The following is a 144,179-nucleotide window of genomic DNA, read 5'->3' as shown; positions in this document are numbered from 1 at the left end:
GGACCCGCTGTGAATTGACATGGGCCCAAAAAGGTCAGCCAAAGGACTGCTGTGCTATTGGACGCAACATCTGAAACTTAAAAGTGAAAACGTTTATGAGCCTCACACTCTTCTCCAATGGGGAAAAAATAAAAATGAATTAAGGAAGGAGATGCAGTCCAGGACACACGGTCTGACTGTGTTGCATTAGAGAGCTACTGCATCATGGATGATGTACTGTACTCGGTCATGACTGGTTATTTTCATTATTTTTTATTATCCGGGTCACTCCAGGGTCATCCTCCTTGTTATCGGTCATATCTCGGTGACAGGTCAGCGAGCCATCTTCTTCTCCAGCGTTGGTGAAGAGTGGGGGGGATCAGACGGAGCAATGACAGCAGCATGGGTCAGTGGCAGGTAAGCATCACATCCTCGCCGCCACCATCAACGCTCACATTGTGCTCCTCACAGTCAACGGTCCTCGCTGCATTTTTCTACCTTCCTCTTCCTCCAGTTAAACAGGGTTTGGGGATGGGGGAGTGGGGGGACCACCCAGGCTCTGTGCCCAGCTGGAATGCGACAAGGGAGGATGAAAAAGACCCAAGAAGTGGGGTCCAGCCTGAAGGCAGTGTCAGGGGAGAATGCCCAGGGTGACAGAGATATGAAACCCCCACTGTATGAAGCGCCTTCTTGCCCCCGCCATGAACCCTCCGCTGGACCGTCTCATGTGTCCCAGTATGAAATCAGAGCCTGCAGAGCAGAGAGCGCAAGCCAGTGGTCAGGAACAATCTAACTGTCTGTCAGCAAGCTACGCCGCTGCCAACAGGAGCTACAGAAGTGTGCGACAGAGAAGACTGTGTGTCTCTTTGTATCTGCTTAAGTGTCGCCTGGCATGTGTGCAAGAGCAAGAAGGGCCGACAGCAGGGTCACTTTTCCCTTCTGTGTCTGTGAGGTGAGTGATTCCTGCACAGGAAGACTCTTCAATCCACCCACGTTCTGCTGTCAGCTAGTTTATGGGTCCTCGCAAAGGATAAGTGGTTAAAAAGCTCTTCAAACATTATTATTAGCATTGGACAAAGAAGAAGTGCGCTTAATGTATTTACACAGAACTTGGGGCAGTGCAGACAGTTGCAACAAATTCCGAGGGAGCTGATTGGATGGATACAATTTGATGTCTGTGATTGGCTGAGCCATCCATCCATCCATCCATCCATAACTGCTTTTCCGTAGCTGGGTCGCAGGGGCACAAGTTTCAGAAGGTTGCGCCAAACACCCATCGCCCGGGCAACATCTACCAGCTCAAACTGGGGGATCCCGAGACGTGCTCAGGTCAGTGTAGAGCAGTGCTTCTTAGTCATTTTCTGTTTCCGCTCCCTCCCTTTAGGAAGAAATAAACGTTTCACCCCGCCAGCCAACTCTCCGCCACCTCTGTAAATACTGTAGTATCATTTGTCAAAATTACTATAAGTACAAAATTATTATTATTAAGTACACCTCTGCATCACATTGTATCCTTGTTAACATTAAAGAAAAAATAATATAATATAGATCAACTTACAATAAAGAATGGCTTTATTAACGTGACACTTTATTCTAGTACCTCAAAAAAGAATGTTCCCCGAGGTCACATGCCTGGTCCTGGGTCGACCCCACGGTCCGAGCTGGCCGTGCCAGAAACACCTCCAAAGAAAGGTGTCCAGGGAGCATCCTCATGAGATGCCTGAACCACCTCAACTGACTCCTTTCAATGTGTAGAAGCAGCGGCTTCACTTCGAGTCTCTCCCAAGTGACAGCAACTCATTTCAGCCTCTTGTATCTGGGATCTCATTCTTTCCATCATTGGGTGTGCACCATAAAACTCCAAAATATAATGATTTAATCAAGACGAAGAAATTAACAATAATTTACGCATTTTCATTCTGTGTATCTTGTGCAGTGTGCTTTACAGCCTATAGGGGGCAGTATTTTTCAAAACGCGTTCTGTCACACGCACGCACACAAGAGACGAGTGTATATCCAAAAATTATTCCCCACAGGTAATGCTATACAAGGCACACACAAGGCCCATACAAGAATATGTATGGATCAGAATCAGAATCAACTTTATTGCCATGGTCAGTGGGGATCCCACCAACTAGGAAAGTGTTTTGGATATCTGGATGTCTGACGGCTGAGGGGAAGAAGCTGTACATGTGCACATATACACACAGAGTCATGTATCTCTCTTTTATGGGGACATTTCATTGCCATAATGCTGTCCCCAGCTGCTCACCCTAAACCTAACCATCCAAAACAAATGACTGACCTTAAGCAAGACTCTTAAGAAAACTGCAATTCATTTATAATGACCCAGTTTTTTTTTTTTAAAGTTTTTATCCTCAAAGGTCCCCACAAATGCATACTGTCCCTACAAGTAGATGTTTCTCCAAGTATTTGTCCCCACAAATAAAGCTATACAGGGACCACGCTTAGGTATACACACACACACACACACACTACAGTAGTGATCATACTGGAGCAAAAATCTGTATGAGAAACATCAGGATGAGAGGAGTGACTACGGGATCATGGGGCCACAGCAGGTAGCAATAACCTCATTATATCATGGATGATAGCCAAAGAGATTTTTGTCAACTCTGGCGTTATTTATTGCTTCATCCTTGCCAACAGAAAGAGCCACAAACCCTCTGTCTTTTAACTGCTGTAATTGGCTTCATGCTGCTTCACCGCCAAGATGGATGAACACGCTTCACTGAAGACGGACTCTTGACCATCATAGAGGAAAACTGAAGAGTATGGAAAATAATCTATCACCCTGCACAGCTCGCCAGGCCTCTTCACCACTATGCTGCATCACCATTGTAACAGTCAAGATTCCCTTCAAAGACTGAACATCCTGCCTCAGTCGTCTGGGTCTTATAGTGCTGGGAATATGCTTTAAATGTTTGTTTTATTTAATGTCCATATTAAAGATCAATGAAGTAAATACGAAAGGGAATGATAGTTTGCATTATTCTCTGTTTTTTTTTGTTTTTGTTTTTTTTGATTGTCTGAAACGTCCTTGAAATAATCGCATTACAAGTATGGATTATTAATTCTGAATTGAATCGTTTTCAGAGTTTTCTGCAGGATCAGTTGATGATTTACCATCATTGTTATGTATTGTCTTTAAATTAATATAAATATAATTTTTTTGTATTTGCACATTAACAATTAAATAAAATAAAAATATAAAAATTGAATTTTGTCACTTTCTTTACTTTTATTTATTTGTAAATTGTAATACCAACGATTCTTTCAAACGCATTAAACTGTGCTCTAGTAAACAGTAAATGTAAAAACTGACGCATGCTATTAATTCTGTTTAAGTGAGTGTCGTGACCAGCAGAGGACGTAAATGTGCTGTAACAGAAATCACACGCGTGCTCCGTTCTATTTTATTTACTATTTTATTATTTATTCGGGAGAATCACATAGCACTGATCTTATTCGATAGCACTCTTCATCATCCATTTCCTCTCGAATACTTTATTTATATCTTATGTTGGCGCATCTGACAGAGTGCCATTCATCCACGTGACACTGACTTCACGTGCCACGGTGTCGATCACAAAGCGGTCAAACATAACGTGAGATTGAAGTGGAACAAATAATGGAGGAAACCAGCCAGCCCGCGTGTGTTTATCCAAGGGCGAAATAAATAAGTGTGACTTGAAATGGTAACAGGAGTGACCTGGATCTGATCTGCGGAACATTGTTCGCAGGAAGTCGCTGCACGTGTTGTTGTGTTTATGGAGCCAGCGAGAGAATAACTGGCAGACAGACAGCACCTGTGGAAAAAAGCTGAAGCTGGATGTTGTCTCTGTTGGGTGTGAAGCCTTTTGAAATGGAGGTGAATCCATGTGGGATTCTGATTTACCTCCAACTAGCATGATGATGTGTAACTTTACTATTAAAGTTTTTTTTCAATCTCATTATTAAAGCATGACTTAAAACATAATATATAAATCAGGTGAAAGCGTGAACATCAAAAGGTAGGTCAAGATCAATGCATCGATAGTTCAAGGAGAGCCTGTGACAGCTTGAAGGAAGGGGTTTAACCTGGTGAGTTTAACCAAAATGTCATACAGAGAATCTACTTCCAGAGTGAAATTAAATCTAACCAAAAGGCCTCAGTCACCGAGGAGAAACACCCAGTGCTTCAGCAAAAGAACCAACAAAAGCTCTGAAGCAGCTGGGATGCAGTTCTGATCTCTCAATCTGATGCAAATCAATTTACAAAAGCTTCTGTTAACATGTAAACAAGTTGGTTTCAAACACAATTTTTGTTGCTTTGCTTCAGAGAATGGGCTTCAGTTTGCCAACTGCCACATTTGCATACTGACAGAGAGCTCAACTGTGCTCTCTCTCACTGTCATTGATGACACCATGCACTGTATGTATGTTGTATATTGGTTTGCATGACTCACAAGAGAGTACAACCAGGTCAAAAGGCTTTGGATTACTGTTGAACTGTAGAAGCAAATATTGGATACATTGGAAGATAGCACTCAGGCCTGTTGTGTAGTCTATTTATTTTCTATAGTCCTATGTCACTGAAACACTTTTGGAACACCTTCAGGAGCCGAGCAGTTCTATGTCTGTTCATGTAAATGGAACAACTGACTCAAACAAGCCGAGGTTTGACTGTGTATACTGTGCTGTTAAAAAACAAACAAACAAACCTGCAAACCTGGAGACGGATACACAGTAAAAGATGTTTACAAACATCACCTGAGACTCCATGAAATGCTCAGTGTAATTTGGAGTAAAATTTTATCAAGACAGTAGCCAAGGCAAAGCTTCAGTCTTTAGTCATTAGACTTGGTTGAGACTGTAAATTGCTAAAGTGTTGTCATAGAGGAATATAACTTGGTGAGAACAATGTGGTGCCAAACACTAATGGTCCAACATACAAATCTGACAATTAAAGCTGCTTTTTATATATACTGTATAATGTCTTCTTATTGTACAATGAATAATCACAAGTCCTAGTTGGACAATGTAAGTTATCTTCACTCACAATTCACAGTCACTGGGTCTGGCACCACATTTGTCAAGAATTGTGGCAAACATTTTCTCGGATGAAAGAGTTTTTTTTTTAAATCACTTAAACTGTCTCCTAGAAACGATATGATATTACAACAACAATTTGACAGGAGGTTCTTCTTATCTTATGTCCACATACACTTACACACACACATCACTCACTGAGAGAAATCGGACCAGCTGGAAAATGATGCAACTTTATTACAATTCTCATTCATTATCAGTCCATATAAGATGTTTTCCCTTTTGGTGACAAGAGGTACCATTGTTGGACACCCTTCTCTTCTGGCATCACTTCAGTAAAGTGTATAATTCTGGCAGTGAATGCAGTATAAAAATGAAAATATTCCATTCATGAAATTCTCATATATTATTTTTATTTTTTATGAATAAATAAAATAGAAATGGAAAAACAAAATCAAATAATATATTTGACTGACTTGGTTTCTTTACACCAGGCAGAGACAGACTGGGAAATCTAAAAACTGTTGACTGCGAGTCAAAATGTTCAAACACATAATTCATTTCCTGCACTTAAAAAAATGTGTTCTGCTTGGAATTATTATTATTATTATTATTATTATTATTGTTGTTGTTGTTGTTGTCGTCAGATGTATTGATTTATACCCTATATGTCGCAACTTAAGACCCTAAACATTATTAGGCCAGTGCAGGGCTACAGGGGAAAAGACCCCAAATAAACGTGTGTAGCAACAAGTGTTAGTTAAGCTCGTAATACAGATGAAAGGTCTGGTATTGGTTTGCTGTTAAACTGCAGTCTAACCATGATCACACTGTCTTTGATACAATAATTTTGACTAAAACCAACATTGAATTTCCTCTCCAGTTAAGAGTAGCAGTCTCTCACTCTTCACCGGATGCATGTGTCGACCCATCGAGGCCTCTGCAGATAAGAATAGACCATGTTTGAGCAGAACTTTTCATTCACCTTTCTGGTGGGAATGCAATAAAGCTGACATGGCAAGAGTGGGAAAAAAATACTGACCTCACATAAGCTGCAGTGTTTCCTGAAAGAAGGTTGTGAGAGAGCCCATGATTAATGAGTTTTCAGATTTGGCGTGACACTATCAGGAGTTACTGACTTTTTCTGCGTTTCCTCCAGCAGCAGCAGCAGATGCAGAAGGAGATGGTCACGCCTCCACACGCTAACAAAGCAATGAGAGCAGTCTTATAGACTGGAGGACAGGAAAACAGTTGGGTATTAACAGTTTTGAATGTTTGACTTTCCGTGCAGCTTACATGCACAATGAGGCCTGGGTCCGCTCCAGGTTCCGTTGTCCCCGCAGGTGACGTCCGCTGTTCCCAGAATCATGAACCCAGGGAGGCATCGAAAACGACATGTTGAGTTGATGGTGTTGTTTATCTGGTCATCGGTGAGAGAGCCATCTGGGGGCGTCCGAGGGGGGTACTTGACCGCTGCAGGTCACGAAGAAATGAGACGCTGTTACGCAACATCCATTGTCCTACATATTGTGATGCAAAAACACGCTGAAGTCGGCACTTTGGTGTCATAGTCTCCTTATGACTTTTGGCTGAAGAGGAAGCAGATGTGTAGCGCTTTATGCCAAGAACAGGTTTAGAGCTTATGAGTGATTTGTAAAAGTGTAAAGAGGTAAACAACAGGATGACATAAATATTACTGAGCTGGAGATGCATATCAGGGGCTGAAGAATGAAGTGTGTGCTCAGCCTGCTCAGTGAAGTGTGTAGCTTCTACATAGTTAAATAGATAACAGGTTAAATTGATGAATTGCAAAGGTTTGTTTATGTCTACTTTCACAGTGGATAAATCAGATCTATAGATAATAACATCTACTATCTATAGATCTGATAGATCTATAACAACAATCAACAAAACAAACTCACACCTGTTTGGCATCTTTCCCCCTCAAATCCTTCGTCACACTGGCAGGTGATGCTATCTGGGATCTCCAGGCAGGTTCCCCTCACGCAGGAGCTTGTTTTACACTGGGCTGTCATGGATGAAGCACATCCGTGTTAGCGTCCTCACGACATCCAGAGCAACAGAAACGCCAACCTTGATAGCAGGCGGCATATTTCGCCATCTCACAGTGGTCATCGTTCCACTTCCCTCGGTTGTCTTTATCATTGACGTAAATCTCCGTGCACACTTCCATGCTTTCGTTGTTGTTGGGCTCCTTCACTGCCCACAAGTTTTGATTGAGCCAAGTGCTGTTGCTTCCGACCCAGGTCCAGTTTTGGCTCTTGGTTCTTTTCACCATCCCGATCCAGTAATACGGACTGCTGCTGCGGTTCGGCAGCCGAGAGACAAGGTAATCGTTTTCCTCCGGGCTTCTGATGATGACCAAGTCGGTGTAGTTCGACATGCACCACTGACGGGCCTTGGCCCAGCTCATGGTGTGGCTGGAGTAGTGGCAGGTCCAACACTTGGTATGTTGGATGAAGGAGCAGCCTGCATTAGCAGCAACAGTGGAAGTAAATTATACACAGCGTTCGTGTCCTGACTCTCACTCCTCCCTTATACTCATAATGCAGTATGGCTGCAGTTCTTATTGAATCTTCTATGCTACTTCTGCTTATGCTGCTACAACTGTTATGACTTCTAGTTCAACCGCTGTTTAAATAATTTCAGTATTGTGATACATTATTGCTCCAACTTTTCCAACCACTTTAGCGAGGATCACAGCCTTCACTACTGCTCAGTGCTTCACAAACAACGGCCTGTATTTCTGCTGTCTCAGAAATTGTTACTAATTCCTAAATCTAACACTTTAGATTGGATGACACATATGAACCATAAATAAACTATAAGCTAATTGCATATTTACTGTTATTCATCTTAAGGTGTACTTCAGTGGACTTTTGTTGGCCATTCTGTGGCAAAACAAAACGCTAATCCAGACATGGGCAAAGTGCGGCTCAGGGGCCAGATGTGGCCCTTTGACTGTATTGATGTGGCCCTCCTGGAGTCAGAGTAAAACTATAAAACTGACATTGTTGTTGTCTCTGACATGTTTGTCTTGTGCATTGTTTTTTTCTTCCACTTTCATGCAATTGAAAAATAACCTTCTCATTTGATTGATCATTTGTTTGTCTTTTCCGTTAGCTATTTTAGGAGTATTTCTTATCCTTAAAATACTTCAGAATTGAACATAGATTTTGGAATGTATGAGACACATCGACAATCCTTAAATGGAATGTGGTTTAAATTTAAAAAAAACACAACAAGCCAACATATTTTGTAAATTTTTAAAGAGTAATTTCATCGTCACACATGTCATCACTGGATTTTTATTTTCAATTTTTTTTATCCTCCTTTCTTTGGGTTTAACGGCCTCTCTCAACGGTCACAATATATAAGCTGGACCCTTAGGAAATTTAATTGCCCAGTTTGCACTAATAAGTACTTTATTATTATTGATTACTCTCTAATATGCAGCCAATATTCTTAAGAATAACTTAATTTTTTATGATGATGTAGTGTAGATTTACAACCCTCACCATTACTTCTTCTTCAATCACAATTATAGAGGCTTCCACATACTATTAAGTACTGCAAAATATTATTACTGCTGCAACAATACGATCATCATGACTATTGCTACTATGTGAACTAGTATAAACAGAGGTTCTACTGTTAGTACTAACTGAGCCAGCAACAGTACTGCTACCACCAGTAATGATGCTCACCGTGCTAAAAGATATTGGAACTGGTACGCACCAAGAAGGAGCACAAGTGTCCACTCCATGTTCTCTGGAATCCCTGAAATTCATATAAAATCATAAGCAACATCGCCCGAAGCATTCACTTCATTTGAAGGTATTCCATTGATTTTTAAACTTTTTATTTAACTTCTTGTAGGTCATTACTAAATAAAAATTAAGAAACTTACTCATAGAGTTCTTTTTCTATTTCCAAGCGGCAGCCTGTGAAGAGGCTGCCTTTTGGTGTGTAAAGCTATTTATATTTGTCCCTGACCTTGCGTAATAGTCTAATGCAGAATCCCTGGATGTTTATCCTGCTAACTGAATGCTTGTGTTGACAGATTCAGCATTTGCTAATCTTTGGCGGAGACATGACCCTGGTTTTGTAACCACGATCCTGTTGACAGGTGAGGGCAGGGACACGGAAAATCATGCTTTGACTTCTGGGACCGTAACACCACACAGACACATGAATGAATGAATAAATCAACTGACCATGATGGCACCCTGAAATAAATCATTTTAGGCCACAATAGGTGTTTTTAAATGATCAACAGAGTAAGCTGAACAACAAAACTTCTCCACATACATTGACTGTGTGGTCATATGCCGTCCACAGAAGCCAACAAGTAGGACAACAGGACATTTTGTTTCATGCTTATCTCCTGCCGTGACATGAACGCTGATTCAGCGCTGAACCCTCGCCCCAACCCTGAGTGTGATGGAGTACAAGAACATAGGAACGGTGATGTTTTCTTTTTTTCTTAAAATATAGCAGCCCACAAAACAGATGGGCTTGCAGATCCGGCCATCGAGATAACAATTGTGTATGAGAAGATGTGTATGTTATGATCAACCACGGCTGGAGTGGAAATCACAACCTAAAATGATATTCTTTTTCTGTCCAAAAACATTTGTTATTCCTTTGTTATAATCTGCTAAAAACACAGAAGTAGACATGTTCCTGTTGCCGCTTGGTCCTGCAGCATCAGTCATGGAATGAAATATATGTGAGGTATATGTATGTTGTTCTTAAACACCTCCATTTCAAATAACTGGAGCTCTCTGTCAAGTGTTTCATGTTAAGGCTTTACTTAATGCATGTTACACTCTCAAGAGACTGATGACATCATCCTGCGCTTCAGTATCTTATACCATTATACTAGATTTGTCAACACGTTATGCACAGATTTAGTCCTGATCAAACCTTCAACTGCCGCTGCTTTACTAAAGTGAAAGATGTACAGTTTGTTTCACATAAATGATGAACGCTTCATTGATCAATACTGCTTTGTCGTTACATGCTAAAGGTCAGTTTAATATTCCTTGTCTGTCTTCTATTCATTACAGAGCGCTTTAGGTAAGGCTGACATTTTGCAGGTTTTAAATAGATATAACTTAGTAAGTACAAACATTTAAACATTTATTTTTGATGCAAGGCCACTTTATTAGGATGTCAGAGTCTGAAAAAAGAAAATACTGACCTACTTCCTGCAATGAAATCTACTTCCTGTGGTTTGACGGTTTTTGGTAGAGCCGGACTTGAAATGAAAATTATGCAATGACAGCACTTTTCAAGTCTTCAAATGTAACTAACACAGTCCATTTTTAATTCTGACCTTTTACAGGAAAATAAGGATACAAAGCTTCCTGGTAATAAATCTATAAATCACATCTTCATTTAAAAGCTATACACTATTTATGTATGTACCAAATACAAGTTAAGGAATGTATTGTAATGGTTGTCTTGCACATAAGTTTAAAGCATAATGTACCTTCTGTATTGACCAACTGCGATGACCAACTATGACTCTATACCAGACAGACGGAAAATAGTGTTTTTAAAAAACATTTATGAGACATTTTATTGATGGTGGGAATATGACAATTAATCAAGGGCAGACTTTCAAGATATACAATGAATATAGACGCCAACAGAGAAAATATAGTTTCTCGTAGTTATTAATGTGTAGTTAAGGCCTACAAACACAGAACTGTTCCCTCAAACTCGATCCATGGACATTACATGCTATCTTGTTCATCTCAAAGTTGCATATTAAGTACTTAATGTAATCATTTTTTCACTGTGGTATTCGTTGGGTGACCGTGTGAAGAAATATGGGTCCTTGAAATCAAGTAATAAATATTGCTCGAAAACCTCAGAGAAGCTTGAGCACCTGTGATACAAAAAAAGATTGAGCGAAAACTTATTTAGCTAAACTTTTGTCTTTATTGACGTAGTATTAGTACAGTATAAAATAATATAATAATACTAATAAATATTAACATGACGAGTTACATAAATATTCACAGTTGAAGTGACAATAAGGGGGTGGGGCTAGTTACAAAAACTGGTGAACAACATGTTCAATATCACCTCTCACTGAGAGGACACACAACAAGATCGGACATAATCTTACGAAACATAAACATTATGAGATTGAAGTGGTTGCTTTAAATGAGACTGTCGATGCTGTTCTTGTAGACTTGTGGAGGATCTTCGATGTCAGAGTTACTGCAAGAGAAAAGATCATTGTCTCAATAGCCAGAACACGATAGTGTCATTTTCAGTGATGAAAAGTATTTCACCTGTTAAGTTCAAACTTTGTTGCTCCTTTTCTCAGTCTTTTCAGAAGCCACAGCACCAGAGAAAAAACAGCCAGTGACGCAGCAGCCCCCACTGCCACGCTGGAGGCGACGATGGCTATTTGAGGGCTGGGAGCTGCACATAGAGAACCGTTACTCATTACAATCTTTCCATGTTGTTGCACCTCATCTCCTGTTTTAAGTCATTTACCTTTGCAAACAGGTAGAGCTCCAGTCCAGTTGCCATGGCGATCACATATCATCAGCTCATGTCCCTCTAATAGGTGGTCGTGGTCACATGTGAATGAGCACTGAGTGTTGAAGTCTTGCTCAGCTTTCGAGCAGTTGATGTGACCCTTTTCCGGAGCTTCAAGCCGTGGACACTTCACAGCTGCAGGAAAGCAGACTGGGTCATCACTCATCATGTGCTGAGACACTGAATCACACATTCATTTGAGGGTGAGTAAAATACCTTGGCAGGTGGGTTTGGCTTCCGTCCACAGTCCATCTTCAGAGCAGTGGGTGGTCTCTGCTCCCTGGAGGTCATAACCATCTTCACAAGTGAAGCTGCAGATGGAGTTTGGGCGCAGATTGTCCAGTGGCTGGCTGCACTTTGTGATCAGGTGACTCTCCTCTTCCAGGAGGGAGCAGGTAATTGCTAAAGAGACAAAAACAAATTGAAATGTCCAGATTTTCTCATTTGAGCACTTGGACCGTAAGCTTGATATTTCAGTCCACAGTTTTCTCACCGTCACATGAGGGCATCCTCTCGCTCCACTCTGCCGATGATGAACATCTGACGCTGCTCGGTCCAACCAACTTATAGCCACTTGAACAGCTGAAGTGGCAAGCATTTCCGAAGCTGAACCGCAGGTCTCCATCAACATCGCAGTTGGTGATGCCATTCTCCAACTTTGGGAGAGCTGGACACTGGACAGCTTCAGGCAAAAGCCAAGGTTACTCACTGACCTTCAAGTGAATTCATGAATCTTCCTCGTTCAGTACGTACCAGCACAGATGGGTGCAGACGCGTTCCACTCTCCTGATTCGTCACATTGCAGAGCAGCAGGTTCACCCCCCACAAGTTCATAACCCTCATTACAAGAAAAGAAGCATGTCGACTGGTAGCTGTCAGGTCCAAGAGGATGAGTGCATCTTATGGAGCCGTTCAATGGCCTGGGCAGCCGTGAACACTGGACCACTGTAGAGGATGGCAAGTTAAATACACACATCTCCCTATTGAGACGACTTTTTCACACTCACAGTTGCAGGCTGGCCTTTCCGCTGACCAGGTCTTTGAGGCTGTGCACCTGAGCGGTCCAGGTGCGCTGAGTTCATAGCCCTTCTCGCATGAAAAGTTGCACGTGGAGTCAAAGGTGTAGTTTCCGTGCTTGTGAGCACACTGGACGCCTCCGTTACGAGGAGCCGTCACATCCTCCTGGTTACATTCCATAACTGCCGGAGAAACAAGATGACCTTGAGTTAGCTATGATGGTAGGTGAGGAAGGACCCAATGGATGTGAGGAGCAGCTCACCGTGTTCACACTTGTCCCCATAAAACCCTTCATGGCATTCACATCGATGGCTGTTGATGGTTTCTACACACTCTCCATGCAGGCACGAGTCGTCCTTACAGGCGGCTGAGGAAATCAGATGCAGTGTTTCTCTCTGATCACATGACAATCCTTTGCTTCAAGTTACCTACCTGTATAGCACAGAGCGGTTTTTGCCTTGGTGCACCTCTCATCGTTCCATTTCCCCGCTTGCTCTGCTCTTTTGATGTACATCTCCACACAGTCCTCATTCTCTCCTGATCCCTTTTTATCTTTGGCGTTGTTGGGCTCGCCTTGCGCCCAGTTGGTGGCTTCTGGAGTGAGAGCTTTGTTGGTGCCCACCCAGGTCCAAATGTTGTCGATCTTGCGGATCCCGATCCAGTAATAAGTGTCTTTTTTCGGCAGCCATTTGTTCAGATGAGCAATCTCCTCCTGGTTCTGGATGGCCACCATGTCAGTGTAGCTCTTCTTGCACCAGGAGCGAGCGTCCTGCCAGTTCATGGTCTCGTTTGAGTAGTAGTAGGACCAACAGTCCACACTTGTCCACAGTGACATCACTGAAGAAATGTGCAGGGATTAGATGCAGTGTCTATAAGAATCAATCTAAAGTGAGCCATAAGCTACCTACTTGAGAAGATGATGGTCCAGCACATCCATGAATCTTTGCTTGCTGTAGGATGAAATAAACTGTAGCAGAACTCCTGGAAAAGGACGAAACAAGTGAGGAGGACAGGCATCAGAGCTTTTCTATTCAGACAAATAATTGAATTTAAAATACACACCATTTCGCTGTGATGTATCTCTTGAGGGTTGCTAGTTGGTTGTGTTTTGTTGCGTGCCTTAGCCGATTCTGATCTTCATGTGCAGCACTGCCTGCTTTTATACACCTCCTTCCACTGTTCCGGGAAATGAGCACCAGTTCCTCGTGGGAAATCCCACCTTCGTCTTCCCCTCTACATCATTCCACTAAAACTTCCCTGGCAATCTTTACCCATTTTGAAAACCGCTTAAGACTGACTTTGAAATATTATGAAAAATATTTATAGCTGTCTTCTTCAATCCAGCAGATAAAAATTAATTAATCAAATGGGTAAGAAGATGAATGTTATTCTGAAACACATTTTTTTTATTCCTATTTCCTATAATTCCTATTCTTTTATTCCTAACTGTTCATTCTTACTTACTTGTCGCCTAATATATATCTATCTTTCCTTTCTTGACTCTCTGTTGTCAGGCACAACAAACATCCAATACTTCATTACATTATTAAATTAATTATACATTTAATGCAGATTCAAGTCCTTTTTTTCAAATATATCTGTTATATGAACTATTTGAAACTGTGCATTTCCATAATAAATATAAATCATGGAGAATCACTTTTTTTAAAGTTTTCAATCAAATGAAAGCATGTCCAAATTAATTTGTTCCTGCAGTCAAACTAAATTAAGGACATTGTTGTTATTAATAACTTGTTATTTTGTATGTCTCTTACTTTTATTCTTATTTTTCCAGTTTTGTTTAGCAAATTCCTCGTGATCAGCCGGAGACAAATTCCTTGTATACTGTCAACATATATGCTGAATAAAGCTGCTTCTGATTCTGATTTTATCTTTTAACTCCATTTATTATTATGGAATTATGTCACACAACAGCCACTGTGTATTAGAAACCCTTGTTTGATTGTAATTATATGCAATTAGGATAGTAGTAAGAAACAATTACCAGTGAAGACATTACACCATGGCAGACATTTCTAATGTTTGAACAAGGATAAGTATATTCTTTTATGTTTTCACCCAAGGACATTTTTACATGTTCAAATCCTTTTACTGCAAGATTCAGTATCACTTCATGATTAGACTAATATAGGAAAATTATGTTTATTTATTTATTTTTATTTAATGTAGATATCTAATGTGTGTAGTGAAGGATGAGGATGTCACAGAAAATCAAACAACCTCATGGATCTCACGGTTGTCTTCCAAAGGCTGACAATGAGGCTCTCTTACATTTACAGTAAAAACACTCTTGGTCCATTGAAATCAAAACCAAAAGAGAGAATTTCTTCCTTAACTTGTTTAAAAATCTCAAAATATGGCAACGAAGACTGAAACCAACAATACCAATAGTTGTTGCCAAATAATACATTCCACCCTGCTGAAGCGGAGATGGGGTCATGTGTGTTAGGAAAAAGCATTTTTGGCACATGCTAAATCCTGTTGGCTGATATGGCTCGACCAAGGTGGATTCAGAAAGCCGGTCCTCTGCAGCATAGATGGATACAAAAGGAAAGTGAAATGACTGCATTTATTTGCTGTGAGTTTTACGGTAAATTCCTTTCAAGTCCAATAGGTTAATAAGTAACAATGCAATAAGTTCATCAATGAAGAGAATGAACGACAGTCTGCAGACGGCAGAGGCTGATGAGTGTTCAGGGAAAGGAAACAGGAGCACAGACACCTGCTGCCCCTTCACTTTCAAAGTGAGACCTTCTGCTTCCTTCCTCTCTGGCTGCCGCTCACTGACACCTCCTCTTCTCAAGCAATTCCACGGAAGAGGAATCAAACATCAAGAAACTTCATGCTAGACAGACCTTCTCTTCTGCGTGTTTTTTTTTTTTTACTTTCATTTGTCCCATCTTTGTAACAAAGGCAGGATATAAGTGCATTAACTAGTAATCATATGAAAACATCACTGCAAGTTATGATGAGCCGATTTCGTTAAAATGCATCTAAAACCAATACAGGTTTTATTAAAATCAACCCATCAATTGACGACTATTCACCAGAACTACTACTTCCAGGAAACATGGAAAGTGGTATGTGTATTTGTGTTTCAATTAGGAAAAACGGCCATGATCCGTTTACGCCGTGATGAATTGTATTGCATTTTCCTTTCAATTCATTCTTATTTTCTGTACTACACAGTTAATTTCACCATGATACTGTAGATTTCTGCTAACGTGTGGCACGGAAAAAAACTGGACAGTTTTTTTTTTTTTTTTTTTTTAATATGGCACAGAGACATGGATATTAAAATATATATGTACACACCTAAGAAAGGCACAGCCGATTATTTTGAAAATAAAAAGTTAAATTCTCAAACTCATTGACAGTGGCGGAACCTGTATCCCATGACAAAAAAATTAAAGAAATACTTATTTAACTATTCCAACAAAATAAGCTTTTTGACTGGTACTTGTGTTTAGTGACACTTCACTGTTTGAGCTTGCGAGAAATAATTTTAATATGAAGGATGCAGTTTCATCCTCTGTCCACTTGGCGTTACTGTTGGACGTTTCCCTCGGTTCCAGTGTCACGTGAGTGATGATCAGAGCGCGTCTGTCCCTTTAAGGATTGAAATAGATATGAAAGCGTGAGCGCCATGTTTCAATATCAGCCTACTATTTAAAACACTCTAGTGTAGAATGGCTGACGTTTTCGCTCAAATCCCTGATGTGGAGATTGACCCGGATGGAACGTTCAAGTACATACTGGTCAGAGTGACAAGTAAAGCGGGAGGCGTCCACAAAGACATTGTCCGCGGCACAAAAAGTGCTCAGTACCACAGTAAGTTTTCCTATGAAGAAGTCGATCTACCGCTATAAATAACTTTTAAATATACTGCCAAATACTGCCCGTTGCTGTACGGGGTTGATATTCAGCTGACTTCCTAACTGTAGACAGATCGCAAAGGCCTTTAAAAACACCGGTATTTGACCGTTAGGCTTTGGCAGTTAAATACGATCAAATTCAACTCAAAATAGTGTTGCCGGAAGTGACGTCATTAAAAGCATTTCAACGAAGACCATTTGATTGAGAACTTCATTTGATGTTACGAATTTTGCATGACGATGGTTGTATGTGAACACGGTGTCCGTAATAATGGGAACATCTCTCTACAGACCATATATTTGAGAAAGTGCAGCCAGCGATGGAGGCCTTGGGGATGGAGTGTCAATGTCTTGGAGGAGGCAAGATTGAGCACAACAGCCAGGAGAAAAAGCTCAGGGTGTTTGGGGAGTCTACTGTAGGCACATCCACACAATGTTTGCAATTGCTTGTGCATTTCACTTTAAAGTTTCCTTGTTTTCCAGGGCTTTGGCAAAGCAGATCATTCCGTGTCTGCAGAGAAGCTTAAGGCTGCCTACTGCGACTACGATGTGACCTGCTCTGAAGACAATAAATAACGGCTGATGAAATAATGTCTTGTTTGCAGACAGTTTTAATTGACATCCGCTGAATCATCTGAGGATCGACTGACAGTTGGGAATCTGAGAGTAAAGTCCATACCGGAAAGCTTCAGGCCATGAATGATCCAGGGGAGAGAAGTGACTGAACTTTGTCCCCCGAAAAACACCGTTCTTTAATTGGGTGTTAAATATAGACAGAAAATATCTTGTCAGCGCCAGCCAAAGTCTCCATCCTCTTCCGTGGGTTTTCCCACTAAACGCTTTGGAAAATCTATGACACATCATCTACCGTTTGCCATTTAGGGATTTCCTGTAGAAGAAGAGTGAACTGTCCAACCACAAAACAAAGGTCCATCACCCTTCCCAGTTTCCTCCTCTAATCCGGTGCACTGAGTTGACCTTTTTATTATCTGCGGACATTGAAAGGTCACGTGTCTCTGCCACTGGGAGCAATATGATTGTTTTTCTGAAAGACATTTGGACTTCAAATAGATCTAAGAATGTCGACTCTTTTCCTGAACAGGAATCTGTCTCTTCCAAGGCCAACTGTAATGAGCGCCTCATACTTACGGGAAGCGAAAGTGTGACTTTGTTAGTACAACAAAAACTCTTGGACCTGAGTAAACATTCCAGACTCATGACAGGATATTGATGAATGCTTTCTAAATTAGTGCCGCCACCTTCATTACTTGGCTGGTAAGGTGTGACTAAAGCTTGATTCATTATATCAGAGAACTGTTCTCCTAGTTAAGCACATTACAAACAAAGATTTTCAATTGTTTTTCTGTCTATATCGAGAAATACAAGCACACAATTACTAATTATTCAGTCACCATTTGAGCATTTAATTATTAAAAGACAAATTCAGTCTTGTTTCTTCGACACTGTTACGTTAATTTACTTTTTATTAATGTAAAACGTATAATTGTATATCTTCCTTATTGACAAATTTCTCATGTGCCTGAAATAAAAATACTTCCTCCTTAAATAAGTTGAATTCAATACATTTTTATGACATTTTGTTTTGGCAGGTGAGCATTATTAGGCATGAATCTACTTATTTATTATAATATTCATCATCAACCACTTACGCTGTCACTCATAACACTGCCCTCAAGGTCTCCTGGTTGTCACTGTCCCTGGTCAAGTCAGCTCCGATTGATAATTCTTGAGATGGTCCTGGACGGGACCACAGTATAGTCTGTTATTTGTGGAGAGACTCTCATCTACACCGATTTCCCAGCTCAGTGTCCTCGCTCCGATAGGTTAAGCTACCCACCCATCCTGAAATGCTCACTTCTGCTAATAAATAATGTAGCCATTTTATATAAGGGAGATTTAATTTCCATATAATTTGTTGTGTGAGGCATTTGGAAGCGACTGAAATAAACAAACAACAAACAAACAAAAATGTCAAATTTGCGGCAAATTCCAGAGATACCAGACACCTGTTCAAGCAAAGCCAAACAGACCATCAGTGCGATTAATTCAGTTTCCATGGTTTCATTATTCAACATTTGACAAACAGTTTAGAACGAGTAAAGAAAAGTTAAAATGGGGGTGAAAGTTTCATGTGTGTGATTTTTTTTATTGGTCCAAGCCACCGTCGTGTTGCCTGGTTGTTCTTCTTTCGGTCATACATCTTATTTAAAATGAGATTTATTAAGAGTTGGCTTTTAAAAGAGACGAACTCTTGGTAATTTGGCGTTTCCTCGGTGCGGAATAAACGATCCACCCGATTGGTTAAAAAACTCAGATCTGGCCAATCACTGTGAACGAAGAGAACAAGCTTAGACCTGACGTCACATCCGATTCAAACACGAATGGCGCGCGTTACGTGGATCAACAGCAACGCTGACCATTATTAGGCTTTTTTGTTAGAATTCGACAGTTTACTTTTACAATACTGAGCGAACTTCGACACTATTCGTGGTTGAAGTGGTGGAACTAAGTCTACGAGTCGCTAAACTGTGAGTACCGTGTCTTACGTCTGTCTTAAGGCACAACTACCCTCAGATCGAGAGCCCACTGTGTTTACTGTCGGTAGTTTTAAGAACAGTTGAGTGTCATATCGGGATTCGAGCTCTCACACGAAAGGGAGTTTTCTTTCATGAATCATTTGTCCTGTCTGTTAGTCTTCCTGCTGCGCCGCCTCTGAGTAGCAACATCATGTCCCAGACCAACACGTCTCTCCTGGACGAGGTGGTGCAGTGGAGCCAGGAAACATGTCGCCAGGAGATCAAGTCTGTCCTTCCAAAACTCACCATATCCTCCTCAAAACTTCCAAGTTCTTCCCAGACAATGTTGAAGATGATTCTACCTTCGTAAAATTTAAGTAGAACTTAAACTTAACTTGTAATGCTACTTTTTACTATTATTTAGACAAGCAATTCACACATGATCTTAACTGTTGTCCCTAAAATGTTTATTATCGAAAGATCCCACTAGTTTTTTTCTGGGACTAAATAGCCCTTTGTGGGTAGTCTGTTAAAATGTGTATCTGACTTGAATGTCTGTCTGTTACAAAGTGTTTGAAAGTATAATATATTGTATTTCTATAAAAGGAAAACTGTCATGCTTGTGCAGTTATATTCCCTTGACTGTTTCCACGCCTTAAACAACAAGTCTGTGAAATGGGATGATCATTTACGTAAGTTGTTTGTTTTTATATTTGGAAAATATCCATATTCACATATGTTTTTGTCACTGAGTTGTAATTTTAAAACAAACCGTCTTTAACAGGTGTACTGAAGATCATTACAGACATGTTCTTGCCTCACATTGCTCTAACAGAGCTGGATAACGAATGCTTCTCCCAGATATTGCCAAAGGTATTTCAGTCAAAACAGAACAAAAGTAGAGAATGTTTTGTGCAAATTAACATGCTTATTGTCTCAGTTAATCCTGACTTTTGGCTCTTGACCAATGTGTTTTGTTCTATTGTGCCGTGAAGTCAAGTTTCTTCTTGTGTCCTACATTATCTCCAGGCTGTGACTGTGTTCAACGCCATGGTGAAAGAAATCTCAGCCCAAGTTGAAGGGCTGTCCAGTCAAAACACTGAACTGTGTTCCTACCTGAGAAATGTTTTGCAGGTAAGGGTTCATTCAGGTGATGTTGTAGCTTTCTATGATATGATATACCTATCACTCACACATATTTTGATTCATTGACCAAAAATACGCTTTCTGTTGCAGTTAATGATGCAGATCATCGATGCCATGTCTACATGTGTGCGTCATGTTGTTGCACTTGACGAACCCTTCAGCCTTGTTTCTATTCGCTCTTTGCCCACTTGTATTCTGCAAATTTTAAGAGGAACATTTGAGCATTGCAAGGTTTGTCCCTGTACAAAATATCCAAGGCTAACTGTGTTAAGTTTTGTCTTAAAACGTTTTAGTTGACAATTGACAAACGTGTTGTCTTCAGGAGAGTGAGGCGTTTTACTGTGGTCGCCTTTCATTCGTGGCCGATCTTCTTCAAGGACTCTTTAAGGAGGCGTATTTGCTCCAAAAAAGCCTTTTGGATCTCTTGGAGAGAATGTCCATCGACAGCAGTGCGTCAGAGGATGAGGTCACTGACATTGTAACAGGTCTGCATCTGTATATGTCTCATATTTCTGCACTTTTGTCTCTACTCTCGCAACTTTTAATTGTAATTGTCACAGTGAACGCATTATCTGAAGAGTGAAAACATCTGGCATCTTGTCTATGAAAGTGTCTCCCACAGCGAACGCTGAAGGCATATGACAAATCATCCTGTGATGGAGTGATGGCTTTGCAATTCTCTCTTGTTTTTTGTAATAGGGTTGTATGCTTTTAATGTTTCCAGTGATCCACAGCCTCTATGACATATGCTCCGTCATCTCTAACCTGGACATTGCGCTGCATGCAAACACCTGGAAATTCCTCATCAAGTCAGTGACTCATTTGTAGAACTGTTCTATTATTGGTACAGTTGTTTCATGGCACGTGAATTCTTCTGTTATTCAGACAGTGTCTGAAGTACCGGCCTCTTGTGGAGGAGCACCTTCATCATGGTGACATCTGCAACAGCTTGTGTGAAAACCTGCTGGCCTCCTTCACTCACTGTGTCGAGCTGGCAGAGCAGATGACCCAAACTGGACTGCAGGTGACGTCTACTGTCACTGTCATCTCAGTTCAAAAAGAAAGTGTTGAATGTTGACCGCTATTTTGATCTTCTGACGTCATAGGGAACAACACAAAGCCCAGAACACAAGCTTTTCCAGAAAATGGCAAAGATGTGCAGATTCTTTGCCAACACTTTAGTTCATTACATAAAGGTGAGGGACTTTCATCATCTGTTGCTCAGAATATCTCTGATCTCTCACATTTGTCATTTCATAGGAATTCAGAGTCTTTCTGAATGCACATCGCAGTTCCTTTCATCAGCTCTACCTCCAGATCCTGAGGTGACAGAAACGTTGTTAAATCTCTTCCTTTTATTCTTATTGACTAAATGAATACAATGTTATGTTGTGTTGCAGTAAATTCCCTCCGAGCTTATGCTCGCCTGAGCTGCCTCCTGCTCTGTCGGGCGAGTTAGATGTGGCGGCTCTCATCCCCATGGACACCTTTCTTCTCCAGCTGCTGCCTCTAAGGTCTTTTGCGGAAGTTGTCCTCCATAAAGACCTGCGTAAGTGTTGGTTGTTTTTATATGTTGCTGTTATACTGTTGAATTTTCCTGTGGCATATTGTAGATTTTTTTATTTTTTTTTAACATTTCACTCAGTTTCGAGATGCAGTGTTGAGGTTAAGGTGCATCTATCTATCTGTCTGTCTGTCTATATATCTGTCTGTCTATCTATCTATCTGTCTGTTTGTCTGTCTTTCTCTGTCTATATCTATATATCTCTATCTCTATCTCTATATATATATACAGTATATATGTTTACTCAGTATGTTTTTCTTGTACATGGGTGACGGTAACAAGTTTCACTGGAGTACACAAAGCTTACAAAATAGTAATGAACTGACATTCCAAAACTGCGCGCTGCCGTAAAGTGGAATTGGTTTCGTGGTATCAGTGGCCATTCTATACTCAAGCCCGGTGTCTGACTGATTCAATACCCGATATCGGTATCAGTGCATCCCTAAAACAATTTATTCTCCTCATGAATATGTCAATATGTGTTTGCCACTCAGGCTTAAGTTCAGAACATGAACTTCCCCACTGTCTCCTGCTCATAAATGTTCTGCGCCAGTTGGGCTCCCAGCCACAAGAGGTGCTGCAGCTTTGGTACACTGGAAGCCTGTTTCCAGAGGACACACCCAGGTATATACAAATACATTGAGGTCTCTGTTGGATATAAGCGATTTCCACATTTTGATTTACTTATTTTTATTAATGTAATTTGTTGCTGTACAACTCTTGTATTCTGCTGCACTTCTTTTGCAAAATCCTCAATATTCTTCTTTGGCTTACATTTCATTGGGCTATTGCACACAGGAAATGTGATCTTTGTCAAGAAATTGTTTCTCCATGTCTCCAGACTCTCCCTCTACCAGGCAATGTTTGCAAGTTTTCGACGTTGCTACACTGAACGTAGGGTCCCAGTGTTGTTGCCAAAGGTGATGATGAAGGGTCAAGCCCAGGTCAAGGTCTCACTCCATCATCACCTGTGTGTACATTTGTGTGCGAGTGTCGCTGCACTTCCACCTGAATACTTTAATGCTCTGGTAAGAACAACATTGGTTAAAAGCAACTTTATTTTATTTTATTTTTTTTAAGTTTTGTTGATGATATAAAAAGTGAGAGCCTCAAGGTCCTTTTCTTTTCTTTTCATTTTGAATGTTGTCTCAGGTTTTGTTTTATGCTGATATCCTATCATGTTCCCCCCAGATGTGCTTTTGGTGTGGCACTTCCTTCAATTCAGTTCACTGTTTAACTTTCATTTTCTGGTGTTTGGCACCAGATGCTGGAACTCAGTTTTCCTTTCCTCTAAATGCCAGCTTTTTTTAAATGTCTTTATTCATTTCTGTCTTTACAGGAATGTAGTTTGGTGGAAGCTGTTTTGCAGGCTGACACTCAGACAGCACTGCTGGCCACTGATGTCTGGTGTTTCACAGCCCGGTGAGAATCTGCAGTCGTCAGGTTTTGTTTAGACTTAGACTTAGACTTAGACTTGACTTTATTGATCCCTTTGGGATGACTCCCTCCAGGAAATTTATGTTTCCAGTAACAATAGAGGCAAGAAAGGGCATGCAGTTAGGAAGAGCATCACACAGAGAATAAAAAAGAAATACAAACGAAATAAAAATAATAATACTAATAACCTGGAAGTAAAAATACAATTGAAAATAAAATAAGATTAAAAAAAAAAAAAAATATATATATATATATATATATATATATATATATATATATATATATATATAATAAAAAAAAAAGTTAAAAATTAAACTAGATTAAAAAGGGTTATTGCACCGTAGGGATGGTTATTGCACATTGAGATGGGTATTGCACATTGTAAAAGCAGGTGTCCATTACTATGTGGTAAAGCGTAGTGTACCCTACTACTTCCTCCCCCCAAGTGAGGAGTTGTAGAGTACGATGGCGTGGTGTACAAAGGAGTTCTTAAGTCTGTTGGTCCGACACTTGGGGAGCAGCAGCCTTTTGCTGAACAAGCTCCTCTGGTTGCTGATGACGGTGTGCAGAGGGTGGCTGGTGTTGTCCATAATATCCAGCAGTTGTTGTTTCTCCATCTAGATACTGTGTCATTTAGTGGCACCGTTTGTCACCATCCATCTGTGCCTTGATTGATAATGAGAGTATGCAACTTTAAAGGCTTAAAATGAGCTGCTTCAGCAAAAGAAGTATTAATTTTTAATGAATTATTTGTTTAAGGTTGCACCTGTCCTGTATTTTAGCATCAGGGGAAACAAATCCATCTTCTCTCATTTGGGTTTAGTAGTATGGAACAGTCTTGGAAACACCACATCTGTCATGCTCGTCACATGAAATGTACTGTCGAATGTTGCTTGAGTGTGATTGACATGTGGCAACATCAGACCCCTAATATGCTGTGTCTTAGGTACGGCTCAGCAGAACTTTGCCTTCATCACGTTCTGCTCATTGCACAGCTGGTGAGTAAATAATGATGAAGAAAGTCATTTGTTTGAGACCAAAGTAACAGGTTTGGTTTTGTAACTCTTGCTTTATTTGTGTATGTTTATCTAAGATGTGTTTTCATTTAGCACATTATTGTATTTATGGTTTTATTTTTACTTTTCCCATTCAACTGAAAAAAAAAAACAAAAAAAAAAAAAAATAAATATATATATATATATATATATTCAGCAAATTTAGTTTTCTAGCTTCTCTATATTTGTATAATATGCTACACATAACTGCTTGAATAATCTATTCTGATTTTCTTTCTACTGGAACGTAATCTTCATTTCAATTCTATTGATAATTCAACTTCATTTGAGGTAGTTTTCTCATGAAAAACAATAACTTCGGGATGCAAGTTTTGACCCCCGTGCAGTCTCCCCGGGTTACATGACCGGGTCACAGATCTGCCCCCAGGATTCTGACCGCTCGAGCTGTGTGGTCTCCAAAATAACTCAAAATCCCATAATCCCTTTGTGGGGACTCATCTTAGTTCTCCCAGGCTCCCGACGGAGGTGAGAATTGATGCTTTGGGAGCGTTGGGTCATATAACTTCCTCTCGTGACCCATCAGATTGGGTGGAAGCCGAAACATTGATTTCATCACGCTTCTCTCTCCCCCAGGTGAAAAGTTGCCCGTCCGAGTGTCACCAATTGACTCACCTCAGTCAGCTGCTCAGGCGGCTGCTTTTCTTCATGACACCCAAACACCAGGTTTGATTCATCCCTCCAGTACTTTACAAGTGAGAGAGAGCTGATATGATGGTCCCTTTTGAGCTCGGTATTTGATACATGTGTTCTTCTGTTGATAAACAAGGACCTTCAATGCTTGTGTCACCACGAGTGGCGTCCACTTTCATCTTTCATCATCGTTTTCAGATGGAACTGGTGGTGCGTTTTCCTCCGTCTTGTTTGGAAAACCTTCGCCTCTGGCGTCACGTTCTCTTAAGAGCTCTCTCCCAAGATGTCCGTCATCGTGTCGTCTGTGGCATCACTGCTCTCAACGAGAAGACTCTCAGCGACTGGCAAGATGGAGGATTCAAGTTAGGACAAGTGGCCACACTGGTAGGCATGTGCTCCGATGATTGATGTTTGTTTGTATTTTGATGCGAGTTCCTGTGGACAGTTCTGACAGAATCCTCCAGCTGTAGTTGAATATTTCTGAGAAGGTATATCCTTCCCCTGGATTGGTTCTAAAGTGAAGCCTTGGGTTCATGGTAAATCTAAAGCTTGTGAGCAGCGGCTTTCACACGCTACGTTCACATTCTTGCCAAGTGTGACACCTTTTCACAGAAGCAACTTCTCCGTCATTGCTTTGCCACATGCATCTCCTTCAGTTGGTGTCAGTTCTGAGTCAACTGTACAATGTGAGGAAGTGGATGATAACAATCAGCCAGTGGTTCGCAAAGTGTGCCTTCTCTCCAGAACGTGGCTCTGCGCTCCCTCCTAGTGGTGGCTAAAGAGACTGCAGCTTTAGAAGAGCAGCATGTACTCTCAGCTGCCAGGATCGTCTCACAGCTCTGGCTAAGGACAACACCCAATCAGGTGAGAGCGAACTGTCAGGAGGAGAGACAGTTGTCGAGCAAACATATGACACATTGGGCTTTTTCCCCAGGTTCTGATCCATCCTCTGCTCCAGCTCAACCTGCGGCCGCTCCTGTTGCTGACAGCCATGTTGGTGAAGAACATTGAGCCTCAAGTTATTGGGCAGGTACTGGAAGTTCGTCTCCTGTTCATCTGCAGCCCTTCAACCAGGTTGTTGTGTCGCAGGCTGTGATGTGTGTGGACGCATTGGTGACCAACACATGTTCTGAGGAGCTGATCCTTGCTGCCCTGGAGTTTCTTTCCTCCCTCGGAAAGATCTTCATCCGTCCTCATAGCCAGGTAGGATGATCCACTTTACACAAAGTTAAGTTACACAAAGAAGAGTCGAGCTTCTCATCCTTTTTTGTGTAAGTAGGAAACATGCACTCAAGCCAAGTAAGGCATCAGGGCTTCATCCCTGCTGGTTCTCTTTCGTGAACTAGGTTCAAGCTGGTTTTGATCCATTCTGACAAGAAACAATGTCTTTTTTTATAAGTCAATGCCATATTCCCTTTCTTACACATCCGGAAGTTTTCATTTTAACATTCCTGTCTCCGAGGCGGCAACACCTGACGTGACATATTCACATTGGTCTTTTAATGTTGTGATTGAGGTCGTCATAAATCATGTCCAGAGGTCGTGACACACCTTGCTTGAGACGAGGTTTGGAGTCTTACAAACACTCCTCTCTATCTTGCCAGATAGAAGAGGAGAACATTGTGTGTCCACCACAGCCCACCTTAACGTGTCAGTCAGGCTATAAAAAAGACACATCTTCTTCCTGGACAATGATCGATGAGAGCAGTTGTGAGCGACAGGCTTCTCTAGGAACCTGGCAGCCATGCTCCAGTCATAAACGGATTTGGGAAAAGCTTGTGTTGGACAGAGTGGAAGAACAAACCACCCATTTATTTGGTTTTATAGTGATCCCCGTAAAAGAAAATGTCACTTGTGGATCCTGGATCTTCTTTTGGTATTTAAAACCTCTTAAACTGAATGTAACCCCCCCAGTTGGGTTCTCTACTGTGAGCAAGGGCGGTTCTAGTTGTTGGTGCCCCAGGTACCATCCTGGCTATAGTCAGAGCACCAGCATCATTGCGGACTGTTGTGATCCTCAGGGTGAAACCCTGCCAAGGTTGAGCCGTCTGTTTGCGACTGTGTTAGCACTGAAGCCCTGGCTGCTGCACCAGCATGCTCTGGAAGCTTTTGCCACTTTTTCAGAGGTAAGGCTGAACATGCAACTCCACAGAAATGACACTGCCACTCACCACACTTCTGAACTGGATTACAGATTACAAACCATGAGGAGGTCATATCCCACAGTTTGAGTGGTGAGGAAACCAAAAACAAGGTGGTGAGTTTTCTCAGTAAGGTGAGTGACGGTCACGTGTGACGTGGAGTCAGCTCACACAAGACTGATCCCACGTTCTGTTTCAGACTGTAACGGCACAAGAAGACGGCGAGTCGAGGCTCAAGAGGCTGAGGGTTGAAACACAAGTCGTCGAGCAGCATCTCCTGTCGCTAAAAACTCCAGTTTCTTGCACAAGTATGGATGACGAGGCTACTGAGTCTGAGGTTTGTGCCTCTGTGGAAGTGATTTATCCTTGAAAGGTAACACTCACCTATGCTAATTTCTTTGCTCTCGTGTTTGTCCTTCCTTGAAACAGCCGTCGCTGAAAAGAGCTCGGCTCAAACCCACAACAGAGGGGGACTACAGTCGTTACGTGCAGACGGCTGAAAGTTCACTCCGAGCACTTCTTACACTACAAGAGGGGAAAGGAAGTGGGAGCCCAGCAGCGCCGCCCTTGTGGCTGGAGAGTAAACTTCAAGAGCTGCAGAGAATTATCTCCCAGATCAGAGTTGAACGACGTACAATATAGTTCAGTGCATCTTTATGCTGTTTTATATGGTTCAGACTACATGTGCATATTTTATTAAACATATTGGAATACTAGCACATCAGCAGCTTTTTAAATGATTGGTTCCCTGCTTGTACCATAAAATCTTTATTTCTTCTAATAAATTACCTCTTTCACTTTACACATTCATTTCAAGTGCAAACCTCATGTACATAAAATGAAGAATAAATATGGACCTTCACACCAGCAGTGATTTTGGCACCAAAAGAACCTGAACTCTTCTGTGATAGACCAGTTGGTTAGCAAAAAAACAAAACAAAAAAAGGCTTCATATTAAAATATGAACAATAACTAGCTCTTTTCCTTCTCCAGATAAAATGCAGCAAGAGAAAGAACGAAAGTCATTCGGCTCTAGTGGCTCCGTCACCAGACGCTCTCATCCTCCCAGTTCAGGTCTTCACCTCCCCAGCCATCTCCCTCAGCCTGAAACAACAGCATAACATGAGCAGTTTGTTTTACCACACATCAAATTCAGCACTCAATGTTTCACAAGCATGAGGGTTCAAATGGACTCACTTCTGTTATACTGGTGGCGGCGAACTTGGCAGTGAGTGCTACAGCATTCATTGTTGTCTCTGAGGTTGTTGGTTGTCCTTCCCCTCTTGTGCTGCCTTCTACGAGCTGGAGAAGAGGTGGAGATGACAACTTGATGTCCGGCACCATGTCGGCAAAGAGATCCAGCTCGGGGTCCTGCACGGCTTTTCTCTTTATTTTGATGGTGAACTCTTCACCCAGACCTTCATGTTTATGAGTCACAGCAGGCTTTGACTTCTCAGAGTCCTCTCGTGCCCATGAAGATGGGGTGGATATGCTCTGTGATTGGAGCGGCCCTGAGCTCTGTTTTAGTGGCTTAGAAGATTCCAGTCTCAAGGGTGCGGTGGCTTGTTTCACAGTGGCGCCCCCTGTGGGTGCAAGAGTAGCTGGGTCGGAGTATGGTGCGGTGGGAGACAGGTCAGAGGTCGGTTCCTCAAAATCGTCCCACGGCTCCTCCTCAATGTTCTGCCCCGGGGCCGACAGTCTGCTGCAGAGTGGGTCAACGGAATCAGAGGAATTTTCAATATGGATCTGGACTGGCTGGCTGGCTCTGGTTTCTGCCTCTTCCTGGTCACTCCAGTCTGGCCAGTCCTCCACAGGAACATTTGACCGCTCCCTCTCAGGGTCAGCATTGTAATGGTTCACAGAAAATGACGCATGTTCTTTGAGAGCTGAAACACAGATCACGACTTCGGATCATGGAGAAGCAACTCGAACTTGTGGCGTCGTACCTGATGTGGGCGGCAGTGGCTCGTCCCTCGTGATCTTCCTTCCCTCCACTAAACTGTTCATGTTGGCAAGAACCAAGTCTCCTCCCACTGCGCTCCTGGGCGTTACATTTAGAACCTTTGGAGGCTGCACCATCTGAGGACAGGAGCTCCTCACCACATGGACTGGCGATGCTGGAGACAGAGGTGAAAACACAGTTTGATCTGATCGCAGCCCTCAACATGCACCATGAACTTTACTGCTGTCTCTTACTTTCAGGTGAGGCCTCAGTAGATTTACTGAAGTTTGGTGTGGTGCGTTTGAAGACCTTGGTTCTCTCTCCTCCAACAACAACTTGAGCTCCCAGTACCGGCACCAACACAGCTAAACTTTGCAGGGTCATGGCCACAAGTGAATCACTAGTGTCTCGCATCCCGAGCAAAATCTGCAAAGAGCAAAAATCACATTATCTTAACTAAAAAAAAATAAAAAATCCCAGCACGACTGTGCTTGGTAAACTGACCTGCGGTAGGATTTGAGCTTTCAGTTCCTCGTGAGAGAAGAACTCGGCGAAGACATGGATGTGAGCCAGTAGCACCATTCGCACATGTTCCTCATTGACTTTGAAGAGCTTGAGGAGTTGCGGGACCACGTGTTTGCGATAAAGAGAGACAGACAGCAGACATTCCTCGCTGCCACGGCAATCTGCCCGGAAGAGAAAGAAGGGTGTGAGTCCCTGTGTTTCAACACTCAAGCGGACGACTTAAAGACGAATCCCTATGAGCAAGACTGTTTAACACAAGTTGAACTCCACGGAAAACACAATACCAGTTAATCTGACATACAAGATCTGCTTTGAATTGGAATATTAATGTTTAAAACGTAAATAATGTTAAGAAAAGAGTATTAATGTATGTAGAACACAAGATGACAGTCTGCGCAAAGCTGTTCTTACTTTCACTACACTTTCTGAACTGTTCCTTTCATTAGCTTGTTTCCAATCCAGTCCTTCATAGTCACCTGAGCATCTTCAACTCTGACACTTCTAACACTACTTCTTATCTGCCTGTGAGAGCTACTGCATCTAAGCCACGCATCATGGCAGACCTGACTACAGACCGATAGAGCTTCCCTTTCCTGTTAGCTGATAAACAACATGCCACGCCACTGAGTGAGAGACCTTCCTCACCCTTCTTTGGTTGGAGAAGATGAGGCAGAAAGCTTTTCACTGCCATGGGCTCAGCAAACACCAGAGTGTTGAGGAGTTTAGGAACTAGACGTGCAGCGATGAGCTCTTCAGGCAGATTCTGGACTCTGTCTAGAAGGAACCTGGCGAGACATGAAGGGAAAGTTAGCCAACATGTGGAAGACTGCTGTGTGGCATCTTTTGTTTACTCTAGGAACTGGAGAACTGAGCAGCATGTTAGCAAAACTGATGCCAAGGAGCTGAATGAAGAAGAGACATCTCACTTGAAGAACTCGTTTTTCTCCTCCTCCGTCTTCAAGGTGAGGCTCTTGAGAAAGTTAATCACTTCCAGAAAGTCGTTCCTGTTAATATCAACAGGCATGTTGTTATAAACAATCATTTTAATTTGTAGAATGGGAGAAAACTAACCAACCTGAAAAAGTCATGAGTCAGCAGCAAACTGAGCGGAGGGCGAGACAAGGGGTCAGAGTTCAGCAGGCCAGACTGGAGGGTCTTTGTCAGACTGTCAGACAGCTCCTCCGAGACTGAGGGGACGACACACAGCATCAGACGATAAAATGATGCCGGATCCTGCTTTTCTCAGTCAAAACTCACCGTAGCCATTTAGCAGAGGAACCAGTGTCTCGATCACTACCCCGAAGGAGTAACTGTCTCGAGCGTGCGCATGTTTGTCTGGAAGCATTTTAAAGCCTTCGACCTGTGAAGAGAACTGACGGTTGAAGCAAGGCACATAGACGATCTGCTCTTTGTGGCTGAAGCCGAAGAAAATTCTAAATGCTTGGCCGAACAAACAAATAATACCAAATATAGAATACCCAATGTCATTTTTACGATTAAAAATTTTTTTTTGCATAAACAGTCAAGAACATATTTACATACACGTTTGTCAAAGAAAGCTAATGTTTAGATCATTTAATATTTGACTTTTTTCATGTTTCAGACTTTGAGTTTCAAATAATAATAATAATTTTGAAAACACAACTCAATTTCCCATTATATAATAAACAGAAGGCTTGCACACTCATTGTAAACTGCAATTCTATTCTCGCTCTCCAACACTTTAAAAGAACCAAAAACACTGTATGCAGATTTTGGATCACACTTTGCACTGAGGCGTCACCATCATAGTCAGAGCCGGCCGTGCTTAATACTTTGACATGGTCAACAAAGAAATGATTGAATTAAGAGGAGACGTGTGAGACATGGGTCGGAGAGTCAAAATCATTGCGACCTGTGTTGAACCGCACCTGGTCAGTCACCAGCCGACCGGACAGCGAGCCGTGGAGGCAGTGCTGTCATAGATAAAAGCGGTAGATTTTTCTCGGCGCTTCAAAAATGGTGGAGTGCCAGAATTTCATCAGCGATCCAGCAGAGTTTGTTTCACCTCCGCGACGTATTTTTTGTATTTTTAAAAACACAAATCTATTCCATCCTACAGAGAGTGATGATGTGCAGAGACATGCAGGTGTTGGATAAGCAGGAACCGTATTTACCTGCTCTTCAGGAGGAACACAGCTGGCCTCTCTGACGTTCTGGATGCTTTTAAGAAACTGATCAAAAACACAAATCAACATCAAAGCAAACTGGACGAAAGGTTGTCTGACTTTACCTCAGGAGTAGCTTCAGAAAATTTACACACAGTCTCCATGCCTCCCAGTTTCCAGTGTCCATCTTCACTGACAAACACAGAGGTAATGCAGATATTGTTGTGGCTTGACTTGCCCTGAAAAGAACATTTGAGTTCATACAAAGGTGAACGGTTGTTTTTCAGTTTTTCTCACGCTCCCTGACCAACCATTTAGATAATTTACACACTGCACACTGTCACAGATACATATACAAACAGGCACACAATGTATTGGAAACACCCATCTGGTTGATGTCTATTATGTATTTAGGAAAGAAAGCATTAAAACTAATGAAAGGTGGCGTAAAATCTGGCATAGTTCCTACCGGGCACCAAAAAATAATGTAGGACAGAACCAGTATCTTGAAGCTTTCAGAGATGGTCATTTGAGAATCTTTTCTTGGGTTCAAATTCCAAAATATACTTGAATGGAGCTGCAGAAACACATGATGTTGATGTACAAAACTGCATGTTTTTGTCAACAGAGGATTACAAAAGTAGTGTGGCGATGGAAGTGCTGAATGCACATGCAGAAATCAAGCTGACGGAACTGACAGAAGGTTTAACATGTTTGTCAAGTTCCGATAATGAGAAGGAACAAGGAGTGGTTTGTTTAAACTACGCTAAGGAAGTGTGTTGAAGGCAAACATTGAGTAACAACTGCCAACCTAACAGCAACACTGGAGTGTTCAGGCCTCCATTTCACACACACCGTTCTGGTTTTTGCTCACCCTCTCGTGTAGAAAGACAAGGGCCTGCAAAAGGTCGTAGATCCCTGCACAGATTTCCTCAGGGGACAGACTGTCCAACAGCAGCTCCAGAGGCTGCACTCGCTCCGTCACCAGGTGGATGCCTCCGTCCTGCACCGAGCAGGAGAGGAAACGCAGCAGGCAAGGATGCCTCAAGGTTTTCAGGTGCTGCACAGGGAATTAAAGGGACACCGTTTATATAGTGCTGAAGCACCCATCAGGACTAGAGTGAGCGTCATTATTTAGAATTATTATTATTAGTAGTAGCAGCAGTATTAGTAGTAGCTAATGATCAGCAGATGATGATAATGTGGTCATCACCCAGCGGAGCAACTTTTAGCATGATTTAGCTTTGTTACTCACAGACAATAATTGGAAACTACATCACCACTACATTGCTCGAAAATAGTTCCACAATTCAGTGATGCCGAAAATATTTTTTGGCGTTCTGAGACACCACTTTAATTAGGGCAGTTTTGTTTATAAAAAAAAGGAACAAAAATGCTTCATAAATTCACTCTTTCTTCGTTTGCGAGACACCGTAACATAGTGTGGCTCTGTTACTTTCATTAGCCACCTGAAGCCCTCGTTTTCAACGACGGAAGACGGGCGCATATCTTTGCAAATGAAGCCCGCGATCGCTTCAGTTATTTTGACAGAGCGGGCAGAATTACCCGGTAGTGGTAAAGTTCGCTCGAGTTTCATTTGTTGTGGCCCGGTGGATGTCGCGTCACGTGATTCGTGAGGTCGTCAAAGGGGTTGGACTTCACCCGGAGAATATGTGTTAAAACCTAAATTAATTAATCCGATCTTTGGTCCTAAGAATCGATTTTATGGAATTGATGTACGAATCGATTCAGAATCGGACAATCGATTTTTTAAACACAGCACTACAAATACATAGACTGTTTGATTCCTGAAAAAAAATGATAGATGGTTATCGAAGAACTCTTTTGCTTAAGTTCCTACCATTTTGATTTCATTGAGGGCCACGATGCAAGTCCCCAAATGTAACTAATAGGTGAAAACTGGGGGTTAAAAAGAAGAAGTACTATGGTGGTGAAAGCCAAACCCTTCGTGCAGTCTCAGGAGAGTCAGGGTTTAGTGCATAGTCTGAAATGTGTTAGTAAAATGAGGTTAATAAGTCGAGCATACCTTGGCAGCTTTGTTGACTTTGTCTTCGTTGCCTCGTTGGTGCACAAATACAGAGGCAGCCCTTCCGTCCTGGAGCACCGCGGGGTGCATGGTGAGACCGAAGGGCAGAGTCAGCAGCGGCTCCTCCAGCGTGCAGCTCCGCACTGCGCTGCTCTCCGCTCCCATGACCGCAGCTGCTGGACGTTAAAGCAAACTGTGACGCGGCTCAAATGCAAATGTCGCCATGTCTAACGCAAGGATGTCAGTTATTTACCTGCTGTTGTGGCCGAGCAGAGAAGTTAGCCGTCACAGTGCTACGTTAGCCTGCTTGTCATTGCTACACTTCTACGTCTTCTGCCCCCCGCAAAACCATCACATTTGAGAAAGGGATGTCGGGAACGACACCGTAAAGACACACAAAAGTCACCAAATGGCACGATAACTCCTCGGTATTGAGTCCACACTCCTCGCATGGAAAGACACTAAAGCTAACGTGGAATAGCAGTACCAGTAAACACAGTGATTTCCTGGAGGAGAACCGGAGCAACCACAAAGTAGGGGGTTGGTGGAAGCACCCAGTCAATGAAGTGGTATTAATTTTCTCCTATTGTTATTACTATATGAGTTTTATTTTTTTATGAAGAACAATATGAAATTATAGTTCACATTTTCCATCGACAAACATTTCCGAGGCGAAATTTGAGCTTCATACCCCCCGCAGTTTTAGCCAGTGGTTGCGACCACATGGTGTGAGCTCTGCGTAACTGTCATTTGCCAATGTTTTACATCATTGAAGTTTGCTTAAATACATCGTCAGTATTACCTCATAAATACATTGTCAGTATTACCTCATGCCATGTTCATAAATTCTGATGATATTTATTTATTCTGATTATATTTACGATATTTATAATTCAGCTAGAAAATTAGCCATTTTGAACAGTTACAATGTCAGTAATTGAGATTATTATTGAATAGATGTACAGGCTGTTTGCATATACTGTCACCTGAATTTTAAATGTTTTCAAAGTAACGAATGAAAAAAATTAAAACATAAAAACTTTAATAGTGTTTCCATCAACTCTATTAAAGAACATAGTAAAGACTGAAATCATTTGAAGCATGTGAATTATCACACAATTATTTCGATTTTATCAAGCAAAAATAAATAAATAACAAAAGATAATACAAAAATAATGTGTGCACGGTATTAAGTGCAGATGACATGAGATTAATGACAAAAAGTCAGCTGCTGTTTTCCGTGGACTGAATCACGAATTGGTCAAGAAACGATTGCACGTTTGACTGAAACTAAGTGAATAATCTAATCTATGTCCACATTCTGAAATGACACATTTGTCTTAGATGTGAGAACAAGAGGGTAAATCTTCTCACATTTAAAAAAAAAACACACCTGATATCAAAAATGAAATGTCATTGGTGGAATCAGTGAAAACAATCTTGTGTCACAGGAAGTAACACTTGCGAACTGAAAATGTGGTTGTTACCTCAGAAGAAGCAGCAGGCGAACACGCTAGCTTCTGTCTCGTGAAGTGGCATGGATGAGCTGGGTAAGAAGAGCCGCATTCTTATTTAAAATACAAATATATATATAGTCCTATTTTTGTTTAGAGACCATTTTGGAGGCCAATGTGTTGTTTGGATCTTACATTGTTGTATTTGGATGTTTTAATTCGACCAAATAGCGTACAGCAGTCACAGAATGATCTACTAGTTTCGGAAGTCATGTTTCATTAGAAGTTTGTTTGTAGTTTATGATGACTGATGTCTTAAGAACGATCTTAAATGTTAATTACCTTTTTTTGTTTCATCGACTTATGTGGCAAAGTTAAAGCGTCACCTATTTCAACAGATCATTACAAAATTTCTCAATGTTTCACTTCTGCAACATCATTTCATGACTTCCTCAGGAAACAGTGGAAGGGTAAACCACAACAAGCATTCTCATTTTCAATTCTGTATCAGACAACAACCGAACAACATGCATCAACTGAAGGTCAAATCAGCATGGCTCCTCTAAATACTCTCTTACCTTCATTGTAGATTTGTTGTTGGAAGAGCTGGCCCTCGGTACGACTGGTTCAGACAACTACACTGGCAACACAAGCTGTAATGCTCCGCCTGGAGAGGTGAAGTACGACACAAAACATGATTACAATCTGACACACCAACACAGAGTTACAGTACTTTCTGTGGTGAACGTACGTCCGGGAGTCATTAGAGATTGGAGATTATATTTAGATTTAGATTATATTTTGAATATTTTCAAAGGGATGCATTTGTACATGGGAGAGATGAGCAGAGCAGTTAAAAAATATGTTGTTGTCGACTCTTTGGCGCACTTGACATTAGTTTTGAATTTGATTTCAATTATTTGTATTTATAGCTCTTGAAATCACTTCACATCTCAGACAGAGAGCTGAACTGCTAGTGTACACAGGGTGCGACTAATTATATCTATTCCGCAGCAATATGTTCTCACTCCAGGTATTGAGCTGAGAAGGACACGAGTTTGTGAAATATCACTTCACCTTCACTACGAGGTGTAACTTCCTGTCAAATGGTTTTGGCCTGATGTTTTCTGTATACACAAGAGACTCGCAACTCGTATGTGTTTCAGATCATTCGGCTCGCGTCTCTGCGAACTGGCACAGACATCATGATGTACCGGATACATCTGTCGCTAAAATTGTGGTGAATTGACCACGTACAAGAGGTTCAGGGGTGGAGTCAAAATATATGAAGAATGTTTGTAACGGTATGAGCCATGTCTTGATCTGTTTGTGGCTTTGTTTGAGGTGTCAAAGATGAGATGGTGAGCAGAGATCACAAGCTCTGTCACCTCTAATTGACAAACCTTGTTTTCTCTGTATAGAAAAGAGCCAGTCAAGGGTTTTTTTTGTCATCTATGGCAGCATCTGTGCCGTGAAAGAATAGCTTAGTCCCACTCCTATCCCTGCTGGGGTCTGGTACAGTCAACCATTTTATCTATTTGGTAATGTCATAGTTGAGACCACTTAGCCCAAGATCGAGTTGAGTCACAGACCTGATACAGAGTCCAAGACCAAGTGCCTGAGACAGAGTCGAGACCAAGGCCAAAACAGTGACCAAAACTGAACAGAGGACAAACTACTAGTTAGTTTAAGTTCTTGATGGATGGATGGATGATGGACAGACAGGTGGAATATATGCAGAAATAAAACAAAACAAAAGTGTATTGTATATAGTATATACTGTAGTGCAGTATGCAGTAAGGTCAGCTTTCACTTTGCTTTTTGAACTCATATGCTATTCATCTGCAAATAGGATTCATATGAATAATTCATTTTATGACAAACTTCTTTTGACATGCACTACCGGACGGATGATGGGTAAGAACTTAAAACACGCTGCATTTATTGAAAGCAGAACTATTATTTCATTGTTATGAAAGTTAGATGGTTGTTTTGGAATATTCTGGCTGCAGCAAGACTCAACACAGGGTGTTCGAGGATGGACCAGGCTGAAACACAAATCCCGAGCTCTGTATTAGACACCTACTGATGAAGTCACTCAAGGAGGTCCAGGTGTTGCAGTGTGAACAAAGGGCAGGAGAAAACCACAAAAGTTAGTGGACAAATAGAGAAAACAGAAGAGTGAGTGGGATTAAAACAGCTTGATTGATTTATTTCATATTAAAACGGAAAAGGCTGTGTTTTTTCATTTGAGACAAACCATTTTATAAACATGAACATACAGTATGCTCTCTATAAATTCGGCCTCATTACATGCTGAGAATATTGTAAATTTAACTTCAATTTTGGGTTCTACAGCATTATAAAACCAGGAAAAGGTGCAATTGTGCCATGATGCTATATGCTTATAAATACAAATAACTTTTTACAAGGTATTTTTTCCACTCTAAACTGTTTATTTTGAGGCACAAGAGATGTTGCGAAAATATTTAATTTCACATTTCAGTTTAACGTTCACTGACAGATAAAATGGGAACCTTAAAAAATAATTAATCATTTATTTTTTAATTCAAATAGCAGTGAAAAAAAAATCTATTTCATTTACAGTTTTGGTCTGACCTCATGAAGGCTGCAAAAACGCTGGAATGCATCACTCTTTGCCCATCACTTCTTTAAATTTAATATAAATATAGCAATATTTACTTACTTAATTAACTAATCGTCAATTATTTTGGGAAAAAAAGCTAAACCCTGTTCATGAGAGATATTTTCATGAATATGTCTCATGGACTTGTTCACAGGTACGAAACTATTGTTTGGCTGGACCCAGCCAGACTCAACATGCCGCTGCTCCTGCACATATTGACAGGTAAATAAAATAAATCAAGTGACATAACTTTGCAAACGACATTTCACATTTGCCTAGAAACTCAACGATTGTGTTTTTTATCACGTGTGACCTGAAATACTTTTGCCCTGCAGTGCTGCTGAGTCATCACCACCTGACTCACTCACCCAAGAGCTGGACTTGATTTTGCACGACATGCTGACCCTTGGACATGAGGTCAGGTGACCACTGCTTTGATCAGTTTCTGTGTCAGATAATGTAGCTCAACAGTTGATGTCAACGTTGCAGTTCAATACATTTGTCGCTAGATGGAAGCATTGTCGCGACGTCCGATCATTGCGTTCATAAATTCAGAATATTTGTTGATTTATAACTGAAGACAAGCGATTCATTATTTTGTTTAGGATTCTGCTCCACCGACAACTCCACCGCTTCTCACCAAAAAACACATAACTGCAGAAGGTGACAAACCAGAAGGGGGCAGAAGCACCGCGGATGTGCTGACCTCGACCTCCAGCACAGCAAGTGACACCATAGATGACCTGCTGGGTGGACTGAGCTCTGACCTGGAGAAGATCGGAGTCCGAACCATTACCAAGGGCCACTGTGCCTCCTGCAATAAGCCCATTGTCGGAAAGGTGCTAATGATCTCCAGTTATAAGTCCCTGTGTTGCCTGTATTAAGCGAAATGTTCTGCTGCAGATGATCACAGCGCTGGGTGAAGTGTGGCACCCCGAACACTTTGTGTGTGAAGTGTGTAAGACAGAGCTGGGCAGCAGGGGCTTCTTTGAGCGTGACGGTCGTCCTTATTGCGACAAAGACTACCATCAGCTCTTCGCTCCTCGCTGCGCCTACTGCAAAGGTTCCATCCTCAACGTAAGAGATGTAAAATATGATGTCAAAATGTTGAATGGGTGTCTCAAATGTTCAGCATTTCTGTTAACTTTTTCACTTTAAGAATCCCTAAATGTGAATGTATGCATGAAATTAATTTAGTTTGGGTTCTTCTGTTGGGATGTTTTTCATCTCTTTGCCAACAGAGATTTGTCACCATGCTTCATGCTTTTCATGCCTTCGCACCGCACAAGGATTAAATCACTCTTAATCCGTGTTGTCACTTTATTGAATCCGTCCAATTACACAGCAGCGTTTGAGGCATCGCACAATGACATGCGCAGGAACACACTTCATTTGTCTTGTTATATCCACAACGTCACCATAAATGAACACAACGCAAACCTATGTTTGGTTTTGTCAGATTACACCGCAGACCAAAGTCATCCATCACAATGGTAGTTTGAGTCCTGCAAGTCCTCACTGGTGGTTTCCCGCCATAATTCAGTGACATCTCATCGCGTGTGATGTGACACTTTATTATTTCAGCGAAAAAAAAAAAAATAATTCACTTCAATTTTCAGAATATCCTGACAGCTATGGACCAGACTTGGCACCCGGAGCACTTCTTCTGCTCTCAGTGTGGATGTCTCTTTGGAGGAGAGGGTGAGCAACCACTGAAGTTTCTCTCCATGGAAGTGGCTAATGGAGGTCTTACCGTAGGTTTTCTGGTGAAGGAAGGGAAACCTTATTGCACCAAAGACTTCTATCAACTCTTCGCTCCCAAGTGCTCCGGCTGTGGTGAGTCAGTGAGGGAGAACTACCTGAGTGCAGCCAATGGCACCTGGCATCCAGAGTGCTTTGTCTGCTCGGTGAGTTTTTGACTTCAGACCACACAGACACACACACTTTGAGACGAGAGCGAGAGAGAGAGATGGATTTAACCAGCTTGATGGAAACAGTATGGTTGAGGAATACACTGAGTTGAAATGATGCAAATAAATCAAGGAAACTATTATTCCTCACAGTGGGTATCTTTCACATTCTTGCAGCAGCTTCTTCTGCATCAAGCTGTCTCACTGTGTAGTTGTAAGGCTGCCGTGGTCCACTTAAAGTGGCTGTGTAAGTAGGAAAGAACTCCTGCTGCACTGTATGCAAGCAATGTAAAAGTTCTTCATTTGTGTGTCTGAACTCATGCATGTGAAGTCAGATGCATCAGTCATCATGTTTATAAATCTGAACCCAGAAACCAAAAGCGAAGTTGCTCAAGATCAGATTCAGATCTTGTGTTCAAAACAGTTTGTTTTCCAGCTTGTTAGGGACCAGGTTGTAGAAAGAGAATGAACAGGAGATGCATGTGAATGAACAGGAATACATGGACCAAGTCAGGGTGCAGATTGTGGAGTACCAAGACTTGGGTTGGACCAGTATTAAAGACCATTTGATGCCTCCATCCTGAAGATTGATCAGTGTAGCGCTGCAGCAATATTCTCTGCTCAGCCACTCAACCCAGACATCTGTTGCAGCCGGACCAAAGACCAACCACACGCTCTTCAGGAAAACATTTAACATGTGTTTAGTCTGAGCTAAATTTAACTACAATAAGTGCGCAAACTGAATGGACTGATTAACAGTTTTTCGACCGCCATGATTCATGGCTACCACCCAGTCTGCTGCTGCGCGCCAGCACACCGTCCCTCTTCCTGGCACATGGAACTGGAACATGTTTGAAGTTACACCTGCCATTTTACTGCTCGAACCGGTCGAAATGTTCCCCTGCATGAGTGTTTCTTGCTGTTTCAGAATAAGACGTAATGTCGCCAGTGAATGTCTGTGCCAAAACCATATTTCCTTTGATGGATACGCTTTGATTCTGTTAGGTGTATGGAGACCAATATTAGCACATTTTCTCTGTTTCAAAAGGAAACAAATTGGTTCAGAAAAATTCCACAGAACTAAGGGCAACATTCTATTTTTGCACATTTTTTTGTAACCCATCCTACTTTTAATTACACACTCCATCAACTCTTTTTGCCCCTCTTTTTTCTCCTCTTCTATGCAGGACTGTCTGCAACCCTTCTCTGGTGGCAATTTCATGGAACTGGATGGTCGACCTCTCTGCTCCCTGCACTTCCACTCCCGGCAAGGCAACCTGTGCGGCAGCTGTGGCGCGCCGATCATGGGTCGCTGCATCTCCGCGCTCGATCGCAAGTTTCATCCGGAGCATTTCACTTGCACCTTTTGTCTGCGGCAGCTCAGCCAAGGAATTTTCAAACAGCAGAAAGGGAAGCCGTACTGCGCTGCCTGCCACAACAAACTCTTTGTTTGAGACACATGCAAGCGATTTTTAACTATTGTAAATTTGTTTTCTTGACGCTACACATACATACATATTAAAAACATAAAAGTGCATTTGACATTCATAATTGTCTTTTATTGAAAATAAAATATAAAAACTGAAAATAAAAAATATTTTTGTATAATTGGACATTGTGTTTCTCTGAAAAATACTCCCTTTCCTCGTAACTTGTGATGATTTTTTAATCAAATCATATTGCTTCTTTTCCCCCCACATCTACCTGGCTTCTTATTTATATTGCATTACAGTATGTATTAATATATAAAAATAAATTCGATTTTGAATGAAATTTCATGTTTCCCTGCGGCCACATGTAAACACTAATCTATAAAAACACTTGGAATAAATGTTACATATGCTAATTTTAAAAGTATATCACTGACACCAAAGTGAATGTAACTAGATTAAACAAAATATGACAACTGTGATTTTATAAACGGAAAAGAAAAACCCGGCGCTACATATGGATGTGTGTTTTCCATTAAGACTTCTTAGTTTGCTGCAATTCTTGGCAGACTCAAGTTGTAGATGTCTGAGTCCCCTGATAGCTTTTATTGGCAAAGACTGGCATGGAATCTTCCTGCCAACCCCAGTTTCTTCTTACTGACCAATTTGGATAAATACGATTCAGACGACCTCAGTCTTAACACTGAGCCCTTTATTTTGTTCAAATCAAGATGAATAGGGGTGTTGATTTTAACAAAGCTGGGTTTAAAAGCAGCTTTTCGCATCACTGCATCTCTTAAGAAACCTAGTCTGTCTGTTGACAGTGAACCAGCCACAGGCACTCAGATGTTTTTTGCTTGTCTGGATCCGCTTTTGTGATGTTGTCTGCGTCAATTCTATTATTATTTCTTTTGATAGCATACTGCACAGCAACAAGGGATTTCAGGTATATGTCAGGTATACCTGAAACACACACACACACCAACCTTTTGTACACAATAAAGAGCTAATGTATTGCATGAAAAATTGAGATAAAAAGATTGTATTTTTCTTGGGTGACAGATCATAAATAGGGTAGCGTACCTGAGCAAAGCACTATTTAAGTAAGAGCCATTTACCAGTTCATATGTGACCAAGTGGGGCATTTAGGTGCTGATTTTGAAAGGTATCCTTAGACTATAACCCCTTGCTCATGCTAAAAAATGTTTAGCAAGAGAGCATGCAAGGTTTGTGTCTTACAAAAGTGATTTTTAAAATATTGTGTGCGTGTCCCCTCTATGGTGCATGTTTCACCATAGTTCTCAATGTTGTAGTGTGGATGGATAATGTCAAATGACGTCGTATCAAAAATTGTCGGTCCAAATTCTGCTCTTTTTCTTTCAAAAGTGTGGAGGGAAAAAAGTCAAATACCGAAAGGAGTGATGACTTCACTTCCTGTTGTATTACAAATTCACTTGACGTTTTACACTTGACCTTGAAAATCCCTCTTTCAAAGGCACTTTATGAGGTCCTAAAAGTAGTGAAGAATGTTCTTCAGACGGTGCACACTGCAGAAAGTGTTGCTGAGCAATGAGTAATTAATTTGTTCATGTGGCTGGAGGTTAAAGATGCTTGGCCATTTCTGGCCCTGAAAAACGACTGTCTGCACCTTTAAGCTGAGAGCAACCACGTTTTTTGGGGTTGGAGAAAGCTTTCTTCACCTTTCTTCAGGCCACTCCGACGTGCTATGTAAAAACTGGAGCGAGCAAGTGAACCAAGAAGGGCATTAATCATGCTGTCATCACTGTCAGACCGCTCCTCTTATATTCTCCACCGTGCATAAACCTTGATCATGGATGAAGATTGAAGGGATCGTGTTTGGTAAGGAGGCTGTAAATGTTTCAGCTGCGTGATCGTGTGCCCAGATTCAAAATCAAATGGAGGTTTTGTGCTCCAGAAATGTGGAGTTTGTTTAACAGTCCGGACGACTCACATCTTCGATGGGACCAGCAGCTACCAGTTTAGCTGAAATAAACCACCAGAGAGATTCATTTTAGGCTGCTTAAAGAATTTAACTTCAAAAACTGTAGATTGAAATTTACTGCCACGTTCACTAAAATTCTTCAAGAGAAAACAGCTGTGAATTATGGGTGTTTTCATACTGCTGCATGAACGCAGGAAAAGTATCTTCTGACACGCAATAAAAATGAGAAAACATGAAATGTGTTCAAGGGCCTTTTTAAATTGGTGGCAAATAAAGGACCATGTGTGGGGAGCTGAGCGAATGTAATTCAGGTGACTTTTACAACACAGTATGAACGATTTGGGAATGTACTGGGCCGTGGGATGGCAGTGGGAGCTCCAATTGGGGGAGGGAAAAGTATATAGGGAAGGAATGTATACTGGTGTTGAGGGACGCAGGGTGAGAGTGGACTAGCGGAGTCACAGTAGTTACCCCAACCTGACTCTGAAATTTAACATCACCTCCTCGGCTATAAAACGAGTCCACAAAGATGACGTGGAAGGTGACGGGTTCAGATCAACTCAGTTACACAATTGGTCGGACTTGTAAATATGAAATCTCCTTCGGTGCCGAACTTGTAAATGTCAGGTATGATACTATTACTAGTGACATACTTGAAAAATGTGAATCCGCTTTATTCTGTAAAATGACGTGAAGGAAACGATAATAAATTCATGATGTTTTCCAGAAAGGTCTTTTACACTGAGTCCCTTTAACAGAAGGAAAGACAGACCATTGGTATCTTTCTCTTTCTGGGACTCATTTAAAGGTTCCGATTAGCGAGCGCTACAGACTTTTGTGTATTTATAAAGAGTATTATTCACTTACAAAGCAGGTTTGTGCAATAGCAAGATGCCACAACAGGTTCTGGAGCTGGATTAAATACCTGGTATAGTTTTACAGCCCAGAATGACCATCCATCGCAGAGGCTATCGGCAAGTGGCCAAAGTGGTAACTTTAGTCCACGGTTAGAACACTGGTTCTGACAAACAATCATGTCATAACCTGACATATTTAGCGCTGAAAACTTGTAGAAGGAAGGCACTCTTACACGTCTCCAGTGAGTTCTCATACAGGGATGATAAATTAGCAAATTTATCTGCATACATTTAATGTTATTTTTTGTCAGCATGAGAATGAAGGTGAAAATGTGATGTATGTTTTGTTGTTTTACTGCAAATGTGTCAGATGAAATCTCCAATGTGATGGATATTCACATCAAATTCCCATCACTTTTTAAAATATACAGTACATCTGCTTACTATGGTAACATGAATAACAGAAGTGTAGCCCCTAAAAACGACATGCTCACTGGTGATGCCTGTAAGTAACATCAGATATCAAACCTGTCAAATGTCTCAGATTTTTGTGTTTGCAAAGAGCTCTTGCTATGACTATGAGCAACAGCCTGAAAGTAGAAAATATGCTACGAGTCCTTTTCCATAGTGTGTTGGGTGACTGGCGTATGAGATGAAGGAGCACTCGGTGTGCAGCCAAGCACAACAAGAGACCTCTTACAGGACAGAAGATCCAGTCATGGTTCAGGTGTGATACCTGCTCAGTAGATGGCCAAAGCAAACACACAGAGTGGAGCTGCTCTCCTGCCCCGCTCCTCTCTCTGCGTGGAAGTACTTACTGAGGTGTTGAAGTTGTCATTCCCTTTCCTATGCCTTCAGAAAAGCTGTTTGAATTCACAGACACTCCTCAATTCTGACAGCTGTGTCCTGGAGCAGAACCAGCTCAGCTTTGTGTGGCATCAAAATAGCTTTTCGAATTTCACGGAAACACAAGAGAGTGCAGACCTCCTCCATGCTGCTCATTTTCAGCCACATTGTGAATTTTTAACCCAATATTATTGGCCTATATGATAATTCTATCTATATTATTCCACAGCTTTTGAAGAATCTATCAGCAGATGGCAGTAGTATTACGGAACACAACACAATGACACTAGACGAAAATCTTGATATTATTGATATGAAATAACACCATACTTTTCATGATGCTTTTCATTGAAATCTGTTCATCTTGAATTCAACTGACAGAGATTAGCACAAAGAACGACACACCATCTTGGGCGGGTGTGATAACGTGAGGATGAATGTCTCTTCAAATGACTGTCTCACATCATTCAAGTACAGATGGAAAACATTTCTGTCTGAAGTATCTGCTCCTCCATTGAAACAATAATTATTGTGATTACCCTGAGAAGGATTTCTGACAAATAACGGTGCTCACGTGTTGTGCTTCCAGACGACAAAACACGACGTGTGTGTGCCCTTTACTCTTCAGCGTGTTTTGTGGCTCCCTTTTGTCTCCTGCTGAGTCCTTGGTTGGACCTCCAAGCTTCTCTTTGAACAGACAATAAAGTGCTTTATCTAGATCGTGAAATTAGCATGAAGTGAAATGTTGCTTGGTTATTACAAGACTGAGACTCTTTCTGTGTGTCCACCATCGGTGTCGAGAAGATAGATGGTTTCATTATGCTGCTTCATTGTGTCCAAGTGTGAGTGTGCTGTGTAGAGAGGCGCATGTTCCTGGAAGCCCCAGTTCAGACAAGTCGGCCTGCGTGGAAAAGCCAACCTGACTTTTAATCCTTTGGACATGTAGTGAAGAGATGGGAAGCCAGTGTTGAGTTGGCCCAGGGTCGGGCGAAGTCATTTACAATTGGATCTCAGGGCGTTCTATATCCTGGCGATGCTTGTTCTGTAGACAGCGAGGGAAGCAATTCTTGGTTCTGACGTTAATCAGAACCGTTTTGGGACACTGATGAAACCGAATGGGGATGTGGCTGTCATCCACATCTACCACGTTTGTGGCAGCCAGAGCCTGGAGCGTTGGAAGATTTGTTTAAAAGCGTGATGGTTAACCACAATATTGTCATAATGCCTGAGAGCTGATTGGCCTCTTGGGTTTAGAGGGTTTTTTCAGGCTGGTTTTACCGGCAGAACACCCCTCGCTCGATGCTGCTTGATAAATGAGTCAGTGAAACCCCAAACTGTACACTTAGGGAGCTGGCACACACACACACCGTCATTAACATGGGAGCATCTTCTCAGCACGTCCATTTAAGTAGAAGTAGCAGATTCATGCTCAACTATTGAGATAAAACCTGAAGGTCCTCTGCTGGATTGTGAGACAGCCTGTTCCCTCTACAGCCATTAAGATGCAATCACACACCCTTGTCTGAACTATTCCCTGTGACATGAAGATGGAGCTGCAGTCACTCCGTTGCATGGAATGATTTAGTGTACTGTAATTCAAAACCACCGCTTTCATCATCAAGATGGCTTCTTCATTTTTGTAATTGTGGTACTCTGAGGAGGAATAATCTATTCAACTCTTGATGCAGTCGAGGCACGATAAAAAGTTTTCTCACTCCAGGAAGTTTTCTCTTTGAAACTAATATTCTTGTAGAATTTGTTCTGAAAAACAGTCCTATTAAAACACAAGTTACAATGCTTAGCATTAAAATGTACAAATGTGTTGGTAACTTGAAAACACACTGCTAAATAGCAAATAAAGACAATATTACAATAATATATAGCTGCTGACTGAGGCAGTTCAAGAACCTATTTGGTGGAGTCAGACTTCCATGTTTTCAGTTAGCAATAGCACGTATTTTAACCACCACACTGCCATGTCTCATAGGAACTACTTGATGACTTTATTTTCATTTATCTGTGCAGACATTCATGTGTCCTTACATGGTTGGTCATTTGCTTGAATGCCGCCGATATAGTCGGTCACAGTGACTAGTTGGAGTTTTTCGCACTGCATCGATGAAGTATTTCATAAATAAATGTGAATTTTATCAGCCACACCTGTGTATGAAGGGTCCTGTGTAAAGTTACTGTACAATTTCATTCATTCATTTCAATCCAACTGTCACAGTAAAATCACACCCACATCACCAGGGTGATTTTCAACTGAACAATCTTGATAGTTTAATCTATGTATTATTTACAGTTAGTCCCACAGAAGAATTACATATTCCTCTCCCTCCTTTATCTGCTCCCTCCTTCTCCCGCACATAAGTCACCAACCAAGACACGCAGGAACTTCCGGATTATTCCGTCTTTCTTATCAACATCTCCTCCACTTTTCTTCCCCAAATAATGTCTAGCTCGGAAAATATTTCCAGTAAAAAGATGAGTCTCCATCAGGGCTTGCAGCAGGATTAGAGCTTGAATTACGGACTCTGTGGCTCATTTACTCCTTGAATCCGCTTTGTTCAAAACAAAAGTTGCATGTGGACATGTCCAGAGATATGATAATAGCATGAAATGAGAAACACATTTCAAGAGAAAGGGGTCTTGTGCAGCGCGGCGGCGGAGGGCTTTTATGTGCCACGTTTGAAGTTCCAACACGTAAAGGATGTGGAAGACAAGGAGAGGAAACAACAGTTAAGATGGATTGTAAATTTGTCTGAATGATGAGTAAGAGCATGAAATCGGTATATCATGCACAGACACAGACGTCTGTCAACACCAAAATTGCGATGACAGCAGCTTATAGGTTGTTTTCATATGATGTCACATCACTCCAGACGGCAGCATCTGTCACCATCCCAAATAGCTTTCCAAGCTTCTCTTCAAACAAACCAGAGGAAAGTAAAATGATCTAAGCAAAAAAAGCCTCATATGAACAACTGGTCATTCAAGGTTTAGCTAAATATTTGATTGTGCTGCTGCCAGACTGTGGCTGATTTCACTTCAGGACTGTAAAATTATAGTTGAGTGTGAGGAGTTTGTGAGAGGCAGCTGATTAACTTGTATTGTCTTTGGCCATTAACACCTGTAAAGCTGCTCCATCAGGCAAGGCGTTCCTGAGTTCAAATCACACTCTTAAGCACGGATTTTCGTCTAATGTTTAGTTTGGACTTTGTCATCAGGACCAGTTTAGTTGGGAGGCGCCAGTTTTTCCTGATAAACTGTCAACACAACATGTTAGTTAAAATTCCCTGAATCACCTTTGTGGCTCAGACTCATTTTATCATGTTCCTTTGAGGTGCAGATACAGACTTGAGCAAGGGTTCTGTATTCTGGTTTGTAGTTAGCTGTTAAGCAAAATGCCTAACATTCTTTTTTCTTTCTCTCAGATTGAAACAACTATAGAAACTGTACTCATTCATTCATGTATTTATTCAAATGTGTCACTTTTCCACATAACCTTTTAAACCTTGTAAAGGCAAAATTACACCTGAAAACCGAATGATGAGAAAGAGACTTACGCAGGGCAGATTCCAAACGCCAATATACAGAACAGTAGACTCTGTATCCTCTGCTCTCAAGTGACTTTCAAAATGCTTTTCTGTCAACCTAATTTGAGATTTTGGAATATTTAAAGAGAGCACAGTCATCTGAGGGTGGGTGCAGCGTGATGACTGAGGAGTTGGTACGTTGGTTGGGATGTGACTTTCAGTGCTCTGCCTTGAGACGAGGCTCAGCTCAAGCTCATAAATCAACAAACTGTCTGGCAGTGTTGGCTGAAGACTTCTGACGTTCCAGAGAGAAGTTAAAACTGACTGCAGTCAGATGTTCTCATTTGGCTTGTGTTGTGGTCGGATGAGTCACTTGTGTAGTCTCTTTGTCATCCATCACACAATTAACTTGTGTTCATCTCTGCAGAGACACAGCGGAGGAGAACAGAGAGGATTTAATGGAGAGGAAAAAGAAGGTAAGCACAGGTCATATCATGTGAGATGATGAATTGAATTCCTCTCGGGAAGTCTTTTCAGACGAGAACCAGCAGGACCAGATGCAGACGCTATTGATTATATGTGACTTCTCAATGATGCAAACTTCACTCACTTCAACATCACAGATAGAGTAATGAAAAACGATGATAGATGTTATTTGTCTTCTAAATTAGTATTGTCATGGAAAGGATCATCTTGCTCCTGGAGCTTCTGGCTGTTTGCTGCCCTAAAATGATGCCGTGCGTCCCCCTTTCACATCCATACCTCAGAGACTCTTCAAATCTGTTGATGCAAACTCACCAACTGAGACTGAAAAAAAACAACTCCAACACCCCTTACTCTCATGTACATCACTCTGTTGCTCAATTGGCTCGGGGTTTGAAACCTCATGATGGTTTTTGAAATCTTACAAGCAGATTTGGATAAAAGTGTTGGTTGGATGATCTGTGTTTGTTCTTGTTATAGTTGACAATACAGAGAATTATACCTATTGTTGAGTGCTTTATAATATTCAACTTGTATGAGGGTATAAATATTTTATGTTAGAGAGTATATTATGCTTAAAACATACTGCCAAATAATTGAAATGTACACCGTAATAATATACACAATATTGAAATGAATTTACAGCCAAGTTCCCCAAATAACTACAGCCATTAAGAAGCTCAGATCATGAAAACAAAGCTGGCATATTTTGTCTTGCCGAATGAAATGCTCACAAGAAAATCAGATCATTTATTAATGTTAAATTCATTGACAATTGCTAAGCATATTTGCTTGGGAAATCTAGATGACTTTAAAAATACCTACGTTGTTTTGAACTCAACCTCAGTAGGTTACACGACGCACGAGCTCAGTATTTACAACTACAGGAGTCTATCTGTGCTCACACAAGACGACAACAGTTGGCTTTCAAGCTTGTGTGGCTCGAAGTGTGTTAATGAATTCCCCAGCGGTGCGTAACTGCTCCGAGCATGGCCTTTACATGGACCCCTGCATCAAGACCCCCACTCATGAGTGCTGTAACTCATCTTCTATGAGAGCTGTGGAGACTGGATCCTGTCATCAACACGTTATTGATGTGCCGCGTTGAACTCCATTCACAGATGTGAGTCTGTTTGTGAAGCACGACGGATGGGCCGCAGAAGAGACACGTTGGATGAACTGTTCTTTTTCATTTATATATGCTTCATTTGGTGCTAACTACTCGATCAGTTCATCATCCATCATAAACACAGAGGGAGCGGCCCCCCATCCCCACCCTCCCACCCCCAGATCTTGTGGCAGCCCAAGGCAAATAAATCCAAAAACGTAAGGTGGGTTGTGTTGTGTATTTTCTTTTCTCAGTCTCATACAGTTGATTACATTGTAAACTTTGACACATGTTCAGGATCAGCTCTAGAATCAGACATTTACCTTTTTTTCCGATGAGGATTTTTTTGCTGTGTATTTTTCTTTATATGTTCGTGTTTGTGTGTTCAGTCTCTCTCAACTGCTACGTGTGTGTGTTTGTGTTTTGTAATAGAAGCTAGACTGTCTGACGTGTCTGAAATGCCTGTGCATGCGCGAGTCCATGTTCATGTGTGTAGTGGTGTGTATAGCATGGCAGAGCAAACTGTTTCTTGACAGAGTCCGGGCCTGTTGACAGCGTTTCTGCTCCCCGTCAAGCACAAGAACAGTTTACGCGTCAGTGAAGGGAAGAGAGGGACGTCTGGAGATTTCGGTCTAAGTGTATATTCCCTTTCATCGCTGTCTCTGAGTGTGTTTATCAAGCGACGGACGCGTACTAGTCCTTTTGAGTAACATCTCCCATCGATCACTTTTATTGAATAATTACAGATAAGAGAGAAAACTCTTGGTCGTGACAAATGGTGTCTGTGCGGCATCACGGCCAGTCAATCCGTCCTAATCTATTCCTCATCTCGTCACCCTTAGGTCGGCACATTTTCTCTTTGGCTTCATTAAAACTGAGCGTTCAGACAAAAGCTCCGCTCTGCATGGGAACATCTGGTCATAAACATTCTTTCTCCTCTGGGATTCTGAGGCGCAATCCGGCCCTGGATTAGTAGCCAAATGCATTTTACAAGTTTTTATGGCAAAGGCATTTCAATGATGTGAATTTCTCCTTTTCAAATAATGAAATAACTTCCTTCTGCCGCTTTCTCCGGGATTTGACTGAGCAGATGCTTAGATGCTCATGATTGGACTTCCAAACGCTTAAAATGATACAGTTCCAGTGCGTTTGGATTCCGGGTGTCACCTCCTTGTACATTGACCAAGACCTTATCTCTGCTCATCTTTTACAGTTATCACATCGTTCTCCTCCTTCATTTATCTACACTTTTCACACATATTTAGTGACACAACCGGCACCATCTCGTACTAGCAGAACAACAATACACCTGCTTCACTCAAAGGAAGATGGTGAGAACGTCAGCAAAAGACTTCCACAGCAAGTACCGAACAAAAATTGATCTAACCTAATACAGTCCCCCAGATTTTCGACGAACAACAAAAGATTTGAGTCTCATAAGGCATCAAAATTTGACACATTTGAACAAGTAGTAATAAAGATAAAAATATTAGAAATCATAGTAATAAGTATTATTATCGCTTATTTATAAATGTATTATTATGCAGATTTTCTACCTTGACAACATTTTGTCACTATACCACCCTGGTCCTTCCCACATTGGCAGGAAGAAATAAAAACATACCCAATTTATACAGTGAAACATTAGCAAGCCAGAAGTAGACATGTTCCCGATCAGACCTTTGGAAGGTGAGAGGCAGAGCACCATGCAGTCAAGATCATCGACATCAAGACTGTTTAAACCAGGGGTCTCAAACTGATTCGCAAAAGGGCTGCTGTGAGTGCAGGCTTGTGTTACACCCTGTAAGGAGGGCAGGTGTTGCTTGTTTCACTTGACACCTGATTGGTTAACTTAAGTCTGCTAGTTTGGGTCGAACAGTCACTCACTGCAGTACTCGTAAGAAATATAGTTTTACTTCAAATAAACCAAACTCTTTGAACACCCATGAGCCACATAAGATGACATGACAGGCTGGATTTGACCTCCAGGCAAGTTCAAATCTATAGGTTCAAATTTATACTGGCAATTCAATAATCTTGTAGTTTTGTTTTTGGCTTCAGAAACCTCAAGATAGCACTTTTACAATGACTTTCTATGCACTCTTTTTTTTTCTCTTCTTTTTTGGCAGCAGTGTTCAAGTTCCCTATTTGGAAATCCCAATGGTGATGCGAAGAGTACAAACAGAACACAGGGCAAGCATTTGACGGATGTGTGGTCTTATCATTTAAAGTGGGTGCTCTGCATTTTTCTGTGAGTACTCAAGCCTTCAGCGCCCACAGAATCAGCTCCAGTGACTTCACTTAAACGTCCAGTCTCAACACTCGAACACACTTGCTGGGTTTCTGGTACAAATGTCACATCTGCTCAGATTGGATTGCACTCCAACGTTTGTTTTCTGGGTTTAGTTTGAGGGCCAAATGAGAGAACGAAAAGAATCAAGCCTCTTGCTTGTAAACACTTCATTCAGCCAGAAAAAAAGGTTTTGTATACAATAGCTGGTTTGATTACATCACCGCCAAACCGAGAAAATGCCCTGTGGTGACCCAGCTATGTGTTAGACAATTACCACCAAAATGTTGTATAAATGCAGGATAAACAGGGTTACAGTTTCCTTGCCACCAACGTGAACTCTGCACATGGATTTTGAGGCCACAAGGGCAAAAACACACAAGGCTCTCCGCTTGGGCAGTTTTATAAACCGACATTACAGATGAACATAATGTAGAAAAATATTGTAGCGGATCAAGTATTAATAACCCATATCTGTTCACCATATATGTTGTTATAAAGGCCCTTTGGACAATAACATAATCTTCAAAGAACCTCATTAGAACAGACGACGGTCTTCAAAGGAAGGTCAAGTCCAAATCCTGTTTTTTTTTGTGCCGACTTAAAGAAGAGCTCATCTGATCCTCCATGGCTGGAATTCATGTGTGGTTCCTGCACACCAGAGGCTTTCATTTAAACATATTGTAACACATGGGGTTTACACTGAACTTCTCAAAGAATATAAAAGCCTTTCTTGGGCACCAGTGGCCTCTGATGAACCCCTGCTGGGATAAACACAGCCTTGACAATGAGCACAGAGATGCGCCTTTTATATAAATATTCTATTTCCATATGATTATATCAATGACATCTTTTGTCCTCTGCAGCCTAATACTTCTCCCTGATATCTTTCATGATACATTATTCTAATAGCAAAAAGGTGGGGGTGCTTATCAGCAGGAGGAACTCTTTCTTCCTCCCCTCTTTCCACCTCATGGATGAAGAGCCGGGTCAGTGGGGGTTCCACATATGGCTTTGACACAAAGCCAGCGATCAGTGGGAGATGTGCCTCACACTGTCTTAGCCAGCCCAGACTTTGATGTACAGTAAGAAAGTGCTCATAATAGATGCATGCATTGCAAGTTAAAGAAATAGCCATCTTACAATTAAGATGAGAATACATTGTAAAATATTTATGTTTTGGTTCTGTCCCAACTTCACTCGACACACAACTTGGCGGCAACCTTGTGATACGTGGTGGAGCGATCGTGCTGAGTCAAGACCGAAGAGGATCCATGTGATTAAACACCCACATGTGGCTTCAAGACAGTCTGGTTAATGCATTCCACAAAAACAACTTGACGTAGACTGCTAAAACCGTCCATTTTGTTGCTTGCTTATGGCTATAGTCACGATAAATTCAAGAATGTGTGAGATGTTATTTTTTTCCTATTTAATTGCTGTTAAGAGTGTCTATCCCGCACTCTGAAAAATGTTGGGTTGTTTTGTCAATCTCATTCGCTGGGTAGCTGTGGAGTTCAAACTGCTAGAGTTACTTGTTTTGACCCATCTTATTGGGTCACTTTCCACAGGCTTTAGAGATGCCGCATGGACACAGCAACACCATCAATTCAGCTTCTTCAGCTTCAGAAGGACGCATGAGTCATTGGTAGTTGTCACAAGCAGGATTTGAACCTTCAATCCTTCTTGTTGTGGGGCAACAACACCAACAAGTAGCTTGCACCCAAGTGCCCAAGTGCTGGTATATAACTCGTATATGATATTGAAAAAAAGAATTAAATGGTGTCTAAAGAAAACCTAAATAAATGCTCGAGATACTCATACTGCAAATGCAGGTGCTTATAAAAAATAACCTTCAAGACTAAATTGCGCTTTCATATGACATGGCGGTAGCTGTCCCCAGGCTCCCTGTGAAGGCGAAATAGTGGGAGTCATCTGCATTTAGGATTTGTTAACCCTATCACTTTAAACAGGAATGAAAGTCACTGTTTTGAGGCCATTTGAGTTTTAAAGATACTTGAAAACAGCATATCCTTTTTTCCATTTTACAAATAAACAGCAGCAGAAAACACTTGGTTTAGTAAGTACTTTATTCTTTAAGTATATGCTGTTGAATGATGATGTTTAAAAGAAAAAAAAGTAAATGCTTGTCCCCCTGAACATATATGATCAAAGTTTTTGTGCGTAGAGTTAAATAAGAATCCTTAAAAAGTGTCTTTCTAAATACAATATAACAAGAATAGTTCAGAAGAACCTCTCCATACAAATATGTTTGTGTGAAAAATGACTGAGCAAAAACACGTGAGAGACGTCTCTTCCAGAAAAACAACTCTGACTGTAACCCCATGTCACTTTATCTCTTCCTCCCATCTTTCCCCTCCTGCCTTTTACATTTTTCAACTTGGGCTGATGAAGATCGACAGACACCCACCCACCGCATGTATTGACATGCCGATGGGATCTTTCATCCGCTGACCACTAAGAAAGCCAACAAATACAGAGCTGTCGTCACCAGCCAGCACCAAAATTATAGTTTCATTTCTCTTCTTACCCTGACTGGGATACTCAAGGGCACACAGAACAAGGAGAAGCTGTGGTCGACTCTCCTTACACTATCACTAATCTCTCTTAAACAACACTTCGGCAGTTTCAGGATCTGCATCGCTATGTTGAATATATCCTCCTGACATTGTCCCGTCCCACCCAACCATGCTAACATGCTAATTTATCCCAGAATGTCTGGAAGGCGACACAACAATAACATTGAACAGGAGGCTCTGTCAATATTATTTCTTGACATCTTCAAAGGAAGACAGAGGATATTAGAGCCCAAGCAAAAGTCATGCGGGGATGTGTACATACTTACATGAGTGTATGTTTCCCAGCTGAGAACAAAGACAACAGACATTGAACATCAGCCTCAAGTATGGCACCCTGAAGCTATTGAGCCACTCCTCCATATCTATCATCCACATATTTTCTTTGAAGCACCATTTCTGTGGCCTTGGGGTCAGCTGCTTGCGCCTTCATTGCTACCTTTGTCCGCACTGTAAATGGCCTTAATTCATCTTCATACCACCAGGGGTCTCTGCACAATACACAATAAACAGTTGCTTCTGTTTACAAACTGTCAATTGAAGGGACTGTTTGGGTGTTCCTCTTCGTGTTGTGTAGTAGCAGAAGCATAGTTGCCACAAAGGAAGCATGTCAATAAACAACTGTGATGTTGAAACAGTTGGCTGATGTTGGAGCGTTTATTTTGGCTGGATTTCTGCACAACATCAGGATGACAGGCCAGGGAGCCACGAGGACAAATAGACACAAGACCTTTCGAACTAGGAGCCACACAACTTCACTCAATTACTTCCCCTTCATGCTATTTCCCACCTCCCTTGTCCATACAACACACATTTCGTGAAAGATATTTGAGAGTATCTCAGTGCATAAACAATACATAGCAAAGCAAAAAAATGGTCTGTCCTGTGAGCTATTGCGTCAGTTTGTCCCTGTTCGTTTATTTTCATGGTGAAATGGGAACTCAATACCGTACACACTGCAGGTTTCCTTACAGAGGTTATATTGGTGTTTGGTGGTTTAAAAAATCACACCCCTCCTGGTCGACCGAATGCCCCTCTATTAAACTTGTTCTGGAGCTGCCACTGCATACAGGGAACCAACAGTGTGAAAGGTGAGCTACATTTTTTTTTAATAAACCTTGGACAGTGTTGGTAATTAATATTTTTTTACTTGACCAAAATTTGACTCAACCACAATACACAGATAATGTCAACGGTTTGATTTTCCATTCCTTACCATATATAGATTTTTTTTTTTGCCAAGCAGAGATCAGATTTAGCTCTTAAATACTCACAATCATAAGAAGACTCCACGCAAAAGAAAAGCTGTACTGTCTAATATGATTTGTTTACATTTTACTAATTTTAATTCAATTAATGTTTGCAAACTTCCCTGTCTCATCATTTGCTTCATCATTTTCCAAAAAAGGTACTCTATAAAAGTGGAACCATTTCGGGCGTCAACATGAACACTGAAAACCTTCATGTTGCACTGCAAACAAAGAAGATGGCATGGTGCAGAAGCTGGTAAGATGAATGTGTCTTATGAAACAGACAAACAAGAAATGGTCACCCACTACCATATCTTATAATTGAATGAAGTTCATGTTCAACTGACATTAATGTAAACTTTTTGGACTCTAGATCCTCATCATGTCTGTCATGACTGTCATCTTTGCAGCCATCATTTGCCAACTATGAGAAAATGTGTTGCTGTAGTCTGGGGTTGAAAGATGACTGTGATGTCATCATTTTCAAATAGTTTCTGTACAGGCGAGTGACTTGTGCCGACGAATGGCCAGTGCGTCGCTGAACCAGTGTCACTGTGTGGACAGGGCATAAATGTTACCTCAAAGCTAACTCAACAATTATGACCCTCAGAAAAGCCTGTGAATTATCAGCCTATCAAACAGATCATTACATCATGCAAAGTAGCTAATTCCCCAGTTCACTCAGCTGAAATTTTGAATAGAAAAAGCATGTGGTGCATTCAATCAGTCGCTGGGACCAAACTCAATTACAAGCAGACACGTTTTAAACAATATTTAAAATCACATCTAATAGCTCCCGGGACATATGTTCCACCAGTGAGTGCTTTCGCAGCCTGCAAGCGGAACATTAAATTTAGTCTTCTACCATCCACGGATATATGCTGTAAGTTCTGGCCCTCGTCCAGGAATCTCCAGCCGCCAGCCGCTCATAAGCCCTCTTCTATCGGGCCAAGAATGTGAACTACATCTTCAAAGCAAAGCTTTTCTGCAAGGTGTGGCTCCAGGAGGTACCTGTGTGCGCAGGTGCCCATGTGAGAGAGGATGAAATCCCACACCTGCCGCACCACCAAAGTGGCATAAAAGGAGTAGACAGAATGTTTCTAGTCATTCTAAAATAGTCTTGATTTCATACATGAGCGAGAGGAGGCACTGATCTAAACACTTGACTTGCTTGCGCAATAAAAGTCACAGGGGTCAGAGGTCAGAGGGCGCAGTTTTACAACATGCAACTGTGTTAAGAGACTGATCAAAGCCTCTCAACACAAATGTCCGCTCTGCCCCATCTGAATAGACGTTACAATGGGTGTACAGGCAAAGTAACACAAGTCAGCATGAGGTGGTGAGAAGAGGAGCAGAGAGGAGGGGAGAACACGGCACTGGACAAAGAATTACTTGTCCACAGTCTGTCTCCCACCAGCCTGAGGGGAGGGGCCTGGTGCCACTTGTTTCAGGGGTCTTCATGATAAATTTCCCCCTACTTGACTCTGTCACACGCATGCTACTTTGACAATAACTGAGGTCATGGCAGAGTAGCGCAGCGTTAACATGGTCAAGGGACACTTTCTCTCAATGCAGCTATTTACTCGACATCCTCCTACTTCACATTGTCAACGATAAATCTCCAGAAGGGCATTAAAAATACACCTTTCACGGTTGTCCCTGACTGGGGTCTTATTTGGGCCCATTAGTCTTGCCATGTAGTGCTGCAGGATTATCCGAAGCAGACAGGGATGAATGCTATACAGCAGAAGAGGAAGGAGATGACAGTTGTGAAAAATGGTTCATTTACATCTTCGGAATGACTTTGTTGAAAGCTGAGCAAAATCCACAGTCGACGCAGTCGGCTGCTTTTTTGGCCATGAAATGACTGGGGATAGTTTTCCAAGAAAGTTGTGACAGTGAAATATTTTCACGCTGAAAGCATCCCACCAGAACAAGACCACGACTAAATTTAAACACGCAATATGATTATGTGTTTCACTGTAATCTGTCACAAGCCTGGTGGTGCAGCATGGACACTGACGCACCTGAATTTATCTCTGCCTTCGCTGGCTTTCTTCACTTTTCTGTGTTTTCGCCATGCACTCCAGTTTCTTCCCACGATCCAAAAGCATACATTTAAGTTGACTGACAGTTGGGGAGGTGACCTCTCTGGCCCAGAGGCAGTGTTGTTTGGTTCAGACAAAGCCCAACCCAAGAGAACTGGGATGAATATAATCTGTGCACTCACAAGAGACAAACTGAGTGAACTCAAACATTTTATCAGAGATAAGAGCTGTGGTCCAGCCAGTGGTTTCCAAGAATTACTGTTGAATACTTAACAAGAGAAAAAGACTCTTTCTAACTCCATAAAAGGGATTAAAAGAATGTTAAGTGAAACTAATATTTTACAATTTGAATTTTAAAATATATATATATATATTACAAGTATACCAATATAGCTGGTGAAAAAACTCAAAGATCATGACAAAATATCATGAACGTTGTGAAGAATTTATATGTTATAATTAATGATAATAATAATATAATTCAACATTGTGAAAATTCACAGAATTCACATCTTGGGAATAAACTTTCAAATATTTTTGTTTGGATCAAGTGTAAACGTTTGGCAATATTTGTATGTATACACCAAACTTATTACAGGTATATACTATATTATTTTCCTTTCAAAAATCAATTATATCAGTGTTTGCGTTTCTTTTGCATAATAAGCATCTTAAATGCTGTATTCATTGATTTCTCTGTTAGTTTTTTTTTTTTTACATTATGCTATAAAAGCCCGTTAAATAAGACAAATGAATTCAAGTGAATTGCTAGCACAGTATAAGCAGACGCCAGTGTTGACCTGTGGACGTACAGTGAACATGAAGGCTAATCGGCCATCCGTTCCTTGAACCTGCGTCGCGCACGCGTGCGTGTGTGCGCACTGTGATGGAGCGGGTAAGGGGGGCTACTAAAGTCGTCCCACCTCCAACTCCCGACGCTCCGAAGTTTCGCAGCACACCACGGAAACTCTCCAAAGAGTTCTGACCCCAACTCTTAGTCAGGTCTGTCCGCGTGGAAGGAAGCGAGCGGGACCCGGATCAAGGTGAGACGCCAGGACTGAGCCCGGCTGGCAGATGGCGGGCTGGAGGAATGGTGCTTCAGACGAGCGGCACATGTGAGCCGGTCACCGGTCCGAGTTTGTAGACGAGCAGACAGAAGAGCGAGGAGAGGAGAGTCACCCAGCAGGTCCAGAAGTTGTCGGTCCGCCGGACACCATGGTCTGTCTGCAGGGAATCAGCTGGGTGCTGCTCAGCGCCCTGCTGCACCCGGTGCTATCCTGGGGAGCTCCCAGAGACAGACCCAGGCAGTGTGATCCACCGAAGTCGGTGAGTCAAATCCTAAACTTTCAAATAAAAATAATAGTTTCACACACGTTTGACAGAATCATAACCGCCACAGAGGCAAAGGTTTATCCTGCCTCATCAGACTTTACTTTCAGAGTTCATAATCAAGTTGATATTTTTGTTGACCTGCTATGTCAAACAATTTGTGCTGCATAAAAACTACTCTCAAGTAAGACATAAATATGTTAAGGAAAAAAAGACAGCAAAGAAAATGTAACTTACATTTTTTTTTTAAATGTTATTGTAATGTTTGAGAAAATGTTCGCGCTTGTCAAATGTTTATTAGGAATTGCTGCCACACTTCTAAAGAGAGAATAGTACGGTGACCGCATTCCTAACATTGCAATAAATTTAAACCAGGTGTTGGAGTAATTATTATTCAACAAACTAAGAATTTAAATTGTTTTAAATTCAAGTGAACTCTGAACTTTAAATTGTGACATCTTGCCTCATGGTTTTGTAAAACAAACAAACAAAGTAAGTATTTGTATTCTGAATAGGGAAATAATTTTAACAACAAAACGTCGGGTGGACTCTGACCAAACTCTGGCTCAAACTGTAAGAGTATTGGTAATAGTAAAAAATGTCTTTCCATTTCAGATGTGTGTAAATACAGAACAGCAGAACACAATACTACATGTACTTTAAAAACGCTGTTGACTTGACTTGAAATGGTGCAGTGAACAATATAATGAATAACAACAGCAAGGAGTTGATAAATAGCAGAGGTGGGCAGAGTGCGGCCCGAGAAAAAGCCCCAAGAAAAAGTGCCTTTATATTCTATTTCTTTCTGTGAACAAAATTCATGTAAAAGTCACATGACATATATTAACCATAATGTCATGTCATGATTACAGTTTCCTATTTTATAATACTGAAGTGGCAAAATTCAAGTTTCATTTAATATCTTTTTTTTCCACTTCTGTCTTTTGGCTTGACAGTGCTCACACTAGTCTCAGTATATCAAGTGCCCCCTTAAAGAATAACAGAATTTCCCACCCATGATAGAGAGGATGAATGGATTAATTGATCCCAATCAATTTGTCCAAACACTATGAAACTGTGTTATGCCGTCTTTTCCCTGCCAAGTCTTGTCTTAACACTCTTGCCAAGACAAATTGTTGCCGCCCGCCAAAGTTACTGCTGTTTATGTGACCAAAACAAAAGTGGGGAACACCCATGGGTGACCTCTTTTTTCGAACGTGGCCTTACAGCAGTGATCATGTTTCAGTGCAACAAGGACTATTAAAACACACATTGTGCACCTTGCCACAGTAAAAAAGGACAGCGGGTGTGTGAGAATAGAGTCTCAGTTTAATTTTTATTGAAGTTGTAATGGTGATAATTCCTGTTTTTTTTTTAACAAAGGAACATGTTAGAGTAGCCTGTTTATTAGAATGACACTTGGTGGTTGAGCCCGCAAGCCACAGGATGTTATTGAGGCTCTCGTTTCTTTGGTGAATTATGTCCTTGATGAGAAAAATGTAGTCGTTGTCAGAGATGACTGAGGGTTTGCTGCTCCTGTGCTCCAAGTGATTTGTAATGCGTTAGTACAGGGCTTTCTGTTTTCTGTTAACAGTAATTACTCCCATAAAAAGAGCACAGTGCGTCAAGGCTCCCCAGAAAAGTCGAACTGAAGGAGGATCTCTCCTTTCCTCAGGAGAAGCACCACCTTACTTTCCATGTGTAAAAGTCTTCATATATGTCTAGACCTACAAGCTGGCATTAGGACATTCACCAAAGACAAAATGCTGCATGTGGAAAAAAAAAAAAGTTGGAGAGTCCGAAAGATGGAGATTTGACAAATGCAACCTATGCTGTCCAAACGTTTCCCGTATTAGTTCCCGAAGTTGGCGAGACAAAAATTGAATTACAGACGTCGACAGTAACTCTTGAACTGGTGCGCTGCATTTATTTTGTCTTTCAGGAGATTGTGCCTGAAATTACCGTCTGCTCATTTCAGTTAATTATGATGATAAAACAATATCCCACAAGATGACTCCAGCAACTTTTTTGGTAGGACAAAAGCCGGGTTGGCATTGGAGTTTTTATGGAACACAGCTGAAGAAAATCTTGATTGAATTGAAATAAACATTTGCTAAGAATAACTTTATGTTGCAGTGATGGTTTTCATCCCTCAAATCCCTGATTACACCGTCAAAGACGCCAGGAGTTTGATATTGTTTATATAAGTTAATTCTTTTTTCATTTCTGAATAATGCCAACATCAAAGCCAGAGCACATGCGCCGCACATTCGCCGAGCACTTAACTAGAAACATATTCGAATGCACTGTGGTCTTTTCAAATGACCTTATTATTTCATTTTCATTGTGACATCGCAAGAATAGCTGTAAGCACCGTGGACAAACACATCCCATAATATAACCCGCAGAAGACGACACTCAAAGCTGTCAGCGGTAGATCTCCGAAACCAGAGTAAAAAAAAAAATTACAAACAAAAGTATCACTATGGGGTCAGATCAGAGAGCAGGTTTCTTTCAGCTTTTGTATTTTATGAGCCTAGAGAACTATATTTACTCTGCAGCCTTCAAAATGCTTCCCAGGCTGGAAGAGGCTTTGGCAAGCAAGGTATGCACCCCAACAATACGCTGGGGTCTGTTTACAGCCCGCAAGGCCCCTCTATAAACTCCCTTCACCGTAGCAGCATAGAGACTTTAAAACTCCTTAATTTTCATCACAAAATACATCTTTACACTCCTCACTTGTTGACCCGATCACACAGGCCAGTGAACCACAATCGAAGGATTTTTCCTGCATTTACTAAAAAATCTTGCTTACTTCACATGAATTTCTTATGATCCAATTTTAAAATAAGAAGCACTCCGGTCTCTCCATTATACTGATGATGAGAGGAACACACAAGTCTAAGCTCAAAGCTTTCCATCTTTTAATAAGCCAGAACATGACCATCACAGTCTTGTAAGGTCCATTGCTTGCTTCCTTCTGAAAGACAAGGCAACCTAGCTCTTCGACTGAGCCTCCAGAGAGGAGTGGCTGCTCCTCTCTTTAAAAAGGAGCCAGTTGGCTTATGTGTCTTTAAGGATGTTACCCGGTCACCTTCCTCTGAGGAGCTTCCAGACACATTCAGCTGGGAGAAGAACATAAACCAAGACCACACCGAAACACAGATGGCAAGATGGCTGCTCCACTGTGGCTTGGCTGTGCCTCGGAATCGCTCAATCGAGTTGGCAGAAGCGGCCAGACAAAGAGAGTCCCATCATTTATCTTAAGGGACAAACACATATCATCATACATGTTGGGTGTTTGGCGGTTAAACGCTGAGGGGATTATGATTGAGCGATATAGTTTTCCAATGCCGTCTCTGAAGAGACTGTACTTAGTCTCTTAAAACTGCTGGACCATCAGATTTTCTGTCATGTTTTGCCAATAGCAACATTGTTTTCTGTCTGAAACAGAGCACTGATATCAAACAGGAGCTTGTTTTTGATGTTATATTCTAACAAATAGTTCTGTCAAATTAAGCCACTTATAATGAGTCGCTGAATACCTACGATAGTATCGGTTTTAAAGTGATAATTGTGCTTTTAATATGCTGTATATTTTTAATTTTATAACATCCTGTCCACATTCCTTCCACAGCAAAGTGACATGAACTCCTTCTTGTGGCGAGTCAAGCGTGCACCTCCACATCCGCACTCCTACCTTTTTGGCACGATCCACGTGCCCTACACGCGAGTGTGGGATTTTATCCCAAACAGCTCAAAACAGGCTTTCCACGACAGCCACAATGTTTTCTTTGAGTTAGACCTGACGGACCCTCTCACCATTTCAAAACTGACCAGCTGTCAGCTGCTGCCCCATGGGGAGAATCTGCAGAACCTACTACCTCGAGACTTATACCGCCGCCTCAAACGTCACTTGGATTACGTTAAACACATGATGCCACTGTGGATGACTGCGGACCAGCGCGGCCGCGGCTTGTATGCCGATTACTTATTCAATGCCATAGCGGGGAACTGGGAGAGGAAGAGGCCTGTGTGGGTCATGCTGATGGTCAACTCGTTGACAGAGTGGGACGTCAGGTCCAGGGGGACGCCAGTGCTGGACCTGTTTTTGGCTCAGGAAGCGGAGAGAATGGGAAAAACAACTGGCGCAGTGGAGCGTGTGGAGGAGCAGTGTCACCCCCTCAATGGACTGAATTTTTCTCAGGTAGGATGGCACCATAATTACTTGTCTCCTTTATGTAGTTGAACTTTAAATGCAACATACCGGAAAATTGGTTGGCTAAGACTATACTATTTTGGAGCATGAATCTTCATATACCTCCAAGGTCGTCTTGATGTCAAGACCAGAGCATACAGAGAACTGAAAACCAAGCGCTATCCTTAAGTATGATCTTTAATTAATGTGATCTTTTGAACTGAACAAAAATACAAACTTGTTTTTTTTCTGTGTAAGATTGCAAGCCTCATGGAAAAGCTAGAATTTGCGTCCATTAGCTGCTATGATTTGGACTTGACTTCTTTCCCAGATTTTTATCACTGTCAGGACTTTGAAAACCACAGCTTCAAGTAACGGAATAACATATTAGGACCCATTCTTCCTCATTATTTTGTTTTCATATCTAAAAGGACCTCTTGCTTTTCCAAGAAAGCGTGCTATACTGAGTGTGATTTTATAAAACATCATGGTTCTGGCATGACCGTCTCTGTATTATTAGGCCATGCAATGCTTCTGTCTCTACACTGTGGTTTTCCAAAAAAAGACAATCAATTTTGTGGTGTGTGTCATCAATAACATCAGAAAAAAGTATCAGGAGTTTAAGTGTGTACACATTTTTCATTCATGAACTCCTCGGTGTGACAGGCTGTGGGACTCAAAGATCTAATTTGAGAGGCATTAGGCCTCCAGGCTCTCCTCTTTCATCGGCAGCTCCTAACCGTGCTGTCAAAGTCGCCATGCATGCCCCTGACATGCCAGTCAGCTTTGCCGCTCCTGAAAAAGCCATCAGCTAAACCATGCTGTGCTTATCACTAATGACCCGGACAAGTGTTGGTGGCATCTTAAGGGCTTTTAAATCGAAGCAGTGTCTGATGTTATGAAAGAAACATTTTCAAATTCCCCTTCGTCAGTTCATGCCACTCGCTACAAAACATCCTCTTTTGTCCTGTTGACGCTTTACTCAACTTATATTTAACTGTTGTACATGAGAGCTCGTGACCATTTGTGGTTCTGGATTCATAAGATGTTGCAACACATTTTCAAAACAGGCAAGTGTGATTAGAATTTCCCAGAAATTTTCTCAGAGTCCTGCCCTCTCGGTTTCTTTCCAGATACGTATGTATGTTAAACCATTTGTAGCTGGACTGACATGGAAACTATTGTCGCCAATTATTACAGTTGCAGTGTGATTTCATCAGAGGAGGACAGCTTATCTTTGCTTAACTGTAACTTCCGTGAGGTCAGAAGGATGGATAGCCATGAAGTGGAAAGTGGAGATGTGTGGGTGGGAATCAGAAGAAAAGAGCAGGGATATCGACCCACTGGGAGAATTGCTAAAACATGAAGGCAGAGGTAAGGTGAAAGGAGACGGCAGAGACTGATCTATCATCCTGCTGTGATCGCTAATCGAAAACATAAGCCAAGCGTATTAGAGCCGGTCTGGAAACCTTCCAAACCTCAGTGGCCTGCGTCTTGTTTGTTGCCTAAAAGTGAAGATTTATATACTATAAATCAAGCCTTCAACTATTATGCACGCATTCATCATTTGTGGCACTGCAGGTTGTTGTCTGGCTCCAACAGAGCTACTGAGACTGTTGGTGAAGCTTTTCATTGCAGCTCTATGCACAACCATGCAATGTATAGAAAAGAAAATTGAATCATTTATTTAATGTTTGTATAAATGAAGCTATGTTTACAAAGAATGAGGAGAACATCAAGGTCCTTTGCAAAGTTTTCCTGACCCAGGTCCTTTTATCTTTATTCATCTTTTTCAAAGCCTACTCATGTACGGTACAACCTCACGTCACTCACAAAGACACCTGTGATGGACATCCAAAATGATGTGCTTTACTGTGCAATTTCTTTATCGATATGTCTTAATTCACAACTACTTTAAACATAATCATTAGCAAGTGCGCAAGGTGGGAGGGAGTGTCTAGGAAATAAGGGGGCCGTCAGATAAAGCCAGCTCTCGGTGACGGGAGGCTGGAGTGTTTCAGTCAGGATGTCTGTTTGAAGTGGTGATCGTGGTGATAGCGTCGAAGGGATGTAGAGACGCTAAGTGTGCTGGAGCCCTCTTTAGGTCATTATGTTCTAATGACAGCTCTGTCTGTCTGGGAACTCTTCACGGTCTCTTTAGATCACAGAGAGGTGTGACCGTCCTTGTGAGAGCCGCTATGGAGTCTGTGGAAACAAGAGCAGGTCATGGCTCTTCTCAAGCCTGAGGGATGACAATTGAGCTTGACAGTTCTGGGTCTTCTGACAGTATCAAGCATAGAGTAGAGTAGAAAGAAATGCTGTGAAATCACGTAAATCATAAAACTTTTTAACATAAAAGCACATTCTCTCTGTGGTATTCGTAGAACTGGAGACCACTGCATGTTCTTCAATTACCTTGTGAACTTTGCTTTCTGCTCTTTGTGTAGTGCTCTGCCACCACTTTGACTGTCTCAAAGCACATGGTTTATTTGAAACTAGATATCAGAAATATGCTACCGTATCCTACCTTCCACAGTTGGTTTAGAAATCAGAGTCTCATTTCAGCCATGACCACTAAGCCATGTCGGACCAAAATGACACCATGTATGGTGGCGCCTGCTTCCCGGGCAGAGGTCAGGGGTCATGATGTGAGGTGGTATCGGAGTCATGGAGCAGCAGAGAGGGAAGGAGACCGTTAGTCTGCTGGGGTCAGTCTGGGCACTCACCAACCTTTGACTAATCTGAGATGCCTCTGCCTTCTTTGAGGTTGCACAGCGACATTCACTCATGCACACGTGCAACTCACACAATTTACGAGTGAATATGAATATGGACAGTGTTTGATGTAGTTCCGCCAGCCTGAAAGTATTTTGACTTTTGCCCATTGCGCTTCATATATTGCTTTGGCTTCTGTTGCTTACATCTCTGGCTGCTTTTGCGTTTAAAGGCTAGAACGCTGAGCAATCATCTGAACAATCTCTCGCGTCTAACTCTCCCCACCTCCTCAGTTCATTAATGTTGCACTCACTGGCAGACGTGCTGCTCACGCTCATAAACTTCCAGACTTTAAGCTGGAATAAAATTACTTCATTTCTATTTAATGAGCTATTCAATATGAAAGCGTGACGTTCTTTCATATGCGTATATTTGAACATTATTTATTATACTTCATTATACTTCAGTGCTCTGCAGCAGCAAGTTGAAACAGAGGAGCTGTAAACGTTTTGTATTTGCTGCTGTTTTCATTATTTTTTTTAACTCAGATTAGACCCCAAAACACATCTGAGATTTTTAAATGCTCTTAGTCACATCATTATCAGAGGGAGGATTCATGTCACCTGTGAAGGCAATGCTTTCACAAGACTTACTGTCTCCACTTTCTGGGAACGAGTTGTGAAGTGTAACAGCATAAGTGGAGTCAAAATAATCACGCTTGTATAAGATAATGGAGACCACTTTGTTCTGTGTTCCTTGGACCCAGATCTACTTGAGTGGACACCATTTTGGTCAGGAATGTTACAGTGTTTAACCTTTGGATGTGCAAATATTTACAATCTGGGATGCACTTTCTCTTTGAAAGGATTTACTGGCACGAGATGTTAAATGATTAAGAAAGCATTGCGTCTTTTTGGTTGAGTCTGTGTTCACATTTATCAGAATAGATGTGATTCTCCCTCAAAATGGGGCCGTTTTTGAGTGATCAAAATGAGCTTCCTTTGGGAGTCGACCCTTATCTTCACTTGGAATTTGGTGAATCACTGGAGTCTTTTGCGAGCAGTTTGAATTTGAGCGGCTGCATGAGGGAGTTGGGATCATTCTGGCTTCTTATTCAGGTGCTTTAAAAGGTTTTTAATGGCTTTCCAACTGTTTAAAGGGCACTGGACTGACATGACTCTTCCAGTGTGGCTTCTTGTCCTACTGTATCTTTCCTACCATATATTGCCTGGAGGGTGTAATTGAACTTGTGGCACCTTTTGACTCACTTTTCTTGGAGATAGTATCGTGCAGGAGTGTCTAAAAATTGTGGTCACCAAGGAGGTTAAACACTGTTGTAACGCTTTTGTTTTAGAAATACATAAATGTAGTCACTGGTTATGAAGGCAATGGTAAAAATTATTTCATTTTTTTAAGTCTTTCAAGTCCCATTAATAAATCTGCCACAAGTATGTTTGCAATCATTGTATCAAAAAGGTATCACACATTGCTTGAGAAATTTGTGACATGGATTAAAAACATAAAATAAGAAACACACTTAGGTGACACATTTCATAAAATGTGTCCTATTAAAATGGTGGGCAAAAGTTAGAGAAATATGGACATGAAGACCATATTTTGATTTTGGAAAATCAAGACCGAAACGAGTCACAGTGTAAAAGTAAGGAGGACACTGCCTTTTAAGTGTTCAGGCTAACATTGTATTCTTGTTTTAAGCGAGACATCTGAGGGTGTTTCACGTCCAGGCTGTAATTACCTGCGCAAATATGTGGAAAACTGTGAGGCAACACGTATCAGGCGGATCATCTGGTCCTGTCGGCGGGCGGACGGCGGTCCCACTGTTCCACTAATGACTTAATAGGCCCCTTAATGACCAAATAGCCCACTGCCATCCAGAAGCACTTAGACAATTATGTGCTGGCCAGAACACTCTGGGCGGACTGTGGGATGGAAGAAGGCAGAGTCTGGATATGGAACCTGAGAAAACACTGCATTTGAGATAAATCAAAAATGTGTTTGGCATTCTGTTTTCATGAATGTGATCAAAGAAAAAAAAACAATAATGGAGTTTGATTGCAGGAAGCAGACAAGTGGGAAATCAATGTGGCTACAAGAAAAGTTCTGTTAGAAGTTAAGTGCTTAACTGGAAAAACTACAGTCAGTTCTTTCCTCTCCCCTCCCACTCTCTTATCCACAGATGTAACAAAAATAAATCACACGGGGAAAGTGGGAGGGATGAGAAGCACCAGTGTTGCAAGTCACAATCTGCTTTCTTTCTTCTGTTGTTACTCTAGTAACTTTATTAAACATCTGTACGGCCGGTGGTTCTATGCGACAAAATCATTTCTAAACTCCTGGTCTCTGGTGAGAGACAAAGTTCTCGTCACACTCTGAGTTCCTGAGAGATCGTCGCTAATGACTCCACCACATTGTCGCCAGGAGCCGCTGAGGTAGCGAAGCAGGTTTAAAGCTCCTCCATATTTTGGGTTTCAGCTTGTGCCAAGTAACTTTGCATTTTTCTTTCGCCCACATTCTCTCTTCGATGAACTAAATGAGCGCTTTGTTCCACCGTTCCACGTTTTAGGCTCACCTTCTCGCGCATCTGCTGTTGCTCCCTCTAAAAGTAGCAACCAATATAAAAATATTCCATATGCAAAACTTACTTTTATTTTATAGAGCAAAATTTTGTTGTAATAAACTTGTTATCAAGGCCGTAAAATGATGGCACGTATTAAACGTCCAATTAAGCAACAGTCTATGGTGTCTTCTCAGTGTTCCATGGAAGAGTTCCATCCATGCTGGTATACCATCATGTTTCTCTGTTGAAACGTTTGCCCCAAGTGCAAGATTGCTTTTGACAACAGTGCATTCTTACCCACGCAAATGTCAGACATCACCTTGAGGTCTCACCACAGTCAAACACCACAGCTCCGTGACCTCTCCAGTTAGGTCCTGCGTCACTGTTCCACTGCACTCTCTGATGTTTCTCCTGGTGCCGGTTAACTGTAATGCACACAGTGGACTCATCTCACTGCACCTCCCCCCCACACCGCCACACCGGCCTTTCTAAAAAGGACAGCACTAACCATGTGCATTCTTCAGAAACCCATTGTCTTTCAGTTACTCATAAGGTTTAAAGTGAATAGAGATTCATTGTCATATAACCATCTGAATATGGGGTTCAACAAAGCACCTTCATTTTAAGTTTGATTTGGCATGTTTACTCACCACGCCTCGGTGATTACAGGATGAGCGGCTGTTTTGACAGGTATATTTGAGAAAGACAGGGTCAGTCTCAGGTTGTCTGGGTCAGATGCTGATTGATCACAGGCAGGAATGTGACTGACTGATTTCCTGAGAGACACACTTGGCCTCAGTGGAATGTTGTTGTCTTTAGGGACATAACTTCATAACTTTTGCTTAACCAGATTACTTCAGGAGAAACAAAGTGTTTTCCTCAGTATATCATCTGACCCTGTGCAAAGTTGGCCCCCGGTTACCACCCATTGTCAAAGCCTTGAATTTGCATTGTGCTTTTGGATTACGCTTGGTGTCAAAAATAACTGATGCACGCACCCTTTTGGCATGCACCTTAATCATTTTGTGCATTTCAAACTCGACATGTTCTGACTAATTAACATGTTTGAAAACTGACAATTACAGCTTTTATGTGCTGCATTATTCAGCCACGAAACAACTGTGGTCACTCGCACACAGACATTCTCCACCTTCACTGCTCTGACCCTGCTCAAACGCAGGTCCATCATCTTGTGACCAACACAAAGGCAGCTAGCTGTCACCCAAATAGCCACGGCTAAAAACCCGGAAACAACTCAAGGTACAGTATAAAAACATTCAATGTCCTATATATTTTTCAGTTAAAGTGGCTTAAAAGTATTCTTTAAATTAGTTTTGCATCAGGAGTGAGCCCCAACTTTGTCCCTGTAAAAGTCTGCATCACCTAAGCAGGCAATGTAAAGACTTGGACGTAACTGAAAGATAAAGATGCTTTTGTTGTGGCTTTAATGAAACTATTGTGTTCCCACATTAATTAAATTTCACATGAACAGACATTGTCTCACTTTTACTTTCAGAACATTTTTGCTTGAAATGAAATACATATGGAAAATGAAAAAGACATGACATTGTTTATGTGTAAAGAAAACAGTCATATAATAAACAGTAACATCCATTATGTTCATTGTTTTGATAATGAAGCATAAACCTTAACCTGGATATAGCTTCATGTATCTGAAATAGCCATTAGCCTTAAGTGTTTCACTCTATTATTTTAGACTTTTTTATTATCAAGAGGAAATAGAAACCAGAACAAAAACACCTGTACGGCGGGTGGTTCCAGATAACTACCTCAAGCTCATAACATCAGTAGATGTTTATTGGTCAATATTGCATCAATTTCTGTTGTACACTCAAAAACATTTTTTCTGGTTCAAGCTGGGCAGAGCAGTGCCAGGCTGTGAAAGAAGCAGGCAACACTGTGGACAGTGAGAGTGATGTTCTCTTTCTGTGTATGTTTGCTCCTCTCTCCAATGTGCTATCCTTTGGTGTAGTAAGAAAGTATAGGAAAGCAAAAGTAACTCCAACATTATACGAATTGTTTCAGTGACGCGTTTTATTTTGAGCAAGATCAGTGATTCTGTTTTTCTTTTTTTTACAAACTTGTCAACACATCGAGCAGAAGTTGTGGGTGGTCAAAAAGCACTAGACTAGAAGAATGCAAAGTTGCATTATACAATTGGTCTTTTTAGTTTCCATCTATGGCAAAGTCACAGCAAAAATAGAGCAAAAATTAACATATTCACATCTCAGAATTCTTCCATTTTTACTTCAGTTTATTTCCAACTTAGGCCAAAAATCCAAGCTGTCAACAGCAGTTTGTCATTCTGGTTCATCTAGTGTTTCCTTCACATCTTGCTGTTGTATCCACCAGATCATGTAAGAAGAGTCCTTTATTCGTGAATTGACTTGTCACTGCAGCAAACACCAAACGCTGGATATATACATAAAGTAACAATACATAAATCAGCTGTAGATTGCACAATTGTGAAACAACATTAACACTGTGAAACGAAGGCATTATTAAAATGAGTTGTATTTTCATATTATTTTTTTATTTAATTGTGAATTTAAAAATTATGTTTGCACTTCAGTACAGCTCAAAACAAGTGGCCATTAAGTGACTTTGTTCTCTCCAACAATATAGTGGCTTCCCCAATAGTTTGCTATTTATATATTAAAAAAAAAAACAAAAAAAAAACACTAAGACTTTGTCCTCAAATTCTCTGTCTGTTGGACCTCGTGGAGCTTCGTTGTGCACATTGAATGCCAATCTCTCTCAGACTGATTTAGATAATATAAGATATAATATAAGATCCTTTTTTATCTGTAACCTCTGCTTCCATTGTAATCTAATATACATTGTATCTACTAGTTCTTTCCTGCCTACTCCAGCATGTATGATACTGGCATGTATATGATTATGGGCGAAATGCTTGTATTTTTGATGTGAGGGTTTCGCTTCTGCCGCCGCTAGCAAAGATTTATAGAACGAGAGACAGACTTCCATAACCAAGTAATGTGTCTCATCTGCCCCATGGTAAGAAAACTGATTTATCTTTGTAGCCGTTCACTTTTGTTCCGACTCAATCCTGTCTTTTGGTTAAGAACCATAGTTAGAACCTGTAACGCTACTGTTAGAACACGTCTTATGTAAAGCTATGATGCTTAAGTGTTACACTAAAGTCACTCGTAGGTGGAAAATTTCTTTTATTTTGTCACCTCATTTATTTAGTTCAGTTGGTATTTAGTTAGTTGTTAGAAGAAAAGTCATTTCACTGCAGACGTGAGATGCTGCTGCTGGTGTCCCCGAAGCTCTCTCCAATGTAGAAACTGTCTGTGTGAAAGAGGCCCCTGATCGTAAAGTTTATTGGAACACATGTAGGTTCTGTCATACTTCTCTGCCGTGTTAAAGGACACGGAGCACCTACTTTTCCAGAGGAATTGTGTAAAACTAGTTTCAAGGAAAAAGTCATTGCAGTCTTGGTCTATGGCTTTCACAGTTGTTTTTTGTTGCCCCTCTGCTTTCTTTTGTCCAAGCTGAGCTAATACAGATGACTCCAAAGGGATGATGTTAGATGTGTGTGTGTTCAGTTACCCAATAGATCATTATGGAGATAAGTGCGGTCCAAGACCTAGCCATACTGTCCATAAAACCAACACATACCAAGACAACAATACAGCTGTAAAATCTGATAACTGAAAATAATCATTATTCCCTGTCAGGCTTTTAGCTAGGATTTTTCAGGGTGTCCCAATTTGGTATTTGGTGACTATATGAGGCGTGACCCCTCAAGCAGTATTAGGGGGTGAAACAAGTTATCATGCCACTTCAATTAGGACAGATATTTATGGCGTCCTGCTGATAAAAACAGGGTGACCAGTTTCTCAAGTTATTCAGTTTCTAGCTATCTGAGACATGCTGGCTGGTTTGTAATTTATGCAAAGAAAGATCCACTCCACCAGATGACCACCATCAATACTGTTACCATTTGAATTAGGTTTGCCATTCTTTGCCCTCGACAGCCTCAAGCATTTGTGCTGTTTTACCATCCAAAGTAAAGACCCCAGGACTTTCCGTCCTGTGGGTTGAGGGGAGGTTTCTCTCTCACCTGCCCTCTAATCGACCCCTCAGCTTTGGCTAAGCCCCCAGTAGCCCTTTCCCTGACCCCGGAGTAGCAGGGTGGAACGTGACGAATAGCAACTTGAGAAAATTAGTTTATGGAAACATTTTTAATAGGATAACAAGTAGAGAAAATATATGCTTGGATTAAGTAGGTCTGGAGCACAAACTGATTTAATCACGGCTAACTCAGTGTCAAGAAAAGGTATCACTTGTAAACTGTGTTAAATACACATTTAATGGAGATTTTCCATTCTGTTGGCTGACCTGCTGTTGACGTGTGACCTGGTCAATCCCTTCCACGAGTGAAGTAAGAAAATAAGGCGGATTATGGGAAACAGCAGCGGAAGGCCATTGACAAGTTAAAAGAATTGCAGCTAAACCCACATCAGTCGGGAGAATTAAATTGTCCTGGTTGGTCTGGAGACAAAAACAACACAGGAAGCCTTCCTCTACCTGACAGAACCAGTGAGCTAAAATAAAAAGACAACACCAGAGAAGGACGTTGCCGCGAAGTTTCTTGAGCACCCCGACCTCATGGCCAATTTCACTTGTCAGTCATCAGTGCAGCTTTTTCCAACTCAGTTCTTCCACCTATCCCAAGGCGCCTGCTAGCTCTGTCTCTGCTGGTGTCCACTGGAACAGTTTAAGCATAATATAAAACATGTGGCAAAGTGTATGGAGCACAAATGAGATGAGAAATCAGATTTACTTGGTTTGCAGTCTCCGGGGAGTTCATTTGTTTAGGTAGAGTCTAAGTGATGGGCAGCAGCAAGTCCACCCTCATAGACAGAGGGAGAGCCAGGGATGGATGGGAAGGGATGAGTAAGACTCATGAGAAGACTCAGTGAGCGCTTGGTGTACTTAGTGGGTGGCTCATTCCTCATTTCTTTCTCCTGCTGTCTCTTGGACGTGTGTGTGTGTGTGTCATGTGATGACGTGCAATTGGCCAATGGTAGCAGTGGAGTGGAGAAAACAGAGAAGTGTGTCAGTTTGCTGGTCTATGGAGGTCAATGTGATTCCTGGTGTGAGTCATAGATGTGGTGACGGCTTTGATGGAGTACAATTTTAAGCGATGTTGAACTGGTGAAACAAAATTGTAGGCAGACAAATAGGATAAAAGTTGTTGCCAATACGAACTGGCCTTTGGCTAAACCTTTTACTTGCAGCTCAATGATACTACTGAAGTTTAAAAACTGTACATTTGATATTGGTGGGTCCATTCAAATGAATATATCATGACACGGGCCAGGCTCAGTAATTTGTTTAAACTGCTGATTAAATCCATGGTTGTGGTGTCCAGTACAAATACTGGATGCCTCACTAACACTCTCGCAGAGAAATGTGGTGAAGACACGAGGCATGTGTACCACGGCTCTCTGCAAAGACATAGTGTGGAAGACGGATTTGCGGAAGGTTTGAATCTTGTTCAAGCCATTGTAAGTGCTTTCGTCTACTTATTTTTTGGAAGGCAGGCTTCATACTTTAAACCTGACAACGTAAAGATTTGCAAGACAGTGTTGTTTTTGGCGTAAATAGTCATCTGTAATCATCTGTTAGGACCCCTAGAGGTCAAACACTACACTTTGAGTGTCGTACCTAATCACTGAATCTTTTCAGCTTTTTTTTTTTTGATAGTTCTTCTTGCCTCAGTCTGGGAGTTCCAATTGTTGACAGTTTAAAAAAAAATCTTTTGCCAACACAGAATTATCCATGTTAATTTTTGGACTATCCAAATGCAGAGATATCTTCCCTGGATGTCTTAGATTCTGGCATGATTTTCACGCTCAAAGATGACCGTATGGGGTTGTTATGGGAGGAAAATGTAAACAGGAGTAAGCGGTATGAATAAACACATTTTTATTAGTTTCCATGCACGTGTGGATCTGGCCTGCTTTGCACTGAACCCTGGTGAAAGTATAAGCTTCATGGTTTATGGTCTTAGAACCGTACGGAAAGGGAGGAGACCATATTAAGGATGTGATACGGACGTGGTCTTTGCAGGAATGTTCCACTTGTACCAATCTAAATCTGGAAAGATGTGAATGAATTTACAAACTCTGATGACAACACATTTAGAAACTCTGAAATACACCTGAAACCTGAAAAACATGCTAAAGAAGCTTGTTTGAAATGATGTAGATGTGTTTATCTATTTGCAAATGTGATCCAAAAGTGTGTACATTTGTTTCAAAAGTTTGTAAATTTGTTTTGCACTTCTCAGCCACCAGAGTCAAAATTCTGCAATGCAATGTGGCAAGGCTGATTTGGCCTGTAATGATGGAGAAACATCGACCTTAGATGCTAGTGGAAATGGTTTGTTAATGTTTTTGCACTTCTCAGCCACTGTATTTGATCGACAACGAAAATACGATTCTTGAGATGTGCAAGAACATAGCTGTTCAAAGAAGTTACCGTGGCAAACAAAGGTGGCAAAGCAGAGCAGCATAAGGTGTTAAAAGCTTGTTTGTTCTACACAACCACAAGAGCTTTCTTGCATAGTACTAATATGGAGTTATTTCTTTTCTAGCAGAAGTTGTATTTAAGAAGAGGTAGATCATATAAACAATTTTTTACGTTGCTTAACGTCAAAAGCATACCAGCAATAAAACCTTCCTCTGGGATAAAACCCAGGGATCTGTGCAACCAATGTTATGCTGGTGTTAGACAAATGCTTCACAAGTTGAAATTCCTCCCAACAAGCAGAGGGACTGAGATAAATAAATCTCTGGAGAGAAGTGTACTATCAAACTCCATGTGAGTTGAGCTTGAACAGAACTTTTTATTTTGCCATTTCTTCACTAGAAATGATAAGACGGTATATATTAAAGCAAAACTGCATCAAATAAATGTTTTTTTTTCTGTCCAGTCCGTGGCTAATGAACTTTTGATCCCAGACTGGAACAAAATAAGCATTGCATCTGCAAAGTGCTCGCCAGTTCCATGTCATAGATTCACATTGATTACATTACTGGTAACATCTCTGGGTTCTTTTCTTTGTTTGAGAAAAGAAGGATTCATACTTCAGTCACTGTTCATTTATTTCCATGGATGAGTCTTCAAATGTGTGTGGTCTCTTCTGTTTTGTTTGTGATTCTAAAAATCTGAACAATATGAATTCTGCAATTATCAGAAACTTGGAACCAAAAATGTTTTTTTTCCACTGCTGATTTTACTGTTAAAGCTCATACACTTTGATTTGTGACAAACAGTTCTCACAGAAGGGATGCACACATTATTTCAGTAAAGAAAAAAAAGGTAATAGATAGCGTGTGGAAGATGAATGAACCAAAGGGGGTGCGGAGAAGTCAATGTAGTCAGCTCTTGTGACGGCAGCTGAGCACTTAGGAGCAGTGAGTATGGCGTTTTAATGCCCGATAACAGCTGGGGCAGTGAGCAGGCTTGGGACTGAAGAGATATGGGGGGAAAGATAGATGAGACTGCTGTCAACATTACAAAGTGAAACCCAGCTGACTAATAATCCCAACGGTACTGCTGCTGTTATTACATTTGATGGATTTAAGTTCAATTATTTTTGTCTATGGTGAATATTTTGGAGGAAAAACAAGTTGTTTTTTTTTCTTATTCATCTTTGGTATTTTCCAGGTCCTTTCATGCTTTTCCTCCCAGACAAGTGGAATTGCTCTGTCAGTTATGTGTAACTAATGAGAGTAATTGAGAGTATCTATATGAACTCCATCTGGATTTTCATAATACTCTCACTCAAACAGGATTCATGTGCTGTTAAGAAACGCAGTCCAATACAAGTATAATGCAATCGTACCATCAATAACAGCTCTGACAAATTTGCACCACATTGTGGCAAAACCCAGAAGGAAGACATTAGTTTGTTATGCTGAGTTTGGGCCTGACTCCTCTAGTGTTGGCCTTAAGAAGGTTGATCGTGACTGCAGAGCTGATTTTACTTTCCTACATCTGCCTGAGGACATAATGTGTGAGGCAAATTCGTGCTTGCAGCTTTCCCCCCCCAACAACTTAAGTCAGAGAAACACAACAGCAGAGAGAATTGTCTTCATCTGTCATGGTCAAAGACAAGTGAGAACATTTGGGCTTCTGGGAATGATTGACAGGTTTTGTGATTTATGATTTTATAACAGTCACTGATCATTCTTCAAGTAATGGCCTTTGCCTTGATAGCTTTGTATAACACAACACAAGTGTGAACACATGCTATCAATTGCTTCCAACTTTACTCTCAGCAACCTGTTTTTTCTATTCTAGGAAAATAACTGCGCTGCTGAAAATAATCTAACTGATTTTACATGTCCATGTTTGGAATTTCGGCAAATCAGATTCTGGGAGTTTAATATGAAACTTTGTTTCATGAGTCAGTTTAATCATTTCGCATCAAAGGATTTTTGTGAGCATTGCCTGCTTCCACAAACTAAAAAAAAAATCAGTAAACATGCATTCTATTAAACAGAAAATCTAATATCTTGTGTTTATTAGCTCTCCAAATGTGGTGTCCCATGCTCTTATGAAATAAACATTTAAAAAAAAAAACACAGTTACAAACACACAAACACAAATCTGATTCAATACTTGCAAACTACTAACTAATGGAAAATGGAGAATACGTAGCACTTTGTATAGAATGACGAAATGATTGGATAACCATGACTTGCTGCACAAGACGTACAATATGTTTGAAAGACGATGGTAAAATACTACAATGGTGCAGAAATAATTCAGTATACTTCTTTAAATTAGCAGTATAAATAACATGTACCAAAAGAAGCACCATATATCTCATGAGCAAAGCAAGTCTTTCTGAAAAAGCAGGGTCGACTCATTGTGTTTGAACCCTCAACCAGTTGCAGAGTCTGTATGTGTCTATCCGTCGTGTAGTTCCTGATCTGTTGAATCCTTGATCTTGTTCAATTATCAAGATCTGAGGATGTTCCTTGGTGCTTTATTTTCACAAAAGAAAAATTAATGTGGTCAAACCCCTGAATCATTTGACACAGTGAGATAATCACAAAATGATATTTCTGAACAGCCAAATATTCTAAGATACTAAAAAACGTTTTCATGTATTCATCTTCTTCTCTTAATCTGTTTGGTCTGTGGCAAAATTCCCAGGTTATTTTCAGATTCTCGGGGACCAAGCTGCTCACCCATGAGGATGTGCTGATCTGGCTCTAATAAAAAGTAACCTAATTCTGCTTTTTCTCTTGAATAAGCACATAAATTCCCTCTAATCAAACAATGGTTCTTTGGGAGCTCATTTGGAAAGAATGTAATTGAAACTTTAGGTAATATTATTCATGAGGTAAAAGTGCGTCTGCAAGCCAGATTCATTTCTGACACAGCTGGACTTCGCTATCCCCATGGGTGAGGAGAGGTTTAGACGAACAAGACGCTATTTAATTTTGCATGGAGGTTTGCTTTGAAAGCATTTAAGAGTTGTAAAAGTCACGAAGCATGGTCGATGCTTCAACAAATGATTAAATACAACTTTCCAACATAATCAGAGGTTGCTGGCTCTCATTTCCTGTCTGTCTTCTTTCCTTTTTTTCCTCCTGCACTGGCTTCTGTCGTTCTCTGGAAGTTGCTTAGGGGAAAAGGTCCCGAGTTCAGCGCCTCTGAAAGAGGATCCAAACCGCATGCTAACCAGAATGCCAAGCTTAACAGGGGCTGACAGCCCATCCCACTAAGAAGTGCTGTGCTGTGTGTGTCCACGTATGTGTATTTTAAAAGGGAAGGGGATGGGTGTCGCAGTGAGCCATACCTGTCAGTGAGAGGCCAGTGTTCGGGAGAACCCATCCCCAGTTTTGCTTGCCTGTACTTTGAAATAACATTTCGATATGTTTTTTTCATTGACATTATTAACAGTAAAACTCAACATTTTGTCTCATCTGTTCTACGATGAGGAGGAGATGGAGTTCAGAGCTAATCTAAAATAAAGCATGCATTTGACAACCTGATACGGTTCTCATACTGTAGAGCAGAAGAGAGGGAACTAGAAGAAAAAGCGCAGTGGAACCAATTTGATGATGAGCCTGTGTGTGTTCACTGTTACAAACACTGATAGTGCGGACGATTATCTGCCCCCGGTGAGGCCATTGCAGAGGCACTGAAGTGGGACATATTGGTTGAGTGCCAAGTGACAGTAACCGTGTCACCGACAGATGATCTGTCACCTCTTGTCTCTTTCTCTAAAATGCTGTTATTGTATCAAGGACTGAACGATTTTGGAAAAAAACAAAACAAAACAGATTTGTGAATTTTCTGGGAGATATTTTGCAATTACAATTTAATTCACAATTCTCCTCAAATAAAGTATCAGTTCCATATTCACTTTTTATGCTGATATTTATAAATATTACAATATGTTGCATCATACATGAAAATACTTAATATAATTATACTTTGTCTTTGACTATGAAAAGTCAAGTTAAGAATGATTTTAAGAATCATGACAAACATGAGAAATGAATTGCACAGTGGATTTACAGGACATGATCGTGTTGTCTGAAAATGTGATTTCGACAATGCAATTTGTATCCCAGGCCGCACTTTGCTTTAAAGCTTTAAACGTTTTAAGTCATGACATTTCACGCTATTATTGATGTCAGTAAATACACTTCAAAAATGATTATTTTTTCTTCAAAACTCTTTCTGAGTACTTTCAAACATCCACCCCTTTTAGACAAGTATTTATGAAGGGTGGACACGCTGGCATTTACCAATGCAGAAAAACACTTCTGTTCTACAAACATTTGCAACACTGTCAACATCTAAAGTTAATATGTGTCAGTGTGCAGTCGCTTGGATCTTCAAGCCTTGCAGCATTTTGAAAAAGACACCTGTTCTCTAAATAACTGAAAACATATGTAACATAATAGGGTCAGACCGTCTCGAGAAGCGAAACATTTCCAGAACTTCACTTTGGGAAATCACATCACGGTAGAGAAGAATCATTTCCTTGAGACATGTTTTAGGATTCAACCTACTTTAACATATGTTGACACTGATTGGAGGACAGCAAGACATTGCAAAGAGAAGACAAATGGTTGTGATGTAAGTAAGGAAAGCCATGTGAAATCTAAATCAGCCATGAGTAGGATTCCAATACACGCTGTTAACTGCATTTCCTGGGTTGACTGAAAGCCTGCTGTCGCTGACCTAAGGTCTTCAACAGCAGCAATATCAGTGTTTTTAAGGCAACCACTTCTCTCTCGGCATTTGCCATCAGAGGTTGTCCCAACTTGTCAGACCCCTCTTCCCGTCTTCCCAACGTCTTCCCAACTATCTTCTTTACTGTACTTTATGGCTTCAAAGTGTTCAGTGTTGTATTTTAAATCCTTCTTAGCAACCCATTCTCACTCCCAAGGTGTCATTTAGCAAGCGTCAGCCTTCTGCGTTGCATGTTGGCACATAGGTGTTTCAAAATCTTGCATCATGGACTGGCTATCAATTCATAATGAAATTGTACTTATGTTGAGACCCTTTGGGTACATGATGTGGAAAACAGTGAACCATAAAATCTCTTTAATTTAGACGCAGTGTGCCAGCGACAGGAGCCAAGATAGGGATGGCACAACAACTGTCCTCACCGTGTCATTTAAGCAGCCCTTTGCTGCAGGATCCAACTGGACTACAGCTATTGCAAAGAGTTATTGGTAATTGGCAATATTGCCAACTCTCACCCAGTCGCCACGTTGAGGCTTGTTTCTTGCACTCATGCATTTAGAGTGAGTTAATTTATAAACACCCCGATGTGCGGCCCACACAATTGTGCCATATTAAGTGACAGAAGCATGTCCACCTATTTCAGTGTGTGTTAAAAAAGAGAAAGCCCATGGATGCTATACATATACGTTCTAAATTGTCCAAAATATGTTAAAAGCTAAATCTTTCACTGCCGTCTTTATCTACTTAACTATGTTGTGAAGGCTGTCAGCCTACATCCCCTTTGCTTGATGGAATCCATTTTCAAGAGCATGAACGTGTGTGTAAATCTGCTGTAACCACGGTTATTCACCCAAAACCACAGTTAAGTGTCCAGGTCAGCAGAATGCTCTCATGCTTGAAAGACTTTTTGCCATTTTGCATTGCCTCTCTGAAACTCTGCCGCCATACATTGTATTCTAAAGACACTTGGGAACAGTTTGTGTAGCCTCTGTTGTTTGACAGTGTGTTGCTCGCTGACACTGCCAACAGTAGGGTGTCTCGCTCCCTTCCGTTCGGTCCATGGGACCTAAGATCCAAAAAAAAAGAATGAAATATGAACCGAAGTCTATGGGGCGATCAAAGTTATATTCTGGTTCATGCCCTGGATCACACATATGCTGTTCCTCAACATATATAATAAATAGTTTTTTATGATTTATTTGCTTGTGAAAATGCAGAATTATTTAGACTACAAATCAAACGTCACTGCAGAGTCCAACTGCTCGGGTGCTAAGGCAGATGCTAAAGGGCCTAAACTGTCAAAGGTAGAAGATTGTGAGGATTAGCTGCTGGCTCTCACTTGACTGACTGTCGAGTGGTATTTGCTACTACACATGACACATACAAAAAAAGTCACTTTTGCTGCCGATTGGAAAGCAGTGCTCTCATTGGACTAGAATGTGTCTTCACAGACATCATCAGACATCTATGGCATATTTAAAGCTAGATCAGAAAATAACTTTCACCTCCCAATGACTGCTGTTCATATCTTTTTGTTCACTTATAGGTCCCACGAGACACGGAAGTAGGTAGCTGCGACTTAGGCTCCCTGTATCCTCTGTGAAGTATAAAGATCATTCGGCTCATCCACCATTTGGTGCTGAATTACTCCAATAGGCCCAGTTTGAACTCTCAGGCGTGTTGTCGATGGAAGCGCAGACATTTGTCACTGCCCACACACCCAGACCTACATTCATGGAGATCACAGGTTCCAACCACTTGCTGATCCTCTCCCTCAGAAGCCAGCCTGAGCTGTGGTTAGAAACAATGTTTTTCTTCAGTAGTGGGGATGAGTGCTAAAACTATTAGATAGAACCATATGAGTATTAATCGTGTTGGATTTCAGTTCTGGGCAATTAAATATACAGAGAACTATGTGTGCTCTAGTATATGCCACACTTGGGCAACATTCTGTTTTCTGTCTTGTTGCGTGTTTTTTTACTCGCCCCATCTGCACTTATTCCCAAAACTGTTCGACCAAATGTCCTGTCCTGAATATAATGTCGTCTATACATTAGGCTTTCTATATACTGTAAAGCGAATGTAGTGGTAGCCAAAAACCTTTGGTGGGTTGAATACCTTTGTTCCATTTTGTCTTTTATATCATGTATAAGTTATTATACATGATAGTTAGACTCTATAGACCATTGATCTACAACTAGTGTTTAGGTTTTGGTGGCATGTTAACTGATCACACGGTTGTTTGTGACTGAACCTGGATTTTGACAAGTTATTGTGTCATGAGAGGGTCCCTCTAGGCTAGGGTTTATGCTGTATATGTGCTTGTTTCAATGGGTTAGGGTACATAACAGGTGATCACATACTGCCATGGTTGACATGCAAACTACAAACATAAACATCCCAAAATCTTCTTCATCTTTGGCTTTCTTGGAACAATGAAAAATTCTAGATGGAGGAAGCGTGTGCAGCTCTTTTATAATGCAGACAAACAAACAGAAAAGAAAAAAATCACCACTGGTGCTATTTCTCAACTCACACACTCCATGGTTTAAATTGATTCAGAGATGGCAAAAACAATTTTCCAAGTGTTAGCATTGATTACATCAGCCTTGTGCCTGAACTGCAAATGTATCATGAGAGTCTCCTGTGGGCAGTTCATCACTTCAACTGAAAAGTAACAGCCAACATCTGAGCTAGAGTCCAGCACTGGCAGGAATAAAATCAACTTTGACTCAGCCTTCCAGCTCTGAACCACCAGCGCTGCCTTGTTTTTAAAAGCCATTAAAGTGTAACCTTCTTTGATAAGAACATGAATTACATACCCACATTCAACAGTCTGGGAGCTCGGGGCGTGAATTTGTGCCACCAACATCTCCATCTGTACGATGTTCAGTAAAGTATCTTCTTCGCAGTAAGTCTAGCCCAGTGTTTGTTGACATGACAAGTCGTCATTTAAAAGCAGACGTTTTGGTAAATGTGGGATTTAAACATCAATAAAGTCACTTATGGAGGCAGCAAGTAGTTCCCAGAATGTAGACACATCAGCACAATCCTAGTACATATGTGTAAAGCTTCCACTGATAATCGTGTTTGAGCTCAGAAAAGAATTTAACTTTTGATACCAGTGCTCGGGTAAGGTACAATGAAGTCAGTAGTTTATGCAGAGGATGTGATGGGAGGAGATCGGTCCATAGTACTCCATATGCACACGTTGCTGATCTCAGCTGTAAGTATATATAAAAAAGAATGTACCAAGTAGATTGTGTTTACTTTTCAAATCACTAAAACTCAGAGCTGACATCCAACCATATAGAAAGAGGGCAAAAGATGAAGGACCAATAGTGTATTTTTAAATTTGGGAGTGCGAGGCCTTCTTGTGAGCCGTCCTGCTGTAAAGTTGTAAATTTCAGACGTGGTTTCTTCTTTTCCAAAATAAATATAGAGATCAATGAGTTCAATGTTTGCCAGTAATCTTTAGACCAGCGGCGCCTTGTTGGTGTTTTCCATGTCACCACTGTGTCTTTCTCACTGCCTCCCACACAGCTGATGCTGAAGCAGTTCCACAAATCAAGACAGCATTCTTATCCCATGACTGTAAATATGAGCCTCACACTGTGGTTCTTTTAATTTCTCTTCTGCTTCTTAAGGTTCAAGCTGTAACTGTTATTGACTATCGACAACTCACTTTGATGCTCAAACAACAGCCAAGAAATATGAAACATAAAAATAAAAATGACTGAAAATGACTTAAATCTAGAGAGCAGAGTAGACTTCAGTCCAGTTTCCGTTTTAAAATGGGCTTTTGAATTTAAGGAAAGGAAAAGGAAGGAAAAACTTTGGAACTGATGCTGGGGTGTTTGCTGGTCCAATTAAAATATAATAAATCACCATTTTTTTTTTATCACAAGCTTTTCCCTTTGTTAAGCTTTCCCCCATTTGTAATGTTTGTTTTTTTCTGGTATCACCAGAAACTGATGTGTCTCACTTATTATGCCTCATTTCTGTTGAGGAAGTATTTCTCCCTCATCTGTGTCCCAGTCCTCTCTCCTCACTTCTCTCTCAAATATGAGCTGAGCTTTCAAAACCCTTTGTAGTCTTATTGGTTGTCATCAGCTTCCACAGTAACTAAGTGCTGAAGTCTATGTTGTTGAGAATGAGAATGAGAAATGAGAATGGAATGTTTTTACACACATATTATGACGTGGGGGTCAAAAACAATCTCAAAGTCACTGGAGTTTAGATGAAGTCCTGTTACAGTGGAGCAATAAAAGCATCGTTTCATGAGGTTTTATTGAGATATGTTTTTAATTTATTTTTATGATTTGCGATGATGTAATGAGTTATACTCAGATATATTGAACTGGATAAACTGATACATGTAAGTAAGCAAATCACTAAGTACTGTACACTCCAGTGTTGCAGTGGTGAATTTAAAATTGTAAAGGTGAGGAGGTTTGTTGGTGGAGTGTGACTCATATTTGATAGTGGAATCATTTTGAATAAGAAACAAAACAATGATAAAAACTTCCTATTGCAAACTAAACTACCCAGAGATTGAGTCTTTGATTGTTATTGGTCCTTGCATTTGTTCCGCTTCACAAATTGGAAAACAGACTTTGTCCTGTATGTGGAGGGGACCCAGTCACGCTCTTTTTTAAATAGTCGATTTCCATTTTTAGTAGTACTTTATACTGTCGCTTTTGCTTCACACCAAATACAAAGCTGCGCTAAAACATTTATCTTTGACTGGCACTGTCTTAGACTGTTTTAATTTATATGTAAAAACAGATCCCTATTTCTGTCTGCGGAGACTGGACTGGACACTGATCTTCCCTCAGTGCTGACCCACTCAATTGACATGATCACACCCTTGGTCAGAAATGTGTCAAGACAAATGTGTGGAAATTCATATCAACCTCAGTTTCTCTCTGATTTTAAATGTTTGACTCAGATAAATAAATAATCAGTGTGCGTGTGATAGGGATGGGATATTAACTAATGAATTTCTATTGATTCAAAACTAACAAAATAAATTATTTGATGCTAACATTGCAGGTTAATCGCATATAAACTTTCTTTTGTGAGTGATATTTATTTTCAGAGCACCAATTTTAGATGCCCCACATCAATGTCAGAACCAAAAGCTCAAATGATGACAGACATGAAATGGGATTGTGCAGATGGAGAATTTAAATTTAACAAGACAAAAGCACAAAGAAATGTTGTTCTGTGCACATCATGTAGCGAAGCGTTGTCACTGGAACACTTCCACACAGATTTTTAGGCTTACTGTATGTGTACTTACACAATCTGCTAATTCTGCTTCCAAAACATACACAAATAAAACAAAATAAAATAATCGTTTCCCAGCAAAACCTAGCAAAACGCTAGTATATAATTGCATCTGTAAAACAATGTGCTTTTATAAAACCGTCCAGGGAGCCTTTCTTTTCAGATTTTCACACTGAGCATTTATACTGTAGCTCAGCAACAACAACAAATGGAAAAGTTGTTGAAAACTACATGGACATGGATATATTTACAGGCTGCACATAGTTACTTGCACAAATGTCAAATATAAAGAGCAACATTTTTTAGGACCAGGCAAATATTTTGTGCCTATTCCACTTCATGTCTTTAAGGTGGACATTATTGTCTACTTTGTGATACTACATTAAATAACAACTCCTTTAATCTGCCCACTCAAACAAGCGTACTGTCATCGTTTTCTCTGACTCTGCATTTGCATGAAATTGAAGCCATCTCTGCTAAATGTGCCGTGAAATGGTGCACTTGTGAGAGCTTATTCAGCGTTAGCTTCGGCATCAAGTCTAATAGAGCTGTGACAACAAGAAGAAGAAAGAACAAGGACGGAAGGAAATCTACCCTGAAGTCTTACTTAAAGTCAGACTGCTGTGAAATTTGGAAAATTGTTACTAGAAGACAGATACATATGGAAAGACAAACACATTTATGCACATATGTTCAGGCTCGTACAAAGAGTGAGCCGGAGGAAGAGGATGGAGACTAAATAAACAGAGCTCAGGGACAGTGTTGAAAGAAAATCTTCCATGAAATGAAAGAGGAAAAAAGAGCAGAAGGGATGGGTGGGAAGCAGATGAAGGACTTTTCCTGAACAGTATAATTCAGAGATTTGTCTTTGAGAGAAAATAATCTGTGTGTGGTGAGGAATGAAAGACTCTTAATGAAGGTTTTGATCATTGATGCAACATCCAGGTTAGTAGATGAGGGTGTTGGAGGATGTGAAGGATTTTGGGGGAGGATGATGAAGGGAAGAGTGGGGGACAAAATGACTCTGCTCTGCTCCAGAACAAGTCCATAATAGCCTGGTCATTTCTTTCTTTAATTTGTGTTTTGATTCTCAAGATTTCCCAGAGATGTTTATTTTGTGGGCCGTGTTTGTGTGCGGCTGTACTTCTGGCCTGCTCAGGCAACCTAATCTGAGGTGAATTTTAAATTATACTGGTAGGAAGATTCATAGAGAATGACAGAAATTCAGCTCCTCGATTATCACATCCATGAGCCTCATTGGTTGACTTCCTTTTTTCTGTTTTACATGGTGCCTTCATGTGCCTGTTAGGCATCTCGTCTTCTCCGGGGTTACTTCAGTATAGTCACCTCCGTGCTTCCTAGTACATTAGTGCTTATTTGTTTTTTTGCTGGTACAAACATCTGAGACATGCACAGCCTTCATACTTGCCCAAACTAACACTTCCATGTGGAGATATTGTGATTTATTGAGGTGAAAAATCCCTTTGACTCTGCTTGGCTCTGCGTCTTGAAACTGTCACGGCAATGATGTGTGATGATGGACGATTTCTCAACTTGCACGCACACATAAAACATGTCCTTCTTTGAATGGATTCAGCCACCTGGCCAGGATCCGGTACCATTCGGATGCTTGCTGTTTCTCAATTTAGATTTTTTTTTTTTTTTTAAACATCACACTTTTCATGTCCGTGCAGGAGATTATCCGCCATTCTCAGGTTTCGGTCCGACCTCTGATGTGGACTTTGCAAAGGGCAAATCATTCTTTGGGAATTATCCTGTCTAAAGCCATTAGTCCACCCAAAGCATACAGAGGAGATAAGAAAGCTAGGCCGGGCCCTGTTCTGGGGTCGGGGAGTCATGTTTTAAACATCTATGAATATTTCTGACGGCTTCTTTCTAATGCCGTGGAGAAGACCTGGCTCATCTGGTTTGAATAGCATCACACATCATAATGGAAGCTGGATAAGTCCAATGGAATTCAATGAGTTTTTTTTCCCAACAGGAAAAAAAAGTCTGGGGAACGTGTAAGGATTAGTGACGGCTCTGATGTTAGTGATGGACTATGAGTGGTTTGGTGAGATAAGTTCAGCTCAACTCTACACACAGAGAGCGTGAGCACAGATGTCAACTCAGACCAACGTACTTTTTAAAGGTGAATGATTTTCATTATTGTCCACTCGGTCTGCCAAAGAAAGAATGACAATCAAACACCACACTTTTACAGAGACACCAAGAGTTTTTTTTTTACGTTGGCAGTTGTCTAATGATTATAATGAGGTGATTTCCTTTTTTTGATGGCCGAACGAAATCACAAGAAACAGCGCATCACAAGGTTGTGCGTAAATCTGCCGTGCCACCGATTGGGAATGATTCTTTGAATTACGGATAATGAGAGCTGGAAGCTCAAGAAACTCCTTGCTTGTCTTTCCTTTTCAAATCAGAAAACGTAGATATTGAAAGTGACAACGCTAGACAAACGCAGTGACAAACACTAGTGTTCTGGGGGTTTTCTAAACACTGTTTTTGCTGCGGTTTGCTTCATCCCCTTGAAAAGTCTAGCAGGTCAGGTCATTAAATTGTCAACATTTTTGCTTTATTCAGTCATTTGCAAATTACTCAGCAGTGGTTGAATGCTTTAGTTGAAGTGCTGTTTTACAGACCTTACTTGTGGCTCAATTAAGGCCACTATTCAACACCTTCCCTTTCAACACCTCATAAACCTGCATAATGTGTTTGGTCTTGTCTTGGTTCCAGCTCTTAAAGGCAGTACTGGGTATTATAGCACAAAGACTACGGTGGTATAGTCGTGAGCTCCACAATGAGTAATCATCCTCTGAAAAAATTAAAATACTATATGTTGGTCACTTGTTCTGATGCTTTGTTTGGCACTTAAGCAATTTCGATGGATGGATACAAAAAGGGACTGACAGTGACTATGGTCACTTGGGATGGGCAGTGATAATGGTCACATGAGCGCCTTAGATCATGACTTTTAAAATGCATATAAAAAGGTAAGTTTGTCTGTGGGAGAGAAATTCAAGTTTCTTGTAGTCAGACTTCAATACTGGGATAATGCAGTTCATAACTCAACTAAAACTATATGTACTAGTAGCATCCGACCTTCGACCGGGATCGGATCCGACCAACCGGTCGTAAGTCAGATTGGGCTTAAGTCGAATGCCATTCAGAATAGCCGCCATGAGGGTTATAGGTACTGCTGTAGTGGTAGATCGCATCGCTGTGTGAGAGTGAGATGCTGTGGGATACTGTGCTGCCGTAACTGTCATACGCGTTGCCGTGCTGCTATGTGCTGCTACGTGCTGCGGTGTCAGAGACTGAATAGAAAATAAGCATCTGCTGGCCGTGGTCGTAAGTACGGGTGGATGTAAGTCAAGCAGGTCGTAAGTCGGATGTTACTTGAGCTTTAACTGGAGCTTCGGCTTCTTGTGGCCATCTTTTATGTTGTCTTAAAAATATATATACAAGTAAAAATACATTCAGTGTCCCTTCCACAATTCTCCTTTGTTTGCTCTTTTTGGCTTGGATTCCTTCCTGTAGCATTTTGCCCTTTTCAGTTGGACTCTTCTTGTCGGATGTTGTCAGGTTTTTAAACCCATCTTTAATTTCGTATACATTGATTCGTCGAGACTTTGTCACCACAAAATCTCATCTACGGCTCTTTTTCAACCTCTTCCAACTCCTGAGAGAGGGACTTTTGCTCTTTTACCACTTTGCTTTAAATCTTTGAAGTCAGCTGTTTGGCAGTGCAGGTAGCACAGAGTCAGTAAAACAAAGGGATTGTCTGGAGGGCTAAAAACGGCTGCCAGCTTTACTCTGCAAGGATTGAAGTGGTCAGAGAAAACCAGAACATAAAACCGACATAGGCATCGCACAGCCTCTACAAAGAGTTGTGTGGATCTATGAGGACTGACTTTTATCGAAAATGTACTTCGAAAGAATGAGACACGAGTTGCATCTATTTGTCTCCAGAAGAAGCAGAATGAAATGAAGTCTCTTCAGCTTTGGACTTGCTGGTAGACTGCATTCACCTGGGGGGCCAGCTGTGATTTTAAGTCTCCGGATCAACTGATACTTCACCATTGCTTTGTTTGCTGGGCGAAGCAGGAAAGCTGGGATGGCCGTCACAGCAGCAGTCCGGCTAAGTCAAACAATGAGGTTCAGTATGTTAAGACGTGTGATTGAATGAATGAAAGGCTCATTCTGACCCTAGATTACGTTTATTATTTGATATCTTTTACTCATGATCAGAGCCTCTCCCCCCCTGTCGTGGCTAACAGTAACACAGGATGCACGGTGGAGGAAAGGGAGAGGAAGGAAGCTAAGCTCTCTGAGTAGAGAGCAGCAGGCCTCTGCCACTGGGATTGTCCCATTGGTAATCTGTGGATTTCCTATCTTGAGACAGGAGGCAGACCAGGCGAGGCGGGAGGCTTGGTGAGAAACCAGAGAACACAATGATGAGAGACTACACCAAAACCTGGTTTCACATGTGGTCAGTCCTGTGTAAGACTTTTACTTGATGGACTCTCAAGTCATTTGTCTCTTCTAAGTGCGTAACTTAGGTTTTGCTGCGATTGTTTTTAACAGACTACATGAGTCCCATGAGAGAATAGACAGCTTGTTGATGAAATAGTAGGGAACAAGGGTGAAGGTCTTAGTTTGCGTTATGATTTTCTTCCCCGTGGCACTCCTCAGTCTTAGCAATTTTTTAAAGATGGGAAAATAGTTCAGGAAGTTCAAACACAGGTGTGTTTAAATGGATCTCACCCTGTGAAAATAACACACAGATATGTGTGTCCGCCTTTTTTGGGGGCCTGCTCTGTGGGGAACTGGGATGAGATATCACACTTCTCCTATTCTTGGTTCGGCCTGGATGTTATTTCAACTCTCTACCTCCTTCTTTTCAGCCACTTCAGGGTGCTGTGAACCCAATCCCCTCTTGTCATCTGCAGCCACAGCCTTCAGGGAACCTGGCTCTATGTGGAGGAACCCAACCGTGTCTGTCATGGGTCAGGAGTCCAGCTCTTCTCTTTTTAAAGCACTGAAACTTAAGAGATTCTAAAACACCTGGTAACATCTTAAAAACTATGAAGCAGCTGTTATTATCGGCTGATAAATAAACTGCAGGCATCAGTTTCTAGCCCAAATATTTGGCTTGATCGAGTGACCAGGTTTTTGGAAGGATCGTGCGTGATGGCCTGCTGTCACCTATATATGAGCCTGTGCTCTCAGCTTCCTCTTGATGTTTACTGGTTTCTTTTTATTATTATTACTACTTCAACTTGTTGCGTATTATACTATATGTGCGATTGCTAATGCCAAATAGTCATGCTTTCTCCTTTGAAAAATATATATTCTGCGGCATCAGAGGGTTATAAATAAAAAAAGACCATATGTGAAAATTGCTTATCTTTTATTTTCAATTTGGAAAAACAAATCCATACACAATGGTGCATTGCAATTCTCTGCAATGAAAAGCATTTGCACACTATAACTTTAACTTTAACTCATTCTTTGCTTCCAAAATATCAGAATATGCAATAATTTGATATATTAAACATGCATGGACAGAGCTACAAGAATAGTAAGACAAAATATTTTCATACGCCAGTGCCAGGTTTTCAGCTGTGCCCATGCCAAGTCTCCCTAATACCACATTGATACTCAATAATCCAAACTTCACAGTGTGCGCAGAATCACGTCCATCTGTCCAACACATGTTTCCCTTGAAAAAGACAAGTCTTTGTCTTTGCATCTTTCTCTGACTTCTCCTGCATTACCCCCTACCTCTCCAGTGCTGTTTATTTCAGTTAGATCTTATCCCCTGAGTGCAGTTAGAAGGAACCTCGGAGGTGCCTCCCGCTTGTGTATTTGATTCGAAACATTCACGGCTTTGAAGTGTTAAAACACTATTGATTAACGGGTTTCCTTTGTTTTGTGACTTGTGTCTAAAGGCTCCGGGAATTTCAGTCTGCATGTAGATTTTGCCTGTTCAAAGAAGAGCATAAAAGCAAAATTGTAATTTTATAAATAGGAATATCAATTATTTGAATTGAAGGAAGCGAAGTTGGCACTGTCTGGTCATTAAGTCACATTTGAAGTTGTGGTTTCCAGTGCAATGGCGGCCGGTTATTCTGAAAGGTTGTCATCACTGGCCAATAAACTCACCAAGCAAGCTAGTTTTATGACTTAAACCAGATTATTTCTTTTGTTGTAAAGTGCACAAACAGTGCAATCGTTTTTGGGGTTCTTTTTTTGTTGATCCCTCTCGCTCGACTGTTTCTTCTTGCTTTCTGTCCAAAGCGCCCTAATGAATTTTTGGAGGGCTCCACTCCGATCCACAGTTCCAAGACCATCCATGTGCTTCCAGCTTTGTTCTTAAAAAGCTGTTATTTAATTACAATGAGAGCTTCTCACGCATGTATTGGATGAGAGTGGGCAGCAGAGAGACGAGGGTGAAGACTGTTGAACAGAGCTTGTGGTGAGGAGCTTTGATATGTGACTGTAAAACCCCCAGTTAGTGAGTGAGTAGACCTTCTCAGCAAAACACACTCACCAAGAGTTTCTTTTTGTTGGCACAAACACACGCAATCACTTTATATGTACACACATTCTCAAAAAAAAGGAATGTTTGCATTTTCCACTCTTTCCCTTTTCCCACCGTGTCGTGACTGACATGCTCTTTCATTAAACCCTTCACAAACTCTGACACCATGGTTACAGATAGCTGGGCAGATGCTTGGTCCCAGGAAACAATATTGAAATAGCAAGACACATAGCAACTTCCACTGGATGACTTCTTGCCATTTAAGCTGAGACAGGAATGTTTAAGGATAAACGAGTCACGCAGGAATTTATATTAAATCAGGGGTAGGGTGGGTTTAGACCAACAAGCCGCTATGCTTAATTCACGAACAACAATGGTAGGTTTAGACTGACCTTACGGACCCTTTCATCCTAACTGTGTTTTCATGTTGTCATCAAGTTGGATGACATTGAATGAATGAACATAACTTGACATGTAGCTGTTATATATTTAGCTTTTTGATTCATACACTGAATACAATTCTGTCAATATTTCTTCTTCATGATACAGAGATTGAGAAAGAGCAGAGTGAAGAGCAGTTCTTATGATGTCTGGCCCTTGTTGAGTTATTATTATTTATGTGTGTGTGTGTTGAGGGGGGCTTTTTAATCCTACTTTGTGGGCACCAATTCTTGACAAAACACTTTGGCTGTACCCCACAAGGTGGGAGGATGAAGACTTCACAATAACTGGCTCATTGTAATTGGGTGCAAGTTTGGTTCACAGTCCTGGTTAATGTTAAGGTTACGTTCAGGGTGAGGTACTGAGGAAAGCACTACAAGGGTGCAAATTCAAGAATGTGTGTGTGGATGTGGACAGAAACACAAAGACATGTCAATATTGTGAGCTCAACTGAAATCTTTAAATGCGGAATATAACCAATATATAATCTTAATAATAATAATCTTTTTGCCATTGACCGAATATACAGTAATACTAAAAAAGTTGACTAAACATAAACAAACAGAGAAACTATAGGGATGCATCAATCCATTCATCCTTTTCTTTCTCTTAACCAAGGTTGGGTGGTGAGCAGTGACCAGTCTGAGCTGAGAGGCCTGGACTTCTGTCTTTGCAACTGTCTCAGCAACTTTTAAGTGTCTAAAAAAAGAACAAAAAATACTTTACTGAATGAAAATGTGTGACCTTTACTTGTGGATTATTGGCGACTCATACAGAACAACCACTTAAGCTCAGTTGAAATGTAAAAGATTGCTGGGAGGGATATTAATTGACTGCGTATTTGAAATGGTGCTGGCTCAGTTTAGGGTGATGGGAATGACTACGTAGGAAGTGACCGTCAGACAGAAATGTATCAGCCGTATCTTCATTTCACCCACAGGAGTCAGAGGAACTTTTAGAGGAACAGTGTGATGTCACACGGCTGAGCTTGGAAGTTGTTTGTGATTATCCCTGCAGAAGGTTACCAAGAGTTGAAACGTTCTGCAGGAACAATGTGGGTATTTATGATTGCGAAAACATAATTGTGTGAGTTATGACCCAGACATTTGACTTCAGGTTCAATCAGTTGCGCAGCTGTAAGGGCCCTAAGCTGCTCCACAAATCATCTACTCCTGGTTCGGGACATTCCACACGGCGCTATTCTCCAAAGCTCGTCCACTTCCACAGCACACGCATAGGATCATATTGATGGGTTTGTACTGTCAATGGGCAGAGTCTTTTCAAATGTACGAGTAAGACAAACATATCAACTTGTTCAGCGCAAACTCTCACAAATCATGAAATGTCGGTGAAATAGAATCTTTTGTTTGCATTAGTAGTTCATTTAAGAGAGATTAAGAGTGATTGACAGCTCGGTCCAGGTGACACTGCATAAAATGGGGGGCGTGGGATTTAGCAGGCCCAGGCTGGAGGTTTGACCCACTGTGTTGAGGACAGCTGCACATTTCAGCGGGCTGGCTGGTGAACGTGTGCAATAAATTCTCTAAAAAGTGGGTTTGCGTTTGATTTTAATGGCTGTTGTAAATTTATAGCACCGTGGTCCTGGTGAAAATCAAGTTGTTTCTCAAGGTTCACCCTTCTCCCCCTCTGTTTTCTCTTCCGCTTTGTCAAGTATTGAATGGAGGATTTATTTTAATATTTTTGGACTTGTTAAACTGAAACAATTTTTTTCTTATTTGTCCACTGCTAGTTGTGATTTTGATGTAGCAACATTCGTCTTCTAAAAAGGCCAAAAAATACTGGAAGACGCAGCAACTTGAAATCCCTTTTTCATCAATTAATTTCCTCACAGGTGCTGTTCGCCTTGAACCAGACTCTCCTGCAGCATGAAGGTGTCCGAGCAGGAAGTCTACAGGGCTCCTACACCACGGAGGACCTCATCACCCACTATAACTGTGGGGACCTGAGCTCCATCATCTTCAACCATGACACCTCACAAGTAGGTCCCTGAGCAGGGGCTACACATCAGGGGTTTCTGTCTATTCTATCTACATATAGAGAATGACCCTAAAATATACATAATATATTTCAGTATCACTTCCATGGTGGTTGGAAGTTCACCAACTTATCACAGAAGTTGTTTGTTTTTGGTGGTGGTCGCCCTAATTGGCCTAATTTTAAATTCAATTTCAATTCAACGCCCCTAATCCTTTTCTTTTTCTCAGCAAAAGCTTGACTTTATAAAGCAACAGCTTAGATGTTGAGCCACCATTGCTTTAAGAGACCAAGTTGAGATGCTGAACTCTATAAGAAGTTACATCTTTGGTTTAAGTTTACAATATTTAACTCACAAATCCAACAAAATATCACATAGCTGGTGATAATGTGCTTTTGAAAGCAAAAACTAGATTTAAAAAAATGTTTTAAAAATCAGAAAGCAGTTAAGTTGAGATCGAGGTTATGGATTTGCGTCTTACACAGAGAAATCCAGAGGAAAATCTAACAACTAATCTCAAGATATATAAATGTCAGACTGAGGTCATGTTCCCAAAAGTATTTATCTTTTTAGGTAGCAGAAAATAGTGAAGAAAATAAACAGCTTTGGCTTTTAAAACCAAATCTACCAGTCACTTGATGTGAGTGCCCACTTACAGCCGCTTCATTTATGTTTTCACTCCTACTTTGCAGGAATTCTCATCTTAATCCTTCTTAACCTCTGTTACTTGAGTTGGCTCACTGTGGTGTTGCTCCAGACTCGGCTGTAAATACACAATCTGACCTGCTGTGACTTTAAGTTTCCTAACATAGCCTCTGCTCTCCACCATCTCCTCGCCAAATGTTTTGGCTGTCAAACTGCTATTAATTATGATGCAGTCCTGCATTGAGTTTATGTTTAGAGACGAACTGTGTTCTGGACAAGTCGCAGCACAGGCTGGGGAATTGCTTTCTCATCTTCCACATTCTTTTTGGACTCTCATTTGGTCACAAGAACTCGAGATTTTAACAGGCATATTTCCTCCTCTTTTGGTCTCTTCCATGGCGCACATGTACTGTATTATTGTCCCTGGGGCTTGTTAGTCATTTTCACCCAGCAGTGCCGACTTTCATTTTCAGCATGCGCTTTTTAAATCAGAGCACTCTATCTCAGCCTCTCATGCCATTATATCATGTATTAAGAATATCCTCCACATGGAAGAGTCATCAGGCGTGCTGCTTGGGGAATCTGGTGATACAACGATGCATGCAACATCGGTGAACAGAAATAACATGTCACAAACTGTTTTTGAGTGTGCATTTCAACATAATTGGTTGAGTGGCTATTCATAGTTATGAGTGACAATTAGGTGAGAATATAGTTCTCCACACGACTATCGTTGTCTTCCAGCTACACTGGACATGCTGTCCTGTGTGACAACAAGTGCAATGACCTGTAAAAACCAGAGCTGACACCTGTTTTGCTGCCAAATTTCAAGTGTATATGAAGACCTTCAGACGATCTGGTGTTGTTCTGTTTGTCTGCCACAGTGGCTACATTTATGAAAAATAGGAGCCCCTGCAGCCTGGACTCCTCACTTACAAGGAACGTTATTCAAATGGCATCAAATGTTTCCTACAAAACAAATAGCACTATTATAGTCATCAAACTATAAGTCCAGATGAGAGTTAAACGTAATCTCCATTTGGCAGAGCAGTCGTCCGCTGATCCCTGGAGGGGACATGTGGCTGCTGCTTTTATTATTATTAATAATATGGGATTACAATGAATTGTGTCTACACAGTCTTCTTCATCAAAACCACATTGTAAAGTCTTCAAGTTTTCTTGAAGAGAAAAATCAGAGCTGGTAGACGGCGCAGATGGCGACCGAGAAAAAATATCTGTCTGTCACTTCACATTTCCTGCGCAGGCCTGGATGGAAAGCAGCTAATAGCCGTTCCTGTGATAACCTATCTGCATGTTCTGCTGCGTTTACACACTGACCTCTTGCCGACTGAACACTTTGTTCCCTCGTTGTAACTCTGCCTGAATGATTCTAAGCATAGTTAAAGGAATTTGTGCTGAATTACTCAGGTAAACATGAAAACTCATGGTTCTCATGGTCCTCGCTGTTTCGCAGACTTAAAAAAAGGTTTTGTTTTGATGTTTTATTCTTCATGCTTGTTGACAACTGGCAGCGGCAAAGTGTTTTTTCATTGTGTACCGGAAATCTGATTATAATAACCATTTATTGATGTAAATTTAAACAAATAATTTGTGTGTACATGCTTCACATTATTTGGTAACTGCAATTCAACATATGTTTACAAGTAAAAACAATAAATACATTAATAAAAAATATTTTGGGAATTGTTACACACTTGAACTGTACTTATGACATTAAAGAAATAAGATTCACATTGGGCCTCCCTCTGTTCAGTCACAGAGGCACACACAAAAAACCAAAGCCATCTTTTTTTTAATCCCTCACTCCGTCAGACTTCCATCTGTCTAGGGCAGCAATGACTGACCCAAAGTTTCTAACGTATGGGAGCATTCTGCACATCAAACACTAAAGTGAGATTCAAAATTCTCCAAAGTTTTTGAACCACATTTTCAGCAATTACAATTCAGCATTTAGCACCATACATTTATTTTTCTTTTTCCACTACTTTTTACAGTGCTGGTATGTTCATCAACCTGAACATCAGTCACACGACGACTAGTCGACTAGTTATTTAGACAGTCGGTGACTACATCTATTGTGCAATGCCCCCAGCTCAACACTGTCAACACGTCAGAAACATGACCAGAACTCCTTCACAAATAAGACAAACTTCATTTTGAAGGTCACATTGTGTTAGCACTGTTGAAGACTCAGTGGGCAGCATCCATGTTTTAAATGAAACCTCATGAAAGTTTACATCCACGTGTTTGCGGGTGTTAGGAAATGTCGCTAATTGTTGTACTTGTCAAGCTTAAAGTAGAACAGTGCCAAGGTAAACACCCTGAAAACAAGTATTCAGTTGAATATGACGTCTTGCTCACATGTGGTAGGCACACACTCAGAACATGCAGCTGCTCCACTGTGTGAATTTGTAGCTGACTTTTGACAGCTCTTGTTAAAAGCATCTTGTCAAATTTAGCACCATATTAAGCACATCTGTGCTGACGTTGACTCACTCACTTTCAGGTAACACTCAGCCTTTCCAATGCCTTTTCTTCTCAACTGTGCCATGAAAGTAGCAGAGCTGTGTGAGTCCTACGAGGGCGGAATCTTTTTTGAGCAAGCATCTGATTTAATGTAAAGTTCGACTGCGCTACCAGCAGACTTGTTGGTGCATTTATGGTTCAGGTGGAAGGGCAGTTTTTAACCACTTTTTTCCAAATTGTATGCAGAGACTAGCAGAGACAATGCTAATTTTTAAATTGGGTGCAGTGGTAACTACAAAGGAGAAAAAAAAGGTCTGGTGTGTTTCTGATTTGGACAGCTAAAATCCCAAAATGCCAAATCCCTGAAACTTAACCACTGACCCCACTCACCCTCACAGATTAACAGCCTGTTGATCCAAGTTCGAATTGTGCCCACAGAGGTCAGTCTTTGTCGGTCTGGCTCTTTATTAATCACTTTTTTACCACTTATTTGTGGATCGTTGTGGCCTTTTTATTGGAGTGACTGGATCATGCCAGTAAATCTCTCTAAAGGCTAACACACAATCTGTTTGACAACTTTTGGATATTTTACATTCTCTGGTTGATGGTGGTCCTGAACCACAATAATGCATTTTATAGCAGAAGGTACTTGGCCTCAATAGTGTTATTGTTCACCATGCAGTAGCACCAAACTCATATAAGGGAAACTGCGGTTTAAAAATGTGACGTTCAATGTACGCTCCTGCACTTGACTTTGTTAATGTAGGGTTTCACTTTCCTGTCCTGTCAGCTGCCGCACTTCATCAACCGTTCTCTGCCCGCTCATGAGCGGTTGACGGCTCAGCAGATCGACAGCTACTTTCGCCAGGAGCTGATCTACAAACGTAACGAACGCATGGCTCGGCGTGTGTCGGCGCTGCTGCAGAGGAACCCAAACCAAACCTTCTTTTTTGCCTTCGGTGCAGGTATGTCGCTTTCATTTACTTTGCATGGAGGAGGGGGAGTGGTTCATGGTTGCATGAACAGTTGGTTCATAAATGCAACTTTGTTTTCAAAATAACTACAATGGAGCAGGAATGACTCTGGTGTGTGTGAAGTAAATTGTCCCACAAGCACCCAGTTGCTATACTCAAAGATAAGTGGCTCAATTCTCCTGTTCTCTGAATGTTTACTTCTGCGCTGTGGCGGGAGTCGTGCTGTATACCACCATATGTTCTCAACAATGTTGTGTGCCTGCGCGTGTCACACATGATCATCAGTGGCCTCTGTTGACTGATATGTTGCCTAGTCTCTTCAGCTGTTTAAGTTTGAGTAAAATATCAGTCTGAAGTTTGCTACGATCCTCTTTGTTACAGCCCTATCTGTCGTTGGTGTCTTGTATTCATTTTGTCTGTACAGACTAAGGTCTTGTTATTGCAAATATGTGGGATGAAGAACAAGAATATCAATGACATTATTTGCGGAAACCATGTTTGATGACGCATCCACACATTGCGCTCCAGATTTTGGACAGCCACCCAAGCAAGTCAGACTCCGTAGGCTTTTAAGTGGAGAGCTATTGGATGGGAGAGAAGCTCGCAAGGAAAAATAAACATCCGTGTTTTCAATTAGAAATCCTTTGCCAAATTCAAGTTCTCCATACACAGGGATGCCGTCGCGTCTGCAAGTAATTAGCTGTTCTGAGGCTGAAGGGTTCATGCACGTTCAAATGTATTTGATTAAGCTTCGCATTGTGTTTGTGTGTCACAGCCACATGGAGTTTTGGATGTTTTATTGCGCGTGGCAGGGGTTTAAAGGAAACTGACAATTTATTTCTGGAGTCATAAAAGTTTTCTGTTTTGTTATTCTCATTTGCGTCTCATTCATGATGCCTGGGACATAAAACCACACACGAAACTCGCTGTTATTCAACATATTACATCAGATAAAGTGACACTGACTCTTTTATTTGCGTGTATTTGTCAAGATTTATTGATCATCTGTGAGTAAGAATGACTTTTTTTTTAATTGCCAATACACCTTTAATGGAAAGATTCAGATGTTCTCATGTGTTTTATTTGAGAGAAGCAGACAAATGTTATAAGGAAGTTTTTTTTTAATTATATTCCTTTATTCCTCTATCGTCTTTTAACTTGGACTTCGCAATAAATATAAACGCTAAAGTACATAGCATACTTTTGACCCAAGACCAATATGTTTACACCAACTATAAAATGCTCAGATTTGCTTCTTTCCAAATCGTGTTTCCAAAAGTTGCCCTCGAGCCAGCCAGCTGCTCGCTGAGCATGAACATGTGTGTTAGGTCGCCTCATGTGTGGTGTGTGCCGGAGAAGTGACGGCTGGTGTGAAGTGAAAAGAAATGAAATCCAGCTTGTGGAGGGCAAAATGTACTTTGAAACATATTTACCCTATTTTCAAATCACACACAAACAGCAAAGCCTTCTTACAGTAGCAGCCAAATCTCAGGAATGGCCTGAATGAATGAGCGACAGAATAGGGCCATAACTCTGATCTTCAATATTACCATCCACAATTGTATCGCTGGTTTGTTTGGATTTGCTAATGTTTCCCCATGCGTTCCATTACTTCGGATGCGACGTCAGTCATGTCACCTACTGTAATGACGAGCACTAGCTGATGGAGGTTTGTTTGTTAGTTCCTCATTACGTTATACTGTGTTGACATTACTGTGTGCAGTTCCACATTTTGCTTTCTCGCTATCACATTAAACAACTATATAAATGTGTGGGGTTTGTTGATATTAATCTCTCTAATGGAGTAAGATTTGCAAAAAGTTAAACTGAAGTTTAATTTATATTCTATTTTATAATGAATGGTGGAAAAATAATCACAGAAGGAAACCACACTTTGTGACGACAACAAAACCATTCTCACTCCCACTGCATCAAACTCGCATCAAGTGTCTTTTGTGTGCTATTGTGACGCCGTAGTCAGCCTTAAATGTTGCCGCGGTGGTGTTTCAATGGAGTGAAAAAGTTTTGCTTCCCCATTTTACGGTCCAAGTGGGACTTAAAGTACCAACACATTTATATTTTTCTTCAAAGACAAACGTTCAAACCGTACATTTTGGGTTTCTGCCATGTGCATTCGACTCCAATCACTCACTTTGTACGTAACATTTAACATTTTAAAGTGCAATACATAAATAATTTACTAGGTTACAGGACAACAAAATTCTATTCATTCACAGGTCAAAGGCTTTTAACTAGGTTCATCTGTGAAATGTTAATTGCATGGACTGCAAGGTATCGAGACTAAGATGTTAATAGTCCTGTAAGTGTCCATTGTGAAACCAAATGATGCCATGTATTCATCATTGTCTTTGACATGTAGTCATTCGGGAGTTTTGAAGAGGGTTATGTATTTGCATGCCGCCAGCCTATATTCGGGGGAAACTTTTTAATGCTTGAACTCTGGATGGCTCACTTGGGCCATGTCAAAGAAAACAGAACTGCTAGAAATTAAAAAGTCAGGTCAAGACACCCCAGAGTTACCACTGTCGTCATCTTTTTCATATTTCAATTTTATTGAAAGATAATTTCACGTTACATTGGCAGTTAAGTGGCGCAGTAGGAAGTCCATCTTTGCTTGGCTGAGCTCTACACTTCCCAGCAGTTCCATTTTCCATCCTTCACCTCAATATTTAAACTATGCCAAACCACGTATTCTGTTTGAATTTACGTGTCTCTTATACTTTTATGTTCTTCATAACCACTTCAACTCCCACAAAATAGACTTCCACACAAACAAAGAGCTGAATTTGTCACCTTTCAAGAGTCCAGTCAGCAATCGCTCTGTGTTTAATAGTAGGTCCATATAATATTAATACAGCTCTGTGGTTTTATTGGCTGTGCATCCAGTAACTATAGAGTGGCAGCAGTCATCATTTCTGAGAGTGCCATACAGAATTTTCTTCTCAACCATGAAGTCAGTGGTCAACTTGTGGTTTGGTTCCCCAGAGCACCCGTAGCTTGGAAATTGAATTAAGTTTGTACTTTTGGATGAAGCGAATACTGCCGTAATGGTTATTATTGCGTGGTGATTCCCTTGAAGGAACAAATTATCCATGTAAAATCTGAAGTGTTAGGATGATATAAGGAGAATTTGGGTCAAGATTTTAAAGTATTCTCCATTGAATCAAACTCAACCTCAGTGAGGTGTTACTGTATGGCCCATAACACACTGCTCAGCATGGATTCCTGTTTCCTTATTTTCTTCTCCAAACATTGAGATGTGCTATCTTGTTAATTTGTGCCTATGGTTCAACAGGTGCTCTTTTACAGGCGATGCACTTTCAATACAAGTCAGCACAGTGGAGAGGTTGAACGGTGCTGCACTCTTGCTGGCAGATTATTGTCTTTTATTGGTGTTTTACGACGGCTGATACTATTGCATTGTGCACTTACACTTATTAATATAAACAATTGTGAAATTCTTGGAACACATCTACTGCCAAACTTGTTTGTCCCCAATACTCACATGGCTTGTTGATTTTAGGCAAACGTTCACTGGTTTCGCACACCGTGGTTCAGTTGAGGTTTCTTTTTTTAATGTGCATCAGGATTTCATTTTCCACTTCCCTACTTGCAGTTGGCAGTGTTATTAAAAACATCCCATGGTATTTCCTGATGTTGCCCCAGGCTAATTCACACACCCATGCGTCTGTGTGTGTGTTTAGGCTCGGATTTTTATCACCGAATCAAGATGGACATATGTTTGTTTTGAAATATGAGACTTGTTTGTCGCTTTTGTCAGACGGAGAGAATTGGTGCTTATGTGTTGTGTGGTTCTGAGGACTTCTGTAATGACGTTTTCGTGCACTGAATATTAGATTCACTCTGAATTTCCTCTGAATGCAAGCATTTTTTTTTTTATTAGAAGTGATGGTGGCTGATCAGTCAAGCAGTGGGGCTGCGCGACCCTCCTCTTAAACTACTTAAACTACAAATTAAAATTACTCTCCCATAGTTGCACTGAACTGTTTACAAGCATTTTAAAAGCTGGATCTTAGCCAGACGATGAGGCAAAAATTTTGTTTTTTATGAGCAGTTATGTAACTGTGCTCTGTGTTGCCAGGTAGAAAATTCAACCGTATTGTAGCAGGGACTCAAAATGTTTGTATTTTGAGGGAAATGATCAAACTAAGAGGGTTTGTGTGGGAATAAATAGGTGAAATGGTGTCCACAACAAGAATGAGGACTAACATATGAAGTGGAGAGAACATCTCGACAGTGCTCTTCAGATCAGCGTCTCGGTCGGGAGTGTGACGTCACATGGTTCACCATTTTGCCAGCTAAATGCAGTAACTCGACAACACGAGAGTCCCTTTTGTTTTTATTAACAAACCGGCTTGTTTTAGATACAAAGTGCTAAATGAGGATTGATATTTGTGAGGTTTGAAAACGGGGGCAGTCATGGGCATGCTGTGTCACCCGTTTTTGTAGTTCATTGTTGGTCACTGACTGTAAAGGCAGCGTTCAAGTGAAGCTGATATTTTGAAAATTTGATATAACTTTAAAATGACAGACATTTTATTTTGTTGCAAAGCACTCGGTTATCATGTGAGATTTGATTACTGCTCGGATCACAATATAAAAAGCACAATATTCCCCCATTAAGCAACACAGAGTTGTTCTCTATATCATGAGACGTAGGCATAGTGTTAGTGATTTGCTTTCACAGAGAAAAGAGCTGTGTCAGCAGGGACCAGTTCCATTTTCAAATTTTGGATTCCTAAAATGGTTATACTTCAGAATATTATTTGGCTTAAGCTTCTAAGGCTCCCACAAGACGCCTCTATTTGGAGGATCTCTATCTGAGTGCAGTGCAGAGCCCAAGAATAGACCTGTGTTTACGACGGCTGTGAACTTGTTAAAGGATATGTGTCCCAGCATTATTGTCCAAGGAACCTGAGGAACAAATCTAAATGTTTGTGTTAATAGTTTCTATTCAGGCGTATACTATACAGAATGTGATTCTGTTTCTAGTTCTTTTCATTGAACAAACATCATGAGACCAAAGCTATAGAACCACAGGGTCCCTACTATGCTTGTTCAGAAAGATTTTCTTCGTAGTTGAAAGACAACTTTGTGAGTCTTTGTGAGCCGCGCTGAGCTAAACCAGTTGGAGTCAAACTCTGATTAAATCTGTGCAGCTTATTAGCTTGTTGGGGGATTTCATGCTTCATTAGTCGCTGAAAGAAGATCACTTCAACCTTTTTTGGAGCCTGCAAGTGTAACGCTGCATTTGTTTAACACACTGGTTTCACTTTGCCTTTCCCTGACTGTTTAAACGGATTTTCATGCCAACAGCAGGACGATCTGCGGAAACAATAACTCACTTTGCTGTTAATGGCCTTCACCTGTCGTCCCAGGTGAGAAAGCTCATGACTGACTCCTACAAATAAAAAGCAGCCAGTCTCCGGGAAAAAAAAAAAGTCTCAAGTTGTCAAAGTAACTCAAAATCATAGACAATAAACACACTTACAGAAATAGAGAACAGACTTAAATACAGACTGTAAAACGCTTTACATTATGTCCAGCACAAAATAGTTAGCAAATATTTTCAGTAATAAAGTGTTCGTGCCTTTTAAGTGGCTCTGACCAAAGGGTGGAGGGGAATGCATGAAGAGTCGAAGACTGAGACGACAGCGATAAAAATCTTCCTGAATTCCTCATTTGTGAGTGTGTATTTGTGTGCGGACGCATGAGAAAAGAGTCTTTCTCCATTAGTCCAGCAGCTGTTCCTCATAGTCCTCTTGTGCTGCCCAGCAGGGGAAAGATGGTTCCAGTCCACAGCTGAGGAGAACAAAAACAAACACCGAAAGGGATTTTTCAAATCCTTGTCCATGGGTCAGTCAGTAGTCGCCTCATGCGGATTTTGAGGGCAACTGGGCTTGCTTGCATTTTTTAATGTTAAGAATGTCTCCATGCGTAAATAATATTAAATAATTATACTGGAAAATTCCGATTTTAAAATGTTCACAAAGTAGCAACACAGTAATGTGATGAAGAGTTTAACAGGAAATAAAATAAGGAAATGCAACTTACTTTACTCTTTTCCAAATGAAGATCTATGTAACATTTTGTACATTCTGTAAATCCATTTTAGCATTTGGGTGGTGGGAGTCAGTCATAGGAGCCCTCCAGCTTCATAATGCCCATGTATCATGTTCAGGCTAAACTACTGTCTTGGCACCTACAAGCCTGACGGACCCTTAAATTTAGGAGTAATGGCCACACAACTGAGACTCTTAAGCTCTCAGCAAAAAGCCAGAAATGCAAGCCTTTATTCAGCCATTTAATTTTACTTGAGGGAAAGTATCTCCGGCCAATTCTGACCTGGTTACCATTATGTTTGGAAATGTGCAATATTGTGCAATAAAGAAATGTTAATGGAGACACCTGAATTTTGAAAGTCATCTCAAATATCACAAAACAATGTTGTACGCTAGCCGCACGGTGGCCTAGTGGTTAGCACTCTCGCCTTGCAGCAAGAAGGTTGTGGGCTGCCTTTGTCTTCTGCATGGAGTTTGCATGATCTCCCGTTTGCACGTGGGTTTTCTCCGGGTTCTCCAGTTTCTTCCCACAGCCCAAGGACATGCTCACTAGGTTAATTGGACACTAAAACTGTCCCTTGGTATATATATGTGTGTGTGTGTGTGTGTGTGTGTGTGTGTGTGTGTGTCCTGCAATGGACTGGCAACCTGTCCAGGGTGTATACCCGCCTCTCACCCAATGACTGCTGGGATAGGCTCCAGCACTCCCCGCAACCCTGAACAGGACTAAGCGGTGGCTAGTTGTGACAATGTATATATGTTGTATGCTTCCATGAGGAGGTTGTTTTTTTAACATGTTTTCATATTGATTCCCAGATATCCTTGACACTTGTGCTTATGGTAAGTAATGTCATCTTCGTCTTTTGTCAAAAACCGATCATGCTTGAAACAGGTTTTGAGCGTTCATCTTCTAGCAGTGGCGTAGAGGTTTCAGAAAAAATATGAGGATCCTTCCCACAACAGACTTGAAATTTTAGAATATTAACTGCAGTGAGAACCCATCTTATGCCTACTGTTAGTTAACCTTGGAGAGACACTTTATTGTGTGGGTTTATTGCCAAGACCTCCTCGAGACCCACGCTGTCAGCTGCAGTCACAGTCTCAGTTTTGGCACTATCGCTTTTGTGAGAAATTGAATCTCTGGTTTGGGATTTTCCTAATTTGTTGAAGAGACGTCTGAGAGTCCTTGCTGAGTGCAACACCCAGAAACATGTATGTCTTTTAAGATCAGTTATAAGTGTTCGGGGAGTGGATTGACTTTCCATTCTATTTTGACCTTCTCCCATTTGTTTGCTTTATTTTTCCTGACCAACTGAGCTTTACAGTCTAAATTTCTGAGACAGTATAAATATTTAAACACAAGGAATCACCTTAAACACCTCTCTGAGCCGCGGAGCAATCCAGCCCGACTTGCACTCTAATTCCTCATCAACCACAACTTGCGGCCTCCATTAACGGCTGTCACTCTCCTTCTGGAGTCAGGAGACCCTGTGCCTAAACAGACACCCAAGGAGAAAATGAAGCCGTTTTGTTGAAGGAGAATTAGTGATGAAGGTTAATAAGTGCGAGGGAAACGCTTTGGCCACCACTTTCTTCACTTTCCACTCAACTTGTGTTGATTTAGGAGGTGGAATTTACCATCCTCCCTTTTTTAGATTTACACATACAAGTGAGAGAGGGGTTTTATTTTTCAACACACTGCTTCAACTATTTCTGAAGTGCGTGGGTTTTTCCAGCTCCACTTGCAGAACCCAGAGACTGCTGTGTGATTTATAGAAGGACCCCGGTTGTGTGGAACAGAAAGTGGAAATGCACAGCAAGACGTGCTAATGCTGCTCTTATTAAAATCTTTGCTACATTACTCATGTTGTTGAAGGAAGTTGGGCACAGTAAGATGCAATTTCACTTCAGAGGTGGAAGCAGGCAGAGGAAGTTTGGCACAATGATGATGGCAGATAATCCAGGGAAAAAAGAAGTTCTTATGTTAAATTGCAGTGGCGGAAATGAGATATTATTCCCCACAACAAATCCTTCAGGTACAACTTCTCAACTTTAAAGATTAGTCCTGGGAGCATTTGACTTAATGGGAAAAGTGTACCTGATGCTAGCTACCAATTTTTTAACGGTTTGATGTCACTGTGAGGTCATCGGCGTAGTCCTCTTACCAGATATTGGATTCCTTCATCCTCAGCTGGATTTCAAATATTCATAGTTTTACTCAACTGGTTCACATTTGTTTGTTAGACTTGGAGATGGCGTTCCTTGTGATACTATGTAGGATGCTCTGCATGATCCCTGGTCTTGGTACATTTTTTTGAGACTGCAGGAATGGAGAGACGTGCGATTTCATCTACTTTCTTCTTGCATTTTGTTAAGTGGTTGTCGGGAGAATGTGTTTTTCAGGTTTGAAGTGAGTTTCTGACAGAGGACTGGATTACTGAATGATATGGCAAATCTTGTGACTGAGTCACTCGATGCTTCCTGCCCGTATCTTTGGTCATGATCAAGAAGGTTCTAGGTACAAGTCCCAAAATGTCTTTTCATTTTGTTATTTCAGAATAGATATTGAATTGAGTGAAACCAGATGAGGTGTCTCAGGCGTCTGATCTATATGACTCTTGCACACCTGGTGAGGTATTACGGACATGTCCAGTCAGTGGAAGGACTGGGGCAGCCCCAATAGTGTTGCAGTCAAGACCACCTAACCCAAGATGGAGACGACACAGAGACCAGAGTATCCAGAGACAAAGGCCAGGACATTGTGGGCCCGAGACAGAGTTAAGACCCAGAGTGGGCGAGACCAAACTGAACACAGGACAAACTACTAGTTCAGTTCACAACATTTCAGTTCCTCTTATGCTTCTGTATTCAGAATCAGAATCAGAAAACCTTTATTAATCCCAAGGGAAATTATGTTTGTAAAATGTTCTGTACTCAACATATCACAATAAATTAAAAAGAAAGATTATAAAGTGCAAAAACAAAGCTATACTAAAGAGCTTAGAAACCATGTGAACAATGTGCAAAACGCAGTTCAAGAAGAATCCTTCATCGTGATTCTTTCACAGATGAATTGTACGTTTTTATTTCCACAGGGAGTAAGGACCTCCTGTGGCGCTCAGTCTTTGAGTCTTTGACTCTGTTGTCCTCAGGTCAGTTTTGACTTGGTCTCAGGTTGGGTGGTCATGATAAGACCCAATACATGATGGCACAGTTATGCCTCTTGTTAGTCCAGCCAACGTTACTACTGAGATACATATGTAGGGCTCTTTGATTCGACAATCGCCCCTGCAACCTGAGGAGAGCGTATCAATGTATGTAATGCACATTTCTCTCGTCAAACTGCATGGATAAATTCTTTTGCAGCTCGCATGTTTTTCATTAAAATGTGCTGAGAGGCACCGTGAATCACTCAGTGTGATTATAATGTAAAGAACTGCTGTGGTGAAAGATACTTTCCAAACATATTAGCTCCCTTTTAAGCTAACTCACATGAATCCATCATCATTTCAAGGGTTCCCCTTGAGATCGTTGTTTCACCTCAAATATCCCGGTCGCCCCAGAAAGTCTCTACCTCCCTTCGTCTAACCGTCACTCATGCGCCTGAGGACATACAGTGTTCCCTCGTCACACCTCTCCTCTTCTTAAATTCCCGTCAACTTGTTGTTTTTGTTGATGTGACAAAAACTCACTATCTACAATAATATGTATGTAATGTCACAATTCGCTCTCACACACTGATCCCAATTAAGTTTTGTTTTTAAATTGTTTCATCTTGGGTATGTTTTTGTATCCAGGTGGCACATGTGTGGTACAGTAGAAGGATGGAGTGTGGGCCCTATGACCCTCCATTCACCTCATGTGTAGCCTTTCCAGAATTTTATTTTAACGATTGTGCTCTTGTACCCAAAATAATATGATGCAGACCGCTACAAAGACTTATAGGATTTTTTTTAAAACCACATGTTCTTGTTGTGCACGCAACATAAGTAAGAGCAGATTTCTTTATTAGAACACACAAGGAACAATGACTCTGCGCAAATGTGACCTCATCTTTTTGGGGGCGGTGGGATTCTTCCTTTCCGGGGTCATGGAGGCAGAAGCTTCATACGTGTGCGCCAAACGTCCTTCTCCTAGGCAAGTTTCGTCAGCACTGACTGGGGGATCCAGAGACACTCCCAGGTCAGTTAAGAGATATAGTCTCTCCATCTGATCTGGGGCGACCCCTCCTCCTCATCTGACTCCTTTCAATGCGGAGAAGCAGCTCTACTCCGAGTCTCCCCCGAGTGACAGAACTCCTCACCCTTTGGCTAAGGGAGTCATTTCAGCTGCTTGTATCCAGATGTAATACCGACCCTACTACAGTCTCCAACTCCTTTAGCCCCTCACACAGCAACACACATAATATTTATATTGTATTTATAGGTGAATAAAGGTTTAAACACAAGATTAAACACTCAATATCGACTGATATATCTACCTCAGACTGTTACCTTTGGCGAAAAGGTCCTGGTAAAATGACTACAGGTGATACTAATCCTGGGCCAATATACCTGCATGCAGTGTTAAATAGATTTAATATGTCTCATGATGGGGTTGAGAATCATCGGACCACATTCCCTCCCCACGTCCTCAGGTGAAACTAATCCAATCCACATTTCTAGATTCACTTCACATTGTCATTACTTTACATTTGAATGCTCCCTATACTGTCAATTTTTTGGCTTGGATTGGCGTTATGTAAAAGTGAATTTCATCGAGGTAGTTTAGTTTTTAATTCTGTACTGTTATGAACACCAACGTATCCTCAAGTAACTTCTGCCATTTCCTGTTTTGTCTCTGTGGTCATTGAGACAGTGGTCATTATCTTATCTACTCAGAGCGTCGTGGTTTCTGTAAAAAGGAAGTCCTTGTCTTGTATATATTTTGATCCACACAAGAACCTTTCCAAAAGTTTGCATGTTTAGCGCAAGTTAAGGTTTTAGCTGTCTAACCACACCGCTTCTTTGGCACCAATTAAAGAGGCATTGTGGTTCTGCTTTCATATGACCATGGTAATTAAAAACCGTCTGCCTTGTGCAGCAAGTCATTTGTGACAATTCTAATATTTCTGCGAGACCACAGTATTCCCCCTGCCTTACACTGATCCACTGAGTGAATCTACATATAAAAAACATTAATGAGGGAAACAGAAGGAAGGATGAAAGCAGCAGAAACTCTCTGTGACTAATGCTGGTGGATGATATTTGGCTGGCTATTGATTGGGGAAGAAGAAAATACAGCTTCGTTTTTACTGCCTTGGTTTGGTCCCAAAAAAGAAAAGAATGAAAGCTGTTCCAAGCAAAGGTGCTTTCAGACGTCTGCATCATCCTATGGTATTCTGTTTGTCTCCTCTAGCTAGTTTTATCTTGCTTGAGACAGTTTTGTGCGATGATCCTGAGGCGTACTTGCCCTGCCCGACCTCAACCTTGTGAGTCGGTATTTCAGTGCACTCAACCTCTTGGATGCTTTTCTTAGTAAAGTCAAGCGGGCTAAACGTTTTGATGAATTAAAATATCTTACCCATGTTGTTTCTTAATTTATGTCGATTATTCTGTTGGGCTACTGAAATTACCCGTTATTTATTTATTTTCTGTATTTTATTATGGTTTATGCTAATTATTCGATAAAAAATGACATGTTAAAAAGATACTGTCACAAAAGACGGCAGCGTCTTCCACATGGCTGAGTTTGGACACGATGTGTTGACAATAAATGTTTGTGAAATTAAAGTTTTATTGTTTAAATATCTATTTGCCACTGTGCTTGAACCTGCTGACCTCTGCAGCAAAATTTGTCAAGAACCACTTGCTTCAGTTAAAATGACTTGAAATCTTTCTTTGGTTTTGCCTTGGCACAGAATAGATATATTTGTGAGTGCAAGTTGTGTAGCGTAAGTGTAGCAGTGTTCTGGGATTCTGTCGACGGTACCTGTCCTCTTTATTTCTAGCATTGCACAGGGACCAACCAGCTCATCTTCAGCTGAATGAATGTTGGGCATATTTTACTTCCTCTGCCATTTTTTTAAATGAGTTTGTGCTAATCTTTTTTCACTGCAGCTGCTGTTGCTGTCTTTTCTCTTAAATGGAGCAACACTGTGGGTAACCCCAAGGACAACCTTGTTCTGTTGTCAATTAGCACAAATAAAGTGAAACCTCATCTTGATTGTCGCCATGGGAAGCAAAGTAGAGTACGGTCCCCCAGGTGTAGTTTGCTCCTGTGAAATCCATTCAACACACAGTATTTTCCTTTTAATGTTGAGAGAAACCGCGTGCTGTGCTGTGCATCCATTTGTACTGAGCTGACCTCTTATGATTAGATCCTACGCTAATGGAGCTGTTTGTTGGACCTGCTCCATGCCGCACTACACTGTTTACTGTCTAAATACTCCCCAAGCACAACACATTAGCCCACACAGACACGCATAAACACACAGCCATTTGGAATGAAGGAGCTATTTTCTGTCTTCTCACGCTCCCTCATGCAGAGATCTACAAAAACACACATGTTGCAGATGAAATAAACACAAATATTTCATGCATGTTTGTTGAATTCTTTTGAAGTTGTCCTAATATCATGTCTGCCAGAGAGTAAGATGTTTAATGGGCTCTCTATTTGTTGTTTGATATGAAGAGGGAAGATGCAGAAGGAATGGCTCCCTGACAGCCATTTGTTTAATGTGTACTTCTGTTGTCGTCCTCTTGTTTCATGTGCTGGTTAGGTGTACTTCTTCGTCTTCTATCCTTCTGAATTCCCCACCTTCTTCAAGTACTTTCTACTGGAGGTGGGAGACAACCTGGATAGGTCCTGGGTACAGTGGCAGTTTTAGGACGGGCAGCGTTAGTGGAGGGTGTAAAAAAATAAAATAAAATAAAATAAAATCACACCACGGGGATGGGTGCCACGTTACACAGCTGCAACACACGGCTGTGACACTCTGACAGTACCGACATTAGGTCTGGAAAATTAACTACAACTGACTCTTTTGCATCACTTGTGTCGTTCCTCGATGGCTGTCATCACATCTTCCGGGACGCGACGATGAAGGTCAAAGCTGGGTCATTATTAGTATGGTTTGTTTTTCTGAGCTTAACTGAGCTTTTAATTAACAAAAAATTAAAAGGAAGCAGCTGTGAATTTTGAATTAATTTTTCATCCAAGACACTGCAGGTGCTGGATCCAGTGTTGCCCCGGCGGCAGAGGGCGGAGGCCCAGTATCCAGGCTGTTCACGTTGGTAACTGAACTGGAATGGAGAGAAATTCATACGTTTTATTGGGATCTTTTGGGATTGTTGATTCATTGTTAAAAACACAGTCCTTCAAACAGGATCACGGTTAAAAATTTGTTAATTTTAAAAATAAATCAGCCAGACACAAACCTTGTGAATCACCGGGTCACATGACTTGATGCTCAACTGAGCATTACAGCCTTCGTTGCTGCACTGCAGCTTTGAAATGGCACGACACTGAAGCTGTCCCTCAAAAAAGCCAAGTTTAATCTATTCAATTGGGTGGAAGGCCACTGCCCGGGAACATTATGCGCGTATCGACTCATAAACATTTTAGGGTACAGTACTAACTCTGTATGTCTGCAGGCTGTGAGAGGAAATCAGAGCATTAGGAGGAAACTCACCCAAGCTTTTGGATAACATGAAAGTCTGAGTTGCGATCTGTTTCGGGTTAAAATCGATTTTTTTAATGTCACGTGAAAGTGTACTTCATTTAGTGGGGACACAAGGCAGGTGTGGAGAAAAGGGACCCGTTACTTCACGACCTCAGATGAACCCAGCCGGACAGCTTGTGGAGGCAGAACATGACAGCACCATCAGTGACGTGTACAGTATTCGTAATGTTGCCAGACAACAAGACAAGTGTATATAATAGAAAAATATTCGACAAGCTGCTGTAGATGATTTGATTTTGAGCATCTTAAAATGTAAGTGGAAATACTGACCTCATGAAAAATGACTGTTTGTAATGTGAAACTAATCTGAAAGATAGATATCAGTAACTCTACAAGCTCAAACAAGATTATCAAACCTCACACCATAGGTGGAGAAAAATAACAACACATGGATTTGCACACATCCCCGGGACAGAAACTCACACTTTGTGTAATCCCATCTGATCTCGCCAACACTGCGCCGCTGATCCCGGCACTCCCTTTGAACTTTGCTGCCAAGAAAGAGCAACACTGTGTGCCTCCCTCCTCGACCGCAGGAAAGATCAGAAACTTGGGAATGATAAAGTGGTGGGGAGGGATGGGCCAGGTAGCAGAGAGAGAGTAGCCGCTCTTGACGAAAAGTACTGAGCGCTGACGTTGTCAACATGTTGCTAATAAGCAGCAGGCGAGAGCTCATGCCGGTCCGTGGATGAATTCTTGAGCGGAGACATTTTTCTATGAGCAGGCTTGTATGCCTGTGTGTGTGTGCGTGTGAGTGGGAATTCTTCAGTGAGAGTGTCTGTCTGAGCATGTGTACAGTGAAGTCGGGCAACACTGCAGCTTATTGCCATCGCGAGCGACGCTCGGGTTATGGGCTGAAGTGATCGTCACAGAGAGCTTCACTTGACTGAGTGAAAAGTGAAGAGAAGCAGAAGACTAGTTGATGTCAGAGGTCAAGTGTCTCTGCATTATGAGTTCAAGCTTCCTGCGGTGTTCTGTTTTAATGTGCTTGGAGAACGCTCTAGCGCATAGTAACAATGCTTTAAAAACAGCTGATATCTAAACTAAAATCTAGTATATATATATTTCCCAAGTCTGTTTTTATCTCTCATCTCTCGAATGCTGACTCACTTTGACCCTAAGCGAGTATGTAATGAGAACAGCCTATGATGACATGTCTCCTGACACACCTGTCATGATTTGTGCACAGGTCATTTCCTGGGGAACCGCAGCGTGCTGGACATCCTGAGACAGGACGGCTACGAGATAGAGCACTTGCCCGCTGGTCACCCAGAGTCAACTACTGAGTGAGTGATCTTAAATGAGAACTGTTTCATCCATCTAAAACAAAAAAAAATTCAAACGTTTTTCAGTCTAGCGTTTACCAACTGGTTGATAGGAACTTGGACACACCTTCTTTATTACTGCACTTTTTACAATGTCTGTTTTTCTATCCATCCAAAAAATGTAAAAAAAAAAAAAATAGGATGGGCTCATTCAAGCCTCATTTCTCTCTGCTTACTGATGTGGACCAGACGCTTACACAGCAATAACACATGTGCTGAAGTGCTTTGTTTGTTCTCAGTTTGTTCTGATGTGAACATTTCACAACTTCATGATGTCCACAGGTGTTTTCTCAGATGTTTCCCATTGTGTTCAGCATTTCAGCTGATGAGAATGAATGAAAGGGAATGTTGAATGATGAGGTAGAGGACAACAACGGTTCAGTCAGGCTGTTGAAAGTTTCGGGGTGTCTCACTCAGATACGGTGTTTTTTAGCTTAACATCATCAAATGATGAGAGAAATGAAGTGATTTAAAAAATCTAATGCATGTGCATAACTGCGTGCATTTCTATTAATTAATGGACCAAGTTAGTTTACATACCAAATAAACAAGCGTTTTATAATAGCTGTATTCCGGATAGCTTCATTCCTTCAGGTTTTCCTTCCAGGTTCCTTCCTCTCCTCCCTTTCATTCCCTTCTTCCTGCCAAATCTGAGCTGCCAGCTGACACTCAGCCTGCAGTCGGCAGCCGCTGATGCCGGGATCAAAACAAACACACACGTGTATATGCAGGGTGAAACAGCTCCTGCATCCAGCCAAGTGGGCGCGAGGAGAGATGTAGTACACAAAGCTGCTGACGTGAGTGCGTGCCTCCAGGTTTTTGGTTCCGGTCCAGAGGACCATTAAATGGAAATAAAAGCAACTTGAATCATGATGAAATGGAAAAACAAAGTACAACAAGGAGAATTTCTTTTATACCGTATCCTCTTGTTTTGGACTTCCTCTTGTGGTTCAGATTCAAGTTGCAAGTTACATTTCTCTTAATGGATGATGAATGTTGGACTTTGACACATGAATTAAAATGTATTTTTAGTCACTTGGTAAATGTTAATGAAAGTATCAAAGTGTAAACAAAAGCTGGTTTTACTTTGTGGCTGGCTTGGTGCTGTAAGCTCACGTCCAAGCTTCCAAACACAACAAATTGAAATACAAAGGAGTTTCCAGATGATTAAAATAAAGGTGGAAAACTTCAAATTACTGTGTGATGTTATGGTTGCTATGATGATCTTTTTTTCAAATGAATCCCAATGTTTGATTACACCCTTGATTGTTTTTTTAAACTGACATTTCATATTTAATGAGCCATATTTGGTTGTGCTTGAATAATATCAGATGTGTGAAAGTCATTATCTGTTGGTGGGACATTATTTTTCACTGTAATAGATTGAACTCCATCATGCATTTCTTGCAAACACAATATTAAATAATTCAATTTTTGAACCAAATAGGTAGAATTAGTCCTTTGTCATCTTAGCAATAGTAAGTTGTGGTAAGTTTCATTGTACTGTTGTACAGTACCAGCTGCACCCACATTGCATACCTTGTCTCTGGACCAGATCAGATTTTTCCAATGCAGACGTGCCCAAAATGTGGATCCTCTGGTGACTCATATCATAGGGAACGCTGTTTGAAAGCAGCAGTGGTTGATAGAACCCTTAAAAGAACCACAATGAAATGGACGGTTCCTCATGAAAATAATATTTAAAAAAATATTTGCAGGTTAAACAGGTGTTGCTTCTTCTTCTTCACTCACAAAATCAATATGTTAGCATTGGATGGAGTTTTAGATGTATAGTATGTAATAGGAACTGTTATTAACTGTTGTTAACTGTTATTATCTAAGCTATTGTGTCCCTGGTTTTATTCTGTTATGTTTTAATTCATTGAACAAGTGGAGAGAAATCTTTTTTTTTATTTATTTTTTTATTGAAGCCTTGTGACTTACGCTTCCTTGTGTGAAAATACAACATGGTTACCAGCTTGAAAACTGCCGGTATAGCGCAGGGGTCACCAACATAGTGCCCGACCAAGGGAGTAGCACACGGACCATAAAAAAAAAATAATAATAATGACTGATGATGATAATAATAATAATACTGACATCTTATTATTTTTGATTTTATGATGCCTTATTCGTTACACCATTGGTATTTATTGTGATAACTCAGTAATGAGACAAACATTTGACAGGAATATCATTTATCATCCATTATGTACTGTGTACTGAACTGATGGTAGCCCTTCGGTGTAAAACAGTGCCCTTGGAGTTGCCCGCGGTTGCGAAAAGGTTGGTGACACCTGCGCTGCAGAACTTTCTTAGTTCTTTGGAGACCCATAAGATGGAGCTACTGTCAGAAAATATTTTTGGCAGCAGTAATATAAACCTGAGCACACACAAGATGAGGAGGAATGCTTGTTTGTTGTCGTGAAGTGATGACTGATTCCTACGTCGTGAGCCTTGTTTGTTTCAAAGCTGGAAGCGGCTGGATAGAGACGAGTGTTGGGCACGTTCAAGTAAAGAAATGAACAAGTAACAGGCGAAGATTTTCAAGGACGTTTCAGTAAGTGTGGGTGGTCGGTTTAAGCAGATGTCAGATTTGATGCGATGGTGTTGCCCACTCAGCAGTTCTGCCACTCAATATAGCATTTAAAGAGCCAGACAACCTTCACGCTGCTCATGTCCTCTACTGAAATTTGGTGCTGGGTTTGGAAACTAATACATTGGCCAGAAACCACAAACAATAACAAAAAAAAATCCCCCAAAAAGTACAGTTTACAGTGGAGTGTTTCTTACATAAAAAAAACTGAACCACATCTTCTCTTCTAGAAACACTCCTGGCATGCATCCAGCTCAGCGGCCCAACGTGGACGCAACAGAAATGATCACTGGATCTCCCACCAGCTGGCCCACCACCACAGCAGAGTCTGAGCTGGAAGAACCAGAAGACCTTCCCGGACTCGGAGACGAGGAGCTGCCCCATATGCTGTTGCCCGACAGCCTCAGCCAGCTGGAGGAGTTTGGTCGACATAAACGGCCTCGCAAAGCTCACAGAGGCCACGGAAGGACCCGCCTCTTCAGTGACCTGTGGGTCCGAATCGAGGACGGGTGAGGCATCTCATCTTCATGGTGCAGCCATGTTCTGTGATGGTGTCAGCAGCAAAATAGACTACAAATTACCCCATGAGATTATATACTTAAAATAGGTTGTTTCGACTGCTTTGATCTGTCTGTCTGTTTGTGTTCAAAGTAATTTGAAAAGTTACAGACGGATTTGACGTGATATTCTTCTCACCTCCAGCACCATCGAGCCTCCAAACGTGAGGATAATAAACGGCTACGTCACGGTGCAGCCCCCTCTGACTCACCAGGAGCAGCACAGACGGACAGAAGTCCACGCCACAGAGCCCTTATCCACTCCAGCCTCCTTCAGTACTACCAGTTCCAACTCAGCCGTTCCAGTCTCCTGCCACACTCTGGTGCTTATTTCTGCCTGGCTGCTGTCACACCTGCTGTTAACGTCCTGACCAGAGCAGTGGCGTCATGGCTGAGGCGGCCGCTCCAGCTATGCAGTGACAGCAGGACCGTCTGCACGTGCAACAATCAGAGTTCAGCCCAGGTTTGAAATCCTGTGGCCGAGGAAGCACATTCATCAAGAGTAGTACTTGCCTCCCGCTCGAATTCCAAGACTCCTAGTCACATCATCAGCAGTGTGAAAAGCTCTCAGACTGGAGCCGCGGGATGAGCCGGTCTGGAAACCTCATCAGTGTATTAAACTGCCTTTATGTGGTTCTACGTGATAAAAATGTAGTAACATGATTAATAAAGAGAGTAGAGGATACTAATAATAGAAGCAACAGCTGCAATGGCGGCACGTTCACTTGCCCTGATCCTGTAAATTGTGCATTTTGTTCATAAGGTATTGTATATTTATTATTGCCAAAAAGAAAGAGTATATTTTCTTGGTTTATAAGATGAATGAGAATGAAACATTGATTAAATAAACTAATTCAGAATGAATGTTTTTTTTTTTTTTTTGTCAGTCGTCAATGATTGTGCTTGTAATAAATATAACTGATGTTCAATGGGTTGTAATTGAGAAATATTCCGTCTTGCATTTCCTACTACTTCATCCCCTCAAACTTCAGTTCAACCGTGCGCTCTCGCACCGAACCAAACGCGGACCATCTGGTATTCACAGACCGCCGCCTGCTGGTAGTAAATAGACTTATAAATAAACGTATCTGCCTGAACTCATGTCGTCCGTTCTCACAACTGTTTCTACAGAACACAACACGCACGTCTCCAAATATCACTAAATATCGTAATGTAAAGTAGCATATATATATTTTTTGGTCTTTTATAGTCGAGACATTTCCACTTCCTTGTTCACAGTCAAAGCTTGGAAACTCTGCTTTGCAGTTACTATTATTATTGTTATTATTGCTAAAAACTTCAGATTTTTTTGTATTAAAGCTCAGTAAATAAACAGTGTGAAAGTTACAATTGTTGTTGTAACTGTATAATAATAATAAAAATAAATAATAATAATAATAATAATGCCAGTCTAAAATCAATAATAACAGAATTGGTGATCTCTGACTGACTGTTAATTTATTGTAACACGTCTGAATATAAGACTTGGTTTGCAGTGGTACAAGCAACAACCTAATGCATGAAAGGAAAGGAATAAAGGAACACGTATTTTATTTCTATGTCCCATTTCTCCTTATACGATTAAAACGCACTCGGCATGAAATCGCAGCTAAACATGAATATACAATACTTGTTTCTAACACCAGGGGGTGCTAACGTCACACAAGAAATATCAACACGAAGCCGTCGCCACTGGAGAAGAGGACGCTCACACAGGTAAGCGGTTGTATTACTGTTTTCAGTGTTAAACTATTTTGAGCAATTCGTATATTAATGACCATTTAGTCGGCACAATTCAAATAACTATACAGTGTGAGATTTAGATCCACAAGTCCGTGAAATGTCGAATTATTTTTCCTGATTTTGTGATGCTCAAACTGCTACGTTAACTTATGTATGATCTACTTCACATATTCGGAAATTCCCCAGCAGGAAAAAAACAGGCGACAAATTATCTTTATTGCAAAAAGCAAATGTAGCCGACGGTGTTCTCAGTTCAATTCCAAACCTTGTATTTTATGACATTTACAACACATATTTCCCTCGCGCTGAAACCATAGCTGGAGCCGATTAAAATGACTCTCTGGTCTTGATTTCGTCCAAATTCGCTGTAATTTCAATTTAAAACAATTACCCTGGAGTTTTATTAATAATGCAAACGTACTGTACATGCATACACTCACGAGCTTTAGTAGAGCATTAAATACAATCTTCATAATTTACTACGTGATGTCCTAATATTATTGTTTCAGAAAATTGAGTCATAAAAAAATAAATATAAATATAATCTAAAATTTAGTTTTAACAATCTTCAGTTCAAACCTTTTCTCCAACCATTTTTATGAGTTTACATCTGTGAAATTTGAATGAAACGCGTTAATAAATCAGTCCTCACGTAACTTACACGTCACCTGCCTGTTTCGGTTGCTGCATTTCAAAGTGGATTAAAGGATTCAAGCGCAGCAAAAATGCCCTGATGCAGTATCAGTGTTTGCAAAAAGATTTCCTGATATCAGTCTCTTCATCCGAGATCTGCCCAAGTGTATATTAATATCACGGGAGAAAGTCTAGCTTGAATGGCGGGATGCGCCGGAGGAGAAGTATTTTAGAGCAAACAGGCTTCCTGCCCCTTAAGCCAAGACAGGACAATATTTGCCTTCGCTAGAATACCATTTTCCCGGGGCTTTGGGATGTTGTTCGAGGGAGCGGAGGCCCTGACAGGTCGCTCTGAGGAGCTGACCCTCACTCTGCTGGGGGACACGCGACCCGCTGCATATAAATAAAAGATTACAGTGGAAAATCAATTTCTGTGTCAACTCATTAAAAATGCCCCTCACCTTAAATGATTCCCCATTTCCTTCCATTCAACCTGTTAACGCGTATCCGTCCGCGCGGCCCCTTCCCCTCCCCTGCGTCCCCTCCATCCTTCCTCTGCCCTGTTGCTCTCCCCCGGTGGTAATTACTTGCACAAGTCGTTTTTTGCCCTTTGATTTGCACCGTTTCACAAATGAAGGTTAAGTTTGTTTAACCGTGTGGGATTTGCCAGTCATGTTAAAGCATATAATGTGGCAGGCCCCTGCTTTCTCCGCACACCTTGCTCCACCAGGGCCAACACAGACCCCCGCCCGCCCCTCTTTTATCCTTCACTGTTGGTTAGAGAGGGGCAGGGGGGCTTCAAGGTTAAGGCTTTAACTGGATTTACGCTTGTTGATTTTGGTAAAACACATTGGTTAAAGGACAAAGAAATGAATCGGCGTGATGGATATTGTGTGAAGACGCAGAGCTCTATGATATAATGCACTTAATATTAAAGGAAAACACTGTTGTGGAGCCGTTTTTGTCTTCAGTCTTTGACCAATACCTAACAGAGTCACTGGAGCCAAGGTGAGCATTGATTTCGGCAGCAGCCTTGTGTTGAGTGCCATTCAAACACTGCGGCGCTTTTATTGTTGACATGCATCTCGCGCACCGGGAACAACAATAACAGCGCGGAACAACACGACTCCTTATTCACCTCTGTCTATGTTGCAATCTTTTAAGAACAAATCGCAGCGGTTGTTTACAATAATTCACCAGGTTTGTATCTGAAGATATGAAGCTAGAAACTGCTCCACATTGAACATTATATGTTTGAAAAACAGAGACAGCATGGGAGTTAAAGTACTGCTGCACGGCTGAAGACCACAGAAGATCCTGCTGTGTTAACTACAGACCAGGCCTGGGAGTCTGTTGTCTGTCTTTATTTGGTCATCAATTTAACTTCACTTGTGGCTTCAGTTAATCTCTCACTAATAACCATCTGTTGTCTCATAAATCCAATGAAAACATTTCTTTGTATTTCTCTGTCTTTCTTGTTTTGTTTCTAATTGTCCCAGTTCTGCTTTTAAATGCCACTTAGTGTCTACGCTTTTTCATCAGTGTCTCCAACTTTACCCTTTTAGTGACAAGTTATTTAAAGAGGTCTTGTCTAATATTTCAAATTAGTCAGAAAGACAAATATATAACCATTTCTATTAAATGACATTAAGATACAAGTAGGAAAATTCATGTAACTGGTGTAGCTACTGGTGCTAGTAAGAGATGGATGGCAGATGATAGTTAGAATAATCTTTGCATTGCCAAGTGAATGCATGAAGGTTAAAACGTTGACTTTATATGAAGGTTTGCATATAAATAAGGAGCCAGGCCTGTAGCAATCTTCTTTATCAACCGCAAAACAATACTGCATGAACAACAACTATCTATTTTGGCACCGCCACCTCATTACAGATTGCATGTTGTGTTTTACAAAATTACACTCGGTATTTATTTATTTATTTATTTATTTTAACGTGGTTGTCCTGAACACAGCACACTGAGACCCGTCAAAACAGTCCTTGACCCAGATGGTAAAATAAAAAAAGATGAATTTTCTGTTCCTTATTATTTTCCTTATTGTTCCCTTTTCTCAATATATGCTAGAAATTTCAATGAAATATGTCAATATTTTTCAAAGATTATTTACTAAGGGATATTATTGCTGCAATATAAAATAGAACCTTGGCAAAGGTAATGAAAGGGAATCCTTCTTCTGGGAATTCATCTTGGGGCCACAAGACTTTAGAGCAATGCTATAATGCCTTTTATCAAAAACATTTTGTTGAATGTATCTGTTCATCTTGTTTCTTGTTTACCTTTAAATGTGTCATTATTCATATTTGAATGAATGTTTATATCAATCTCTTCTAATATGTTGCAAAAGTTTTCTATCAACTGTATAACTATTATATCACATGTTCTTAGTTGTTGCTTTGCATACAATTCCAACAACCTACTTGCATGACACAGAGACTGAAAAGGAGCAGAGTGAAGATAAGTTCTTGTAGTACATATAGTATGTTTGAAAAAAACACACTGTCACTACCAGAGATGTAAAACACAGTCTTTCTCATGTAAACAGCAGGCGGGCGATTACTGAATACGTAAATATTTAAGGACTCATCGTGTCTTGGACTCTCCGTCCAACTCACCAGTGCAATAAAGGGTTAGCTAAAGACCAAAAGATCTCAAGGCAGTTAGCTCCTCTCTGGAGATAAAACCTGCCGAAAGTGTGTGTTTGCACTTCCTGGGCTAATTCTGTCTCATCCGTGTTTGTGCTGGTTGAGACATTATTTTCTCCCATTGTCTGAAATCCCTAGAAATGTGTGACCTGCTGCAGAATTGAACCCTCCAGCCTTGAGGGAAGGTCTTCACAGGGGTCAGGTGCAAAGCTCAAAATCACATTTGTGTATGGAGACGCAAAAGGCCATTATTGTGGTCTAAGCAGTATTTTTCAATGTATTTTATTTCCTAATCTTAAACCTTTATGACCTGTACAAAGCCAAGCAGTTCTTCCAGATTGATGAACGCAGTGTGAAATGGCCATTTGTTTATGTAGGTGTGCAGTATGCATCTTTGCGTGCGCGTGTTTTTGCACCATGATACACGGCTTTATTATTTGGCACAAGGGGCACTTCACATGCGGAATGGCTTCTCTTTGATATCGACAGCAGCTTGAGGGAGAGAGTGCACTCAAAAACAGGCACAGGCGAATTTATTCTAGGGGAAAAACAGACAGTCGTGTACTTCCCAGGCCGCACATATGAGAGAGGCAACCGCTTTGATGCCGCGTGGTCGACACTCCACGAGCTAATGAAATATGGTAATTACAGCCACATGAAAGCTCTTCCACAAGCAACTGGGGAAAAGGTGTAAAACAACAAATATGACTTTATCCAAAGATACACTCTGTGTTTAATTCCCCTCTTCATAAACATACATTTCATGTTCTTCGCCTGCAACAAAGAGTCGTGGGCCACCGGTTGACCCAGGAAGGAGAGCCGGGTTAAAGGCCTACTGCTTAAGACCCCCCCTCCCGCCCCCCTTTGTTTTGGTCGCATAGAAAACCTTGTGTGCAGTGGATTCTAAAAAGAGTTTTGTGTCCGAACCTCTTTCAATGGAGCAGCAGATTTCTATTCTGGGTTTGAAATTCACCCAATCTGAACTCCTCAGCACCGGCACTTGGCTCAATCTGCACTTGAGCGATCCCACCGGTGGAAAAGCCGCTAATTTGATTGTCGGACGGAGGGTGAAATAGGTGAAGCACAGTATTATGTTCCGAAGTTTTCACGATGGAAATGTGAGCCTGGAACCTGCCACAGTAAATACACGTTCATTAGCGAAAAGGAACGACTTTATGTGGAAATTCAAAGTGGGAAATCATTTTCCTGAGGTTGCTTTTTCATGACACGATTGAAGATTCATTTGTTTGCTATTTTGTGGTCGACACTGTTTCATATTTAATTCTTAGAACTTATTTTCATTATTTTCCAATAAACAGTTCAATGGTTTTTATTTCTTTATTTCAAGTTTCAGCGAGTGAGAATGTTGTTCAACATTGCTCAATAGTTACTGTGTGTGTCGTGTCATTCATCTGTAAAATACTGCGCGTTTGCGCTACATTTCTGAAGGCACTTATTTGTCTTGCCTGTCTTTATGACGATGCGATTTGAGATCCACACACTGTGCTAAGAGCCAGCAAAATTATTGTCAGATGAGGAATAAGGACATCGTGGAGTTAAGACCAGGAGCAGCACTTGTTCCAGTTGTTTTAACAGCCCTTTCTTTCACAACACAGGATAATGGATAACAAGTGTAGAATATAATCAGATTATTTTGGTGGCCAACTTTGGTCAGGCAGTGTGTTAGATGACCATGTGGACACAATAAAAGTCTGTTACTTGGTGCGTTTCACATTCGCCCGCAGCAACAAAAGCCTTTATCAGTCGGCCAACTGTGAGGCAGGCAAACTCAATCGTATGTTTTTTTTGAAGCACAAAATCTGTACATGCTCTTCTTGTGCTGAAGAAATTAGATTAAGTGAATGAAAACTTCCTAAAGCATTCTTTTAAAGTGGCATTGCATAATCATCTGTCCCTGGAATCACCCTCAGAGATCGGGAGTTTCATTGCTAATACAAGTCAGACTCCGCTGCTTATAAGTGCACATTTCACAAGCGAAAGTGACTAGTAGGAGGCTGTGATTCAGGATAAGTTGTTGGTTGTTATTATTTTAATTTGATTTTTTTTTTTGCATTCATCTTTCATTTATATTTTTATTTTTTTCTCACCGCAAGCATGGACTGGATTTTCCTTTGCTTGCAGAAGTGGTGTTGTCAGGACTGTAGACTGCTAATCTTGGTCTCATAGCACCGTGGATGCAACCTTTTTGTATGACCTTGGATTTGAAGCCATCTCACGGTAGGACAAGTAATGTGTTTTGAAGTATATACATCTATATATAGATAGATAGATATATAATAAACAGTATGCCTGGTTTCATTCACCACAAAGAAACCCAGAATTTTCATATAGACAACTGCAAGACTCAAAAGAACTGGGTGTGACACCAGTGTTTGCTCACAATCAGACAGCCAACCTGCCCCCCCATCCATCCACACACTTTCACCTTTTGCTGACCAGCTCTCCCGTGGGATGAAGCTGGAGGTCAGGGGGAAGGTGGAGGTCAAATGGGCTCTGATGAATGCTGCTAATAGGGCAGCGTATGTGTGAGAAAAGGGTTCTGAGAATCCCAACGAAAGGGAACAAACACACGCTCCACATGGGCGCAAGACACACTCAACAATTCATGTGTGCACACTCTTTAAGGTCAGAGCACGGGGTGAGAATGTTAAATGGCCAAGCTCGGGACATCAAATATTTTCCTACCCATCACTGAAATCGTGTGTGTGCCTTTGCGCGTGCAAGGGACGATACTAAAACCACCTTCATGTTAATGGAAGCTGCGTTACTGAAGCACACACTGATGCAGGCAGACGGCATGTGTGTGCGGGCGCCAGTGGAGGTTCGGGTCCGGATTCGGCTGCTAACACAGGAGCTGATCCCACCCACCTATTCTTATAGCCTCCACTCCGTTTATCAGCCTCCTCCAGGTGTATCCAGGTAACTCCAAGGCCAGGCACTTTAAAGCAGCGGCAGTCAAGGAAACAGGTGATAGCTGAACGGCACTCGTAAAAAATGACCTGTTTGTTTTTGGCTGAAGTCCGCCCCGTCTGTATCGGAAGACGAGTCTTGGCCAAGCAGAAAGTCAAAAATCGTCAGATGAGGCGACCTGGTGTCATACGGCTTAATCGTTGGATAATTCTGCTCATCTGTTTTCACTGTTAAATCCCTTCTTGTCTTTATCTTCCTGGTCTGCACCCACATTTCTCTGGCTTTATGAGCTGCTCCCACTCCCTCCCTCCTTTAATGTTTGATTCCAGGTGATAAGGGAAGATGAGTTTGACTGCTCAGGTTAATGTGGTCAAAGGGCAGGGGCTGAGGCTGGGAGCGACAGAGACTCAGGTTTTGGACGGTGCATTGTGGATGGTGGCCCTCCGCCAGACTGTCTGCGTTCAGAGCAGGAAAACATTCATACTGAAGCAATTGTCCATATCTGCCAGAGGAGCCATTATCAGACACGCTATCTAGATATTGATCAGGAGTTTGTGTATATCTACTGTCACATGTACTTACCCTCTGAACAATGATAAGACCTCTTTGTACACAGGCCAATAAATACATGCAGGGAGCGTACACGTGTACTTTGTTGGATGTAGGTGCACAACTCTGTGTACATGAATAGATGTAACCTCAAACACGCAAGAAAGAATTGATTTAAGGTTTGTGTGTGTGGGAAAAAAATGCACCAACTCATAATAACACTGTAAAAAATGTTGGCTAAACAACTTCACTAAGGCACTAAGAGCAAAAGCTCCCAAACCTCACACACAAGTGGGAACATCACAGTCTTTGTTATCTTTGCTGGAATTTTGGCGTGAATGCCTCATTCAGGTTCAAGGTCAACCTTGCCAACACATTTCATTCACTGGTGAGGCATCACCCTTCTTCAAGGTCCTTAGCCCTAAGTTCCATGTTCTACCACTTTTCCTACTGGCCTGGTTCCTCAAAACAAACATCTTTGTACCAATTGCATCATAGGCTAAAGAATGAAAAGCCAACATTCTAAACATTCGCAATAATAGCAATGCAGATTTTTATAGCTGTGATTTATGCCACACTTCAAGCATCTTCACCAAATTTTGCTCAATGGATGTTTCTCTTTACACTTGTTCTTTACACTTGTTCTCACTCCTTAAATATGAACCAAACCAAAACGTGATTCATCATAATCCAAGTCTTGGTTGTACAAGATTAAATTGAATTCCAAAAGTTGACAAACAACCACATCACTTTCTTTTACGGTCACTTCTTTGTTCCGGACCACAAACAGCGGTCTCCAACATCTTCTGTAGCCGGTCCTCCACTTCCAAATTCTGCTCTGAATTTATTCCTCACTTTGCAGGACAATAAAAATTCATTGTCCGCCGTCGTTGTTGATTGAAGTGATGGGCTGATTCCTCCGAGGCTCCAGCCTGATGAAGGGTGCTATAGCAAATAGCCCAATGGCTCTGTTTAGATAACACTGACCCCTGCAAGCCAGCAGGGCTGCAAGTGCAGCAGACGCAGGTGGAAGAACAGCAGCAGATTTGCCAAGACGCGAGCGACGGCCAGAGTTTTTTAAGAAATCGAGGCAGAAAGTGAGAAGTGCGGTGATTTGGGTTGGGGAGTGATTTCGAGCGTGTAACTCCCACCTGCCCTCTCCACGAACAAAACCGTTCCTCATCATCAGGGCCGATTGTGAGCGGAGACAAGGGGCCACTTTGGTGATCTGCATTCTGTCCATGGGGTTTCCAGGGTAACCAGTACAGTACAGCACAGGGCGAGGAGGGTGAAAGGGCGGCGACAAAGAGGGCACTCACCCTTTTCCTTGGAAATGGATATCCCTGCTTTTTACACAGCTGAGGTTATGATCATGTTGATTAGGAGAGAAAACGTTTCAATGACTCGTCCAGTCACAATAGTCCTGACCTTGAAATGGGATTTAAACATCAGCGATTACCGTAAACAGAACAGCAGACGTAACACAAACGTGTCTGATAACGTTGTGATGAAAATGTAAATTGTTGACTGTTAAATATATTCACTATGCTGTAGATTTTGCATGTGGTTTCAGCGCAAAACGTGAAAAATAAATATATAAAAAAAAATTTTAAATATAAAAACTGTCGCTGAAAAGGGTTAATTTTGTACCTTTTTGGATTATTCATCAAAATGGAAGATAGATTATTGTATTAACTGTATGTATTGTGTCAATTAAGAAGCATGGTTGTACAAATGTTAATACATTTACAATGTATTAGAGGAGATGAAATAAAAATTCATTCATTCATTATTCATTTTCATTTGAAATGATTCCCTTTTAGTTATTCTCAGATACAATGAATTTTGTCAGATGCTATATAATTATTATATACTATAAACTATATATAAATGTTATATACTACAAACTAATACTATAGAAATAGTATTTAAATGCCATTTCTAAGAGTATTCTAAATATATACATAAGTATATATATTAAAAAATATATATTATTTTTTAATTCTTAATTTTATAGGTTCATAATATATTTAGAATATTTTTAGAAATGACATTTAAATACTATTTTTGGAGTATTATTTTGTAGTATATAACATTTATATATAGTTTATAGTATGTTACAATAATCATATTGCATCTTCTTTTTTTTTGTTTTACTGAACAGGCCAACTCTTCCATTGACTTCGGTTTTAGCAGACGTGTTTATATGCTCATACACACACAGTTTAACACACTTCTATGTGGACTTGAAAATAATGGCCTGATGTTGTTATGCAATGCTTTACACACACCGCGTCTGTTTTAAAAGTTACAGGGGGCAATATTATTGCTCATCTTTCAAAGCCGGGGGCAGTAAAACATCATTGCAACTCCCTTATGCGACAAGACGTTTTACAATCATGCCAGTAAAAGCTAATGAGAGAGTTTGGGCCACAGAGGAGGCAGAAGAACACGCAGCAGTAAACGCTGGCGCTCTCCTGACGCAGGACATTCCTCCCTGCTGGGGCAGTGGCCTTAAGATAATGTTGTTCTTTAATTAAACTATCTCTGCCGTGCTTTGTGCGGCGGGAGGGAAAACAGTCAGGACTGCTAGACTTCAGTCTGGAGACAAAGCTGATGCGTATGACACTCAGATTCCAAAGCATTTTCAATGTAGCAACTACGTGTTTTACTATGACCTGTATATTTTGGGCAACTCTCTGCACTAACTTGCTTCCACACTTCACCTTCTTGTAATGAACAAAACAAGCTATCATGCCACTTACATACTCATACTGAGTTTTTTTGAGACATAACAAACAAGAGATTTAGTCAAATACTAAGTGGCATTGTGGTGCTGTCTTTAATGCATACACCTCAAACACGCAATGTAAAAGATGTTTTTTATGCATAACCTTGGCCTCGCCATCTTTACCCCATATATTGTTTGCACTAGTCAATAAATGAGGCATGAGGAAGTATTAATATGATGGTCACCCAAAAGACCTTCTCACTCCCACGTGTTGGAGTGGAGAGGGATTACTGAGGCCCAGGACAAATCTCTCATTTAAAATTCAAGATTTCCATTTGGCCAGCTGAAAGAGACTTAAGGCCAATTGTCCTGCTGGTCATCTCACTCGATAGAATGCAAATGTGGGCGTCTATAGGGTCTGCCGGGGGATATCCATTGATTTGGGATGAATACAGTGGCTACTCTCAGGCCCTTCACAGTTATTAGGACTAATAGAGAAAGATAAAATAGTGTGTGAGAGAGCTGCACAGAGCCGCACAAACACTCCAAATGGCCGGCTACTCCACAGGCCTCTAGGAGAGTTTGGCTTACAATTTGCATTCCTTTGTGTGACAACTTGTAATCTCCCTCAGCACGCCAAGAAACACACAACAGATTTATTGTGCCAGTCAACAAATCGTTTAGGTCATCCCTAACCTATTACTGACTAATGCAGTGTGAGCCCCCCACTGAAGTCCCAGGAGGACTGCGCAGTATCCTCTCTCAGCCACCAGGGGCTCACAAAGATTTAACTGAGTCCCAAATCTTCATCTGTTCATCCCCTACCGCACACTTTCTCTTGGGGTTGGTATCTTGGGGTTGGTATCTTAGACGGTGCAGTTTGGCAGATTAAGAAGAGACAATACATAAATTATTCTTGAATTATTAAGTTCATAGTAAGCACATTTTGTCACATTTTTGAATCAAAAAAGGAGATAGTAAGTCAAACTGCATCTTTAAATACAAATTTATATATATATAAAAAAAAGGACAGCAGGAAATCAACACCTCCACAAACACACAGACACATCCCTTATGTTTTTCCTCACAGCTCTATTCATTCCACATCTGGCTGTCAGCTAATAAGTGGTTTGTCTTTTTATTTACTCACAGTCATTCAGTTTTCTTTATGTTTAGGTGGTCCTCTCTTTTGAGGGGTTACAAACCGGGTCCTTTGTTTGACAGGACTGGAACACTACAAGGCATCTAAAGAACCAGACTTGCTGATTTAAAGCTTGTTTGGGTTTTTTAAAAAAACTCTGGCTTTCAGCAAAGAAATGATTGAGACAGCAGGACGTAGAGGAGAGGGAGTTATTGAGCTGAATGGAAGTGAACTGGATTGAGATGAGCTGAACTGGGAGTAACAAACAGATAATGAAAGAGTGAGAAGCGTCAGAAAAAGAGTCCATCTGTGTGTCCAGCCTCTCACGGCAGGACTCAAACGCAGGGTCAGACCCTGAGAGAAGCGGCGGGTCCCCCCCCACCAGCCGCCCCCAACAAACACAACGAGGCCTTTGATTCGTTTGTTTGGACACACACATTCATGTCTAATTGTTGTTTTTCTTTTGGAGTGTACCCCACAAGGAGCTCATGCATCACGCGGGATCGACAGCGCATATGGCGCACAAACCACAGCAAACACATCTGCGCCTCTTCATTGCATGAGGAGCGGCCCAAACTCCGACCTGCGGCCCGAACAGCGTCATCGCACATCATCCCAGCCATAATTATGACAGAAGTTCCTCTGAACATCAAAAGTCAGCGGCTCCGGATATCCAGAATACCCGTCCAAAACAAGTCATTACGGTCGCCCATTCTCATGCTACACACGTCCTCTTCCCATGCAACATGACATTAGAGGAATAAGGGAGCGTGTGCCAAACAAATGAAATAGCTATGGTAAAACCAAAATATTACGCTGTAAAAACAGGGAAAACCAGCTAAGAAACACAGACAGTAACATTGATAACAACATTACCACAATCTTGCTTTTCTTATCTAGACTCACACTCATCCAGCTCTTTTCTGTCCTGTCAAACTGCCTTTCAACCAACAGAAATCATCACTGTTCCAATATCCAGCTGCGTTGCCGTCCGGAGGGCTTTACTTTAGCCTCTCGCTAGCAGCTGCAAACCACCATGATCTTTGACTGCCAGTTCATACTGCCTGGGCAAGGACTGTACTCTCCCGCTTTTTCCCTGAAAGATGCGTGAGATAAGGTTGGAAGACATGCAGTTTTCTAATGTCTGCTGAGAAATTGTGTCACAAGTGGGATGGTAGTGTTCGACCATGTGAAGAGAAACACGTGCAATGGTGTATTTTGAGTTGAGCGTGGAATGAAGCACGAATTGTTTTGCTTTTCAAATATGTTTAAGGGATTCCACCACAACATGATGGCCACCACAAAGCCTGCTTTCTAGATTGCAAAAACCACAAATGAAGAAGCACCATTTCTACACTCTGCTTGTATGCAGTGATTATAACCTCAATAAAACTTTTAAAAAGTTGAATAAGTGAACAATACTACGAAGGCTGAGCACGCGGGCCGCTGTTATTAATTTACTGTGTCAGACTTGATCAGAGCAGTGAACGTGTCAAAGCCCACAACACTTGGCTTCAGTCAGATGCTTGTAGTTGTGTTTGGAGGACAGAACTGACAAGTTGAAGGATTTGAGGAGCTCCTGTTTCTCAGAAGAAAAAAGGAGCGCTAAACATACACTACACTCATATTTGTCATTTTGCAGTATTTGACGTTCACACCAGTGAGTTACCCAAAATGGACTCCATAAAAAGAGTAGTATTAGCATAATGGAAGGGCTTCCAGCCCCCTAAATTACAGATGCGCTTCCCCTGAGGACCATGTTAAGCCACAGTGACCTAAGCGACATGATTAAGTCTGAATACGTTTGTCTGACCACACGTGTCCTTGGTTAGGTCGTCTCCTCTCAGCAACAGATCCGGCGTGTAACTCAATCTGTTCCCGATCAATATCGTGCTCAGAGCCGGATGAATAAATACATTAATTCATTGTTTGCATGTCTCTGCAATGCAGACACTCTCTCCTTTGGAGTGAAAGAAGTTGTCATTTGGATTCAGTGTGGATGAAATGTCATTATATTCTTTTGCAAGCACCTGAATACAAGCAAACCAATTGTCATCTAAATAAAAATTGTGATATGTGTATGGTTTTGTCCATGTGCAAAGCAATCGTGTAATTGACGTTAAGTTGTTTCTGATATTATTTATGAAAGTAAAAGAATCAATGCCTAATGGAAGTATTAATAGCAGCAGCTTCTTAATCAAACTCTAATATGCAAACACAAATATGTAAAATACAATGGGAAAGGAAAACAGAGAATCAATTGCAAGAGATACTTGAAATGAAATAAAAATTATTTAAACCAGTGATAACATAAAACTGCATTTATAGTTGGAAGTAATACAATGCTTGAAATTGTCACAACAGTATGCAATAGCATATTTGTACTTTGTCGGTTTTAAACCACGCAAGGCCTGGACGATATACTTTATTCATAACCATTTAGAGACATTCTCTCCATTCTCACCGCCGGAGTCATACAATCTATTTTACACCTTGCCTTTCCCGCTGTTGCTCCTCCTCCTCCTCCTCGTCTTCTTCTTGGGTCCTCGATCAAAGCTGGCCTCTCTGCAACAGCAGCCCGTCAGGGGGCTCCTCACCCTCACCTACAACAACAGTCCTCGCTGGGAGTCCTTCTCTGATCGCACAGATGGGTGGAAACATACAGGGGCAAGAACCCACACATAGATTCACACGAGCCTCCGCTCTTAAAATCAACATGACCTCAGAAAACATCCTTAATCAGACTCATATTGAGAGACAGTGTTGTGTGTACGTGTGCGTCGTTGGATCCTTTGTGTCTATGAGGGCTGAGTGACACATTCAGAGCCATGTTTGCTGCAAAGTGAAAGGGACAGGAAATGCTATCCAGACTGCATGCTATGTCGTACTGAGCAAACATATTATGGGCTGGGAGCTGCGTCCTCAACACACAGACAGACACCAGAACAAACAAGAGCCACAGCTTGCATACACATGTACAACTGCAGCGACTGTGTTGCACCTGTAAGCTTTTATCTGCTTCCCAACTTACTTCCTCTGCTGTATGTGACCTCAAAACTCCTCTCATTTGGCATGTGTGCCCCCAATTATATCCCTCAGAACAACTTGGATCCAGCTTCCAGAGACCGTCCAGTTCAAGAATTCCATCAAGCTTGCTTTTATTGATAAGGTAGCAAAGGTTTGTAGGTTCCTCTTCTGGTTCTAGTACGACACTGTTTTCTCTTTGAGAATACAAAGTTCTCCCCCCCCAAAACTGGAAGTCATCCTGTTGAAACATCTGGGGATGACTCAGTCTGCATATCAGATACTCTTCACGTGTTATTCATTATGCTGAGGCTGGTTCGGCCCGGGCAAATTGGACTTTGTATATTTTCAGACAGTCCCATACATATACATGGGACGCGGCTGTGATGACACATCGAGCCCATGAAAGTGTTTCCAGGATTGTGTCCTGGTTCAAAGGGGTTGATGGTACCTCCACTGATGATGTGACACAGGAAGCACCTTGGGCCAATCCTCTCCAGCCCTCAGCCTGTTATCCCCCGTGCCAACAACACTGGCGTCCATTAAGCAATTATGTTCCAATGAAAGCATGGACCCGTCCTCCAGGCCTGTGGGGTCGTGCGGGCCCCGGAGCCCTGCAAGCGCCTGAGTCTCTTCAGAGAGTTTGTTTCCCATCTGAATTCAAACAATGAAGCAGGATGAGCGTGACTCAGTTCTCATCAACGACTTGATCAAATAAATATGAAACAGAGGTTTTTGAAAAACGTAATTGACGCAGATTTTGGACTGAAAAAGTGAATTCTCTGCGCCTTCAATGTGGTCGAAGATTTTCAGGGTTTGATGATGAAATCCGCAGTACTGCAGAACAGGGACTTTCAGACTTCCAGGTCAAGATCTGTCACTGCCTCTCAGGGTGAGGCAGGTCTGGTGACATCATGATGCCACTAATGCTCCTTGTTTGAGGATCATGATCTTGACTCAACCCTCTCGTATCTTGACTGAACTGAAGTCAACTGACCAAATCGTTTCTTATCTTCTGTGACTGAATTTATTCCTGCCTTTTATTAATAACTCACAGGAAAAAAAACAAAACAAGACCACCTTTCATGCTGCAGCTCCTGAAACGTACTGCCACACCTGAAGTTTTCAGTTCATTGATTTAAGTTTTATTCAATGTGAGGTCCTCATTAGTTTGGTTAGTCCCAGACAAATGTTGGAAACATGTTGTTATGATTTTGTTGACCTTCCACAAATGACAGGGGCAACAGGTTGCATGAACAGGTGGACCAAGAGCTGTAGCAGGCCAGAGTGCCAAAACAATTTTTTTTTAATAATATTAAAACAAGAAAAAATATTATTTGTTATTTGAGGCCTTTGCATCTACTTTTCGTTGCTATGGTTCACAGTATAACTGGTTTGTAGTTACTTTAAAATAGAAATGAGATATAATATGAAGCCGGATAATGTCGAACAATGATATTAATGTACTTAGTAGAAGCCTGTCCTGTTCCGGGTGTACAAACGCCACTTGTTTTCTGAAAACCGTCATTTTATGGATGAGCCCAACTTCGCTCTGATGGTGGGAGAAACATTGCTGTTAGCCCTCACACAGACACAACTACTGTTAACACCTCCGCCTCTGTGCTGAACGCAGCACTTTCTCTGTGTGAGAATTTATTTTCTCCCATGAACCCCTGCTGCGAGCCAGAACTGTGCTTCGGTGGTCAAAGTTGACGGTGGAACAGTGAGTCAGTGACGGTGATATCCACACCATGACAAAGGGTAGCAGTCTGCTATAATGTAAAAGTGAAATATGTCCCTTGTGGAGGGAAGGTCACTCATGTCCAGTTGACTTGGCTTAGTGGGTAACATGAACCAGCGGCCCTTGACTACTATATACTCTTCATCTTTATAAGTCAGACTGATGGGACTGTCACTAAATTGCATTTCTCTCATTGAATTAAAGTCACTGAGGTTATTTGGTTGCTTTCTTTCCGTTCTCTGTTCTATACCAAACAGGATTGCTACTGAAACTGTGGTTCAGAAAGTCTACGGAAGAAAGTGTTCACCAACTGTAATTACAGTTCACCTTTGTCTAGACAGTTGTAGCTTTGATGACAGTTTCTGTTGTATCCACCAACAACCTGCCCCGGAAAACACAGAGAACCGTATGTATATATCAATGCTGTTGGTAGAGTATTTTCAATATGCAGTCCTAGCTTTAACTGGAACAGTTGGAAGCTTCTTGAAAGATGAAGTTGCCTGGACACAACACTTATGTATGTCATCTTGGAAATTAATGGTTATTAAAAACCTTGGGATGATGAAGCTCTCCCAGCAGCGTCCAGATCCCAACAGTATATCAAGAATTTTGGAATCTTATTACAAAACAGAATGGAAATATCCAAGACCCCTCCCACCTCAATTATAAATCACTGCAGACTTTTTGGCTACACTGTTTGAAACTTTGTCAGAACTCATTAGAAATACATGAACATTTTACAAATTTGATCCAGATTTCTTTTTAAAATGGCTTTTGGCACATCAGTGTTTTGTTTAAAATCAAACTTCCATGGTTAGAGTTACTTAATATTTTCCTTCCATCACTCTTTAACTCACATGTTGGCTGCACATTTCGAGTGGTATCCAGGTCTTCTGACTTATTATTATTATTATTATTAACAACAACAACAACAACAACAACAACAACAACAACAACAACAACAACAACAATAATAATAATGTCGTTCAAATTCTGTCTTTATTTAGCACCTAGCAAATGTAGGTGTCTGCGTGACTGTGCACTCGCAGGACTCGCTGTATCAATGAAAGATGGCAGAGACTGTGGACCACTGCCTGACATCTATTTCCTGATGTCGCACGACGAGGGTGAACAGGAAAACTGTGTGTAAATGGGCATTTAGTTTTTTGTTTGTGGCCATGGCCCCTTGCCACATGGTTGTTAATGTTTTAGGCTTTGCCACCAAGCAAAACATCCCACAGAATACTATGTAATGTCCTCTGTGGTAGATGGATGCAGGTGTCCTTGATGATCTGGCAGAAGACGAGAGAAAATATCATCTTGTTGACCAGCACAGGCTACACATTTAGGCTACTCTTGTTTGTAAAAGGAGCGTTTGTGAGAGGTTAGGAAGGTAGCGCTTTATTTTGATTGCGATCCGATACTCACCAGCAGATGTCACTGGAATTTACACACTGATGCAACTCCTCCAAGACAGAAAGTGAGTTCAACTTAGCTGCAGTTGAAATTATGTCTCTTGTTTGTAAAACCCGGGTCACAATTCCCCGAATCTCCCTTTAGAACAGCTGTGATCCAACTTTAATGCTGTGTCTACCTCGTGTGTGAGCGTTAGCATTGGCCAGCCATACTCCCCGCAGACTCCCTTATTGGACAGGTTTCCCTCAACAGTGAGGACCAGCAGGCCGTGTCCCCGGCTCCCCACTCCATCGGTGTTTACCCAGGCTGGACGCCACCTTCCTTTCAGCAGGTTCACTTCGAGTTCTGCAGTTTCAAGTGACGCCTGTATCAAGAAGTCACATCATCATGACATGGCAGAGCGGGCACAGCCAGACGCAACATCACCACCCTCGTAAAGAGCACCCTCTTAAGTTTCCATTCAGCCAGTAGCTTTCAGGAGACGGGAGGGAGGAATGCAGGGAGCCAGCTCGCCGAGGATAAAACTGCTCCGACTCAAAATATTATCAGAGATATTCTAGTAATGAGGGCATTCTTGCTCAGTGAGTAGGTTAAGCTTTAAGATGTAATATATTTCACCTCTTGGACGTTTTAGGATGGCAGGGGATAATTAATGTGCGGCCAAAGTTTTCTTAAGCTCTTTGGCTTCCAAGGCATTTATACAAGTGTTATGTGAGACAAGAGCGGAGTGGAAAAAGACACCATGGGAGTGAAAGCTGTGAGGAGGAGCGACATGTGAGAGGCGGTTAAAATGTCCAAGAAAACATGAGACAGTGACCCAACACAAGTGACAGTTACAACTGCTGCTTGGCACACAGATGCACCAATGCAGGCAAAAGTACATGAACAGACGCACACAAACTGACAACCTGAGGAATGCCGACAGCAACTGCGCCTTGAGTGTTGAGAGGGAATGGTTCCAGGAGGAATTTCAAACATCTAAACTAATCTTTCACTTTCCTCCTTGTGGAGGAATTTCAAATCCTACCGTTTTCTGCAACATCTGAGACTAATTCATCACCAGCTTGTGAGCTTCACTCTGGAATAAAACGCTTGGACTCAAATAAAAACATGGCCTCTATGCTGAAGGACAGCGGGTCACAGGTTAACAGCTTTTTTAGAATAAAATATGACCTCCTTGTCTTCAGCTACAGTCTTTGCCAAAAGTGCAGGCCCACCCGCTGATAAGACATTTGTAGAGCGATTGCTTCTGACTGCAACAGGCCAGGTGAGATGGCATATTTAGGTGAGGCGTTTGTCGTCACTTCTGAACGCAGCTTCATGCTCACCACTGGTGAATGAATTGTTTATTGTTGTTAGGATTCATGAGTTACAATCAGTCTGACACAAGCTGGGGCTGGTTATACTCAAACAAGTGTAAGATGATCTTGTGTCTAGAATTCATGGTGGACCGGTAACTGCTCCAACTGGGATTTAGATCCTCTTCACTGTGATTTCTGTGGGTACTTTTCAGCTGTTTTGGTCAACATGTCGTGAAGTGTGTTGCAATGTCAGCGCTTCCTTGCATTAGTCGAGGTGGACTCCGCCTTTTTAGGGTAGGGATCGAGAAGGCTGCAAGCCTGGGTCCCTTCTGTGTGGAGTTTAGGGAGAACATGCCAAGGTTAATACTTGCCAGTATGCATCAGCATGTGCAATGGACAGCCAACCTGTCCAAGGCTATCCAGTGTCTGAGATACTGTCGACTCCAGCCCTCCGTAACACCACTGAGGGATTAAGTGGAGAACTGATGACTCAAAATAAAATATATGTAATAGTGAAGATGTGAAATTCTTTCTCTATGATAGTGATTTTAAACAAACTCAAATCCCTCCTAAGGTGTCACAGGACACAGAAGTCAGCCTTGAATGTTGACATATTCAGCTTTCAAATGAGCTCAATAGCCAAAGACAGGTTGGGGTAGGGTTAAAACATGGGGTGGCACTTGACTGCAGATGTAGAACTCCACCTCCCCATGATACAGCATGTTCCTCATCATGGTGATGCTCTGTTTTGAAGTAATTGCCATAAGCACTACCCTGTCTGAAGAGAGGTTACAAGAGCTCTCTGGCTCAGGCTGGCTGTTTATTTTATTTTATTTTATTTTATTTTATTTTATCTTATTTTATTGCACTTTATTCCTAAGCACTTTCCTAGTTGGTGGGATCCCCATTGACCATGGGAATAAAGTTCTGATTCTGACACTGGTGACCAGTCCATGAAAGCTGGAGCGAACAACAGTGAACTAAACCTCTAGAAATGTTTGGGGTTTTACTCCACAGTCACTTCATGAGGGGCTGATAATTTTAAGGTAGCAGCCATGTCATTTTAAGTCCAGTCCAGAAAAGTTTCAGAAGTTAATGTTAAAAAGATGTGCAGGCTAAATCCTCACAACTGCGCTCAAAATCCACCCGAAAAAGTGTTGTCAGCAGAAGTACCATTCAAAAACCAGCCATTAATTTCTGCAACTATAAATCATGGCAGATGTAAAATATTCAGACTTTCTAGCATTTTTTGGAAATGTTTTTGGCTGCCCTTTTAACTAGTTGGATTAAAAATAACCTGTGCTTCCCCTAAAATCAAATGTCTTCATTTTTGGCCGAGCCTCCTTATTTGCTTTCCCCCTCTCTTTAACTCTCATCTTCGTTGAATGTTTCTTCTGGCACCCACCTTCTCTGTCTGTGAGCATCAACAAACACAAGAGGAGGAACCAGCAACTGTATTAACAGATGGTCAGAGTCAATAAAACACACACAAATCAAGTGCTGGACACATCTGTTGTGCGGAGAGTTTGACTAATCTCTCCGTGTGGTTGGACGGGAGTGATGGAATCGCGGCAGCCTGGGCCAGATTAGGGGACAGATCACCCTGGAGACACCACGGGCGGCTTAGTAACGGCTCGTAGCACGGAGATAAAGCTCAGTGGACACCGAAGGGGACGTGTATTAGCCAGATTAAGTCAGTAGCAAAGATCAGAGCCAGGAATAAATGACTCATCAGTCTGTTAGCAAACTCTGAAATCTGATTATTGAGTCAGTATTCAGCTATTAAAAGTAACTTGAGACTGACAGGGAAGCAGTCCTTTCTGGTTTATCAACCAAAGTTTGGATTTGAGAAACAATGGTAGATATATACATGTATTTCTGTATTCTATAATGAAGTTCCTAGCCAAAAGCTTCCGCCTTGCCATGGTGTGACAACATGTTAGCCTTGTGCATTCGAACATAACAGTTTTAGCACTTGAACTCATTCTTCCCTGGATATCTCCAAAGTGAGAATGAAAAAACTTTCATATTTTTCATCAAAGGCCTGCCTGTTGTGAAGTATAATGGCCTCTAAGTGAAGCAATATTCATAAGCGCAGTAAAAATGAATAATGGATGCCATGACGGAAGGCAGCCGACATCAAACAGTAATCAAATGAGGTCGATAAGTATTTGGTCTGAGATAATTCCCAACAAATTATCTAATCCAGATGTTGCACTCCCAGTGTAAACACAGTGCCCTGCAGAATCATAAAACAAATAAGCATGAAAAAGGTTTAAGGTTTCAAACAGAGCTTAACCCGGCACGGAGACCTTTCCAGTGAAAAAAAGAAAGCAACAAGAAGGAAAGTCATGAAAAATCCACACCACACACTCTTTCTTCTGCTGCCTTCTTGAAACAGGAAAATGTAAATATGGTAATATTTAGCACGTGTTTTAAAACAGATCAGTTTTCTCAAGCTGGAGAAAAGGAGAGAGTGAGAGGTGGAGGCAGGCGGGGAGGAAAGGGAATAAAAAAACTGGCCCACACACGATAGAAAGCCTCTGCAGATTGGTGTGTGTGTTCTCGTCTGTGTGATGTGATGTGGTTGTACAGCTTCCTCTGTTTGCACACTGTTCCACCGCGAGCTCTGACCCGTCGCTGACGGCCTTGACGTGATCCAAAAAAACTGGATCCGTCCCAGCATGAGTGGGGAGAGTGTCAACGACTTAACAATGGGAAAACCTCTGACGGAACTTTTAAGGTTTGTATTGCTGACGTTCAAAAGCCATAGATGGTGCAGCACGACTCAGTTGTCTTAAGTACAACCTCCACTATGATCCTTGTATGCTACAGTTAGGGACTGTCCTCACCCTCATGAGGAAATTCTGGATATAATGGGGGTGAGCACGTTCTCTACTGTTCTTGTGTAAGCACTTGTGTATCTTCACTGCTATGTACCTCTGGCTATAACCCACCGGTCAGTGGAGGCTTGTCCATGGAGATGGTCGTGGTCTAGTGTCCACAGTATTTTATTCTATTTTATGATCCCTGGAAAATTGAGCTGAAATAATGTAAGATGCTGATTAATTGAACCCATTATAAACTCTCTCCATGAATTACAAACACTTTACACACTTTTTCCAAACACTTTGTTTACTCATAAACCTGCTCTCCTTGTGCTCTCCATCCCTGGAAATGACAGCAACAATTTCAACTGCTTACTTCAACCTCTGCTGTCTTGTATTTCTATTTACATATATACACACAAAAAAAAAGTTTTTAAAAAATCCAGCCCAAATTCATCCACAATGTCACTTTTTCACTTTCACTTTTTGAGGACGGAAATGTTTCATGTGCAGACATGAGACATGAACTTTAAACTTAAACTGTTAATGTGAGGTGATATTTGATAATGAAAATATAAAAACAATAAAAAAAATAAATTTCAATAAATCCTGCATGCGACTGTGTAGTGTGATGTCATCAGATGGTGGGAGCCCAAACAAGGACTGTTGTTGACTGGTTACACAGTTCATTGCACATGCAATGCAACACTTAACATGAAGAATGAAGTAGTGACTGCAGAGCCACAAAGTACACAAACAGTACTGTTGACCATGATGGACAAAGAACAAAGGTCATCTTTAATACTGTATCTATACCTTTTTTGGTTGTCACGATAATATGCAGACCACCATTTTTGATACCACAGTATTTAAAATGACTAATACTTACAAAGGAGTAGAAACTTTTTCTTTACGTGAAAAATAGAACCACAGATCAACTAAATAAATGCATTCAATAATAAATAAAATGAACAAGGTAATAGCTAACAACAAAACGGCTAACATTCACTGAGTAGCAAGTTAAATGCAGCTAGCGCAAACAACATTAGACGGGATGACCTCTGTACTTTTCTAGTCGGGATCATCTGTACTTGTTTGTGTTCATACTTTACTGCACTGCTATGAAAATGAAAGTATGAGTCTGGCTGCCACCTTCTGGTAACGTTACTACTTAGTTTTGCTACGGACTTGTTTTTTTAACATTGTCATTATTAGATGCCACATGAAGTTATCATTTTCTAAAACAATTTTTGATCTACCTCAAATATTTCCCTTGTCTATTAATCCAGCCTAAAAATATGGACAGACTTGTTGATGACATCACGCTACGCATAGTTGGATAACAAAGATATACTCAACCGCCCATGCAGTAACAGTGTAGTCACCATTTGCATGGTCCTGGACTGAACTGATCACATTGATACCAACGGCAAAACAATAGGGTCGGTGAGTTCAGTTCCCCCCGTCAGCATGACGTACATGGTGGGTGCAGTATGCAGACGGCTGTTTGACTGCGTAAAGCTGTACTTCCCTGTTGTAAAGTGACTCATAGAAAGTGATGACGATGAAGGCTCGAAGTCTTGAAAATTTATCCTTCTGGAGATATCTGCCATGTATGATATATATATATCATTTTATATATCTTTTTTTGTCAACACATCAAAGAAACAATATTCATGTAATCGTCTGTTAAATGTAGCTTAGGTGGCTGATGTAGCTTTAATTCATTTGATAGCACCATCTTGGATTTCAGTGAGCATCATCTTTTCAATATGGTACGCTACAATCCGAACACCTTATGGAGGAAAACTAGGATGTGGAGGACAGACGAGAGAAGGAGCGGAGGGAGGAGCAGAAATGGAAACATGCTGGACATATGGAGGTGTTTAAGGACCACCAGGGAAGGGAAACTTGTGCATTTTCACATAAACCCTGATAAACTCCAAATATGTAATTACACGGGGTTTAGGGCTTGTCTGTTGCTGATTCATTCAGGAATTTCGAGTTGCATCTCTCCGAGGCTCTTTATCACTCTCAAGTGGAGGATCCTCTGAGCTCCGGCGCGACCGCGGCGTCCACACACACACACACACACACACACACACACACTGGTGTTGGAGCTGCTCAGTGAGCCATTGTTCCCCTTCCCCACCTTTTTAACAAGGCGGCGCGTGAAAGAAGAAAGCGCTCCTCAGAAATACCTCCAACGACATAAAAGTGAAAGAGCAGTGGAAGCCTCGTAAAATACCTGTGGCACATTTAAAGTTTTCATCACGTCGCAATATTTATGGCGCTTCAATGCCTTGTCAGTGTTTGTAGCCAATTTGTTGTGCTCCAATAAATAGAGCGGACTATTTATCAGCAGACCACATGGCAGCCATTCATGGTGCCTAACAAGAGGCAGATGTGTTTTGTATATGTTTTCGCATGCAGGTTTGACGCGACAGGCCAAGACAGATAGATGAGATGTCCAACCTCTGTCCCCACTGCACAGCGGCTGTAAACATCAGCTCTGATTAGACCGTGGAAAACACAAACATGCCTCTTCGGTCATCTCCGTGACAATGGCCGGCGATACATGCACACGCTGCACCGCTGCCCTGCACTCTTCAGCTGCTTGTGAGTCTGTGTGAGATGACTCTCCCAGAGTGTAAACACAAGCTATGCCTTACGTTTCAAACTGTCTCTTTATTGTGTGTGTGTGTGCGTGTGTGTGTGTGTGTGTCTGAGTGTTGCCAATTACGCCAGCTATAAATACAAGATCCCCATCCGTCACTGAGTTTCTGGGTGGCTGCAGTGCTGCCATAATTGGTTTCAGATGGTCGCCCGGATCCCTCTGCTGCTGCACCGTCACACCGCCTGTGTGAGAGAGAGCCGCAGGCCAGAGGGAAAATAGATGATTGACAGGCGTGAGTAAATAAGGAACGAGCAGACGAATAAACAAGGAGACACTGGATTATTCTTTTGTCTTGAGCTGAGCTGAGAAGCAGCAGTTATTTGATTTGTTAACTCAGCAAGTGATAATAACTCTCAATCTTCATTTCCTTCGACTCGGTTTATTAAAATCAGATGAGGTTCTTAGACAATCATTATTTTCCTTTGTCATCGTTGCTGCACTTAAAAACAACCTCTGATATTATAAAGCTATTAAATGCATTATTTCAACATGAATTAATTCACAGGAGCAGATGGCGTCAGCCTGAGCAGAGTCAGGTGTGTTGCGTCTGTTGTTAGAAAATGCAGCACGTTGAAAAAAAAGAAATAATACATACAATTAAAAATAAATATGACATTATAAAACATTTTTAGACTAGAATGACAAGCATGATTCTCTAAATTTGACCCCATCACGTCAGGTATTAATAATCTGAATCGGACAGTAAGTATAATGAGGATTTTGTTGCTCCTAACTTAAAAATCTATTTTTTTAATTTTAAAAGAGCAAGACTTTTCTTTTTTTATTCTTATATTGAAGTTGTACAACGGTGCCCTGAAAGACAAAGAATTCTCAGTGACACAATACAGGTCTCATCTAAAAAGGATTATTAACAAATAGTGTTGAGTCATGATGTATATGATGAATTATGACAAGGTTTATTGTAGTATTATAAAGGTTGGACATGAATTCTTATAGAGAATGAAGCATGGTATTTTCAGTTCAATGTATTATATTATTGTAGCTGATAAAAACACTCATGCTTAAAACAAAATAAAAGCTTTATAATGCTGATGAGGTTATTTTTTAATTTTTTAATTTTTTACAAACTTGAAAAGGTGCAGCTCCAAACATTAACATATTCCTCTAGTCGAGGAAAATCACATTTCTGAGCAACAAAAACACTGAACACTGAACTGAACCTGTTGCTTGTAGTTTCAGATAATTAAATAAATTAAATGGAACCGCTGTGCAAAATCATCGCAAAATAAAGTGCTGAAATAATAAAAACAAATCACTTCTAGTCGCCTACGGAGGACACAGCCTTTGCCACTGATCAGTATCAGTCGGATTTGTACCTGTGTGACTTTCGTCTCACAGGGAACCTCTTGATGCAGTGATCAGTCATAATTCATATTTTTCACTACAGAGGACTCCGGAATGCTTCATCCACACATGGAGACGCAATTGTCTCACTGACGCCCAGCATCAGCATAAATTTGCACCCCTTGTTTTGTACTAAGAGTATGGTGTCACATCTGCAGCAATAAACACAACTGCACACAACTGTATGTGAGCTTGGTCGTGCAAGTGGTGGTTACAAACTGAACAGAGAATTTTCTTTAGATAGGCCACAGTCACACAACACAGAGCCATTGCTGAGCGCATCATGCCATTTATTCATGAATTAACTCGCTTGAAATGTGTGAGTGCAAGAGAGAAGCCTTGTTTGTACACTCTACTGCCTCTTCTGTGAGAGTTTGCAGCCCTGCTCACCGATAGCTTTAGCACAGTTGGGTTCTACTGTAAAGGGCAAACCACGGTTGCACCCTCTCCTTCTCAGCTCTTCTCGCCAACATTGGAGTAATGCCCCT

General features: G+C 41.1%; 7 protein-coding genes across 11 annotated transcripts; 4 read left to right on the top strand and 3 right to left on the bottom strand.

The window, feature by feature from the left end:
- Positions 1–5,275: 5,275 nt before the first annotated feature.
- LOC128752040 (L-selectin-like) lies at positions 5,276–8,992 on the bottom strand. 3 transcript variants are annotated; one of them, XM_053853079.1, is made up of 8 exons: positions 8,963–8,992; positions 8,791–8,832; positions 7,126–7,521; positions 6,956–7,060; positions 6,328–6,504; positions 6,171–6,263; positions 6,074–6,095; positions 5,276–5,971 (listed from the first exon to the last, which is right to left on the bottom strand). In XM_053853079.1, exons 1-8 carry the CDS (start codon positions 8,964–8,966, stop codon positions 5,932–5,934), a joined length of 879 nt encoding a protein of 292 aa, XP_053709054.1. In that variant the 5' UTR covers positions 8,967–8,992; the 3' UTR covers positions 5,276–5,931. The 3 variants fall into 3 exon arrangements, with proteins under 3 accessions (XP_053709054.1, XP_053709063.1, XP_053709071.1); XM_053853088.1 differs by having other exon boundaries at positions 6,171–6,233; XM_053853096.1 differs by having other exon boundaries at positions 7,159–7,521.
- Positions 8,993–10,758: 1,766 nt separating this feature from the next.
- sele (selectin E) lies at positions 10,759–13,749 on the bottom strand. Its single transcript, XM_053844239.1, has 11 exons — positions 13,696–13,749; positions 13,542–13,614; positions 13,066–13,470; positions 12,896–13,000; positions 12,624–12,815; positions 12,370–12,561; positions 12,110–12,298; positions 11,833–12,018; positions 11,572–11,751; positions 11,364–11,496; positions 10,759–11,289 (listed from the first exon to the last, which is right to left on the bottom strand). Exons 1-11 carry the CDS (start codon positions 13,696–13,698, stop codon positions 11,229–11,231), a joined length of 1,719 nt encoding a protein of 572 aa, XP_053700214.1. The 5' UTR covers positions 13,699–13,749; the 3' UTR covers positions 10,759–11,228.
- Positions 13,750–16,268: 2,519 nt separating this feature from the next.
- On the top strand, positions 16,269–17,985 carry si:dkey-51e6.1 (uncharacterized protein LOC558617 homolog). Its single transcript, XM_053846556.1, has 3 exons — positions 16,269–16,485; positions 16,821–16,945; positions 17,013–17,985. Exons 1-3 carry the CDS (start codon positions 16,344–16,346, stop codon positions 17,103–17,105), a joined length of 360 nt encoding a protein of 119 aa, XP_053702531.1. The 5' UTR covers positions 16,269–16,343; the 3' UTR covers positions 17,106–17,985.
- Positions 17,986–18,915: 930 nt separating this feature from the next.
- On the top strand, positions 18,916–27,858 carry firrm (FIGNL1 interacting regulator of recombination and mitosis). Of its 3 annotated transcripts, none has more exons than XM_053853995.1 (25): positions 18,916–19,078; positions 19,271–19,373; positions 19,719–19,758; positions 19,851–19,939; positions 20,096–20,200; positions 20,303–20,443; positions 20,535–20,697; positions 20,937–21,021; positions 21,098–21,236; positions 21,319–21,408; positions 21,473–21,537; positions 21,613–21,761; positions 22,271–22,400; positions 22,618–22,804; positions 23,116–23,198; positions 24,160–24,211; positions 24,863–24,952; positions 25,118–25,303; positions 25,664–25,783; positions 25,854–25,949; positions 26,009–26,122; positions 26,941–27,045; positions 27,114–27,194; positions 27,260–27,397; positions 27,490–27,858. In XM_053853995.1, the coding sequence occupies exons 2-25, from the start codon at positions 19,278–19,280 to the stop codon at positions 27,700–27,702; spliced, it is 2,757 nt and encodes a 918-aa protein (XP_053709970.1). In that variant the 5' UTR covers positions 18,916–19,078; positions 19,271–19,277; the 3' UTR covers positions 27,703–27,858. The 3 variants fall into 3 exon arrangements, with proteins under 3 accessions (XP_053709970.1, XP_053709971.1, XP_053709969.1); XM_053853996.1 differs by having other exon boundaries at positions 19,244–19,373; positions 27,114–27,176; XM_053853994.1 differs by having other exon boundaries at positions 19,244–19,373.
- On the bottom strand, positions 27,813–34,228 carry scyl3 (SCY1-like, kinase-like 3). The gene is made up of 14 exons (XM_053853997.1): positions 33,975–34,228; positions 33,722–33,894; positions 32,549–32,734; positions 31,800–31,913; positions 31,684–31,740; positions 30,785–30,887; positions 30,603–30,714; positions 30,454–30,531; positions 30,173–30,312; positions 29,507–29,688; positions 29,257–29,428; positions 29,007–29,177; positions 28,258–28,946; positions 27,813–28,164 (listed from the first exon to the last, which is right to left on the bottom strand). The coding sequence occupies exons 2-14, from the start codon at positions 33,884–33,886 to the stop codon at positions 28,105–28,107; spliced, it is 2,229 nt and encodes a 742-aa protein (XP_053709972.1). The 5' UTR covers positions 33,887–33,894; positions 33,975–34,228; the 3' UTR covers positions 27,813–28,104.
- Positions 34,229–35,207: 979 nt separating this feature from the next.
- lpxn (leupaxin) lies at positions 35,208–41,331 on the top strand. Its single transcript, XM_053885093.1, has 9 exons — positions 35,208–35,271; positions 35,765–35,850; positions 37,977–38,044; positions 38,158–38,239; positions 38,428–38,661; positions 38,726–38,899; positions 39,442–39,523; positions 39,581–39,729; positions 40,920–41,331. The coding sequence occupies exons 1-9, from the start codon at positions 35,259–35,261 to the stop codon at positions 41,184–41,186; spliced, it is 1,155 nt and encodes a 384-aa protein (XP_053741068.1). The 5' UTR covers positions 35,208–35,258; the 3' UTR covers positions 41,187–41,331.
- A 17,779-nt stretch (positions 41,332–59,110) lies between these two features.
- On the top strand, positions 59,111–118,037 carry trabd2b (TraB domain containing 2B). Its single transcript, XM_053854567.1, has 7 exons — positions 59,111–59,469; positions 63,110–63,679; positions 94,394–94,540; positions 98,460–98,634; positions 113,660–113,756; positions 116,622–116,900; positions 117,094–118,037. The coding sequence occupies exons 1-7, from the start codon at positions 59,359–59,361 to the stop codon at positions 117,317–117,319; spliced, it is 1,605 nt and encodes a 534-aa protein (XP_053710542.1). The 5' UTR covers positions 59,111–59,358; the 3' UTR covers positions 117,320–118,037.
- The last annotated feature ends 26,142 nt before the right edge of the window (positions 118,038–144,179 follow it).

The sequence above is a fragment of the Synchiropus splendidus genome, chromosome 1 (genome assembly GCF_027744825.2).
Source record: "Synchiropus splendidus isolate RoL2022-P1 chromosome 1, RoL_Sspl_1.0, whole genome shotgun sequence".
NCBI lineage: Eukaryota > Metazoa > Chordata > Actinopteri > Syngnathiformes > Callionymidae > Synchiropus > Synchiropus splendidus.
This window is presented reverse-complemented; position numbering and strand designations above follow the sequence as displayed.

Excerpts from the sequence above, each read along its gene's own strand:
- firrm (XM_053853995.1), top strand. The coding sequence starts at position 19,278 with ATGTCCCAGACCAACACGTCTCTCCTGGACGAGGTGGTGCAGTGGAGC. Across the intron at positions 21,237-21,318 it reads TGACCCAAACTGGACTGCAG|GGAACAACACAAAGCCCAGA; the intron begins GTGACGTCTACT and ends CTGACGTCATAG. Across the intron at positions 27,398-27,489 it reads ACGAGGCTACTGAGTCTGAG|CCGTCGCTGAAAAGAGCTCG; the intron begins GTTTGTGCCTCT and ends TCCTTGAAACAG.
- LOC128752040 (XM_053853079.1), bottom strand. Across the intron at positions 7,522-8,790 it reads GACACTTGTGCTCCTTCTTG|GCTGCTCCTTCATCCAACAT; the intron begins GTGCGTACCAGT and ends CTGCTAATGCAG. Across the intron at positions 6,264-6,327 it reads ACCCAGGCCTCATTGTGCAT|TCTATAAGACTGCTCTCATT; the intron begins GTAAGCTGCACG and ends CCTGTCCTCCAG.
- sele (XM_053844239.1), bottom strand. Across the intron at positions 13,001-13,065 it reads AACCGCTCTGTGCTATACAG|CCGCCTGTAAGGACGACTCG; the intron begins GTAGGTAACTTG and ends TGATTTCCTCAG. Across the intron at positions 11,752-11,832 it reads AGCCAAACCCACCTGCCAAG|CTGTGAAGTGTCCACGGCTT; the intron begins GTATTTTACTCA and ends GCTTTCCTGCAG.
- si:dkey-51e6.1 (XM_053846556.1), top strand. The coding sequence starts at position 16,344 with ATGGCTGACGTTTTCGCTCAAATCCCTGATGTGGAGATTGACCCGGAT. Across the intron at positions 16,486-16,820 it reads AAAAAGTGCTCAGTACCACA|ACCATATATTTGAGAAAGTG; the intron begins GTAAGTTTTCCT and ends ATCTCTCTACAG. Across the intron at positions 16,946-17,012 it reads GGGTGTTTGGGGAGTCTACT|GGCTTTGGCAAAGCAGATCA; the intron begins GTAGGCACATCC and ends CTTGTTTTCCAG.
- trabd2b (XM_053854567.1), top strand. The coding sequence starts at position 59,359 with ATGGTCTGTCTGCAGGGAATCAGCTGGGTGCTGCTCAGCGCCCTGCTG. Across the intron at positions 63,680-94,393 it reads ATGGACTGAATTTTTCTCAG|GTGCTGTTCGCCTTGAACCA; the intron begins GTAGGATGGCAC and ends ATTTCCTCACAG. Across the intron at positions 94,541-98,459 it reads TCAACCATGACACCTCACAA|CTGCCGCACTTCATCAACCG; the intron begins GTAGGTCCCTGA and ends CTGTCCTGTCAG.
- lpxn (XM_053885093.1), top strand. Across the intron at positions 38,240-38,427 it reads TGCTGACCCTTGGACATGAG|GATTCTGCTCCACCGACAAC; the intron begins GTCAGGTGACCA and ends TATTTTGTTTAG. Across the intron at positions 39,730-40,919 it reads CAGAGTGCTTTGTCTGCTCG|GACTGTCTGCAACCCTTCTC; the intron begins GTGAGTTTTTGA and ends TCTTCTATGCAG.
- scyl3 (XM_053853997.1), bottom strand. The coding sequence starts at position 33,886 with ATGGGAGCGGAGAGCAGCGCAGTGCGGAGCTGCACGCTGGAGGAGCCG. Across the intron at positions 30,715-30,784 it reads TCCTCTGCTAAATGGCTACG|TCTCGGAGGAGCTGTCTGAC; the intron begins GTGAGTTTTGAC and ends TCGTCCCCTCAG. Across the intron at positions 30,532-30,602 it reads CTGACTCATGACTTTTTCAG|GAACGACTTTCTGGAAGTGA; the intron begins GTTGGTTAGTTT and ends TGATATTAACAG.